The sequence below is a fragment of the Coregonus clupeaformis genome, unplaced genomic scaffold (assembly GCF_020615455.1).
Source record: "Coregonus clupeaformis isolate EN_2021a unplaced genomic scaffold, ASM2061545v1 scaf0270, whole genome shotgun sequence".
NCBI lineage: Eukaryota > Metazoa > Chordata > Actinopteri > Salmoniformes > Salmonidae > Coregonus > Coregonus clupeaformis.
In genome coordinates, this window is record NW_025533725.1 from 120658 (window position 1) to 263256 (window position 142599).

The 142599-nt window shown below is 43.2% G+C and overlaps 10 protein-coding genes and 1 non-coding gene across 17 annotated transcripts in view; 9 read left to right on the forward strand and 2 right to left on the reverse strand.

Moving 5' to 3' along the window:
* LOC121554347 (reticulon-3-B) overlaps positions 1-5292 on the reverse strand; it is a 32251-nt gene extending 26959 nt beyond the window's left edge. Inside the window, exon 1 of one of the 2 annotated variants that reach the window (XM_041867887.2) lies at positions 4987-5292. In XM_041867887.2, coding sequence (XP_041723821.1) covers positions 4987-5083 — 97 coding nt within the window. In that variant the 5' untranslated portion in view covers positions 5084-5292. The remainder of the gene's footprint in view (positions 1-4986) is intronic. The other variant, XM_041867888.2, reaches the window with a different exon arrangement.
* Positions 5293-10651: 5359 nt separating this feature from the next.
* Positions 10652-19666, forward strand: LOC121554305 (menin). 2 transcript variants are annotated; one of them, XM_041867806.2, is made up of 10 exons: positions 10652-11324; positions 12667-13189; positions 13437-13654; positions 13855-13983; positions 14787-14827; positions 15001-15088; positions 15259-15395; positions 16432-16567; positions 16741-16905; positions 17871-19666. In XM_041867806.2, exons 2-10 carry the CDS (start codon positions 12754-12756, stop codon positions 18381-18383), a joined length of 1863 nt encoding a protein of 620 aa, XP_041723740.1. In that variant the 5' UTR covers positions 10652-11324; positions 12667-12753; the 3' UTR covers positions 18384-19666. The 2 variants fall into 2 exon arrangements, with proteins under 2 accessions (XP_041723740.1, XP_041723742.1); XM_041867808.2 differs by having other exon boundaries at positions 13437-13645.
* A 145-nt stretch (positions 19667-19811) lies between these two features.
* LOC121554389 (mitogen-activated protein kinase kinase kinase kinase 2) lies at positions 19812-47397 on the forward strand. 3 transcript variants are annotated; one of them, XM_041867954.2, is made up of 32 exons: positions 19812-20217; positions 24940-24997; positions 25335-25425; positions 28563-28627; positions 28730-28785; positions 33835-33882; positions 33990-34032; positions 34193-34265; positions 34531-34662; positions 35211-35273; positions 35506-35587; positions 38623-38733; positions 38911-38989; positions 40134-40192; positions 40371-40423; positions 40770-40808; positions 41186-41219; positions 41368-41530; positions 41843-42018; positions 42545-42586; positions 42862-42946; positions 43039-43118; positions 43222-43282; positions 43545-43668; positions 43839-43900; positions 43985-44088; positions 44223-44412; positions 45386-45466; positions 45564-45650; positions 45807-45877; positions 46002-46057; positions 46172-47397. In XM_041867954.2, the coding sequence occupies exons 1-32, from the start codon at positions 20122-20124 to the stop codon at positions 46257-46259; spliced, it is 2652 nt and encodes an 883-aa protein (XP_041723888.2). In that variant the 5' UTR covers positions 19812-20121; the 3' UTR covers positions 46260-47397. The 3 variants fall into 3 exon arrangements, with proteins under 3 accessions (XP_041723888.2, XP_041723889.2, XP_041723890.2); XM_041867955.2 differs by lacking the exon at positions 42545-42586; XM_041867956.2 differs by lacking the exons at positions 45564-45650; positions 45807-45877.
* Positions 47398-50097: 2700 nt separating this feature from the next.
* On the forward strand, positions 50098-54519 carry LOC121554150 (RNA-binding protein 4.1). The gene is made up of 4 exons (XM_041867613.2): positions 50098-50198; positions 51002-51437; positions 51759-52586; positions 52831-54519. The coding sequence occupies exons 2-3, from the start codon at positions 51026-51028 to the stop codon at positions 52568-52570; spliced, it is 1224 nt and encodes a 407-aa protein (XP_041723547.1). The 5' UTR covers positions 50098-50198; positions 51002-51025; the 3' UTR covers positions 52571-52586; positions 52831-54519.
* LOC121554149 (RNA-binding protein 4.1-like) lies at positions 54313-59242 on the forward strand. Of its 2 annotated transcripts, none has more exons than XM_045214507.1 (4): positions 54313-54400; positions 55032-55456; positions 55940-56828; positions 58575-59242. In XM_045214507.1, the coding sequence occupies exons 2-3, from the start codon at positions 55045-55047 to the stop codon at positions 56806-56808; spliced, it is 1281 nt and encodes a 426-aa protein (XP_045070442.1). In that variant the 5' UTR covers positions 54313-54400; positions 55032-55044; the 3' UTR covers positions 56809-56828; positions 58575-59242. The 2 variants fall into 2 exon arrangements, with proteins under 2 accessions (XP_045070442.1, XP_041723546.2); XM_041867612.2 differs by having other exon boundaries at positions 54328-54400; positions 55035-55456.
* A 3839-nt stretch (positions 59243-63081) lies between these two features.
* Positions 63082-78125, forward strand: LOC121554276 (splicing factor 1-like). Its single transcript, XM_041867754.2, is given in 13 exon segments — positions 63082-63490; positions 63869-63955; positions 63958-63999; positions 66394-66469; positions 72029-72181; positions 72509-72598; positions 72740-72923; positions 74687-74802; positions 74942-75049; positions 75397-75583; positions 75798-76059; positions 76249-76413; positions 76655-78125. Coding segments are annotated over 13 exon segments (2052 nt in total). The 5' UTR covers positions 63082-63234; the 3' UTR covers positions 76981-78125.
* Positions 75185-75309, forward strand: LOC121554799. The gene has a single exon (XR_005997809.1). It is a non-coding gene; the product is annotated as a small nucleolar RNA SNORA17 (small nucleolar RNA).
* Positions 78126-84292: 6167 nt separating the features above from the next.
* Positions 84293-115517, forward strand: LOC121554277 (glycogen phosphorylase, muscle form). Its single transcript, XM_041867755.2, has 20 exons — positions 84293-84667; positions 107015-107116; positions 107488-107566; positions 107721-107824; positions 108052-108183; positions 108272-108383; positions 108597-108679; positions 108793-108936; positions 109167-109259; positions 109589-109735; positions 112024-112187; positions 112296-112410; positions 112516-112617; positions 112721-112868; positions 112952-113010; positions 113244-113385; positions 113623-113830; positions 114127-114261; positions 114375-114441; positions 114659-115517. Exons 1-20 carry the CDS (start codon positions 84425-84427, stop codon positions 114809-114811), a joined length of 2532 nt encoding a protein of 843 aa, XP_041723689.1. The 5' UTR covers positions 84293-84424; the 3' UTR covers positions 114812-115517.
* Positions 115518-125747: 10230 nt separating this feature from the next.
* LOC121554127 (ubiquitin thioesterase OTUB1-like) lies at positions 125748-137479 on the forward strand. The gene is made up of 8 exons (XM_041867572.2): positions 125748-125818; positions 130051-130178; positions 130963-131030; positions 131242-131340; positions 131503-131621; positions 131759-131843; positions 134299-134493; positions 136919-137479. The coding sequence occupies exons 1-8, from the start codon at positions 125763-125765 to the stop codon at positions 137114-137116; spliced, it is 948 nt and encodes a 315-aa protein (XP_041723506.2). The 5' UTR covers positions 125748-125762; the 3' UTR covers positions 137117-137479.
* Positions 137480-137661: 182 nt separating this feature from the next.
* Positions 137662-139079, forward strand: cskmt (citrate synthase lysine methyltransferase). Of its 2 annotated transcripts, none has more exons than XM_041867574.2 (2): positions 137662-137833; positions 138290-139079. In XM_041867574.2, exon 2 carries the CDS (start codon positions 138307-138309, stop codon positions 138964-138966), a length of 660 nt encoding a protein of 219 aa, XP_041723508.1. In that variant the 5' UTR covers positions 137662-137833; positions 138290-138306; the 3' UTR covers positions 138967-139079. The 2 variants fall into 2 exon arrangements, with proteins under 2 accessions (XP_041723508.1, XP_041723507.2); XM_041867573.2 differs by having other exon boundaries at positions 137677-137886.
* Positions 139080-139193: 114 nt separating this feature from the next.
* LOC121554130 (ependymin) overlaps positions 139194-142599 on the reverse strand; it is an 8517-nt gene continuing 5111 nt past the window's right edge. Inside the window, exons 5-6 of the mRNA XM_041867575.2 lie at positions 141635-141728; positions 139194-139655 (exon numbers count right to left, since the gene is read on the reverse strand). Coding sequence (XP_041723509.1) covers positions 139523-139655; positions 141635-141728 — 227 coding nt within the window. The 3' untranslated portion in view covers positions 139194-139522. The remainder of the gene's footprint in view (positions 139656-141634; positions 141729-142599) is intronic.

Here is a 142599-nt window from a genome sequence, read left to right on the forward strand (position 1 = left end):
TCTCTGACCTTGACTGTCATTCTAATTGAAAACAGGTGCAGAACCAGATAAAATGTGCATAGCCTATGAAACCGGAGATCCGGTAGAGCACCGGGTTTAGCTTTGATAACGGCCGGTAAAATTACATTATCGATCACAATCCCCTGACCTCAACCCAATTGAGATGGTTTGGGATGAGTCGGACGGCAGAGTGAAGGAAAAGCAGCCAACAAGTGCTCAGCATATGTGGGAACTCCTTCAAGACTGTTGGAAAAGCATTCCATGTGAAGCTGGTTGAGAGAATGCCAAGAGTGTGCAAAGCTGTCATCAAGGCAAAGGGTGACTATTTGAAGAATCTCAAATATAAATTATATTTGGATTTGTTGAACACCTTTTTGTTTACCACATGATTCCATATGTGTTATTTCATAGTTTTGATGTCTTCACTATTATTCTACAATGTAGAAAATAGTAAAAATAAAGAAAAACCCTTGAATGAGTAGGTGTGTCCAAACTTTTGACTGGTACTGATTAATGTGAAGGCCTGCATGGGGCCTCCTGTGGCTCAGTTGGTAGAGCATGGCGCTTGCAACGCCAGGATTGTGGGTCCGATTCCCACGGGGGGCCAGTATGAAAAATGTAAGTCGCTCTGGATAAGAGTGTCTGCTAAATGACTAAAATGTAAATGTAAATATACTGTTTATAGGTGCATTTGGTTTCCTCTAGACTGCGTGCTATGTTAACTCTACCATGTGATATCTGATCCTGTATGACAGCGCCAAGGGTCCAGTGACATCTTTGGTGTCATCATTGCCTGATCATACAGCCGAGGTAAGGAGGAAATTGGCACCGATAAGTCAGCAAGTAACAGACATCTGTTCTCCATGACTCAGGTGAAATGAAAATTTGGTTTGAAGGATTTACTTCAGAAAAATGCCAAGGCAACGCCAATTTCTTGGAGAATAGTTCAAAAAAAGTATTTACGCTTTAAAAACAGAATAAAATGAAACACACTGGCATTAATATTACTCTCCCCTTTTAAAACATGTATTGGTTAGTAAATACCTTTATTGTAACATAACCACTTTGAGACAATGCAACTGGTATTCAGTCGAATACAGATTACAGAAGGCATTCCCCATTTGCAATAAGGGCTGTAGCATGCCTTTGAAATGATATACAGTAAACTATATTTAAAAGACATTTGTTATTAATTTATGGTAACGGATACTTGTGAGACATGGTTAGCTGAATAGATCAATTAAATTGATTTGAAATGCCCCTCCCTAATGACCAATAAGCTGTCAGTTTGAAGATGGTTGCAGAGACAAGAGTGTCCATTTGTTTTCATCATATAGGCCTAGACGGCAATGTTCCCTCTAAGCTGCTCGCGTGCACGGGCGCGCAGTTGCCCCCAGGACTGCTGCGCAGAAGAAATATCAGCCCACGGAGAGGAGCACGAGATTGAACGTCACTCAACTTTCTAGAGCAGTGGTCACCAACCGGTCGATCGTGATCGACTGGTTGATCTCCAAGGCATTCCTAGTCGATCGCCAAACATTTCTGTAAAAAACCCAATGATAAAGCCTTGTGTTTCCTTTTTTATTTTTTTCATTCGTCTCGGGCTGTTAGCGGTGGGTGCACCCGATTCAGCTGCCCTGTACGAGAGCAAATCAAGTGCACTGGCCAATCAGATGGCTCAGATTACCGTGTCTGCAGTAACATAGCAGACATAAAAGAAAGTTACAGCGAAGTTGACACTGTGAGATTTCAAAACGTTTAATACCATGACTAGAGAGACTGTCAACGAATACAGCAAAGAGCTGCTGTTTGTATGAGTGAGTTCATGTTTAAGTTCTTCCTCTGCACTGTCAACACTTTGTATTCAACACTTTTATAAGCCATAAAATGCACATTCTTCATATTTCCACTCAGGGCTACAATAAGCACTGCAGCAGTAATGAATGAGTAGGAAAGTGTATTGATAGGCTTGCGTTGTTATTATTAGCGGCTTGGGTCTTTTTCAATATCGAGGAATATTTCACTTTCTCTGTTCATAGGAGTAACAACGAATTTGTGCATGAGGCAGAAATAATGCGGTGCGACTAGAGCTTCGCCATCAGCTGGAAGAAGGTGTCCCTTTTTGGTCAGTATCAGTGGAGGAAAGGGAGAGCGGAGGGAGGTTGAGAGGCGGGCCCTCAGTCTGCTGCTCTCTCCCTACACAGAGACTGACCATCAGATGCAGGCACCATCAGCCCAGTCAAATACAAATAAAAAGCAAATGATTTAAATGTATGCTCACTCAGCTGTGCCTCACAAGTAATACAACAACGGATCTATTACCGGTGTGATCATATAGCCTACCTCAAATTTTTTAATATAATTTTAGAAAATGGCCCAAACAACAATGCATTGACAATTCAAGCAAAGCCAATATGCAGTGATATTGTATTGGGCCTATAGCTTACTGCACAAACCTCATTGCTAAAGTACTGTTTTTAATTGGTTAATGTTGCATAGGCTTACATTTTTTAAGTCACGTTAACAAAAAAAATCTGAGCGGTAGATCTCGGCTTGCATTTTGACTCAGAGAGTGATCTTGACTCAGAAAAGGTTGGTGACCACTGTTCTAGAGTTTTCCCTGTTAACACTATCAACATTTCCCTTTACTGTGGCAATTGTGATTGAATCAACGCAATATTAGCCACTTTCAATGCAACATACCGGAACAAAACAAACTATGCAAGAGATTTTGTTGTAGGCAGTACTCATTGGAGTAGGATTCTATTCCATTGACATGCACGCCTCAGCCCGTACTCTACACAGACCGGTGCGGCATAACCAATCAGAGCTGCCGTAGGCCTATATGCAAATAGACCATTGCCATGTATGGAACTGTGCCATTTACTTTGAACTGGACTGTGTTTACGGCATGAGCGGTCGTGAGTAGATGCACTTATTTTGAGATCAAAGCGAGAGCTGCATGTAGCCCGTGTGCACATTTAGTTCATATCCTTTGCTACTTAGTGAGTTATTAGCCCAGTTATAGTTCATTTGTAGTCAACAATAGGGGAGTGATTGCTTCCAACAAGAGCACAAAACATGTACATTTCTAGACATCTTTGAAAAGCTAGTCAGGTAAAGAGCTTTTTTTGTTGTCTTAAAGAGGCAGTATTGTATTTTGAGACAGGCTTGAATAAGCTAAGTAGGTGGGGGTAGTATAATTTGTCTGATTCTCTGTAATAATGGTATGGGAATAATAATGCATTTTATTTTGTAAAGTGGTTTCTTGCATCCAACACAACATTTTCAGTCACCTCCTTGTCTGAAGGACAAGTGGATAAACAGATTAATGTCAAGCCCTGCATGTTTTTTTTAAAGTCTCACGGAATGTAGGCCTACATTGAACACCACAAATTGGCTGCTACTATAGGCTGAATGATAGAACATCTATTCCCATGTTAAAATGTTATGGGATGCATTTTCTCCATTTTTTATTTATTTATTGTAGGCCTTTTTATTTAGTCTCCGAATGTTTATTGAAAACATAAATACATTTGCACAATTAGCACTTGTCTCAAATACATCGTTACATTTGTTGGTTAGATATCTAGCGAATTGACATGACATCAAAACATCTCAAAACGAGACATGGTATCATGCCGCATTCAAAACAACTAGGAACTCGAAAATCTCCGACTTCAGTGCGTTCAAGACAGCTGGGAACTCGCGGAAAAAACGAGGTCCAACTGGGAAAAATATTTTTGAAAGGTCATTCAATTCGGAATTCCATGTCGGGAAATCTGGCATCTTTCTAGCGCTCCGACTTTCCGACCTGAAGATCCCTGACGTCATGATTTTACACGCCTTCCGGCCACATTGATGCATGTGCATCATTGTTGTGACTATGTAAGCCTATTGGTGCTTTCAAGACAACTTGGAACTTGGGAAAAAATAAGGTCAAATCATGATGTCAGTGATCTTCAGGTAGGAAAGTCAGAGCTCTAGAAAGATGCCCGAGTTTCCAACTTGGAATTCCGAGTTGGATGACCGTTCAAATAGGTTTTTCCCAGTTGGAGCTCGTTTGTTACCCCGAGTTCCCAGTTGTCTTGAACGCACTTTAGTCGGAAGTCAGAGATTTCCGAGTTTCCAGTTGTTTAGAACATGCAATAAAGCCTACTGTATGCTACACATTCTAGGATTTAAAAAAATTAAGAAAAAAAGACCATAGAATAAATGCATCATTGTAACGAATGAGAGGGATTGGACTGTGAAACACTAATCTTCTCGCATGGGTTTGTTTACCAATGCAGAGACGATTTGGAGGTCCTCCCTTCATTTGCCGTTTCCCAGTAACAATGCATCTGCAGTGCAGATCACCGTCGCCGCAATATGTAGCCATTTCACCGCGGGCCAACTAGGGAATAAAATATGTCACCATGTTCTGCTCCCTTGTCTGACACTAAAAATAAAAGTTAGGTCAAAGTAGAGGTTGGAGGGAACGTTGACAAAGCACACAAAAGACAGCCCCCGAAGCCTTGCAGCCAGCGGGAGACTGGTTTGATATTCCATCCAATCGTGGTGCGTGTTTCTCCAGCCAACTATCTGTGTTCTAGAACAATTTCTCGTCAGTGTAATATCGTTCGATTCCATAAAGGGCGGTGGGTGCTTACAGGTCTAGTATAATTTCTAATAAAACACCCTTTAAACGCTCACAATGTTGCAAATTGCCTCACATCGGCTTACAAGGCCTGCACTTGTACCTGTTCAACAACTTTACCATATCAAGTGTCTACAGAGAAGAGGCCAATATGATAGTCTGCATAACCAACGGAAAAATAAGTGCACGTATTTTAATTTACTTCCCTTTAACCGTCCTAAAACAATTTGTGGTTTTGACCGTCTGCCATTAAAGCAACGGACTACTTTATCTCAAAGCACCTGGGTTATTGAAAGTTTATACACCATTTCTATGTTTCCGTTGAATTAGGTACAGCTTTCTCTTACCGGACATTTTTGAGTCTTTGGCCGCAACAGAGTTCTGTCTATCCGCAAGCCCCTGCGACGATGATATCTGGGCGGACTGGGTCATTGGATCTGCCATTTTCCTATAATTTTAAAGAATTCTGCACGGTGGCGGCGAGAATTTGTTGTGTATTATTGCTGTCCTTAAAATGTCTTCTTCCAACTTGCCTCGTATTCCCCAAGTCCTGGCCGCAGTGTCACCGAGTTTGTGCACCTTCACGCGCATGTACCAAGTACTGAAGCCCTGTTGACTGTGTGGATGGAGGGCACTGTATGGTGGAGGGCGGACCGAGAGAGCAAAACAAGGAGTGTATTCATTCCGACAATTCTGTTGCAAAACGTTTCTTAAACGGAAGCAAAAGGAACGAAACGGGGCGGGACCTTCCTGAATTTCTCCAATAGAAATTCTCGTTTGAGTTACAAACTGTTTGGCAGAATGAATATACCCAAGGTTGACATTTGCCTTTGGCTCATTTAAAGGGCAATACCCAACATTTTCCCATTGTGTTTCAGGCCTACAGTACATTATATGCTGCGTTCATGTGCTAGTCGGAACTAGGAAACTCGGAAATGTTCGACTTAACTAGTTGTAGTTATAAACTGAACCAGAATCTGGCCTTAAAGGAGACGTTGAATATGGCGATTCTCCTTTAAGCCAAGGAAGCAGCCTTTCAATTTTCCATTCACCAGCTTTTCAAGCTTAATAATGTCAAAATATGTTAGGTTACATACTTACCAAAACATTTAGTTTCACTGAGCAACTATCATCATTACTAACATCATGGCCGGTATGTAATTCCAAAAAAGGTCTACATAAAAAGTTGGAACCATGTGTTTGATGTATTTGATACCATTTCGCTCAAGGCATTACCACGAGCCCGTCCTCCCCAATTAAGGTGCCACCAACCTCCTGTGTAGTACACTGTTGTAGGTGATAAAACAGAGTTCTGTATATAATGAGGAGATGCTCATGTCTCCGTCCTAACAATGGGAATTGTTGTCCCAAAGGCAGGAAGGCAGGCGAAATGCATTGGGCTTATTTTGGACAGGTTTTTAGATAAATAAAATAAAAAACAGAAATACCTTATTTACATAAGTATTCAGACCCTTTGCTTTGAGACTCTAAATTGAGCTCAGGTGCATCCTGTTTCTATTGATCATCCTTGAGATGTTTCTACAACTTGATTGGAGTCCACCTGTGGTAAATTCAATTGATTGGACATGATTTGGAAAGGCACACACCTGTCTATATAAGGTCCCACAGTAGACAGTGCATGTCAGAGCAAAAACCAAATCATGAGGTGGAAGGAATTGTCCGTAGAGCTCCGAGACAGGATTGTGTCGAGGCACAGATCTGGGGAAGGGTACCAAAAAATTTCTGCAGCATTGAAGGTCCCCAAGAACAAAGTGGCCTCCATCATTCTTAAATGGAAGAAGTTTGGAATCACTAAGACTCTTCCTAGAGCTGGCCACCCGGCCAAACTGAGCAATTGGGGGAGAAGGGCCTTGGTTAGGGAAGTGACCAAGAACCCGATGGTCACTCTGACAGAGCTCAAGAGTTCCTCTGTGGAGATGGGAGAACCTTCCAGAAGGACAACCATCTCTGCAGCACTCCACCAATAAGGTCTTTATGGTAGAGTGGCCAGAAGGAAGCCACTCCTCAGTAAAAGGCACATGACAGCCCACTTGCAGTTTGCCAAAAGGCACGTAAAGGACTCTCAGACCATGAGAAAAAAGATTATCTGGTCTGATGAAACCAAGACTGAACTCTTTGGCCTGAATGCCAAGCGTCACGTCTGGAGGAAACCTGGCACCATCCCTACGGTGAAGCATGGTGGTGGCAGCATCATGCTGTGGGGATGTTTTTCAGTGGCAGGTACTTGGACACTAGTCAGGATCGAGGGAAAGATGAACGGAGCAACGTACAGAGAGATCATTGATGAAAACCTGCTCCAGAGCACTCAGGACCTCAGACTGGCGCGAAGGTTCACCTTCCAACAGGACAACGACCCTAAGCACACAGCCAAGACAACGCAGGAGTGGCTTCGGGACAAGTCTCTGAATGTCCTTGAGTGGCCCAGCCAGAGCCCGGACTTGAACCCGATTGAACATCTCTGGAGAGACCTGAAAATAGCTGTGCAGCGACGCTCCCCATCCAATCTGACAGAGCTTGAGAGGATCTGCAGAGAAGAATGGGAGAAACTCCCCAAATACAGGTGTGCAAAGCTTGTAGCGTCATACCCAAGAAGACTTGAGGCTGTAATCGCTGCCAAAGGCGCTTCAACAAAGTACGGTCGTGGTCAAAAGTTTTGAGAATGACACAAATACTAATTTTCACAAAGTCTACTGCCTCAGTTTTTATGATGGCAATTTGCATATACTCCAGAATGTCATGAAGAGTGATCAGATGAATTGCAATTAATTGCAAAGTCCCTCTTTGCCATGAAAATGAACTTAATCCCAAAAAACATTTCCACTGCATTTCAGCCCTGCCACAAAAGGACCAGCTGGCATCATGTCAGTGATTCTCTCGTTAACACAGGTGAGAGTGTTGACGAGGACAAGGCTGGAGATCACTCTGTCATGCTGATTGAGTTAGAATAACAAACTTGAAGCTTTAAAACGAGGGTGGTGCTTGAAATCATTGTTCTTCCTCTGTTAACCATGGTTACATGCAAGGAAACACGTGCCGTCATCATTGCTTTGCACAAAAAGGGCTTCACAGGCAAGGATATTGCTGCTAGTAAGATTGTACCTAAATCAACCATTTATCGGATCATCAAGAACTTCAAGGAGAGAGGTTCAATTGTTGTGAAGAAGGCTTCAGGGCACCCAAGAAAGTCCAGCAAGCGCCAGGACCGTCTCCTAAAGTTGATTCAGCTGTGGGATCGGGGCACCACCAGTGCAGAGCTTGCTCAGGAATGGCAGCAGGCAGGTGTGAGTGCATCTGCACGCACAGTGAGGCAAAGACTTTTGGAGGATGGCCTGGTGTCAAGAAGGGCAGCAAATAAGCCACTTCTCTCCAGGAAAAACATCAGGGACAGACTGATATTCTGCAAAAGGTACAGGGATTGGACTGCTGAGGACTGGGGTAAAGTCATTTTCTCTGATTAATCCCCTTTCCGATTGTTTGGGGCATCCGGAAAACACCTTGTCCGGAGAAGACAAGGTGAGCGCTACCATCAGTCCTGTGTCATGTCAACAGTAAAGCATCCTGAGACCATTCATGTGTGGGGTTGCTTCTCAGCCAAGGGAGTGGGCTCACTCACAATTTTGCCTAAGAACACAGCCATGAATAAAGAATGGTACCAACACATCCTCCGAAAGCAACTTCTCCCAACCATCCAAGAAAAGTTAGGTGACAACCAATGCCTTTTCCAGCATGATGGAGCACCTTGCCATAAGGCAAAAGTGATAACTAAGTGGCTCGGGGAACAAAACATCGACATTTTGGGTCCATGGCCAGGAAACTCCCCAGACCTTAATACCATTGAGAACTTGTGGTCGATCCTCAAGAGGCGGGTGGACAAACAAAAACCCACAAATTCTGACAAACTCCAAGCATTGATTATGCAAGAATGGGCTGCCATCAGTCAGGATGTGGCCCAGAAGTTAATTGACAGCATTCCAGGGCGGATTGCAGAGGTCTTGAAAAAGAAGGGTCAACACTGCAAATATTGACTCTTTGCATAAACTTAATGTAATTGTCAATAAAAGCCTTTGACACTTATGGAATGCTTGTAATTATACTTCAGTATACCATAGTAACATCTGACAAAAATATATCATAACACTGAAGCAGCAAATTTGTGAAGACCAATACTTGTGTCATTCTCAAAACTTTTGACCACGACTGTACTGAGTAAAGGGTCTGAATACTTACATAAATGTAATATCAGTTTTTTATTTTTAATACATTTGCAAGCATTTCTAAAATCGTGTTTTTGCTTAGTCATTGTGGTATTGTGTGTAGATTGAGGAGGGGGGGGAAAGAATTTAATCAATTTTAGAATAAGGCTGTAACATGACAAAATGTGGAAAAAGTAAATGGGTCTGAATACTTTCCGAATGCACTGTATATGCATAGCCTATTCATGGCAAAAGACAAACCACATTTTATTATGCAAACATTACCCTATTTTTTTTTTACTTAGGCTATAATAAAAAGAAGCCCAGTGTATGCATGTGTTAGGATCAATCTTTCTACATACAATAATCTAAAAACATTCCATTGAAATATGTTAGGCCTATTACGTAAAAAAAAACAAAAAAACATTGCTTTGCGAGACCATTCCATTTCACATGGGGGGTGTACACGCCTCTTTTTCATTATGTAATGTTTATCACGTTCCCATTTTGTAACAATGTATCAATATCTCGTTATAATGTTGCCCTCTGCCGGTGATCCTTATTAGGATGTTTTGGCAACAATGGTGCAATGTTGAACTACATCTCCATAAATGCATCTGTTCAGTCGATAAGGAAGTTCAAGACCAGACACAATGTCCATGCTATCCTGGATCCTTGGGACGTCCCTACCCCATTGAAGTTGAAATGTAAAATGGTTAAGGTTAGGATTTGGGGTCGGGACGTCCCATAGAGATAGATATAGGTCTCATCTTTATCTCTGTGCCATTATAGCATCTGTGACAGCATGGGCAGCTCCATAGAGTACCACAGTATGAGTCATAATGCCCGTAAAGCCTAGCGGTCAAACAGGTAAATGGTTCCAATTTTTTTTCCACCATTAATTTTTCCCATAGGGGATTTTAGAATCCCTTAAAATAAGGGCTGTGTTTCATGTAGGCTTATCCTGGCGTGAAGTTTTGATAACCGTGTAAATCTCTTTAGGACAAGGTGAATTTTATCAATATATTCGCCTGTATTTACCCCCCAAAAATGAAACGCTGATTAGCTGCTAATGTGGCAATCATAAAGAACTACAAATTCCACGATTATCTGGAGGAGACTGCCGAATGGAGGCAAAGGTAAGAATCTCTGGATTAACTATCTAATGTTAGCTAAATGTAGTAATGAATAAATTGGCAACATTTCTTTAAATGGACAATTCTGAGAACTGTCTTGTGCAAGTTTTAAATTGACACAATACCTGTTAGCAAAGGTTTCTGTTAGATGACGTGCATGGATTTGTGGTTTTGCATTTCTACTTTGATGCTAATTAGCATTTTCAAATCGAGGGTAAACGGAACCGAATATATTGATAAAAGTCACCTTGTCTGAGAGAGATTTACATGATTATCAAAACGTCACCCCAGAGTAAGCCTACACGAAACACAGCCTAAAATCCAGTTTCTAAAATTCCCTATGGGAAAAATGATTGAAACCATTTCCCTGTTTGACTCCTAGGTTTCATGGGTATTATGACTCCTCCACCGTGGGCCTCTATAGAGGCTACAACCCATAGGAATCCCCACTCACTTGACTACTTTGACTATTTTAAAATGGTGGAAGCCCTCAATGGCGCTTCCCATGCTAAAACTGCCTTTTTTGGCCACTAGAGGCCTCTATCATTTTCTATGGAATATATTCTGGCTAGCACCAGAGAGGAAGAGGAAGAGAGACCCAACTCGGCGGAAAATCTGTCTCCCTCCAATAGGTGGCGTATTTTCGTTGTTTCGCACACCAAGCAATGAGTTTTTGTATGGAGGTCAACGAGAGAGTCGACTTTAGTCAACAACAAAAAATGAATGGCTTACTTCCTAGGTGAGGTTAATTTGATCGAATAGAAGTTTCGTAATGCTTAAGTTGTTAGGAGTGTACTGATATAAGTAGGACACGTGACATTCCGGCAACTTTGAGAAAAAATACGTCTTGGAGTTGTCTGGAGATTGCTATGGATATTCATGACATGAGGCTAGTAGCAAAGCATCTCTCTCTCCATTGAATACAGGCGGTTGACGTCATCAACCCTCATCGAATATTCAAAAAGGATTACAATAATGAGATGTGTCCACCAATCCAAAAAAAGGATACGTGGGAGCTAGACAGCCCGGCGTGCCATGGACAACGACTCCATTGTTAGGGCGGAGAGCTATATATCTTGTCAGTCTATCCATAGTCTTTGATAGCACTAACCCAGAAACAAGGGCGCTTGTTCAAACACGTGTAAACTGGGCGTGCAGCTTCGTAGATATGAGATACTCTGAACTAATCTTACATTGAGCGCGACTCAATGTAAGATTGAGCAAGCGCGCCAAATCTTCGAGTTCTGACACATTTGAACAGACCAACACAGTCAGAACTGCGCGGCAAAAGCAAGGCACAAACAAAAACATGTGGGTGCAGCTTTGAACAAACGGGTACGTATTAGGTTTCTTGTAAAAATTTAATGAGCGGGCTATGAGTTTGGGAATGTTTAAGTTGATTGAAATACACAAGTTGTGTTCATGTAGTTTTACATTTTGGCATGATTACTGCTAGCATAGTTTGCTAGCATATTTGTTGTCATTTGCATCTGCCTGTTTTAGCTTCAATACATTTCCTCCACCTGCATGTTTGGTGTTGACCAGAACTGAATCTTAATAATAAGCTAGGTAACGTTAGCTAGCTTGTTTTTAATTTTCCGGTCTTGTGTGGGTTGTTGAAACCTTTCAGTTTCAGCAAACTATCTAACCTACCTAGCTACTGTAGTTAGTTGCCTGGAAACCCGACGTTGAATTGCATTAAATTCTACGCCAGGCAGAAATCAAATGACATTTTATTGGTTGCATACACGTGTTTAACAAATGTTATTACGGATGTAGCAAAATGCTTGTGTTCCTAGCTCCAACAATGCAGTAATAGATAACAATACCAGAGGTGTGTGTGTGTGTGTGATTGGATGTATAGACATTATGGACCGTGTGTGGATAGAATATATAGTATATCTGAAGAATACGTGGATATAATAGTATTTATACAGCAATAGTTGAATAGGATGGACTAGAATAAAGTATATACATATGAAATGGGTAAAACAGTATGTAAACATGATTAAAGTGACCAGTGTTCCATGTCTATGCCTATGTAACGTTACATAGCAGGGCAGCATCCTCTAAGGTGCCAGAATGAGCGTTTGAATCAGGAAAGTTAACTCTCAACACCTCTACAAGCCAGAATGTTGAATACAATTATATTTTAATGTACTTTACCGGTTATCTGTACGGTTGGTCATTTTGGCGGTAGTAATGTGAGACAATATAACCACAGGAAAGTATAATTACAAACTTTTCAAACCGCTGGTATTGCGTTCAGATTTTATCACCTGAAGCATGCGCAGAACCATGTAGCTAAACACGTGCGAGAGCTCGGCAAGCATCTTGTGCTCGTGCTTCAGGTGATATAAATCTGAATGCACTACCAGCTCTTTGAAAAGTTTGTTAGCTATAATAATCTGGATTTGTTATTATTTGAACACCTTATTCTTAATCATCCCAGTTTTGTATCAGATATCAATATTTCTTCCCGGTATTAGTTGACCGTTTTAAACACATTTTGCGTAATGAATGGATACGTGGATAAATGCCACGCCCACTAAGGCAACCTAGTCTATTCAATTTTTTTCCATGAGGTGAAAAATGCCATTGAATTTTAAGGAAAAAATACTGCACACGTGATTTCAAAGTGTGTGCTGGTACTGATTTCCACATTGCTCTCATCCAGCCCCTATGACATCACTACAGCTGAGAGTGGAGAAGACACACCAGCCTAGTGAGTGACAGCTAGCTGTGGCAGCGGAGAGGGGTCAACATGGGGCTACACTCAGCCCAGAAGAAGCACTTTCCCCTGAAGGGGATTGGTGGTGTGGTTGCGCTGTTCGAAGCGGAGCTCCATAAACCCGAACCAGACCTAGCCCTTCTCTCATTGGTCCTGGGCTTTGTAGAACACTTCCTGGCTGTCAACCGAGTCATACCAATAAACGTCCCGGGGGTGCGCTTTGAGCCGCTGGAGCCAGACTGCCCAAACTCCTGCTTTCCAACAGTGGAGTTAGGGATGCTATCGGCCCTGCATGAGCGCTTCGCAGCCCAGATCCGGGGCGCGGTGGATCTGTCCCAGTACCGCAGGCCTGCCGGCGAGTCCAGCAGGGAACTTGTGAAGAAAGTGTCTGACGTCATCTGGAACAGCCTGAGCCGCTCCTACTTTAAGGACCGCGCCCACATCCAGTCCCTCTTCAGTCTCATCACTGGTAGGGGTCATTGGGTGCAGGGACGGGTTATATGGGAGTACAACTACATTAATTGAATGTGATGTATAATATTGATACAATCTCATATGTTGGATGTTTAGCTGTATTGCATTTGTGGCCCAGCAGCTGTATTTCTTGGACAAACATGTTTCTGTGTCATTGCAGTGTGTCCATACTCACACCAATCAGTTGTCTGAACGAGGGGTAAAGCTACTAATAATTTATCATTTTTTGTCATTTTGAACAGGCACAAAGCTGGACAGCTCGGGGGTGGCGTTTGCGGTGGTGGCGGCATGCCAGGTGCTGGGGCTGCGGGACGTGCACCTGGCCCTGTCCGAGGACCACGCCTGGGTCATCTTTGGTAAGAACGGAGAGGAGACTGCAGAGGTCACCTGGCACGGAAAGGGCAACGAGGACCGGAGGGGGCAGACAGTTGCTGCCGGTGTCGGTGAGAGGGTAAGTAAGGTACAGAGATACTTCCATCCCCTGCAGAAACATTACATTTCATTATAATAACATGCACTCTCACATACCTTTTAATATAGCTACATATAACAGCTGTTCTACACACACACACACACACTTCTCTCACCTTGAATTTGTAAGCACAGAGTAAAACACAACACCTCTCAGCCCTAACCCCCACCTCTCCCGCCCTTCCCCAGAGCTGGCTGTACCTAAAGGGCTCCTATATGAAGTGTAACAGGAACATGGAGGTGGCCTTCATGGTGTGTGCCATCAACCCCTCTCTGGACCTGCACACTGACAGCTCCGAGATTCTACAACTTCAGCAGGTCAGACCACCACCAATATCAACAATAGATGTACACTAGCACAGGGTTCCCAAAGTGGGGTCAGGGGTCCATGGCCAGATCTCAAAATGTATAAAAAAACAAGAATCAACTAAATTCATATTTTATTCCCACAAAATGTTGTTTTGAAAATAAATGCTATAATTTAAGCTTTAAAACTGCAAATGTTCTCTCCCCCAAGGCAAAATGTGCAGAATTGCAGAAAATTAGCTTTATAATTGCAAAAGGTGGCAGGTAGCTTAGTGGTTAAGAGCGTTGTGCCAGTAACCGAAAGGTCGCTGGTTCTAATCCCTAAGCCGACTAGGTGAAAAATCTGTCGATGTGCCCTTGAGCAAGGCACTTAACCCTAATTGCTCCTGTAAGTCGCTCTGGATAAGAGCATCTGCTAAATGACCAATTTTTTTTTTTTAGGAGGGCCCTTTTAAGATGTTATTTCCCAGGGCCCGAGACTTAATTACTCGGGTCATGTACTGCAGAAGTCTTGTAAAACTGCTTCTATGCTATTTTTATCGCACTCTAAATTAAAAGTTGTGTTCTGATATTATGAGGGGGGTCCCTGATGAATTTGCAATCACAAGGGGTGCCCGACGCAAAAAAGTTTGAGGATCCCTGCACAAGCACATGTGTGATATAATGAATAGGAGTTCCTGATATTGGAAGGGGAGAGTTGCACCTGTCGGCATCATCAAAGTCCAAGACATCAAGCGTGCCCGAACTGTAGTTGATATTTACTTGATCAGTGCTTCTGTGTGATGTCCTCTTTCTCTGATCTTTTTTGTGCACAGAGGCTTCTATGGCTGCTGTATGAGCGAGGAGACCTGGAAAGGTGATTTTGTTTTTTAAATGTACCAAAAAGTATCTGAAAAACGATCAGTTGTTTTGAATTGTTGTGGTGAAAATGCCTCATGGTTACATCCAAATGAATTATTTTCTTAAGTAAAAATGTTCTTATTCTATCATATCAACAAACTCAAGCTCTTTTCCCTTGCTGTGCCATAGATACCCCATGGCCATGGGCACCCTGGCAGACCTGGAGGACCAGGAGCCCATCCCTGGCAAAGAGAGCCCCCACGCCATTCACCTTAAAGTGAGTGTGTGGAGACCTGTACACATTCTCATGAAAAGCTTAACAAAGGCTTGAAAAAAAAATGTCATGATCTTAAAATACAGGTTATTTCATTAACATGGCTTTCACTCCCAAACTTTGTCATTAGTGTGAATTCGTATGCTTAAAGTGTGTTTGTATTTTGTTTCTAGGCTGTGAACTCTGCTAAGAAGTACTACAACAACGAGCACATCTACCCCTTCATGTACCTGGCTGGCTACCACTACAGACACAGGGAGGTCCGGGAGGCCTTGGGGGCCTGGGCCGAGGCTGCACAGGTCATGCAGGAGTATGTTACTGGAGCAACCAGCCTAGCTACCTTCTCTATGCATCTTACACCCTATTCCTCTGTCAACTGTCAGTCTTATTGCAATAAGTGTGTTTGACCCACAGAAATAACCTTTGGCATCATTAACTTAAGTGTCCTTGTTAGGTGGTTATGGTAATGCCTTATACGGTATGATAAGTTATATTGAAATCTCCATGGATGCTGAGACAAAGCCTGTTGACCATCTCTGGCTGAGGTATATGCACGCATGACTGTAAGTCGCTTTGGATAAAAGCGTCTGCTAAATGGCTTATTATTATTATTATTATTTAGGTATGCAGTGACAATTTACATCAGTTGACGTTTCACCTTTCTGACAGCAGAGGGCAGCAGATCCCTAGCAGTAATGTTTTTGAACACTTCCTCAGAACTTTATGGCGTTAGTTACAGTGGTTGTCGTCTCAAATCCAGAGCAAGTTGTCTGAAATTGTCATTTCATTCTAGCTTGAGGTTTTGCATGGCAGTATTTCCGTTTTGTATGGCGTTATACCCATTTATATAGCTTGAAACAGTTATCTGCACTTTCCTCTCACTTAAACACACTCTTCATCGCCCTGCCAGGGCTAAAAATACTGACCGAATGTCTTCTCTAGGATGTGAGAGACAGGCACGCCCAGAGCAGCAGTCGGTGCATTCCGTCCCTCCCCTCCTCTCTCAGCTTCCCTTTCCCCTCTGCCTTTCCTTTCCTGTTTCACCTATTGTTCTTTAATCTCTGTTCGCTATCATGACAAAAAGGAACATGGAGTGTGATCTACAAACATATACAAAACATGACGTTTTTGAGTGTTTGCTATAGTGTTTTTGATTTCCCACAAAAAATAAGGGATACAACAGTGATTACAAGTGCACACACCTTTAATACCCCTTGTACTGCTTATGTGGAAAACAAATAACAGGACCATTTTATTAGTGATAGATAGTCACGAATTGCCACTTTTCAATAAGTCACACTTCGTATGTGTGTGTTAGAATGTGTGATTTCTCACCCGTCTCTCAGCTACAACTACTTCCGCGAGGACGAAGAGATCTACAAGGAGTTTTTTGACATTGCCAACGACGTCATCCCCACCCTGCTGAAGGAGACAGCTGCAGCTGCTGAGAGCGGAGGAGAGGGGAGCGAGGGAGGAGAGAAGGTAATGCCACCAAGGCACTAGTGGAATTTTACATGAGAATGGAATAAAATGTTTCCCCTTATTAATCTCAAGTCAAAGAACAAGGCATTCAGCTAATGCCTCTAGCTATTCTCTGTTATTTAAAAGGAAACTATCAACAATTTCCCTCACACTCTCTCTTCCACCCCCCTCAGGACCTGCCCATTCAGGCCGCTGCCCTCCAGGACCCAGAATGCTTTGCCCACCTGTTGCGTTTCTATGACGGCATCTGTAAGTGGGAGGAGGGCAGCCCCACCCCTGTCCTTCACGTGGGCTGGGCCACCTACCTGGTCCAGTCCCTCAGTCGCTTTGACGCACAGGTAAAACACCACAAACCTGATTTAAAACCGAAACCCTTCCCCATTCACTTTAAAGAGATATTCTACTCCAAATACAATCTAACATGGTTTTTCCACAAACCTTGGCTGTAGATTGTAGTGGTACATCCCTTTGAAACAATGTTATTGTGTCCTTTTTTCTTTCTCACCTTTTAATTATGTTGTCTCACGTTGTTTTCACTGTAAATTACACTACATGACCAAAAGTATGTGGAGACCTGCTCGTCGAACATCTCATTCCAAAATCATGGAGTTGATCCCCCCCCCCCCCTTGCTGCGTTCTCCTGGCATCCGCCAAACCCAGATTCGTCCGTCGGGCTGCCAGATGGTGAAACGTGATTTATCCCTCCAGAGAACGCGTTTCCACTGCTCCAGAGTCCAATGGCGGCAAGCTTTACACCACTCCAGCCGACGCACATGGTGATCTTAGGCTTGTGTGCGGCTGCTCGGCCATGGAAACCCATTTCATGAAGCTCCCGACGAACAATTAATGTGCTAACGTTGGTTCCAGAGGCAGTTTGGAACACGGTAGTGAGTGTTGCAATCGAGGACAGACGATTTGTATGCGCTAGGCGCTTCAGCAGTTGGCGGTCCAGTTCTATGAGCTTGTGTGGCCTACCACTTCGTGGCTGAGCCGTTGTTGCTCCTAGACGTTTCCACTTCACAATAACAGCACTTATAGTTGACCGGGGCAGCTCTAGCAGGGCAGACATTTGATGAACTGACTTGTTGGAAAGGTGGCATCCTATGACGGTGCCTTGTTGAAAGTCACTGAGCTCTTCAGTAAGGCCATTCTACTGCCACTGTTTGTCTATGGAGATTGCATGGCTGTGTGGTTGATTTTAAACACCTGTCTGCAACGGGTGTGGCTGAAATAGCCGAATCCACTAATTTGAATGGGGTGTCCACATACTTTTGTATATATAATGTATTTACATCCTCCACAGATCCGTCAGAAAGTGTCCATCATCACCAAAGAGCCGGAGCTCCAGGACGACGATGACCAATCCAGCGAGGACCCTCGCGAAGGCCGGAGACGTGGCCCGAGGCGTGAGTCCAGACTGGAAGACCAGGCTTCCCCTCCTACACAATCCACCCCCACCACCCCTGTCCCACCACCAACCCAACCCACCCAGGCTAAGAAAGTAGGTGGCGAGGGCGGGACGCGGCGTCGCTCTTCAGGGCTCCGCGGTGGAGACCCCGAATGCAAGGCCAAGTCCTCCAGCCCAGTGCCCTCTCCTCCCCAGCAGCTGCCCTCCCCCAGTGGGGGTCCACTGGTGGCCTTCCAGAGCAAGAAGATGAAGGGCATGAAGGAGCTGCTGTCTGCAGCCAAGGTCAACTCCAGCGCCATCAAGCTCCAGCTCACCGCCCAGTCACAGGTGCAGATGAAGAGGCAGAAGAGCACGCCGTCGGGAGACTACACCATGTCCTTTATGAAGCGCCAGCGTAAATCTCTGTAGAAGGAGGACTCTGTAGAACTTTCTCTAGCATGGTTCCCAAGTCTGGTTGTGTTGTATAGCCAAATCCTATGGTCATTATCATAAGAGTTGACTATACAGCACAAACAGATCTGGGACCAGGCTAGACTTTCTCTTCATTGGGAGAAAAAACGATGAGAGACTGTCTGTAGGACATTTCCGTTGTACTGTGACTGAGAGGCAAGGCAACACAAAGAAGACTGCAGCATCAACTTGCTTGCATCTCCTTCACATTCTGCGATTTACTTTCTTTTTTCATCCAAAGGTTATTTTAGTAATCATATCACAAGTCCCCATAAGTAGGGCTGGGACAATACTCGTTAGTATAGTGTCAAGGAAACAATACAAAGCAGATTTAACTTCTTTAGGAAAACAGCCCTAATGTTGGAAACATAAATCATCAAGTTGTTGTCATCCAGAGTCACATATTTATTTATTTTCCAAGCTATAGCACACAATATTGTTTGTACAGCAGGTTTTTAAAGGACTAAAGACTTTGGTCTGGTTCATGTTTTCATTTTTGGCATGGAAAAAATATTGTGATACTGGTATCATCCCGGCCCTACCAATAAGGTCATACAAGGGTCGGTAAGCACATGACACGTACGTGTGTGTTTTAAGAGTGGAGGTAGTCACCATAATCAAGGTTGAACATATGTTGGTCAAGTCGCACCTTTTAATCTTGTGATTCAATAATGATTGTGTATCGTGGGCCATTAAATTTTTTAAATTGCTGTCACTTTGTGAGGATCAACAGGGCAGTAGCGCACATCAACTGTTGAGTTCTCAATTACTTATGTGTGGAGGTTATTTTAAAGCCAAAGTAAAAAGCCAAAGTAATGGGCGTTTAGATGGTGAAAACACCCTGTCCCTAAACATGTTATGGGATGGGGGAATTGCTCTGTTAAAGCAGTCAGAATTCCGTTCTATATTTTCTAGTCTTGACTTAATCTGAATCTTTTTTGACTGAAATCCGTGGAAGTGATTCGGACTATTACCGTGTAACAATGTCCAACCCTGCTATGTTGTCTCTTCTATGCTAGCTATTCGTTGCCTTATACGTCGCTTTTTTTTTTTCTAATTTAGGTGGCCTTTAGTTTTGAGACTAGCCAGAGCTGCAATAGGCAACCTCATGATTAGAAAGTGACCAGAAAGACCATGCACTGTTTAAAGGGGATTGCTGTAGGTGTCCCAGCTACATACAGTAGTATTTTGCTTGATAACTTGTTTTTTATCTGCAGATAATAAAATAATTTAAAATATGATACCCTTTCTGTTTTGAATATAATGGGAATACTGTTGCACATGTCATAATGGGTTATTCATAGATGTCTGAGATGTACAGTGTGCATCATCTGCTCGTCTGCTTTAATGAGCAGTACAATTCTGTCATGCGCCAATAGTCTAAGACTTCGGAATTGAGATCACTTGACTTGATACATACACACCGTGCATGATCTGGCGGGTTCGCTTAGAATAACATGAATGACTCGGAAGAAGGATATTTGTGGTGTCAGGCGACGTAATCAATACTGTTACTGTCAGGCTATCAGTTATATTTGCTTGGTCAGAAGAGTCGTGGTGTAGTATTCACTCGAGACTGCGCCCCAGGGTTTACTGCAACTATATGGCGCACACAGTTGTTGATTCGCTGTATGTATTGTTGTCATGAGTGAATAGAAACGTGCGTGAGAGACCAGACGCAGTTCTGTCTGCAAGCATGGATACTACTATTGGAGTCTCTTTTTTGGACCCGTTGAATGATTACGAGTTAATTCATCGTATTGGGAGTGGCACGTACGGAGATGTGTTCAAGGTGAGTCGTGAGTGGGGAAAATATCAGATCGTCTTGGAGGTATGCGCATTTATGCGTTTTAATAGGCTACCTATGGTTTAGGCTACGACGTTGACATGTCAAGTCATATTAAACCAACGTAGCCTAGCTGTTTATGAACACTTTTTTTTTTTCATGTATTCCACAATGGAATTTGTTTTGCATTTTATGTTGACAGGCTAAACATTCAAAACTGGATAGAAGAGCAGCCACCATACCTTTTTATCAAGGTGTCTTTTCTCTAAAATCTAATCAAACTTTAACGCTCTTAACATCATATTCTATGTTAAACTTAATTTATGACCACTCAACAAATAAGGGGTATACAGGTAACCAATAACTATATGGTAACAGGTTGGGTATGGCGCCCCTGCCTGTGTGACCGCTAAATGAGAATAATGCGGGAATAGTCAATGAGCCCACATCTTAATGATGCCTTTAGTGCCTATGGTGAATGCCCATACACTAATCTGCCGTTCAGTATTCATAATCCGGCTGGGATGGCATCCGGGCTGGTCCATTAGTGGAACATCCATCAGGACACAGGCCACTACAGGAACATTTGTCAGGGCTCAAGGCATTTCATTACTATAACTTTTTATTAGCTCTCCTCTCAGCAATACTAAAAAGCTATCTGCAATATACTCTCATTTTGTGCTGTTTTTTTAAATGACTAGTCTTATGTCATAGATCACCTTTTTAAGACCAGGGATGTTGCAAGAAAGGAAGGGCACTGTGACTTTTATCAGCATTTATGTTTTATGTATCTTGACTATCAATAAGGTATTTTTTAGTCAGTCTCATCTATTTTGACTTGGGGATGTGAGCTGCAGGGTAAAAACATCCGGTGATCCCACCCTGAATGTCTAATACATGCATCCTCTGTAGCTCAGCTGGTAGAGCACGGCGCTTGTAACGCCAAGGTAGTGGGTTCGATCCCCGGGACCACCCATACACAAAAATGTATGCACACATGACTGTAAGTCGCTTTGGATAAAAGCGTCTGCTAAATGGCATATTATTATTATTATTATTATCCTGCAAGAGCAACAGACTCAAATTGCTGTGTGCCTCCTCCCCTGCCCGAAACATTTGGTATCCAATAGGCTACAAATGTAAAACAGACACAACAGACAACATTTACAGGAAGCACAATTATGTTAACTTTTGGTCTAATGCTTTATGAATATGATCAATTCAAAATGTCCCCTTGACATGTCCCCTGTTTCACTCAGTCTTGACGTTATGTAATGTTGTACCACCCCTGCCATGCCTTAGCGCCATGTCACTGCCCGGGCTGTGCCTGCCTGCTGTGAATGGAGAAACTGTTACTGTTCCATAGACAATGGCCTATTATCACCTCCCACTACCTCGCTGTTCTCCTCCTCTCCTCCACTGTTCTGTTTCTCCATCCTTACTCGAGCTCTGTGGAGGTCAGGGATCAAACCACTGGCCATGTGATCTAGTGGGCTCTCTGACCCTGTGGACATTCATTAGATGACCGTTGTTCACAAGATCCAGGAAACCCTTCAGCTACTCAGCTGAGGGTTCTGCTCTCGAGTGTGTGACCTGTTGCAGCTATGTAAATAAAGAATGAAGCCCATGTCAGACAAGAAAGCATAGATTTCATGCCTCTAAAGTTGCCCTGATATTAATCTCAAAGACCTCAGTGGGAGGTTGCTTTTACGAGTGAATAGTTATTTTGTCTTGTAGTCTGGTGAAACTAGGCCAAAGACAGGTTGAGGAGTCATACGTACGTACATTCATGGTTATAAACTTATGACCTGTCACCTGACTGAGATTGCCTGAGGTTCAGTGGTAGGGGAAAACAACAGAACAGAAATATGTTTTACAAACCAGCAGCAGCACTGCAGAGCCCAGTCATCACTGTCACACTGTGGGGCTGCTAGTTGTTTGTTATTGCAAGTTACATCACACACACACACACATTTCCATTTGTGCTGTTGTTGCAGTTGTGGGATCTATCTCTCACTGAATATCAATAATGTCTCGAGGCCAGTTTAGTGCAACATACAGTGTGGAAAAAAAGTATTTAGTCAGCCACCAATTGTGCAAGTTCTCCCACTTAAAAAGATGAGAGAGGCCTGTCATTTTCATCATAGGTACACGTCAACTATGATAGACAAAATGAGAAAAAAAATCCAGAAAATCACATTGTAGGATTTTTAATGAATTTATTTGCAAATTATGGTGGAAAATAAGTATTTGGTCAATAACAAAAGTTTCTCAATACTTTGTTATATACCCTTTCAACTCCCTCCAAAGATTTTCTATGGGGTTGAGATATGGAGACTGGCTAGGCCACTCCAGGACCTTGAAATGCTTCTTACGAAGCCACTCCTTCGTTGCCCGGCGGTGTGTTTGGGATCATTGTCATGCTGAAAGACCCAGCCACGTTTCATCTTCAATGCCCTTGCTGATAGAAGGAGGTTTTCACTCAAAATCTCACGATACATGGCCCCATTCATTCTTTCCTTTACACGGATCAGTCGTCCTGGTCCCTTTGCAGAAAAACAGCCCCAAAGCATGATGTTTCCACCCCCATGCTTCACAGTAGGTATGGTGTTCTTTGGATGCAACTCAGCATTCTTTGTCCTCCAAACACGACGAGTTGAGTTTTTACCAAAAAGTTATATTTTGGTTTCATCTGACCATATGACATTCTCCCAATCCTCTTCTGGATCATCCAAATGCACTCTAGCAAACTTCAGATGGGCCTGGACATGTACTGGCTTAAGCAGGGGGACACGTCTGGCACTGCATGATTTGAGTCCCTGGCGGCGTAGTGTGTTACTGATGGTAGGCTTTGTTACTTTGGTCCCAGCTCTCTGCAGGTCATTCACTAGGTCCCCCCCGTGTGGTTCTGGGATTTTTGCTCACCGTTCTTGTGATCATTTTGACCCCACAGGGTGAGATCTTGCGTGGAGCCCCAGATCGAGGGGAGATTATCAGTGGTCTTGTATGTCTTCCATTTCCTAATAATTGCTCCCCACAGTTGATTTCTTCAAACCAAGCTGCTTACCTATTGCAGATTCAGTCTTCCCAGCCTGGTGCAGGTCTACAATTTTGTTTCTGGTGTCCTTTGACAGCTCGTTGGTCTTGGCCATAGTGGAGTTTGGAGTGTGACTGTTTGAGGTTGTGGACAGGTGTCTTTTATACTGATAACAAGTTCAAACAGGTGCCATTAATACAGGTAACGAGTGGAGGACAGAGGAGCCTCTTAAAGAAGTTGTTACAGGTCTGTGAGAGCCAGAAATCTTGCTTGTTTGTAGGTGACCAAATACTTATTTTCCACCATAATTTGCAAATAAATTCATTAAAAATCCTACAATGTGATTTTCTAGATTTTTTTTTCTCATTTTGTCTGTCATAGTTGACGTGTACCTATGATGGAAATTACAGGCCTCTCTCATCTTTTTAAGTGGGAGAACTTGCACAATTGGTGGCTGACTAAATACTTTTTTTCCCCACTGTACTTCTGAATTATTGTATGGAAAAGTAGGGAGAAGCCGTCTGTGTTTTTATTGTGTGGAATTTCAATGATCAAGCCCTGTGAGAAAGAACTACTTTTGGAACTTTGATCAAAGTAGTGGTAAAGTTTTCTTTTCATTACCATTGTCTGTCAACTCTATCCCACAACACACTGTTATTTCATGCTGCCCAGTGGTGAACCTTAAAGAGACATTACTGTCACTTTAGTCACAGGAAGTGCTCTGGTATAACAGGAAAAAAACAGGAAGTCTGTGTAGCCAAGCTTCAGGTTTTTTCTACAGGCAACCTGATAGCCCATTGGCTGATTCTATCTTTGTTGGGCATAGAGTTACGACCTGACGTCATTTTACCGTTTGACCTGTCAGAAAGAATGGGAGCAATCCATGTTTAAAGGATAAAACAAGAGGAAATGATGGACGAACGTCGGATGGACATTATAAACAACATCCTCTGGATTCAAAGTCAGGGACTTTTCCCCTTGTTCTCCCTTATGTCCTGATATAGACTTAAGGATCTGGGTCTGCGTCTGAAGTGACACACTATTCCCTATACAGTACATCACTTTTGAGTAGTGCACTATAGAGGGAATAGGATGTCGTTTCAGATACAACCTGGGACTGTGTAGAAAATACCTCTCACTACTATAGTGTCCCCAGCAGCGCCTGTCTCTGTCTCCTGCTGTTGCATTTCTACAAGGTGAAGCTGAAGGTCAGAGACAGCATGCGACCAGCTCGGCCAGCCCAGGGTCTAATATTGGGTCTTTTATCATCAAGATGGCTGACTAGGGGTTTTTGAAAATGAAAATTGCTTTTCATTTGAATTTCACAAATAGGACTATCATAACTATATAGATCTAGATATTTGGTATTCAGATTGCATTAGCTGTTATGTACAGTATTCCATTGCCAATACTTAGAAATTGTATTTACAGTTATAAATTGTATATATATATTTTTTAATGATTGTAAACAGCTAATTGACTGTTGTAAATAGAACAATTGCAATGAGACATCAGCAAGTTGATGCAATTGACGCGAGGAAACTGATTACATTGGTCCCCAATGTAGGTGTCTAGTGCTGTAGGTCTATGTACTGCTGACTAATACACGAGCATGTTGTTCTGTAGCCTGTATTCCCTGTATAAAGTTCACAGTATTAATCACTCACATCTAAGTTCACCCTCTCTTTCAGGCTCGCAAAATCAAGAGTTCCGCAATGGCGGCCATCAAAATAGTCAAACTGGATCCTGGTAAGTGAACAGCTCAGTCTTGTCAGACCTGTATTATGCGTTATTTCTTGCGTGTTTTGCCTTCATGCATGCTTTGTGTAGTACATTCTTAATTCTTTATAGACAATCTATTGTGTGTGTGACACAGTTAACTACTACTACTAGCAGCAGTAGTAGTAGGCTAGTTGTACTAGTAGTAGTAGTAGTAGTGGGCTAGTAGTAGTAGGCTAGTAGTAGTAGTAGTAGTGGTAGGCTAGTAGTTGAAGTAGAAGTAGCTAGTAGTTGTAGTAGTTCTAGTACTAGTATTAGTATTTGTTTTGAGATGTCAGGAAATGTGACCTACATTCTCCCTGTTTAGGTGATGACATCACATCCATCCAACAGGAGATCACTATGATGAAGGAATGCAAGCACAAGAATATTGTGGCCTATTTCGGCAGCTATCACAGGTACATCTTTAAGCTTGTCTAATTTTACACTTCATGAGAGTCCACGTCCATCCGTGGAATTCCTTGGATTGGGGTGTTCTTGGATGTGTTGAATTCCACTCTTACCTCAAACACCCACTACTAGGATTTAGAATGCAACATTCTCTCCCACACTACAGCAATTGTGGCACTCAAAATGAATATGATACACACAAAAAGCTCTGTTGTTTATAGAATACAGTCATTAACAAGCGCATGCATACACACAGGAAAAAAACGTATGCGTGTATGCACGTCGCATATGTGTGTGTATGTGCGCGCATACACCCACACTGTTGCTGAGTCCCAAATTATTTTACTCAAGGTTTTCACCTTTTTAGCTTAGTCCTCTTGGAACGTCTGAATGTTACCTCTGTAATTTCAAGGTCAGATAATATTGTGATTTGTTTGGATGGCGAAACCGTCCCTACTCCATTCTCCTCTACAACCAAGTTCATAGCGATTGGCAGGGGCGGTGTGTTCAATAGGGCGATATGGGCGACGCACTGCCAAACGGGAAAAGGAAGGGATTTTTTTTCTAATCAATTATATCACGGCAACAGTAGTTATCAGTGTTGTAATCTAGACGTCTGGTCTGATCTGCCACTAAATGTCCAATCAGGCTAAAGTCGTGCTTCAAATGGCCACCCCCCCTTTTGGGGCGATTTCAGTCAGGTTGAAAATCGCCCAGAAGTCTGTCATAGACTCCCATGTAAAATCTATTTTTTTCAAATATCAGAGCTTTCAATACAATCTCTATGGGTGTCTGAGGGCTTGCACTTACGCGCTTTCGTCATACGTAACATAACCATGAACGTAACTAAGAAAAGAGCGGGTAGCCTCATCAATCAATTCACTATTACTGTCAAAATGGCAGTGCAACTTCGATTGTCTCTTTGAAAGAAGTTCCTTTTTGTCGGCGAACAAATCAAGATAAATTGGCAACGAAACAATTAGGACCTCCCAGACCAAATTTAATAATTCAACAGGTTTCTACTAAAGGCGGAAAGTCCTACACCCGAGGATTTTCCAAAAATTGGTACGAACGAAAAAGAACATTGCCACTCAACTGGATGAGGGATACAGGCTAGCTGTCCGCCGCCACAACGATGAGGTTAGTGTTGATAATCACAAGTTTACTGGAGAACTGAGACCAAGTAGAGACTTTGGACAGGGTGGATATGGTATAATAAAGGCAGTTTATTCAGAGGTAAAGATATCTGGAATCGCGTGCACGGACCCGTTCGTCAAACTCTTAGGGAGCTATACATTAAGCCCCATTACTTACCATATCAGATAAGAGAAATTGCTGCAGCTACATATATTTTACATCCTGGCCCTACATAGTTCACTATTTGCATCACTTACCAAAATATTACATGTGGTCATATATGCTTGGAAAGTGGAGATGCCATAGAACGTCAAAAAAGTAAACATTGCTGGAGACACATTGCCGTTTTGGAGAAGACATCGCGTTTGCTAGCGAAGAGATTTGTTGTGGCAAATGAACTTGGGCTGGGAATTGCCAGGAACCTCACGATAAGATATATGCATTGCGAGTCTCATGATTCTATACGTATTGCGATTCGATACTGTGATTTTATTGCGCACCATATGTCTGTTGCAGAGGGATCAGAAAGCCATGAGAACGAGTTTTGATCAGTCATGGAAATAAAAGTGCTGAAAACAAATTGTCTCCCAATGTGAAAAGATTGAGAACAAGCTATGAACGAACAATAATGGTGTTTTGGTGCAGGTACAGCCAACTAGCGCTAAAATATTGCGATATTGTCAATACAGTATATCGTAAAGTATCACTATGTAACTCGATTTCTTTCACCCCAATCCCTCAAATTAACGGTAAATAACTGAATTGTTTGCCCCACATTTAGCTAAGATGATTAGCTAGCCAGCTAAAATGTTTTATTTAGTTAGCAGTCGCATCTACAATAGTTTACTGTCAATAACATGTCTCCAAAAATGACGTGGTGTCTCCAATTGTGTTGACATTTTACAATTGCGATGCGCATCCATGAGTATCCACTTTCTGTAGCTCAGCTGGTAGAGCACGGCGCTTGTAACGCCAAGGTAGTGGGTTCGATCCCGGGACCACCCATACACAAAAATGTATGCACGCATGACTGTAAGTCGCTTTGGATAAAAGCGTCTGCTAAATGGCATATTATTATTATTATCTGAAGAGAGCCCCGAAACATTGTGTGCACTGTGCAGACATTTTATGCAATAAATGAAGTAGGTTGAATCTAGTAGTTCTGATCTTCTGATTGGTCCTGATGAGTTGGGCGAGGTCCCCTCCAGGCTACTGTCACTGTTGCATTGGCTCTGAGTCGGGTTCTCTGTCTTCAAATGTTCAGCCTAAGAGAGGGGATTTTTGTGTGTGTGTGTGTGTGTGTTTAACAGTGATGATGTGTGTGTGTGTGTGTGTGTGTGTGTGTTTAACAGTGATGATGTGTGTGTGTGTGTGTTTGTGTGTGTGTGTGTGTGTGTCCTCAGAGCAAGAACTCGTGAGTTGGAAGAACTGAGAGGCCTATGGCGTGGGTGTTGTCCTTGGCCACCTGCTGACAAGGCTGACAAGATAGGACCCTTTTTGTCCATTGTTATTGGATAGGAACAGAACTTATAACCAGCTCCTGACCTAAATAGATCTTAGCACAACATTTTACTCAACATATCATATTCCATATTCACTATAACAAATATATTTACTACGACATTAGCAAGAACCGCCACATCCTCAGCTGGCTAATCCAGTGTGTGAAGTTTTGCGGAGTGTTTGAGTTAGCTTTGCGAGGCAAAGATGAAACTGAGGGCTCCACCAACCCTGGTAAGCCAACACTTTTGAGATCAGTCAATAAATGCTTCTGGTATTGACTTATATGCTGCCCCTGTCTTCATGTTGTTGCTGGACATATCTTTTTTAAAATGTGTGTAGGTCACCTAAATCATCAGAAAAATTGCCCCCCCTGAGAATTTTTTCAGGAGCCGCCACTGGCGATTGGTCAAAAAAATCCTTTAATCCATACTCCGATTTTTTTGTCTGGAAAGACAACAGAATGCATTCCCGACTGGTAATAAAACTGTATCTCCCATTTTTGCAGAAACACTAAATTGTGGATATGTATGGAGTACTGTGGAGGGGGGTCGTTACAAGACATTTACCACGGTATGTATTGCTACAACTGAATTGACCTTACTTTATAGCTGTGTATTTTCCTTCCTCCCTTGCATGGCCATTAATCTCAGGTCTCTACTGGTATTTCCACAGTGACTGGGCCTTTAAAGGAGAAGCAGATAGCCTACATCTGCAGAGAAACCCTCCAGGTTAGTCAGCCCAGTGATGTACTATAAGTTCTGAGTTCTGTCACTTTCCTAACTGTGACATACGGTCACAGTATAATCCAGTAGCGGTGTGTGGATAAAATCACTGAGGAAGCCAAGCCAGGAAAAAATGCCATATTACAACCTACAGTGAATTCGGAAAGTATTCAGATCCCATGACTTTTCCCACATTTTGTTAGGTTACAGCCTTATTATAAAATGTATTACATTGTTTTTTCCCCCTCATCAATCTACACACAATACCCTATAATGACAGAGCAAAAACAGGTTTTTAGAAAGTTTTGCTAATTTATTAAAAATAGAAAACGGAAATATGACATTGACATACAGTGGCAAGAAAAAGTATGTGAACCCTTTGGAATTACCTAGATTTCTGCATAAATTGGTCATAGAATTTGATCTGATCTTCATCTAAGTCACAACAATAGACAAACACAGTGTGCTTAAACTAATAACACACACATTATTGTATTTGTCTTGTCTATATTGAATACATCATTTAAACAGTCACAGTGTAGGTTGGAAAGGGTATGTGAACCCCTAGGCTAATGACTTCTCCAAAAGCTAATTGGAGTCAGGAGTCAGCTAACCTGGAGTCCAATCAATGAGACGAGATTGGAGATGTTGGTTAGAGCTGCCCTGCCCTATAAAAAACACTCAAAAATGTGAGTTTGCTATTCACAAGAAGCATTGTCTGATGTGAACCATGCCTCGAACAAAAGAGATCCCAGAAGACCTAATATTAAGAATTGTTTACTTGCATAAAGCTGAAAAGGGTTACAAAACTATATCTAAAAGCCTTGATGTTCATCAGTACACGGTAAGACAAATTGTCTATAAAAGGAGAAAGTTCAGCACTGTTGCTACTCTCCCTAGGAGTGGCCGTCCTGCAAATATGACTGCAAGAACACAGCGCAGAATGCTCAATGAGGTTAAGAAGAATCCTAGAGTGTCAGCTAAAGACTTACGGAAATCTCTGGAACATGCTAACATCTCTGTTGACGAGTCTATGATACGTAGAACACTAAACAAGAATGGTGTTCATGGGAGGATACCACAGAGGAAGCAATTGCTGTCCAAAAAAAACATTGCTGCTCGTCTGAAGTTCGCAAAAAAGCACCTGGATGTTCTGTGGACAGATTAAACTAAAGTTGAGTTGTTTGGAAGGAACACACAACACTATGTGTGGAGAACAAAAGGCACAGCACACCAACATCAAAACCTCATCCCAACTGTAAAGTATGGTGGAGGGAGCATCATGGTTTGGGGCTGCTTTGCTGCCTCAGTGCCTGGATAGCTTGCTATCATCGACGGAAAAATGAATTCCCAAGTTTATCAAGACATTTTGCAGGAGAATGTAAGGCTATCTGTCCACCAATTGAAGCTCAACAGAAGTTGGGCGATGCAACAGGACAACAACCCAAAACACAGAAGTAAATCAACAACAGAATAGCTTCAACAGAAGACAATACGCCTTCTGGAGTGGCCCAGTCAGAGTCCTGACCTCAACCCGATTGAGATGCTGTGGCATGACCTCAAGAGAGCGGTTCACACCAGACACCCCAAGAATATTGCTGAACTGAAACAGTTTTGTAAAGAGGAATGGTCCAAAATTCCTCCTGACCATTGTGCAGGTCTGTTCCGCAACTACAGAAAACGTTTGGTTGAGGTTATTGCTGCCAAAGGAGGGTCAACCAATTATTAAATCCAAGGGTTCACATACGTTTTCCACCCTGTATTTAATAAAGACATGAAAACGTATAATTGTTTGTGTGTTATTAGTTTAAGCAGACTGTGTTTGTCTATTGATGTGACTTAGATGAAGATCAGATCAAATTTTATGACCAATTTATGCGGAAATCCAGGTAATTCCAAAGGGTTCACATTACTTTTTCTTGCCATTGTAAGTATTCAGACCCTTTACTCAGTACTTTGTTGAAGCACCTTTGGCAGCGATTATAGCCTTGAGTCTTCTTGGGTATGACGCTACAAGCTTAGCACACTTGTATTTGGGGAGTTTCTCCCATTCTACTCTGCAGATCCTCTCAAGCTCTGTCAGGTTGGATGGGGAGCGTCACTGCACAGCTATTTTCAGGTCTCTCCAAAGATGTTAGATCGAGTTCAAGTCCGTGCTCTGGCTGGGCCACTCAAGGACATTCAGAGACTTGTCCTGAAGCCACTCCTGCGTTGTCTTGGGGTCGTTGTCCTGTTGGAAGTTGAACCTTAGCCCCAGTCTGAGGTCCTGAGCACTCTGGAGCAGGTTTTCATCAAGGATCTCTCTGTACTTTGCTCCGTTCATCTTTGCCTCGATCCTGACTAGTCTCCCAGTCCCTGGCGCTGAAAAACATCCCCACAGCATGATGCTTCCACCACCATGGTGCCAGATTTCCTCCAGACGTGACGCTTGGCATTCAGGCCAAAGAGTTCAGTCTTGGTTTCATCAGACCAGAGAATCTTGTTTCTCATGGTCTGAGAGTCTTTAGGTGCCTTTTGGCAAACTCCAAGCGGGCTGTCATGTGCCTTTTACTGAGGAGTGGCTTCCGTCTGGTCACTCTACCATAAAGGCCTGATTGGTGGAGTGCTGCAGAGATGGTTGTCCTTCTGGAAGGTTCTCCCATCTCCACAGAGGAACTCTAGAGCTCTGTCAGAGTGACCACCAGGTTCTTCGTCACCTCCCTGACCAAAACCCTTCTCCCCGATTGCTCAGTCTCATAGCAAAGGGTCTGAATACTTATGTAAATAAGGTATTTCTGTTTTTTATTTTTTATAAATGTGCCAAAATTTAGACAAACCTGTTTTCGCTTGTCGTTATGGGGTATTGTGTGTAGATTGCTGAGGATTTTTATTTATTTAATCAATTTTAGAATAAGGCTGTAATGTAACAAAATGGGGAAAAAGTCAAGGGGTCTGAATACTTTCTGAAGGCATTGTATGTGTTGTGATAATTGCGTTGTTTGCCCTATAAACTGTTAGTTCATATCCCTTTTCACTGTGATATATAGGCCTAATGCCGAGACAATAAGAAGATACAGTGGCAGAATAAATTCAACCACACCTTGGTTTCATCACAAAACCGGAGAGCAACATCTGTCCGGTGAAGTCCACAAACAGACAGTTACATGACCTACTACAGCATGGTCAAGCAAGTTAATGATTCCAACCTTTTCGGACTACTAAACAACTATTGATTTAGAACCACGGAGAGTTACCGCAAGTCACAAAGAAAACAGGAGCTGCCTCCACTATTCCAGCACCATTTCAACTTCAACATTTCAACATCATCAAATCACCTATGCTTAGTCTAATACAGTGACAACTAAAGGATACCAAAAACAATTTAGTCCAATCAACGTAAGCTAAATATGATGTGGCTGTCCATGGTTCTGATTTCTGTGTGTGTGTGTGCGCGCGCTTGCAAGTAGAAAAGAACATGTTGACTCAACCAGAAACGCCAATGCCATCCACCTTTCTTTCATGACTCTGTCATACAGTACACACTTTTATTTTTTGTTGTCCTAGGCTACCTGGCTAAAATGCTTGCTCGCTAGCCTAACTTCTTTTCATGGGCAACGATGTGCCAGACCAGCTAGTTAACATTAGCCTTCTATATCTATCTATACTACCGGTCAAAAGTTTTAGAACACCTACTCATTCAAGGGTTTTTCTTTATTTTTACTATTTTCTACATTGTAGAATAATAGTGATGACATCAAAACTATGAAATAACACATATGGAATCATGTAGTAACCTTGTCACAACACAACTGTTTGGCTCAAACACATTAAGAAGTAAAGAAATTCCACAAATTCACTTTTAAGAAGCACACCTGTTAATTGAAATGCATTCCAGGTGACTACCTCATGAAGCTGGTTGAGAGAATGCTAAGAGTGTGCAAAGCTGTCATCAAGGCAAAGGGTGACTATTTTAAGAATCTCAAATATAAAATATATTTTGATTTGTTTAACACTTTTTTGGTTGCTACATGATTCCATATGTGTTATTTCATAGTTTTGATGTCTTCACTATTATTCTACAATGTAGAAAATAGTAAAAATAAAGAAAAACCCTTGAATGAGTAGGTGTTCAAAAACTTTTGACCGGTACTGTACATATTGAACTTCCATCCTTTCAGGCCAGTTTGCACAATGTGGCGACCCATGGGGCGGCGCACAATTTGCCCAGCTTCGTCCAGGGTAGGTGAGGGAATGGCCGGCAGGGATGTAGCTCAGTTGGTAGAGCATGGTGTTTGCAACGCCAGGGTTGTGGGTTCGATTCCCACGGGGGGCCAGTATAAAGAATTAAATGTATGCACTCACTAACTGTAAGTCGCTCTGGATAAGAGCGTCTGCTAAATGACTAAAATGTAAAATGTAAATGTAATTTATGGTTAGATCAGAATCTCTGTGTTAATCATTGGCCGGTACGGAGAATTAAGTAAAACCACAAGTCCAAATTCCCTTGACACTTTATTTTTGGTGCTCCAGGACCATTCACAGTTGAGCTCACTCAGTTTAGCCCAATGCTGATTGGCTATCATTTAATATATTTTTTTAATCAATGGAAGCCAAATGCTCGCTGGTTTCCCTTGCATTCAATGCTACGGGCGGCAACAATGTCATACTATTTTTGACCAGACAGCATCAGATAGATGGCTTACAGGTACAGAGACAGAGGGGCACTGTTTCGCTCGCTCTGATGTTTTCTCCAATGAGATACATTCAACCTCTTGCGAATTGAAGGAAAATTATGAAACACAGAGAGTTTTTTGGGGGGAAGTCTGGCTTCCCTTGGCACCCATGAATATAAGCCACTGGTATAATCATGTCTTTCTAACCACAGGGAAGCAATGCAGCATATTTCGTGACACCACACACAGCACAGCAACATAACATTACCTCCCTTATTTTTGTCAGCACTTTGTGATTTTTGCCCACTGTTGTGTTGTGACTGGCTCTATGGGCTTGTAGGGTGAACTGAGGATGAGATTGAGAGATTTGTCAAACTGTTTCTGTGTTTTTCTTATTCAACAGGGCTTGTACCACCTGCACGAAACAAGTAAAATGCATAGAGACATAAAGGTATAATTTTGACATAACGGTATGTTATTGTCAGTGTATGGCTCTATGTGCATCTTTGTGAGCTCATATCTTTGTGTGTGTGTGTGTGTGTGTCCATCTGTCTATAGGGAGCGAATATCCTTATCACAGAACGAGGAGATGTCAAACTGGGTCAGTGAACATCTATTCTATACCATCAATTACAAACACACACACACACACACACACACACATTCATACACATGGTCTGCGATAACTTTGAGGTTAACTAGCGTGCTAAAAATAAACCACTCATAAAACATATTGGATTCTGTATTTTGTTTCCATGCAGCTGATTTTGGAGTTGCTGCTGAGATCAGTGCTTCTGTAACCAAGAGGAAGTCTTTTATAGGAACTCCGTACTGGTAAGATAACTGGACTCAAACCACGACCTTCAATGTTATGACTTTCATTGAAAACTCTACCATGGTTATTTAGGCAGACACTGATACGTCATACAGTAGTCATACGTTTCCTTTTTTGGACAAGTTCTTTCAGGATGACTATGAGACACTTTATAAGGGGGTCATATGTCCTTATGACAAGTCTTACAATGCATTATAACCACATCATAATGCATACCCCCCAATATCCCATTTTACCTGACTGGTGTTTATGTACCCATGCCAGGATGGCACCGGAGGTGGCAGCAGTGGAGAAGAAGGGCGGGTACAACCATCTGTGTGACATCTGGGCGGTGGGCATCACGGCCATCGAGCTGGCAGAGCTCCAGCCACCCATGTTTGACCTCCACCCTATGAGGTGAGCTCTGAGACAACAGACAGAGACACAGGCACAGACACAGACAGAGGCACAGACACAAACTGAGACAGAGGCAGAGATACAGACACAGAAAGGCAGAGATCCAGACAGAGACACAGACATAGACAGAGACAGGCAGACTCCATACCAGTCCCATCTAGACTCTAGCCTTAACATCAACAATAGATAGTTTACGTCCCCTTTTCTTTCACTCCTCTAAATCCACAATAATTGCACTGAAAATTTGGATGAAAGAGAGATAAATTATGATGGATAGATATTTGTGTTATGTTGCATTTTGCGGGTTATCGACATACCTCTGGATCCAGTATGGTATCATAGCTTTGTGTGTGACAACAACAACAAAATCTCAAGCCTGGTAGCAGACCTGTTTGTGCTTTTGGCAACCCCCTCTGTAGTGTTCGTTGTTATGGCAAACATGTCAGCAAATGACAAAGGAGCTGGCTAAAGCACACAATAAACAGATCTACGAACAGGCTAAGTTTTCCACTGTGTTAACATTTCAAACGATTAAAACTATGTTCCAGAGCCTTGATGTTAATGTCGAAAAGCAGCTTCCAGCCACCCAGGCTCAAGGACAAGACCAAGTGGTGAGATGAACATGAGCACACCGTATTCCTAGAACAATTCACACACCTCACAATGCATCATCTGTGAAATACATGTTCTCTAAAAGCATCTTCCTGACACTAGACTGTTCTTTGAATGCAGCATTGATATTCTCCATATCTCTGAATATGGTTATGCATTTTTGCTGTCTCATCTCCCTCCCTCCCTCCCTGCCTCCCTCCCTCCCTCCCTCCCTCCCTCCTCTCTCTGCAGGTCTGCGGGGTTCCAGAGCTTTGTGAAGATGACCCTCATTAAGAACCCCAGGAAGAGACCGTCGTCCGAGACCTTACTGCAGGTACACTTCTGTACACTACTAAGAGCACATTGCGTTCCTCTCTCTATAAACAAGCGGAGGAAACATTCATGAAAAGCCCATTGTAGACAGAGCCTCTGGACGAGAGCCTCTGATTGAGCTGCTAAAAGCATAGCGATCCTAGGATCCTGTGTTCATGTCTATGGTTAATAGGAACCCCTAACAGGGCCTCAGGAGCTGTGAGAGATCAAGGAAAGTAATGATGAGGTTATTTATTGATGTAGAGCTATATTAATCAAATCAAATGTTATTTGTCACATACACGTGTTTAGCAGATGTTATTGCGGGTGTAGCGAAATGCTTGTGCTTCTAGCTCCGACAGTGCAGTAATATCTAACAAGTAATATCTAACAATTTCACAACATATACCCAATACACACAAATCTAAGTAAGGAATGGAATTTAAGAATATATACATATATGGACAAGCAATGACAGAGCGGCATGGACTAAGATACAGTAGAATGTTATAGAATACAGTAAACAGTGGCTTGCGAAAGTATTCACCCCCCTTGGCGTTTTTCCTATTTTGTTGCCTTACAACCTGGAATTTAAATGAATTTTGGGGGGATTTGTATCATTTGATTTACACAACATGCCTACCACTTTGAAGATGCAAAATATTTTTTATTGTGAAACAAACAAGAAATAAGACAAAAAAACAGAAAACTTGAGCGTGCATAACTATTCACACCCTCCCAAAATCAATACTTTGTAGAGCCACCTTTTGCAGCAATTACAGCTGCAAGTCTCTTGGGGTATGTCTCTATAAGCTTGGCACATCTAGCCACTGGGATATTTGCCCATTCTTCAAGGCAAAACTCTCTAGCTCCTTCAAGTTTGATGGGTTCCGCTGGTGTACAGCAATCTTTAAGTCATACCACAGATTCTCAATTGGATTGAGGTCTGGGCTTTGACTAGGCCATTCCAAGACATTTAAATGTTTCCCCTTAAACCACTCGAGTGTTGCTTTAGTAGTATGCTTAGGGTCATTGTCCTGCCGATGAAAAACATCCTCACACTATGATGCTGCCACCACCATGCTTCACTGTGGGGATGGTGTTCTCGGGGTGATGAGAGGTTTTGGGTGTGCGGCCCTCTCTTGGCAGGTTTGTTGTGGTGCCATTTTCTTTCCTTTTTTTAAATAATGGATTTAATGGTGCTCCGTGGGATGTTCAAAGTTTCTGATATTTTTTATAACCCAACCCTGATCTGTACTTCTCCACAACTTTGTCCCTGACCTGTTTGGAGAGCTTCATAGTGCCGCTTGCTTGGTGGTGCCCCTTGCTTAGTGGTGTTGCAGACTCTGGGGCCTTTCAGAACAGGTGTGTATATATACTGAGATCATGTGACACTTAGATTGCACACAGGTGGACTTTATTTAACTAATTATGTGACTTCTGAAGGTAATTGGTTGCACCAGATCTTATATAGGGGCTTCATAGCAAAGGGGGTGAATACATAAGCATGCACCACTTTTCCGTTATTTATCTTTTAGAATTTTTTGAAACAAGTCATTTTTTTCATTTCACTTCACCAATTTTGACTATTTTGTGTATGTCCATTACATGAAATCCAAATAAAAATCCATTTAAATTACAGGTTGTAATGCAACAAAATAGGAAAAACGCCAAGGGGGATGAATACTTTTGCAAGGCACTGTATACATATGAGATGAGTAGTGCAAGATATGTAAACATTATTAAAGTGACTAGTGTTCCATTTCTTAAAGTGGCCAGTGATTTCAATAGGCAGCAGCAGCCTCTAATGTGCTAATGATGGCTATTTAACAGTCTGATGGCCTTGAGATAGAAGCTGTTTTTGATTCTCTCGGTCCCAGCTTTGATGCACCTGTACTGACCTCGCCTTCTGGATGATAGCGGGGTGAACAGGCAGTGGCTCGGTGGTTGATGTCCTCGATTATCTTTTTGGCCATCCTGTAACATCGGGTGCTGTAGGTGTCCTGGAGGGCGGGTAGTTTGCCCCCGGTAATGCATTCGGCAGAACACACCACCCACTGGAGAGCCCTGCGGTTGCGGGCGGTGCAGTTGCCGTACCAGGCGGTGATACAGCCCGATAGGATGCTCTCAATTGTGCATCTGTAAAAGTTTGTGAGGGTTTTAGGTGCCAAGCCAAATTTCTTCAGCCTCCTGAGGTTGAAGAGGCTCTGTTGCGCCTTCTTCACCACACTGTCTGCGTGGGTGGACCATTTCAGTTTGTCAATGATGTGTACGCCAAGGAACTTGAAACTTTCCACCTTCTCCACTGCGGTCCCGTCGATGTGGATAGGGGGGTGCACCCTCTACTGTTTCCTGAAGCCCACGATCATCTCCTTTGTTTTGTTGACGTTGAGTGAGATGTTATTTTCCTGGGACCACACTCCCAGAGCCCTCACCTCCTCCCTGTAGGCTGTCTCGTCATTGTTGGTAATCAAGCCTACTACTGTTGTGTGGTCTACAAACTTGATGATTGAGTTGGAGGCGTGCTTGGCCACGCAGTCATGGGTGAACAGAGAGTACAGGAGGGGGCTGAGCACGCACCCTTGTGGGGCCCCAGTGTTGAGGATCAGCGAAGTGGAGATGTTGTTTCCTACCTTCACCACCTGGGGGCGGCCCGTCAGGAAGTCCAGGACCCAGTTGCACAGGTCAGGGTTCAGACCCAGGGCCTCGAGCTTAATGATGAGCTTGGAGGGTACTATGGTGTTGAATGCTGAGCTATAGACAATGAACAGCATTCTTTCATAGGTATTCCTCTTGTCCAGATGCGATAGGGCAGTGTGCAGTGTGATGGCGATTGCATCGTCTGTGGATCTATTGCGGCGGTAAGCAAATTGAAGTGGGTCTAGGGTGACAGGTAAGGTAGAGGTGATATGATCCTTGACTAGTCTCTCAAAGCACTTCATGATGACAGAAGTGAGTGCTGCGGGGCAATAGTCATTTAATTCAGTTACCTTTGCTTTCTTGGGTATGAGAGCTATAGGTCATTAGCTTTTTTAAATCTCTTTGTCGTATCCCCAGCATCCGTTTGTGACCCAGCTGCTGACGCGTAACCTGATCATTGAGCTGCTGGACATGGCCAACAACCCGGACCTCCACTCCACACACAGCATGGATGACAACGACCTGGAGGTGAGGACGGGTGACGATAGACAGACAGACGCACATGCATGCACGCAAAGACACACACACACACACACGCACAAGCACATGGCCATCACCCAGCTCTCTCATGAACATTGCTTGTTCCTAATGTGATTTATTATGTGAGTGTATAACACATATGTGTGTGTGTGTGTTTGTCTGCAGAATGGAGAAGCTGCTCCTGATAAGATCCAGTCTGCAGGGAAACACCTGCCTGTGGAGAGGACTCTGTCTGAAGAGCAGTGTGAGTCTTCAAATCCCTATACAATTATGACACTGAAGCATCATCGTCAGCCCACACATGGCATCATCACCACAATATGTGAAAAGGGTTCTAGAAGATCTATTTGCAAAACCATCAGAATCAACATCAATGAGAGTCTTCTGCCCTGAACGCTGTACATGGGCTTTGACTGTACATCCGTCCACAATAATTCAAGTGGACACTCATCTATAGTTAGAGAGGGTGTGTGTGTGTATCCTTGTGTATTGTGTGTGCTTGGAGAGTTGAGGTCAACATCACCCTTGCTGGCTTAATGTATGGAACTGAGACCGATGTAGGAGTGCAAAGCAGCACACAACACAAGACTCTTGGGGTCCTGACTCCTGTTACAAGACGCCCATTGAGACTTGAAGGGGGGAGATGAAGTCACCAAGTCACACAGTCACCCAACACAGAGGGACACATAGAGGTGGCACTGTCCGCACACGCAAATGCTATGTTCCCTTTCTGCCATGACTCTGGCGTCCCACGCGTGAGGAGGGGGTCGGGGAGGTGGGGGGGGGGGGTGACTGAGGAACTATTGTTATGTCTCCTATCAGTGAGATTACAGCATACACAGGGTGTGGTGATGGTGGACAATGCGTCCATTCTATAGCAACCAGGAAAAAAAACGTATGTATAGACAAAAATGTCAACATGAAAACAAATAGAAGGTGGTAGTGGAGAGGGGTGTTGTGACTCATCTCGTATGCACAAACAATAGGTTCCAGGGCATGTTAGTAGAAAGGGATGTTGTGAGTCGTTGTGGATGGGCATCACAATAGGTTTTCTGGGGTGAGAGGTACAGTGAGTTGAAGCCGATGGTAGTACTGTAACACATTAGGTTGTGATGTGTGATATGAGTGTGATATAGTCTATGTGTGAGAATGTGCCCCTGAGCAAGAGAGTAGTTTAACAATCGATTGGATTACATAACAAGTGATAATATATGGACAGTGCCATAGCAGGTTAACCAGCATTTTACACTGATAGTAAAAGGAATCACATAATAATACATAAAATTATCATAGAACATATTTTGTCTCAGCAGTTAGTAATTGTAAGTACATACATTGTATTTAAGTGTAACTTTTCCTCATGATTAACTAAGCTGTGCTTGCCTTAGTTGACCAAGTGAAGTTTGGGCCCCCGTTGAGGAAAATCACACAGCCTTATCCTGATATGGTGAGTGACATGTATTTCCTGTGTTTGACATGTAGGGGGACATTTAAGTCAACATAGAATGGCTATTTGGGGCAGTGGGATTACGAGATGTATGAGTTCTTGTATGGCATGTTTAAAAGATGCTATTAACAGGGATACTATAAATGTGTATGTTGTATGTTTTTTCGTCATATTTCAGCAAAGCTCGTATGAAGACGATTGGGACCTCTCAGAAGATGAAACTGAATCACCGTAAGATGATCCTCTTCCTCATTTCACCAATTTTCTAAAAAGTAGTAGCATTATGTCAAAGACATAGTATTAGGGGCATTATATCAAATCTACTATCAGTGTTTGTGTGGCCATGGACGTGACGTCCCCACTAGAGACGAGAACAATATTGAAAAAACTCCCGATCCATAGATGCATTATCAATAGACTCATATTTGCAGTAAAAGGAAAAGCTTTGCTTCCTCATTGAGAGAGAACTCTGGCTCCAACGCTCCTATTGTCACAGAACAGGCAGTGCTCTGTCACATCATGTACACCAGAACAAGTGGCTCCATAGAGAGATTAACATCTTGTCTTCCTATTTCAGGAGCCTGTTAGAATGTGTGGAGGAAGCTCTGAAGCTGAGGTAGGGCTATTCAGCACTATTCTACCCTGTGGCAACTCTTATCAAGGAAGCAGTGGAAGTTTGTTTAATCCATTGAAATGAATACCTTTTGATGGTAACTTGACCTTATCTGGTAAAGAAGTATAGAATATTTGACCACTGATTATTATTGTTGGGTATGCATATTTAAAATAAAATAACTATTTTGATTGTATATTTTACATTTCATTGACCCAGCCCTGCTCCAGATCTTGTCCTATTAAGTTCCAACATAATTGAACCCATGTCAGTTTATTGATTATGACAGCAAGTATCCCACACGGAAAGGAAATCTGATTTACCTTTGATTTACCACAGAGTGCTTCAGTAACAATATTACCATTGACAATTTCTTCCAGGAGCTTAACCATCAAAAGAGTGCCATCTACTGACGTAAGTGCCAATAACAGAACCCCAAGAAAACAAAAGTCTACCTTCTGAAATAGTGTAATGCAATATATGAAAACAATCCTTTTTACCTTTCAGCTATTTCCTATTGCATTATATGATGGTGTTTTGTCTATTGTCTTTGGTTGTGTAGGGGGGTAAAGGTGGGAGGAAGAGTGGGTTATTCAGCCCTTCCACAGCCTCCCTGCCTGCCATTGGCTCCTTCTGTCCCACCCTGGAGGACAAGGACCTCACCCTCCGCCCCAGATCCACCCTGGGGCCCGACGCTACCCATACACCCAACAACTCCATGTCAGGTACTGAACATCCACACACAGAGTCAATGTTTAAACGTTATATGTCAATCTGCCATGACAACTGATTTGGTTCTGGGTGCCGAGATCATTATATGTTGACGTCAATATTTGTATTGACAACATAATTGTTGTTCTGTATTTGACTAGTGAGTAGTGCATTCTAATGCAATCGTAATATGTTAAATTATACAGTAAATCTTCTGTGTGTTTTAATCCAAATCGTATCTTTTCCCATTTATGCTAAGATTGACAACATGTCTCAACATGAAAAATGGGTTCTCCCATCTCTCCTCCTCTCGTGTGGTTCTCTAGTCTTGGCCAGGTGTTCTGCTACCCAGGACATCAGCAGACAGTGGTGCAGTGACCCCAGTGTTTCTGAGGGGAGCGCCGTACAGGCGGAGAAGAAGACCGGGGGAGTGACTTCTCCGAGCAGGGAAACCTCTCTCTCTCCAGAGTGGAGCACACTGAGGAAAAAGACAGAGGACTCTGTGAGTTTACAACACAAGGCATTGTTGGCCCACTACATATCAGGACATTAGTCTCCATACTGTAACGGCAACGATAGTTGGCTTCATGATATAGTATGGATTCGAGGCTGTCAGTACATAGCATGGTTGGGGTTTAAGTCAATGTAAATTCAGACACTTGGGATAAAGTGAAATTTCAACGCAATAGTTGAAAAGTGCCATTCATCCAACCCAGGGACATAGTGACAAAAGGTGTGTGGTTTGTTAACCAACAAGTGTGTGGTTTGTTAACCAACAAGTGTGTGGGTTGTTAACCAAAAAGTGTGTGGTTTGTTAACCTAATAACCTGTTTCAATACATCCAGTTTTATCCCCTTTAATAAACAATCCTTTTGTAACATTAATGTAGGAGGAGAGAATTCAGAATAGTCAACAAACAGCCAGATCCCATTACATTGCTGCTTTGTTCCGTTAATTTAAACATTCTCATTTGAACTACACAGTTTACCCCTCTTTATGTTGTTGTGTGTAACCTTTTTAACTTCTAGAGAGCTGATTGTCATGGACTCCCTCCTACCCCTCAAGTCCATGTAAGTGCAGAGGTCTTGTTTAACAGCATGTGCCCTACAGTACAGGGACATGACCAATGACACTGCTGCACCAATAACTAACAACACATGCTTACATACAGACCTAGCTAATGGCTATTGGTCTAACGAACGCTTGATGGAATGTTCACTGCAACACTGCTTATGCCTAGAAGGACTTTGGACACATTTCAATAGTCTAACCATGCCTATTTTACAGTAATGCAGAATTAGTCAACACAATATTAAAACATACAGTATATTGTTTTGTTTAATAGATGGGTGCCTGTTTCTCTAAAGTCTTCAATGGTTGTCCTCTGAAGATCCACTGTGCTGTGACCTGGATCCTCCCTAAAACCAGAGGTAGGGTTACAGAAAGGGTTAAAGAGGTTAATATAAGGTTATAACATATGACCTAGAATATGAACCAAGACATCGTCGTTTCTCTTCCTCAGATCAGTACCTTATTCTGGGGGCAGAGGAGGGTGTATATACTCTCAACCTCAACGAGCTCCATGAGGACACTCTGGAGAAGGTAGTGGGACAGACATTTATGAATATGGTAAAGGGTGAATTAATATGGGTAGCCTGTGTTGAATTCCTGAGCATACCACTAATACCTCTCTCTTCCCCCACAGTTGCTCCCACAGAGATGTACATGGCTGTATGTCATGAACAACGTTTTGATGTCCGTATCAGGTAGGACAATCTATCCCCATTTTTCGTTCACCCAATCACACACCTATCCGATTGGTCATAGGATGCTACACCATCAACTACACTACTCCAAACCAGATCTGGGTTCAAATAGTATTTGAGTGTTTGCTTGAGCCTACCTTGACTTCCAGGTGGGTGGGGTTTGCACTCCATTGGTTCCATTGCACCAGGCAAGCTCAAAAAAGCACTGCTAAATTGGAACACTTGTTCTTACCATTCCTCCCCTCTACTCCCCCATCCTCAGGGAAGTCTTCCCAGCTGTACTCCCACAGTCTGATGGCTCTGTTTGAACAGAGAGGCCACAAGCAGCAGAAACAGAGTCACCTGTCCCTCAGTACCAACCGCCTCACTGAGAGGATCAACCCCAGGTAGAGAGAGTGTGTGTGTGTGTGTGTGTGTGTGTGTGTGTGTGTGTGTGTGTGTGTGTGTGTGTGTGTGTGTGTGTGTGTGCGTGCGTGGATTAATTTTATCGGGTTAAGTTTGCCTTCAATTTATGTGCATCTCCTAATTTAACGTTTTTTTAACGTTTGTCCATCAGCAGGAAATATGCTGTAACTGTGAAGATACCAGACACTAAAAGCTGTCGAAGATGCAGTGTGGGTAAGTGTAATTTGGCATTGCACTATGTTCAAGAAAGTTGATGTATTCAATTGCTCTTTCTCCCTCCCTCTCTCTCTGCCGCAGCAAGGAACCCATACACAGACAGTACGTTCCTGTGTGGGGCTGTACCGTCTGGACTAGTTCTGCTCTTGTGGTATGACCCCATGCAGAAGTTTATGCAGCTCAAGGTGCGTATTAACATAACAAAACGCAATATTGTGGTATTCAAATGATTACTTACAATTTATGTAGATGAACCATGTCTGTTAGACTTGTAAAATGTATCTTCCTATGCTCTCTTTTTTCCCTCTCCTTCTCTCAGCATATAGACATACGTCTACCAGATCCGCTCCCTATCTTTGAGCTACTGGTGTTAGTGACAGATGAGTTTCCACAGTTGTGTGTAGGCGTAAGAGGCTGTACGGCAGAGGAAGAGGAAGGGAAACCGCCAACCAACCAGCAACTGAAGTTTGATATCATAGAGTTGAACGGCACACCAAACTCTTCACCAGGTAGCACAGATATGTTAGACATCAGGATTTGAACCGTATGACATTCAAATCAAATCAAATGTTATTTGTCACATACACGTGTTTAGCAGATGTTATTGCGGGTGTAGCGAAATGCTTGTGCTTCTAGCTCCGACAGTGCAATAATATCTAACAAGTAATATCTAACAATTTCACAACATATACCCAATACACACAAATCTAAGTAAGGAATGGAATTTAAGAATATGTACATGTATGGACAAGCAATGACAGAGCGGCATGCACTAAGATACAGTAGAATATTATAGAATACAGTATATACATATGAGATGAGTAATGCAAGATATGTAAACATTATTAAAGTGACTAGTGTTTCATTTCTTAAAGTGGCCAGTGATTTCAATAGGCAGCAGCAGCCTCTAATGTGCTAGTGATGGCTATTTAACAGTCTGATGGCCTTGAGATAGAAGCTGTTTTTCATTCTCTCGGTCCCAGCTTTGATGCACCTGTACTGACCTTGCCTTCTGGATGATAGCGGGGTGAACAGGCAGTGGCTCGGGTGGTTGATGTCCTTAATTATCTTTTTGGCCTTCCTGTGACATCCGGTGCTGTAGGTGTCCTGGAGGGCGGGTAGTTTGCCCCCGGTAATGCGTTCAGCAGATCGCACCACCCTCTGGAGAGCCCTGTGGTTGCAGGCGGTGCAGTTGCCGTACCAGGCGGTGATACAGCCCGACAGGATGCTCTCAATTGTGCGTCTGTAAAAGTTTGTGAGGGTTTTAGGTGCCAAACCAAATTTCATCAGCCTCCTGAGGCTTTGTTGTGCCTTCTTCACCACACTGTCAGCGTGGGTGGACCATTTCAGACATTGTGTAGAGGAATTGTATAATTATCTTTCTCTCTATTTATCTCTTTCTCTCTATTTCTCTCTTTCTTTGTGTGTGTGTGTGTGTGTGTGTGTGTGTGTGTGTGTGTGTGTGTGTGTGTGTGTGTGTAGAGAGTATGCCTGTCGGAACCGGACCTGGAGCCGTGCAGGCAACACAGCTGGACAGAGACACGGTTCTCATTGCACTGGAGAGTGAGTCTATTGGAGCTCGATTGGAATATATTATATCCCTGGAATGTCCTTATCACTACCTGCCCTTTAATGTCCAATACTAATGGTATATTTACAGAGACTGTGAAGATTGTCACCCTACAAGGGCTTCCTTCCAAGGAGCTGGCTTTTGAACTGGTCTTTGACTTCCCCATTGAAACACTAAGTAAAAACTTCATTCAATCCCAATTGTCATTCTTTACTATATAGAATGTTCTCAATTCATCACCAAATCATAGCTACAGGGATGAGGTACTGTAGCTACAGCTATACACTACGTATGTGTGGGAGATTTTTAGTGACATTACTGTTGTGTGGTTAGTTTGTTTACAGGACAGTGTTCTGGCTTTCTGGAAGCATGGTCTTAAAGGGAGGAGTCTTCACACAAATGAGGTCATTACTATGTCTTCCCTCCACCAAATGCTTGTGCGCTCATTCAAACCAGAAATGCTTGATCTGCATTGTAAGTATTTTATCTCTCTGAAACAGTGAAATACATTTACATTCATCTTTGTAGGTCACGCAGGAGATCACAGACGAAAGCAGAGTATTCCGGGTCTTGGGGACAAACAGGTATGCTCCAAACACTAGCTGGCCCGTTACCTTGAAAACCACATTATGTGTGATCCCATAAGGGGTCAAAGGTTATCTGAGAAAACCAATCACGCTGTCTTGTCGTTTGCATAGGGATATCGTCCTTCAGAGTACCCCCACAGAGAACCCATCAGCCATGAGCAACCTCTATATCCTGACTGGCCATGAAAGCAGCTACTAAGATAAGACAGAGAAAAGGGACTGAGGAAGGAAGGAAAGAAGAAAGTTGAGAAAGCTGTATTAAAGGAAGAAGAGAAGAAGAGTGTGTTCCCGAGATGGGCAGCTTTTATGGTGTGAAGAAAGGAGGCACTACAGGTCACTGGCTCTTCCCTGGCACCTAATAAACTCAAACGATCCCCCTGGCACCTAATAAACTCGAACGAGCGCCCTCAGTGTAGACTTGTCTCAAACTGATGTAACCCCCTCTACCTGCGTATTGGGAACAGACAGACCATATGAGACTCTCACACAATTAGCCACAGGGGGAGAACTGAGCTGTTGTGTGTTCAAGGAAGAACTTGTTGAAAAAAGACTTGTCAGAGAGAGACCCCTAGTCATGACCCCTAACCCCTTGAATGCGCATACACTACTTTTAACCTGGTTCAACCCCATTGTGTTTTCTTACTGGTATGCAATTGGGAATACACTAACTGATGACTGAAGTCTGCACTGTCTCCTGATACAACATCGTGAAGTGGAAACCAACTACATCGGTGAACGGAATGTACCGCTACACCACCATCCTCTGTTCACTACCTGTAATGTCATGGCATAGGAGGCACCGCTCCCAGATGTCAACATAAACAGTTTTCACCTCATACGTTTGAAAATATGTCCCATAAAATCAGAGTGCTAATACATTCTAAAAGTGCTTATTAAGACTTTTCCAGGACTTAAAGTGTTTTCAATGGAGATCTCCGTTGAGCATGCTTTTTAGGACTGGATTGGGCTTAATCTGCATCTGGGGAAACCAGTCCTTAAAGACTAATGAATTTGAACAGTATGATGAATTCCAATATTGTTCTGTTGTGTTTAGTCTCAAACCAGACGTGTGTTTGCCACAAAGTGAGACTACGTTGTGTTTAATGATACTGGTTTGCTTTTGTTTGGTTGTGCATGGGAGGGACTTGGCCCAATGTAACATCCCTGAAAGACACTTGAAGGAGCATGCATGTTGCTATTTAATTGTTTATTTTAAGAAAAACATATGTGAGAATATGGATTTGAGAGTTTTTATCTATACTTTGTTGAATTTACGCCAAACAATTGAATTCCCAATGATAAAATAAAAATATAAACTCTTTTTTGAAAAGGTAAAAGATTAATGTGTTTTTTAAAGACATAAAACAGCATTACCTATGAAGTCAGTCCAGTTTAGCAAGCCTCAAGAATGTGTGTGGCAAGTGTCAAAATAGATTGGCATGCAAATTATAGTATACATTTCATTATAGGGCCCTTTGTACAGTTAGTTAATAAAAATGTCATCCTTTTTTATCCACTTGTAACAAGAAAATGAAACAAGATCAGAATATTTCCTATACAAAGATTATTTACAACTGTATTATGAAATTGGTAAGCTTATGTAAAAACATGACATGATGCATAACTTTATTATTGATGTAGTATCTCGATTGAACAGACGGGGGCTCCTTTGCTTATTTTTGATCCCCTTGATTGCGTCACACACTTCCTAAACAAATGGGGGAAAGAATTGTGAATTGTTTCGCTCTCAAGAAAAGGGCACCATTGAAAGGAGTGATTACCGGGGTAGCAGTAAATGTAAAAGTTGACAAACTGAAGGGGAAGATTCCCGGTGTTTGTGATGCTCGTCGTTTGGTGCGACGCAAACAGGGTGGCGAGAGTGGGGAAACAGAAGAAATGTCCCGTGCGAGAGAGGCAGGTTGAGGTTTCTAGGGTAAGAGTAGTATAGAAGTTGTCATATGCTGAGGCAGTGAAGAAAGTAGAGGAAGATGGGTCAAGGGGGAGGAGTAGTGAGAGTAGTAGGTACAGTTGAAGTCGGAAGTTTACATACACCTTAGCCAAATACATTTAAACTCAGTTTTTCACAATTCCAGCCATTTAATCCTAGTAAAGATTACCCGTCTTAGGTCAGTTAGGATCACCACTTTATTTTAAGAATGTGAAATGTCAGAATAATAATAGCTTTTATTTCTTTCATCACATTCCCAGTGGGTCAGAAGTTTACATACACTCAATTAGTATTTGGTAGCATTGCCTTTAAATTGTTTAACTTGGGTCAAACATTTCAGGTAGCCTTCCACAAGCTTCCCACAATAAGTTGGGTGAATTTTAGCCCATTCCTCCTGACAGAGCTGGTGTAACTGAGTCAGGTTTGTAGGCCTCCTTGCTCGCACACGCTTTTTCAGTTCTGCCCACAAATTTTCTATAGGATTGAGATCAGGGCTTTGTGATGGCCACTCCAATACCTTGACTTTGTTGTCCTTAAAGCCATTTTGCCACAACTTTGAAAGTATGCTTGGGGTCATTGTCCATTTGGAAGACCCATTTGCGACCAAGCTTTAACTTCCTGACTGATGTCTTGAGATGTTGTTTCAATATATTCACATAATTTTCCTTCCTCATGATGCCATCTATTTTGTGAAGTGCACCAGTCCCTCCTGCAGCAAAGCACCCCCACAGCATGATGCTACCACCCCCGTGCTTCACAGTTGGGATGGTGTTCTTCGGCTTGCAAGTGCCACCTTTTTCCTCCAAACATAACGATGGTCATTATGACCAAACAGTTCTATTTTTGTTTCATCAGACCAGAGGACAGTTATTTGTCCCCATGTGCAGTTGCAAACTGTAGTCTGGCTTTTTTATGGCGGTTTTGGAGTAGTGGCTTCTTCCTTGCTGAACGGCCTTTCAGGTTATGTCGATATAGGACTCGTTTTACTGTGGATATAAATACTTTTGTAGCTGTTTCCACCAGCATCTTCGACAAGGTCCTTTGCTGTTGTTCTGGGATTGATTTGCACTTTTCGCACCAAAGTACGTTCATCTCTAGGAGACAGAACGCGTCTCCTTCCTGAGCGGTATGACGGCTGCGTGGTCCCATGGTGTTTATACTTGCGTACTATTGTTTGTACCGATGAACGTGGTACCTTTAGGCGTTTGGAAATTGCTCCCAAGGATGAACCAGACTTGTGGAGGTCTACAATTTTTTTTCTGAGGTCTTGGCTGATTTCTTTTGATTTTCCCATGATGTCAAGCAAAGAGGCACTGAGTTTGAAGGTAGGCCTTGAAATACATCCACAGGTACACCTCCAATTGACTCAAATTATGTCAATTAGCCTATCAGAAGCTTCTAAAGCCATGACATCATTGTCTGGAATTGTCCAAGCTGTTTAAAGTCACAGTCAACTTAGTGTATGTAAATTTCTGACCCACTGGAATTGTGATATATTGAATTATAAGTGAAATAATCTGTCTGTAAACAATTGTTGGAAAAGTTACTTGTGTCATGCACAAAGTAGATGTCCTAACCGACTTGCCAAAACTATAATTTGTTAACAAGAAATGTGTGGAGTGGTAGAAAAACGATTTTTAATGACTCCAACCTAAGTGTATGTAAACTTCCGACTTCAACTGTATGTACCAGAACAGAGGGATAGGCCATCGAGTGATATATGTTTCAGTAAAATTGGATTTTTAGCATTTATAGCAATGGTTATTAATTGTACTGCAGGGATGGAACGTAAGTCGAAGAAAATTGAGGTTGTGGTGGCAGCTGCAGAGAGGTATTTGGGTGTGCGAGACTTGACAGAAGAGTTACAGGGAGTGTTAAGTGGTGATGTCCTATCATTTCAGGTGGAGGGCATTAGGTAGGAATTAATCTATTTAAATAGTGGAGTAGGGTGGTGTTAATTATTAATAATATTTTGTGAGTGTCGTGTTAGATGGTAGGGTATTTCTTTATTTTTCAAGCAAAATATAAGTTAGTTGTACTCCAGTCTAGTAGGTGGCGGTAATGCAACAAATTGGATGCCAACCGCCGTTAAACCTCATCGAAGAAGAAGAAGTCACACACTTCCTAAAATAATCACGGCGCCATTTCAGAATTCATTCATTGGCATTTGCTGCTTAATTCGTTATTCAGGTAAGGGACATGGTGGAAGTTGACATCTCAATTAGTGTTGAATTGTATTCAACAAGTTGCTAAAGGGAGGACTAAGATCTCCTGTACGATATTATCAAGATGTGGTGTGTTTTGTTTGACCAGAAGTAGTAGTAGTAGTAGTAGCTAGCACCATGCAAACGTTTCTTGCAACAAAAATTAATAAATATATATAGTAACTAGTTAACGAAGACCAAGCTAGCTTGCTTGGTTATCAACACCATTTGAATTTCAGTTGGAGGTTTTAGAGTGTGTCAGCCAGGTTAACAGAACAGGTAGCTAGCTAAACTAGCTAAGTTAGTTCAGACAGAACAGGCAGCTACTAGCTAGCTGACGTTAACGTTAGCTGGCTAAAGAAGTGAGGGTATTTCAACTTTTTATAACTACGGTGGACTTACGAAATTAGCTGCAAGATAAAAATATAAAATACAACGTCATCTTAATAGCCATGAACGATTGAATGGAAGTTATCAATACTAACGTTAACTAGTTAACTTTTCTATTTGGCCTGGTCAGCTAGCTGGTGAAGTAGCTAGCGGTAGGTAACTAGATAACATTAGCTAGGTAAGTTTGCTAGCTACTACGTCAGATAGCTTGATAACTTATTCTCTTTTGACATTTTAATAAAGTAGGCCTTTATTCATATAACATTAGTTATGAAAGTTAGCTGTCTTTCATAGCTAAGTTTGGACCTGGTGTTTTTCTTCAAGCTTCACACATTTGAAATTGACTTGGTAAACAAACATATTAAACAAAAACAAACAACTGCTTGTCTCTCCTTCCAGGAATAACACAACACTGATTTGAAGATGGTGAAAATCTTCATTGGCAATCTTGACTCCGGCACCACGGTGGACGAGCTACGCACTCTCTTCTCCCAGTATGGCAAGATCTCAGAGTGCGACATCGTCAAGAACTTTGGCTTTGTGCACATGAACAACAAAGCAGAAGCGGAGGAGGCTATCAAGAACCTCCACCACTACGAGCTCAACGGGGAGCAAATGAACGTGGAGATGAGCCGCGGCAGACCAAAGTCCACCACCAAGCTGCACGTCAGCAACATCCCAGAGGGTTGCACCAACGAGGAGCTGAAGACCAAGTTTGAGGAGTACGGCCCTGTGGTGGAGGCTGACATAGTGAAAGACTACGCATTTGTCCACATGGAGTCTGTGGATGATGCCATGGAGGCCATCAGGAGGCTGGACAACACAGCCTTCCAAGGTGAACCCGCTTGCAGGGGAGAGCAGATAGTCTGTGCTCTCCGTAGTTACAGAATACACTTCCCTTTAGATTGCATAAAGATTGTAACGTGACGCCGAATATCATTTTGGTTTAATTCTCTGAGGTTAATGAATATGTAATGGCACTGTAAAGTCGTGAGTCTTTTTCGTGATTATTTTATCCGGTTTCAACGTAACAGTGCAGGTGAACCAATTGATGCTAATATAAGTATTTGCAATGAGGAAATAACAGTCGTTAAGCAGCAGTGGTGTGCGTGTCAGAACCCAACCGTCTCATGCGTCTCTTCTCTCTCCTCAAAAGGCAAGCTGATGAGCGTGCATCTGTCCACCAGTCGCCTGCGCACGGTCCCGGGAATGGGAGCTCAAACTGGCTGCTATGTCTGCGGGAAACAGGGTCACTGGTCGAAAGACTGCCCGAACGGCAGTCAGAACGGCGGTAGCTATGGTGACCTTGGTGAACGCCCCAGGGGTGGCCTAATGAGGGGCCGCGGCAGGGACTTCCCACGGGGTCCCCCGGGTTTCAGCAGGAGTGGCGACAGATACCCGAGTGGCTACGGGATGTCCCCAAGAGCTGCGGCATCCTATTACATGGGCGGGCTAGGGTATAGCAGAGCGTCCAGTTACCTGGGGGGGCCGCCTCTTCCCCCTCTGAGCCGTAGGCCTAGCTATGGCTCTGCTCGGGAGTACAGCGCCGAAGCCAGGGATCGGTACAGCGGCAGGCTACCGAGCTCTTATCCTGAGAGAGCATCGGCCTATGAGCGAGACCGCTACAGCAGCCATGTTGACTATTACGAGAAGTACAGGGCACGGCCATACGGCTCAAGCTATTTTGAAGAGCGCCGCCTTGGCTATATCCCCCCTCCCCCCTCTTCCTCCCTCTCAAGGCTCTCCTCTAGTGTCGACCTGTACGAGCGTCGGCCACTACCACCATCCTCGGCGGCCGCCTCGTACTACTTGCGAGACCGCAGCCCGATCAGACGAGTGGCCGTCACCTCTGACAGCTATGGTTATGAGCGTTCGCGGCTGTCCCCGGTGTCCTCCTCCAGAAGCTCCTCGTACGCCGTCCCGCAGGCCAGGGACCCTTACACCGATCGGACACGCTATGCTTACTGAGCTACACACTGCCAAGGTGAGCCAACCAACCAGGAGTACTGGCCCATTGCTCTGTGTGTTCTGAGTGACATCTGGAATGGTGCGTGCCATTGATTTTAAAACGACTACATGATGATGACAGTGGGGGCTGGGAACTGTAGACTCGTGTTCATCCTAATATTTCTTCAATGAAGAACAGAAACTATGTCCCCCCTTCACAGTGCTTTTAAACCGTAAAACACAATCCCATTCTCAAAGCGAATGCTCTGCTCTTTTTCTAGGTGTGTATGACCCGTCGGACCTTTCCTTTGCTACCATTCCTCCTCCGAGCTGCATGGTTCCATCGAGCTGTGCCACATGCCGCAAACAAACCTTTCGTGACTCGGAATGTGATGGCACGAGAGTGATGCGGGCGGAAATCGGCATGTGCATCTTCCTGGCACCAGTGTGCCAGCCGTCGGCAGATGAAAAGTCATCTCAACTAACTAATCAATCCATACTCAAGTCCACATACTTCCTTTATTTTACAATTGTCACTTACAGGGACTGTTGGCTATCTGAAACCACAGGTCTGGCATATACAGTGTGATGTTAATACTAGCTTAACTATACCGGCTTTCCACTCGCTTTGTTAGTTTGCGTGTCGATTTATTTTTTAATTTTATTTTTAAGAATCTCCTCAAAGCAAATTGGCCACTGAATTTGGCACATTTACATTTTTCGTATTGAGGTGACCATAGTTTAGAGCTTCCTCCTTTTTGAGGAATATATATTTTTCATTCATTTAATCGGTTTGTTCAGATATTAATTACAAATTATAATCTCATTCATGCCATGTATAACTCAGTCATTCAACCACGTTTTTGTTTTGAATTTGCCCTGGTAATACAAATTTAATAGACAGGTATGAATATTTGTGCAATTCCTGCACTGGCTTTGAGAACAAGGACTTTCATATGTTCACGTACATCTGTTTTCAAGAGGACATTCCACTTAGTGTCGAGTAAATCCTGTTGTCATACTGCTTTTGCTTAGAGTTGCTATCTGCTGTCACGATGACATTATCATTATCCCAAAACAAACATTCCAATTTGTGTCAGTTGATTTGCTTCATCAGTAATATCTGCCTATGTCTCCTAACCAAAAAGAAGCATTCAGTTTGTACTCATTTGAACAGTGAGCATAGCATGTACTTCCAAATGTACTCTTCTTGCGTAATTCGGAAGGCCCAATCTGATATACACCAATTCAAGAGGATAAAGCAATATCATAAATATTGTTTTCTAACAGTAGAAGTTTTAATAAATCAAATCGATCTGTATTCATTGAATATTCATTGCTACTTGACATAAACATGTTGAATACAGCAAATAACATTAGCATAACTCAGGGCTATGACATAATAATTGAGATAAGGGGATCTTGTCTTAATCACTTTCTATGGGTGCCTTTATAGCTAAGTTATTCTGGGAATTGTTGTAGTTTGTATATTTCCTACAGTCAAAGCGTGTACGTTTTTTGCGTTTAATTTCTTAATAAACCCAAAAGTATTTTGGTGCGATTTATTTTAAATGTATGCTCTCTTCAGCCTTTATCCAGACTTGATCCACATCTACACTTGATAATGCATTGACATGAATACTTTTCTAATACCTACTAAAACCTGGTAATACTAAATCAAGTATAGTAGGAAAGAAATGCACTTAACCTTCTTTCGGCCAATCAACCGGTCTGATTTCAACGCCCTCCAATCTGGTTTTGCCTTTTGAGAGGACGGGCAGAGATTGTGCTGTGACTAGCAGGCGCGGCGCCATTTCATCCTCGGAAACCAGTGGCATCCCGCCGTGAAAGGTACGAAAGGAGAAAATGTGATCTATCGCTTTATTTTTTATGTGAATTCTGACATTGCATATTGCCGTATGTGAACAGCAAATAACTGAAATAAAGCTATGAAAGATCATATGACCATGCAACGCGTTTCGGATCTATTGTTAGCATAGCATGCTCGTTATGCATGCATATGCAGACAGGTGTAAGAGTTGCCACAAAAGGCAATTCAGAGTCGCTAGCTGTCTTGCACGTTACAAATGACCACGTGCAAATATATGCTTCAGCTATGCTGATCGCTGAAATAGCGACGTCTTAACGTTAGCTTACGAGCCTGAATCATTAGGCCCGCCTGAATGAATACCAATGGACAGCTTGTCTAGTTCCAAACCTCCTGCTAGATACTTCTGACACTGGTGGCAGAGAGAGTAACCAACATTATGATTGGTTAATTGGTCCTGATAATGATCCAATGCATCCACTTGCACTGCACAGTGGATTATTGATAGAGCACATTTATCAAATCATTTGATATTCTAGTAGATAGGTTAATCAATATGCTCTTAGGTTCATAAGACTTCCTGAGCCAAGAGTGTTTTTTTAATCAAGTGATTTCATCTGTCTAATTTCCTCTTCCACTGTTCATATACTGAAGCAGGAGCATCACCATGGTGAAAATCTTCATTGGGAATTTGTCACCAGACACCACGACAGAGGAGCTGCGCTCCCTCTTCTCCCAGTATGGCAAGATCTCAGAGTGCGACATCGTCAAGAACTTTGGATTTGTGCACATGGACGACAAAGCCAAGGCGGAAGATGCCATCAAGAATCTCCACCACTACGAGCTCAATGGGCAGGCCATGAACGTGGAGATGAGCCGCAGCAGATCCAAAGCCTCCACCAAGCTGCACGTGGGTAATATCAACAGCAGCTGTACCAACCAAGAACTGCGGGCCAAGTTTGAGGAGTACGGCCCAGTGGTGGAGTGTGACATAGTGAAGGACTATGCCTTTGTCCACTTGGAGCGTGTGGAGGATGCCATGGAGGCCATCAGTGGGCTGGACAACACGGCCTTCCAAGGTGAACTCACACAGGCAGGGCTTGGTTGGTCGGTGCCCAATGTGGTGTAGGCCCACCCTGGTAATTAGAATGAGTTCTATTCACTAAGAAAAGGTCTTAACAAAACTGATAGGTAAGTCATGGATAAAGGTAAGTGGTGAAAGAGTAAGGCACAGTCAACCGCTATCTCCAAATACATCAAACACATGTTGTACACATTTTTTTAACTTTAAAGTTCAAACCAAAATATGGACTAGATTTTTGTTTGGAAAGACCCTTATGCGTCAGTTGTGGATATATTTTCATATACCTGGATCAGTGTTGCTTGGATAGAACATGGAACAATCGTCAGTGTTTACTTTCAGAGGAGTTCCAAAATGTAGGCTATTAGGGTAGTGTTTTAGTTCATGCCCGGCTTGTATCTTATTCCGTAGATCATGTACATGGATATAGATGGAACAGTTTATTGTATCGTCGTAAACTCTTGCGTCTTTTTTTTTTAAGGCAAACTGCTGAGCGTGAAGCTTTCGACTAGCCGCCTGCGTACTACGCCCGGCATGGGAGAGAGGACTGGTTGTTATCGGTGCGGGCAGGAAGGCCACTGGTCCAAAGAATGCCCGCTCGACACGTTGGGCAACTACAGAGAGGGTGCCGAGCCAAGCTCTGACGGATTTAATAGCGGTGCCCCCAGGTTCGGCGGGGGCAGTCGCGGCGGCCGCGTTTATCAACGGGGCTTCAGTGGCGACGATCCAGGTTACGGTGGCAGCTACGCTTCCGTGCACGACATCGGCAGCAGGGGGTCTGCTTACGGCAGCGACAGTGTACCCGGGTATGACAGGGGCGCGGGCTACGAGAGCGCAATGAGTTACGGTGTCCCGCAAGGTTATGGAATGAGCGCTGCCGAACATAGCATGGCCCGGACATACGCCAGCGAGGCAGCGTACGGAGGCAGCAGCTTGAGCTATGGTGCGATCCCAGCCAACCCAGTGCGCCGGTCATCTTACGAGGACCGGGATCCGTATGGTGTCGTGGACTTCTACAAGAAGTACCGGGCTCAATCGTATGGAGCCAGTTATTTTGAAGAGCGCCGGTCTGTCCCTTTGCCAGCCCCACCTCCCCCCTCCTCGGCCATAATGAGGGAGCGCCTGCCGCCCTCTAGCCTCGACCAATACGAGCGCCATCCCCTCCCCCTACCAGCCCCCATCTCCTCATACTACTCACGCGACCGGAGCCCGATCCGGCGAATCCCTGCTGATGCTGAGGGCTACGCGTACGAGCGCGCGCGCCTCTCCCCGGTGTCCTCCCTCCCCAGAAGCTTGGCTTATGACATCCCGCGGGACCCCTACGCCGAGCGGGCGCGCTATGCTTACTAACCTTTTTCCCACTTGTCCAGGTGAGACCTGTCTAGCTTTCACAGGTTAGCGTGATTTTAAGTTCCTTGGGAACTACACTGAACAAAAATATGAACGCAACATGTAAAGTGTTGATCCCATGTTTCATGAGCTGAAATAAAATATCCCAGAAATGTGTTTACATCCCTGTTAGTGAGTATTTCTCCTTTGCCAAGATTTGCCAAGATAATCCATCCGCCAGACAGGTGTGGCATATCAAGAAGCTGATTAAACGGCATGATAATTACATAGGTGCACCTTGTGCTGGGGACAATAAAAGGCCACTCTAAAATGTGCAGTTTTGTCACACAACACAATGTCACAGATGTCTCAAGTTTTGAAGGGAGCGTGCAATTGGCATGCTGACTGCAGGAATGTCCACCAGAGCTGTTGCCAGATAATTTAATGTTAATTTCTCTACCATAAGCCACCTCCAGTGTCGTTTTTAGAGAATTTGGCAGTACGTCCAAATGTCCTCACAACCGCAGACCACGTGTAACCACGCCAGCCCAGGACCTCCACATCCGGCTTCTTCACCTGCGTGATCGTCTGAGACCAGCCACCCGGGCAGCTGATGAAACTGTGGGTTTGCACAACCAAATAAGTTCTGCACAAACTGTCAGAAACGGTCTCAGGGAAGCTCATCTGCGTGCACATCTTCCTCACCAGGGTTTTGACCTGACTGCAGTTCGGCGTCGTAACCGACTTCAGTGGGCAAATTCTCACCTTCGATGGCCACTGGCAGGCTGGAGAAGTGTGCCCTTTACGGATGAATCCCAGTTTCAACTACCGGGTAGATGGCAGACAACGTGTATGGCGGCGTGTGGGCGAGCGGTTTGCTGATGTCAACATTGTGAACAGAGTGCCCCATGGTGGCAGTGGGGTTATAGTATGGGTAGGCATAGGCTACGGACAACGAACACAATTACAATTTATTGATGGCAATTTGAATGTACAGCGATAACGTGACAAGATCCTGAGGCCCGTTGTCGTGCCATTCATCACCTCATGTTTCAGCATGATAATGCACGGCCCCATGTCACAAGTATCTGTACACAATTCCTGGAAGCTGAAAATGTCCCAGTTCCATGGCCTGCATACTCACCAAACATGAGTGTGTTCCAGTTCCGGCTAATATCCAGCAACTTCGCACAGCCATTGAAGAGGAGTGGGACAACATTCCACGGGCTACAATCAACAGCTTGATCAACTCTATGTAAAGGAGATGTGTCGCGCTGCATGAGGCAAATGGTGGTCACACAAGATACTGACTGGTTTTCTGACCCAAGCCCCTACCTTTTTTAAAAGGTATCTGTGTGACCAATCAATGCATATCTGTATTCCCAGAAATCCATAGATTAGGGCCTAATGATTTTATTTCAGTTCACTGATTTCCTTATATGAACTGTAACTCAGTAAAATCTTTGAAATTTTTGCATTTTATATTTTTGTTCAGTGTAGTATTAATGTCAACACTGGGTGTTTGATAGTTTCTCTAGGTAATGTCCTAGTTTAGTCAGGTTTTCTGTCTTGACATAGGTTGATAAGGCTGACGCTATCAAGCTTGTTGATCGAGTAGGAGAGAATGCATGCCGTATAACTTTTATTTTTTTAGTTATTTAGCAGACGCTCTTATCCAGAGCGACTTACAGTAGTAAATGCATACATTTTCATACTTTTTCTCCATACTCCAACTTGAATGCATCTTGTGGATGACCGTGTTACTATTTGGTATGCTCTCTTTTCAGGTATCGCGACCGTGTCGTGCTCGGTTGGCCATCTTAGTTCCGTCTCGCTATGCGTTTCGACGTGATAGTGGGATGGATGGTGAAAGTGCATTTAGCTTCACTGTTCGGTATCTGTCTTGTGTGTCAACTGATAGCTTAGTAACGTTTGTATTTCCCCACTGAAAGCAGAATGTACATATAGATTTGAGGTATTTAACAAAAAGCAACCAAGTGCACGTGGTTTTGATTTTAATGTGAGTCCTGCAGTTACAAGTGAAGTAGCAGTAGTTGATTCAGTCATTGCACTTGATTCTAGTAAGCAGTTTTATGCATTAGTGTGATGAATGCAATCATTTGCTAATCACGTTCACCTTCCTTTTAACATGCATCTAAAACCATTAAAACAATACATACAGGTATTGTGAATGAATGTGGAAATAATATTAATAATTAATAATAATAATTCTACTCCACACCAAAGGCAGGGGCCTCAATGGACAAATTATGCATTATGCATGACTATTACTCAAATGTGTTTGAATGAAATATTACACTTTGAATACTTTCTAAAAAATGTATAACATTTCTAAACTGTTGTGTAGGCATGCATATATAACTCAGCAAAAAAAGAAACGTCCCTTTTTCAGGACTCTGTCTTTCAAAGATAATTAGTAAAAATCCAAATAACTTCACAGATCTTCATAGTAAAGGGTTTAAACACTGTTTCCTATGCTTGTTCAATGAACCATAAACAATTAATGAACATGCACCTGTGGAACGGTCGTTAAGACACTAACAGCTTACAGACGGAAGGCAATTAAGGTCACAGTTATGAAAACTTGGGACATTAAAGAGGCCTTTCTATTGACTCTGAAAAACACCAAAAGAAAGATGCCCAGGGTCCCTGCTCATCTGCTTGAATGTGCCTTAGGCATACTGCAAGGAGGCATGAGGACTGCAGATGTGGCCAGGGCAATAAATTGCAATGTCCGTACTGTGAGACGCCTAAGACAGCGCTACATGGAGACAGGACGGACAGCTGATAGTCCTCGCAGTGGCAGACCACGTGTAACAACACCTGCACAGGATCGGTACATCCGAACATCACACCTGCGGGACAGGTACAGGATGGCAACAACAACTGCCCAAATTACACCAGGAACGCACAATCCCTCCATCAGTGCTCAGACTGTCCGCTAAGGGCTGGGAGAGGCTGAACTGAGGGCTTGTAGGCCTGTTGTAAGGCAGGTCCTCACCAGACGTCACCGGCAACAACGTCGCCTATGGCCACAAACCCACCGTCGCTGGACCAGACAGGAGTGGCAAAAAGTGCTCTTCACTGACGAGTCGCGGTTTTGTCTCACCAGGGGTGATGGTCGGATTCGCGTTTATTGTCGAAGGAATGAGCGTTACACCGAGGCCTATACTCGAGCTGGATCAATTTGGAGGTGGAGGGAACGTCATAGTGTGGGGTGGTGTGTCACAGCATCATCGGACTGAGCTTGTTGTCATTGCAGTCAATCTCAACGCTGTGCGTTACAGGGAAGACCTGTTGGATCGGCGGATGAGGGCTAGGGCCATTCCCGCCAGAAATGTCTGGGAACTTGCAGGTGCCTTGGTGGAAGAGTGGGGTAACATCTCACAGCAAGAACTGGCAAATCTGGTGCAGTCCATGAGGAGGAGATGCACTGCAGTACTTAATGCAGCTGGTGGCCACACCAGATACTAACTGTTACTTTTGATTTTGCCCCCCCCTTGTTCAGGGACACATTATTATATTTCTGTGGAACTTGTTCAGTTTATGTCTCAGTTGGTGAATCTTGTTATGTTCATACAAATATTTACACATAATATAATATATAATATGCCATTTAGCAGACGCTTTTATCCAAAGCAACTTACAGTCATGTGTGTATACATTTTTACATATGGGTGGTCCCGGGGATCGAACCCACTACCCTGGCGTTACAAGCGTCATGCTCTACCAATTGAGCTACAGAGGACCACACATGCTAAGTTTGATGAAAATAAACGCAGTTGACAGAGGACGTTTCTTTTTTTGCTGAGTTGATATATATATATATATATAATCAGCCTTATAGGCCCATTCCATCTTGACAAAATCAGTGTTTTAGGAGTGGATTTGGCACAATTTGCCCTGAATGATATGAGAAATATTTATGTTCATTTGTTTCTCAATAAAATCACTCTGAAAAGGAATACTATTTGTCTTTTGATTCATGATTTCTTACCATGTTTTGTTCACTTTCCCCCCATGAACTCTTCTTTTGGAAGGTAGTTTTCGACCTCAAATGTTTCCCCTCAGTATCTCAGCAGCAGCATGAATACATTTTAGTCTGTATTGCTACTCTTAGACTCTTAACATGATAATGGTAATATTATATGACCATGATCTATAGTAGGCTAATTACCACACCTGATAGGATAGGTGGTTAACCCAGGCCAAATCATGTTATAACATACCATTTGGTTAGGCCTACACGTTGGTTTGATGATTGTGCAAAAAAATATTCTGACATTTTGTTTAACATTTTTTATTGTCATGGTCAAATAACTCAGGCATAGATTGGTCACTTTTTTTTTCTAATTTGGAACACAGAAACTAGAGGCCATGAGTAACTTGGTCAAAAACAATGGCACCGATTGGCCTATAGGTGCCACTGTTATAAGCGGTCTTAAACCTTCATATCTGTTGCCCCATTTGACCTAGAGACGTTAACCTTTGTATGTAGCAGAGGCGGCTGGTGGGGGGGGGGAGCTATAGTTGGACGGGCTCATTGAAATGTGCTGGAATGGAATTAATGGAACCGAGTCAAACGTGGTTTCCATATGTTTGATACCGTTCCATTTAATCCATTTCAGCCATTAATATTTTCAGGTCTTGCCATAGATTTTCAAGTAGATTAAAGTCAAAACTGTAACTCAGCCACTTTCACTGTCTTCTTGGTAAGCAACTCCAGTGAAGATTTGACTGTGTGTTCTAGGACTCCCATTCTCGTCTGGTTTTGATACAGTCTGCGATCGAACCCGGGTCTGTAGTGACGCCTCTAGCACTGCGATGCAGTGCCTTAGACCGCTGCACCACTCGTGAGGCCCTCAACTTCTCATTTTTAATTAATTTGTAAAGATTTCTAAAAACATAATTCCAATTTGACATGGGGTATTGGGTGTAGGGCAGTGACAAATTCTTTTTTTAAATTCAGGCTGTAACACTAAATTTGGAAAAAGTCAAGGGGTGTGAATACTTTCTGAAGGCACTGTATATAAAGTGTAATATTGGGATGCAAATTCAAAATGGAATACATTTCAACTCTATATCTAACGTGGTACAGGTGTCTTCTTTTTTTAAGCCCAAATCAAATAATGTGGGAGGTGTATACTTTCAAATTAGATTTGTTTAAGACTACCAAGAAACACTCTGTGTGATCCTGATTTGTGTGATACTGATTTAGCCTACTGCAGTAAAATTAACTGTCCTCTCCAAGTTTAGCTGGAATTTAGCCCATAAGGATTTGACAAATGTGATTGGTTGATGATATGGCATTGGCCTACGGCTCTTCTTGCGCTGCGCATAATAGCAGATCTCAACAAAGATTGGAGAACTGTTTAACATCAGCAGCACCACATCCTTATGATATAATATCTTGTCGTAAGCGCAACGTGACTGCAAAAGAGACAGGTTGGAATGTAAATTTTCATTAAATGAATAGGACGTCTGACTGAAATATGGGACAAATCTACCTTTTTTCAAAAACAGTGTGTTTTAATTTGTTGATAAAATGCGGGACATGATTGTTTGGTTGCGGGACGCAGGAAAAGGGCCAATATTCGGGAATGTCCGCACAATCCGAGACGTTGTCACCGTAGATACTAAAGCAATAACAATTGATCAAGTGGACTTTGTCTCGCAAATTAATGTTAGATGTAAACTATGCAGACTAACAATGTGAATATCATGATTAGTAGATCTGTATAATCACATATTATTGCCCTATTATGTGGTCTGAATTTAGCAAAAGTGGATATTTTATTCTGGAAAATTTGAAACCAGAAGTCCTGCTGCTTGAGCAGTCAGCGTTTTAAAGCTGTGAGAGTGTATTGAAGTATTTTGGAATGCTAATGTTGAGTGTACCAACTCAGATTTAAATCATTTACACAAACAGATTTTGACAAAATGAGTCCGCGAATTCAAAGATGACCCAATCGTTTTTCGAGGAAGTTGAGCGATGGTAGATTGACCATGTGTTTTATCCAATAATAAGGACGGGCACAACAGTCACAACTGGGCGGTTGCGCGCGTGGGTAATGGTAGGCGGACACCAAATGTGAAAGCCTAATCAAAGAGTGTGGCTCAATGATTGTCAAGATACGAGTCCAATCGTTTTTCGAGGAAGTTGAGGGACGGCAGATTGACCCTATGTTTTTATCCAATGAAAAGCGGGAACGTTTCGGCTGGCACTGCTCTACACCAATAGCTGAGCTTCACTGTACAGTTGGTCCTCCTTTGTGACATTCCGCTGTGCGCCATCTTGTACCCGCACTGCGCGAGTGGAGAAGGTTGTGGCAGTCGTTGAGTTTAATATATATTATTCTATTTACAAGCGTTGGACGCCTACTTTAATTTGATACAACCTTAATTTGAAACAGAGCACATTTTGAAATGGCTACGGGAGCAAATGCAACCCCTCTGGGGAAGCTGCACCCGAGTATTGGCGCTAAACGAGGGTTTGAAGCCGGGCCCGGTGCGGGGTTAATGCCTACACCGGGGCCGCCTGTGTCCTTTCCCTCGCTACCGAATTTTCAGCCCCCAATTCCAAACGTCTCTTTCCCGCAAGTTCACCCAGTATTTACTGCGGTGGCTGCTTTTCCCAACCCGCCACAACCACCCCAAGGAGCAGGAATGCAGTCTCAGTCAGGTAAGCCAGGCTAACTAATTAGAGAAAGGTCTGGAGTGTAGGGCTGTATGCGCGAGGCTAATGTGACGTGTTGGGCTGAGCTAGCTAGCTAGAGATCTTTCAGACGCTGATAGCTAACGTTAACTAGCTGATCATTCTACGTTTACGTGAAACATTGCAACTTCAGACATGCATCTTATCACCCTGGCAAGTGAAGTGAACAAGATAAAGATAGCTATCCATGTATTAGTAATAGTTAACAAACAATGCGCGGTAGTTACTTTTAGCTGCGTAACGTTACTAACTTAACATTTAGCTAGTTGTCTGTTAAGACATTTGGAAATTCAGTCAACATGTATAAAGACTCAAGTTGAGAATACTCTCTATCTCATCTGTCAGACTTCGGTCAGAAAAAAGCCAGGAAAAGGAGCCGCTGGAATAGTGAGACACCCGACCAGAAGACAGTCATTCCTGGCATGCCCACCGTCATCCCCCTGGACTGACTCGGGATCAGGAGAGGGCCTATATAGGTAACCATCTTGTACACTACTGTATAACAGAACTGTACTGTAAACTGCACTGTACTAGTGTTTAGATTTACAGGAAATATGTAAAGTCAAGGGGTGTTACTGTAGCGTGTTCTTCTTTACCTGACCCTGTGGGATCCAATTGCCATGATTTCCTCACGTTGTGCATATTGAAATGTTATGCTTATTAGTTCATGACATGTTTGCTACATTTCATCAGTTTATTGAATCAGATAACAGGACATGTTGGGTCACTCACTGGTAGAGCAGGGAGACTGAGCAAAGTCCAGACTGGTGCATAACCACAAACTGTTTGAAATGCATTCATCAAGATGATTCAAGTACAGTATTTGCCAATACATTGACACAGCTTTGTCAAAAATGTAGCAACTGAAGCTATAATTCAAAATCATATTGCTCTAACGAAATTCAGTATTCTAATCCACTGAGTATACTAACTTATTGATGTGGAGTGTGAAGGAAGGCCATTGCCCTAAGACAAGGAGGTACAATAATGTGGTTCTCCTATAGCAAGTTTTTTGTGGCATTAAGGTTTGCATACCACTGGAAATCCATTAGCAAATCAGAAAGGTGTCACTGCTTGCCGTGTATTGTTTTGGGCTGCAGGTCACTGTCCCCTTGTACTTCACCAACTGCCCAGGCATGAAGGGGTCTACATTTACATTTTAGTCATTTAGCAGACGCTCTTATCCAGAGTGACTTACAGTTAGTGAGTGCATACATTTTCATACTGGCCCCCTGTGGGAAACGAAGCCACAACCCTGGCGTTGCAAGCGCCATGCACAACAAACTGAGCTACAGGGGACTATACCCATGTTGTCCTTGTAACATGCAAAATTATTCCTCGATCATACATGTGAGTTTAACGTGTGAGCAATGACGAAAGCATCATACTCATTTCCAGTGTATCCTTTAAAATAGGCACTCATCTGGATGTTTTCAGACCAAATTAGTTTAAGAAACAGTCGGCTTGACGCTAAATGCCTTTCAGCAGTAGTGTAACACCACCAAATTGGCTTTAAACACTTGTAGGGTGTGTGAAGCAGGTGAGTCTACCCCTCAATAACAGAATGGGTTATCAATGTCATTGTTAATGGTTGGTCTTCCTTGGTATGTAAACATTCATTTCTGCCAGGGTTGGGCGGTATCCAGATTTTGTATTTCTTGGTCCAGGAGGGGATTGATCGTCTGCTGTAACCAAGAAGCTTGATCTTGCAAGCTAGCCACTTAGCTAGCAAGTTAGCAAACCAAATGCATAGCTGGAGCCCTGAGCTGGATAAATTATTTGGCACATCTTAGATTGTTAACTTAAAGTTATAAGCAATTTCATCTTTTTTTTCCGTATTGAAAATCATACCGTCTGTATTTCAAAATACCTCAGTATATGGCATACCGCCCAAGCCTAATTTGTGCCTACCTTCTGTTCTCACTTCTATGTTTACATTGCTCATTCAAAACAAGAACTGAAAAAAACAGTCCAAAGGGATTTGTTGGAAGCACGTAAGATGAAATAGCAGTGAAATATCAATTCACATGGGCTGTCTTCAACTCTGGCATTGTTTCTCAATTAAACAAGAAACTTAATAATTGAGTAATTGTTGAATCTTGTCCGGAAGGGGTGGGAGTTTTTGGCAGTTGGGGGGGATAGGGTTAAATTCGGTCAATATCCCACATAGACAGAAATGTGCATGTGATGAGTGATTTATGTTTGTTCCTTCTCATTTTACATAACAAATAGCTCCTCAGCTGTAGCTCTACAGCAGTGCAGACAGTGACTCTTCAACTTTATTGATGTATATTGTGTTAGTCCTACTTGTGGATCAGGTTTCCCTTTTATGCCAAAGCCACATTCAACTACCGTCTTATGACAATGATATCAAATTTAAGTTAATCTTGAATTGATTGGGGTGGGGTTTGGAATGTGGTTAATTTATGCTGGCGGGCATCGAAAGGAACCCTGCTCTAATGATCCACTCCAAAATGTTGCTGTATAAACCCTTCATTACTGGGATGCCACATTTTTCATCCGTGCATTTGTAAAACATCCTGGAGCTTGTTTACTGTTGACGACAGTTCACTTTCAGTTCAATGAATTGGCTCTAGAGTTTTGCATGGTCATTTTGGTACCTCCGTTTCCCAGAAATGAAGAAGGGTTTTTACTCATGTAGAATATTTGCTGAAATTCAAAGTACATTTTATTCCCCTTGTATTTTCATGTAAATGATTCATCATTCTTTGTAGTCATGTGTTTTTGCCTCTCAAACAAATGAGACAGTGCTTGAATTTAGATTGCACTGTCTCCAGTTTAATGTTATTGTTGTAACCACATTTCTCTCCACCCTTCTTGTTTTTCTTTCCTAACCTGAATTCTTCCAGTCCAACTGCAGATCGAAGACCTGACTCGTAAACTGCGTACAGGAGACCTGGGAATCCCTGTTAACCCTGAGGACAGGTCGGGAAAAGTTTTAAACCCACGAACAGTAACATTTTCTCTACCTTCTTGTCGTTCTTTTGACGCCAAATGTTGGTCTTTGGTAAAATTATACATATTTCTCAGAAGATGCTTTAGGTCCTGAAGTTTAGTAGGTTTAGTAGCCACTGTGAGGACTAGTTATTATCCAGCAGTGGTAGTGCCATAATATAACATAGTAGCTTCATTTTGTCACCTGATATGCTTCTCCTTCCAGTAGTATTCAGGGATGTCATACTTCTAGGTGCTTATAGTCACAACTTCCAGGACGACTGAAGACTAAAGTTTTGCTCAGAATACATTTTGAAGTATTACTTTTCAGTGTGACATCCCAATCTGCAGGGTTGGGTAGGTTACTTTGTAAATGTAATCCGTTAGTTACTAGTTACCTGTCCAAAATTGTAATCAGAAACGTACCTTTTGGATTACCCAAACTCTGTAACGTACTTTTAGATTACTTCCCCTTAAGAGGCATTAGAAGAAGACAAAAAGGACCCATCAAAACATTTGGTGTGTCATCATAGTGGTCTCTGACTTGTGGTCAGTCTCGCTCAGGTGGAACAAACTCAAACTTGCACCTTTTTTCAATGCTGAATTGAATGTCATTGAGAAAACATAAAGGTGTCATAATGTACATTTTAGTCATTTAGCAGACGCTCTTATCTAGAGCGACTTACATTATTGCATTAATCTTAAGATAGTTAGGTGAGACAACAAATCACAATCGTAGCAAGTACATTTTCCCTCAACAAAGTAGTTATCAGAAAAGACAAGGGCATATGTGTGTGTATAACTAAACATTTTTAAACTACCCAACCCTGCCAATTTGTTAGATGTAGCTTTTAATTTATGAATTGGTAGGAATCTAAATTGGAAGGAGTAAAAAGTGGTAATTATATCAACCTTATGGCTCTGAGTTGTTATGGTGTGCTGTGAAGTTACCATGGTCACCTCTCTGGTTAACTTGGTGTTCAAGCATTTCCAGTTTATGTTTATACCCATCAAAATGAGCCTCGTTAGAGTTTCTATTCTTATAATATTCTTATATTCCATAATTATTTTCTTATACTTAAATGGTATCATTGTTTCCTGACAGATGGCATTATTACTATGCTTTACTTTGTGCTCTGTCAAAAGACAATTGCCTTCATATTCTGAACTCCCCTATGTATTTATTTGGACAATGAAGCTAAAATGTTTAATTTGGCTCTACACTCCAGCATTTTGGATTTGGTATCAAATGTTTTATGAGGCGAAAGTACAGAATGTCACCTTTTATTTGTGGGGATTTTCATACATATCTGTTTTACCGTTTAGAAATGAATGAACTTGATGTATGTAGTCCCCCCCCCCCTCATTTGAAAGTGTATAAACAGTTTTCAGTGGGGTATGAGCCCGGTTGCATAAAACATCATAAGTGTTTGCCTTAAGGAATACTTTTCCCTTGTTTAAGGGTGTTGCATAGAGCCCCTCAAAAATGTCCTTAGGTAAGGGCATACTTAAGGGGCTATACGGTAGTTTGAAGGCATGTATGGCAAAAAGAGTATCTGGTTACCATGGAGATGGCCTGATTCACTGACTAAACATTTCATCAAAGAGATCGCTTTCATTTTGTGAGATAGCGAAATAGAACTTTAACAGTCAAGACAGGATAACCACATTGCTTCAGAAGATAATAAACAATGTTTCTTGTAGTTACTTTTTTCTCAACTTGTTTATATTACTTTCTAGTATGTCAAGGTAGCTTACAGAATAGCTATAGCTAACCAGCCAGCTAGCTTTGTAACAATGGATTGTGCACCTTCCATTGTTTAGCTAAATTGCTAGCTGGTTGATGTTTTCCTTTTGTAACCAGAGCAGATGAGATCAACATTCACCTCCACAAATGCTGTTTACATTGATATCCATACATAATGAAGCAGTTAAGGGACGTCATAGGCACCCTTAACTTTTTCCCTTAATTTAAGGGGGAAATTCACCTTAAAATGTTTTGTGCAACTGACTTAAAGTTAAGGAAACTTTTAAGGGAAAAGATATGGGGGAAATTAACTTAGATGTTTTATGCAACCAGGCCATGATCTTTGTTCCATTGTAACTTTCTCACTCATCATTATTCACAGTTCATTCATGATTATCCAGAATCATGGTAGCATCCACCTGAATCTAGACGTGTTCAAAAAAACATTATATTCTAATTTACAATATAAGTGACTACAAAATTGCACAGTACATTATTTATCATTCAGTTCCTATTGGGCAAAACATAACCCGAAACACAAACTGCGAATGCATCCAACAAGTTTGACGAGCCACAAGCTTGATGTAGTGTGCTAGGAATATGGAACCAAATACTACACTTTTGACTACTTTAATACGCTATAAGGGAATTTGGCCAAATACTTATATATATTTATTCAAATGGAGGGACTAGATGCATAAAGTGCCTTCATTACTAAACGGTAGAAGATGTATGAAAATACCCCCAAATAAAAGTGTACATTTTGTACTGTCGCCTCATATGAAACATCCAATCCAAAATTCTGGAGTATAGAGCCCAAAAAAAAAAAAAGTAAATACGTAGGGGAGTGTATATCACGCTTACTATATATTTCCTACTGCCTTAGCTGTGACCTCTTGTATTTATCTTTTATCATTTGTTGACTATAATTGAGTTAATATGTCCACATGTGCATCCTGGTTTAGCCATTTTCTGTCAACTCAGATGTTGACAATGTGTTTGTGAATTTTTTAGAATGCATCTTAGATGAACAACATTTCTCCAACTTAAAAGTAGGTTTGGGTCAATACTTATGACTAAGTTAATCTATTATTGATTTAACATCTTATTATGATTGCTTATAATGTTGAATATTTGTGATTGCCAGAATGCATATTTCTCCTTTTGATAGTCATGTAGCTGTAAGTTAAAGTGAGTAAGTAGACCTAGATCTAATATCTTAAATAGTTATATAAAGATATACAGACTAACTAGGACAAGTTTGGTTTTCAGTAATGGGGTTTCTTTAGAATAACCTGTTTCTGCCAGTGCTTGACTTTAATCCTAATGTGTTACCTTTTTTTCTTGGCTTGTCTCGTCAATTCAAATGGTCCAACCATTGTTAGATTCCACCTGAAACCTGACAAATTAACTTTTAACCGTTGGGTGTTTTTCCATGGTCATTAATGGGTTTTCCATAATGAAGCTTCCCGAAGTTCCGCCCAGTGGGTTCGACAGTATTCCAGGCGGAACTTTGAGGCTCTGGAGGAGAAACCCCTCTGATCCTGACTATTCCGGAACGACACAGATTGGCTCTGACACTGTAGTAGTCTGCATAAGCATCTATTATTCCAGCAGGAAATGTCATATTGTGTGAGATTGATATCTCTTTGTTGGCCACAGTCCCTGTCATCTGTACTTGACATAGTTTCATTATAATCTTAATCAGATATTTCCACAGCGACAACAAAAAGCTCATCGCAGGACGCTAATATTGTCACTCCAACAAATAACGGGAGTGTTTCAGGTTGTCACCGGTGGAAATTTCAAGATATAAAAAGAGAAACCTTTCCTCTATTTCGATTTTTCTACTTTTCCTCTCCTGAATTGTTCATCGACCAAATGTTAGCTCTCTTGTGGGAGAGCGCACAATGAAAAGGGTTAACGTCTAATCATAATTCATTTTCTCTAACCCCAAATTACCCCTCGCCAACTTAACCTTTTTCAAGCGCAGAGCCTCTTTAACGCAGCGAAACAGGTTTTCAGGTGTTCCATCCAAGGGGAGGTATGGACCTGGCTTAAACACCCTCCACCTCAGCATCCAATATGGCACCGTCCGACTCCCAAAGCCAGCGGTTCCTTGAGGAATGCTTCCTTTTTTTTTATTGCCCACCCCCTTCCCTTTACAACCTGTATGCAGGATTATTTTTTCTTTTTTTCTTCTATACTGAACAAAAATATAAACGCAAAATGCAACAATTTCTAAGATTTTTCTGAGTTACAGTTCATATAAGGAAATCATTCAATTGAACAATTCATTAGGCCCTAATCTATGGATTTCACATGACTGGGAATACAGATATGCATCTGTTGGTCACAGATACCTTTAAAAGAAAAGGTAGGGGGCGTGGATCAGAAAACCAGTCAGTATCAGGTGTGATCACCATTTACCTCATGCAACTCCTTTGCAGAGTTGATCAGGCTGTTGATTGTGGCCTGTGGAATGTTGTCCCACTTCTCTTCAATGGCTGTGCGAAGTTGCTGGATATTGGCGAGAACTGGAACACGCTGTCGTACATGTCGATCCAGAGCATCCCAAACATGCTTAATGGGTGACATGTCTGGTGAGTATGCAGGCCATGGAAGAACTGGGACATTTTCAGCTTCCATGAATTGTGTACAGATCCTTGCGGCATGGGGCCGTGCATTATCATGCTGAAACATTAGGTGATGGCGGTGGATGAATGGCACGATAATGGGCCTCAGGATCTCGTCACGGTATTGCTGTGCATTCAAATTGCCATTGATAAAATGCAATTGTTCATTGTCCCTAGCTTATGTCTGCCCATACCATAACCCCACACCCATCATGGGGCACTCTGTTCACAATGTTGACATCAGCAAACCGCTCCCACACGACGCCATGCACGTGGTGTGCGGTTGTGAGGCCGGTTGGATGTACTGCCAAATTGTCTAAAATGACGTTTGAGGCGGCTTATGGTAGAGAAATTAACATTCAATTCTCTGGCAACAGCTCAGGTGGACATTCCTGCAGTCAGCATGCCAATTGCATGCTCCCTCAACTTGAGACATCTGTGGCATTGTGTTGTGTGACACAACTGCACATTTTAGAGTGGCCTTTTATTGTCCTCAGCACAAGGTGCACCTGTGTAGTGAATATTCTGTTAAATCAGCTTGTTGATATGCCACACTTGTCAGGTGGATGGATGATCTTGGCAATGGAGAAATGCTCATCAACAGGGATGAGAAATAAGCTTTTTGTGCCTATGGAATATTTCTGTGATCTTTTATATTTGCTTATGAAACATGGGACCAACATGTTGCGTTCATATTTTTGTTCAGTGTAGATAGATTTAGTTGTTGAAGTGGTGGTTGCCCCTTCAGAATAGTCTTTATTTCATATCACAAGGTGATATGTCCCCATTTTTCAGACGTGTATAAAATCCCAGAACCCAATTGGCCATTCAAACGCTACAGCCTAGTAGCAACCGAAATTTCCCTTTGAGAATGCAGAAAGTAACACCAATATTGATAATATCTCATAACAAGCCCTATGAGAGAGAACTTTTTTTTTCTCCACCAGTGACCCAAATGCTTGCCGTAACCATTCTTTCTCTTGCTTTCCCTTCACTGATAAGTGGCTTGGGGACATGGCCATGCTATTATCAAGTGTTCCTTAAAATGTTTTATTTCGTGGTAACATTATTTAAGGCTTAGTTAGACATAGGGAAACTTGTGTATGATTGTCAATGGTCTTAGAGATATTAATGGTTGTCTGTCTGTACTCTCTCCCCCTCCCCAAGGTCCCCGTCTCCAGAGCCCATCTACAACAGCGAGGGGAAGAGGCTGAACACCAGGGAGTACCGCACACGCAAGAAGATCGAGGAGGAGCGTCACTCTCTCATCACCGATATGGTGGCACTCAACCCTGAGTTCAAGCCCCCTGCTGACTACAAGTATGTGTCCTGTTTTCTCTATCTCCTAACATAGTCTTGTTTATTTGGATCCCCATTAGCTGTTACTAGAGCAACATCTGTTTATCCTCTAGTTTGTTTCCCCCTCCCCCCAGAATTGTTTATTTCTTGTTTGTTCCCTATGGCGTTTGGTGATATCTCATTTTCATTTCCCTTTATGGTCTGTCTGAGTTTCAGAGCTATTGCTGTATGTCTTTGGTAGTTTTATGACTTCTGAGAACAGCCATGCTTTATTTTCTTCACCTTGGCTTGAATGTGTAGAGGCTGGGTTATAGCCTTCACTATACTGAACATAATTGTCCCCCACAGGCCCCCAGCTACTAGGGTCAACGACAAGGTGATGATCCCACAGGACGAGTACCCCGAGATTAACTTTGTTGGGTTGCTCATTGGGCCACGGTGAGCTATAAGCCTTTACCATGGATCTATCTAATGTTCCCTTGTGTTGTGGGTCTATTTGGGGGTTTACTTGGAAGTCCAGTAGGTGGTGCCTATGAGTCCTTACTACACACACTGAGTATGTTACTTGTGTCCTTGCAGTGGCAACACCCTGAAGAACATAGAGAAGGAGTGCTGTGCCAAGATCATGATCCGTGGCAAGGGCTCTGTGAAGGAGGGCAAGGTGGGCCGTAAGGACGGCCAGATGCTGCCAGGGGAGGATGAGCCGCTGCACGCCCTGGTCACCGCCAACACCATGGAGAATGTCAAGAAGGCGGTGGAACAGGTCAGCTCACACCCCCACACCCATCACACTCTCAACTTGTTCTCGTTATCTACTAGCTTACAGTGAGGGGAAAAAAGTATTTGATCCCCTGCTGATTTTGTACGTTTGCCCACTGACAAAGAAATGATCAGTCTAACTTTAATGGTAGGTTTATTTGAACAGTGAGAGACAGAATAACAACAAATAAATCTAGAAAAACGCATGTCAAAAATGTTATAAATTGAATTGTATTTTAATGAAGGAAATAAGTATTTGACCCCCTCTCAATCAGAAAGATTTCTGGCTCCCAGGTGTCTTTTATACAGGTAACAAACTGAGATTAGGAGCACACTCTTAAAGGGAGTGCTCCTAATCTCAGTTTGTTACCTGTATAAAAGACACCTGTCCACAGAAGCAATCAATCAATCAGATTCCAAACTCTCCACCATGGCCAAGACCAAAGAGCTCTCCAAGGATGTCAGGGACAAGATTGTAGACCTACACAAGGCTGGAATGGGCTACAAGACCATCGCCAAGCAGCTTGGTGAGAAGGTGACAACAGTTGGTGCGATTATTCGCAAATGGAAGAAACACAAAATAACTGTCAATCTCCCTCGGCCTGGGGCTCCATGCAAGATCTCACCTCATGGAGTTACAATGATCATGAGAACGGTGAGGAATCAGCCCAGAACTACACGGGAGGATCTTGTCAATGATCTCAAGGCAGCTGGGACCATAGTCACCAAGAAAACAATTGGTAACACACTACGCCGTGAAGGACTGAAATCCTGCAGCGCCCGCAAGGTCCCCCTGCTCAAGAAAGCACATATACAGGCCTGTCTGAAGTTTGCCAATGAACATCTGAATGATTCAGAGGAGAACTGTGTGAAAGTGTTGTGGTCAGATGAGACCAAAATGGAGCTCTTTGGTATCAACTCAACTCGCCGTGTTTGGAGGAGGAGGAATGCTGCCTATGACCCCAAGAATACCATCCCTACCGTCAAACATGGAGGTGGAAACATTATACTTTGGGGGTGATTTTCAGCTAAGGGGACAGGACAACTACACTGCATCAAAGGGACGATGGACGGGGCCATGTACCGTCAAATCTTGGGTGAGAACCTCCTTTCCTCAGCCAGGGCATTGAAAATGGGTCGTGGATGGGTATTCCAGCATGACCCAAAACACACGGCCAAGGCAACAAAGGAGTGGCTCAAGAAGAAGCACATTAAGGTCCTGGAGTGGCCTAGCCAGTCTCCAGACCTTAATCCCATAGAACATCTGTGGAGGGAGCTGAAGGTTCGAGTTGCCAAACATCAGGCTCGAAACCTTAATGACTTGGAGAAGATCTACAAAGAGGAGTGGGACAAAATCCCTCCTGAGATGGGTGCAAACCTGGTGGCCAACTACAAGAAACGTCTGACCTCTGTGATTGCCAACAAGGGTTTTGCCACGATGTACTAAGTCATGTTTTGCAGAGGGGTCAAATACTTATTTCCCTAATTAAAATGCAAATCAATTTATAACATTTTTTACATGCGTTTTTCTGGATTTTTTTGTTGTTATTCTGTCTCTCACTGTTCAAATAAACCTACCATTTTAAAATTATAGACTGATCATTTCTTTGTCAGTGGGCAAAGGTACAAAATCAGCAGGGGATCAAATACTTTTTTCCCTCACTGTACCTTTCAGTGTCTTTTGAGTTGTATTATACTGCCACTATGCAGTTGTAGTTTGATTTGTCCACACATGCTGAGAGTGGTCCAATCTTGTCTCCTCCGTAGATCCGTACCATCCTGAAGCAGGGCATCGAGACCCCCGAGGACCAGAACGACCTGAGGAAGATGCAGCTGAGGGAGCTGGCCAGACTCAACGGGACCCTGAGAGAGGACGACAACCGGTGAGCCTGCCACATTTTGACAGCAGCCATTCTGTGACGGTTGCATAATCACAGGTACCCTGCCTGGCCTGGATACATGTGCTCTCCTCTTCACTTCTCTTGGTTAAATATGAAATGTTTCTCTTTGTTCCCCCCCCAGGATCCTTCGTCCGTGGCAGAGCACTGAACCCCGCAGTGTCACCAACACCACCCTCTGTACCAAGTGTGGTGGCGCAGGCCACATCTCCTCTGACTGCAAGTTCACCAGGTAACTAACCAGCTACATACTGTTACATAAAGGATTTCTGGTCAGAAAGCAGTCTTTTTGCTTGCACACATTGAATGACTTTGAAACCAGATTATTTTAGCTAACCCAATCTGGTTCTTGAGATGATGCCAGGAACCTGCCCCTTGAGGCGTTGCAGTCCGACTGTAAGTGTGGAGCCTGTGTCATGAGGGGTGGAGAGTGACATGGCTATGTCTACGCAGAGGTCCCAGAACAGTGGCTACTTGGAGTGATCATAGCGCCGACTGAAAAACTAAAGAAAATAAGGCCATTCAGGATCTTTTCCAAAAACCTGCCATGCATTAAAAGGAACTCTCTCCTCTCTCTAGCTCCTTTGCGGCGCCCAGGGCCGGTGAGCCTCCCCAGTCTGCCCAGGACAAGGCCCGTATGGACAAGGAGTATCTGTCCCTCATGGCTGAACTGGGCGAGGCCCCTGTGCCCTCCTCTGGCGGGGGACACTCCAACAACCAGAACAGTGGCCACAACAGAGGCATCAACAACAACCAGCCACCACCGGTGAGTTAAGTGAAGTGACTAGCACGACCTGAGCTTCCATTTTCTTAGTCTAGCCATAAAATAGGCCTTATGTTCCAAGTTAGAAGATTCATGGATGCTTTTTTGGTGCCTGAGGAGATTGAGTTTCATCAGCAGACAAGCTTACAGACGAGACGATAAAGAATACAAGCCATAAGCCAAAAAGTGCCTCTTGTCTCACTCTGTCTTTATGCAGCAGAGCCGTCCTCCCTGGATGAACTCTGGCCAGTCTGAGAACAGGAACTTCAACAGCATGCACAGAGGCCATGGTGGTCATGGCAACCAACACGGTGGTCATGGCAACCACGGGGGTCATGGAGGTCACGGAGGTCACCACAACTACCCACCCCCCATGTCCAACATGGGAGGGCACAACATGCCCCCCAACAACGGAATGCCACCCCCGTGGATGCAGCCCCCACCGCCCCCAATGGGCCAGGGACATGGACACCATATGGGTAAGAGAGACACCGCCTGCTGTTGAAATGGGCTGTCTTGTTTCCATGTTGTTATCCCAGTTTGTAAATTGCGTTTGTGGTGTCATGTACACATACATTTTAATAAACACAGGCCATCTGTGCTTTGTCTTTGTAAACCAATCGGTTGTGGCATCTTGTGTCCCTTCATATTTTCTCGTTTGTCTTCAGGTCTGCTGCCACCACCCATGGGTATGATGCCACCACCACCTCCGCCCCCCAACAACCAGCCTCCCCCGCCACCCTCGGGCCCCCTGCCACCATGGCAACAGCAGGCCCCCCCACCCCCTCCCGCCAGCAGCATGGCCACTAGTGCACCACTGCCATGGCAACAGAGTAAGAACACTAGATGCAGGCTCTTTGTTTCTGAAGCTTTGGCCTGTTAAACAGAGAAGTACAGCCAGTTTCTCACACTTTTCATGTTAGCTTTTGGAGATTTGACACATGGCTGCTTTACATAGAAAATGTTTGAAGTATTTCCTCATTCCTGTAATATCTTAGAGGGATTTCCAACGTTGAATAAGTGCAGCATGTTTTTTCTTGAATGTCATACTAACTAAAGTTCTTTCCTCCCCAGATACCACCACAACGTCCAGTCCTGGCACTGGCAACCTGCCACCCTGGCAGCAGCCCCAACAGTCCGCCTCGGCCACCCAGCCTCCCCCCCCCATGGGCAACCCCTCCATGGTCCCTCCACCACCTGGGGTCCAGCCCCCTCTCCCCCCCGGCGCCCCTCCTCCCCCTCCTCCCCCACCCCCCGGCTCGGCCGGCATGATGTATGCCCCTCCTCCCCCCCCGCCCATGGACCCCTCCAACTTTGTCACCATGATGGGGATGGGTGTGACGGGCATGCCCCCCTTCGGTATGCCCCCCGCACCACCACCTCCACCCCCCCAGAATTAAACTCCCTTTGTACCCCCCTGGTTCCTCAGTCTCAACCACACAGCCCTCCCAAATGTTACCCAACACCAAGGACTCGCAGCACACCACACAACCAGCTACCCAATGGACTGATACACAGCTCTGCCCAGGGCATATCGTTTTTGTTCAGTAAAATGACATGACCAGTGCTATAGTCTCTTAATCACAGTCCTGGTTGACGTGCAGAGAAACTCCTCGAACAAGGGAGGTGGTGTGGTTGAATTTGTACATTTGCTTTACTGAATGTTTCTGTTTTTAAAAGTTAGTGTTTTTGATCACTATTTTGCAGGGCTTACTCCCTCCATGGTTGGTTTATAACAATCTCACCATCTCTCACACCAAATAAATCACCTCAAACAAAAGCTTTGGTTTGCCAACTGGACTCAAGCTGAAGTTTAGTAATGATTTGTTTTCATTTGCGTGATCTTTTACTGTTCAGATTATCCAGCCAATTTTGTAGGCATGGCAGTCCAATGGACTCGAGCTTCATTCGTCATGTTCCATTCATTTGCTGTGGTTTCACGGAGCTGAATATTTTTGTAATTAAACCTGATGTGAAGTGTAATTGCTCAGATCTTTTGGATGTGAGAATCTCCTTCCTAATTTTGTCAGAAAAACGGGTATTTTGTAATACTGTCTGATTTCATATAGGTTTTGGGTTCTATCAACTTGTTTGCATAATTTCTAATCCCCTATTATTATTTTTTAACCCTGTAAACTGTTTCTAGTTAACTTTTTCCCAAGATGCAAATTCATTTAGGTCCATGAGGATGCAGCAGGGAAAAGGACTTTGTATCCAACAGCGAGTTGGCTTGAAAGATGCTCTGAACTTCTTCAATTCTAAGGGAGTCTGATCGTATGCTCGATTGTTCTGTTAAAAACCTCTCCCCTCCTTGCTTTGATATGTAGCTGTATGCAGTGCTTATATCACTTCAGCAACATTGCTTTCTGTTCCCTTTAGTTGCTTAATGAGAAAAAAAGAAGAGAAGGAATGTTTGATGGCGTTATACAATTGTATTTTTACTCTATTTTTGGAATTGGTTTGTCAGCCTTGTGTTCGGTCTAGCCTGAATGAATAGTCCTTGCAATGTTGCTTGATTGTTATTAAACTGATTATCTTTAACTAATTTTGCAGCCATTTTTTATTCTGTCTTTCCTCACTGACGCTTGAATACAGCTTCCACAGACCATTGTTTTAATCCGTCTAGACAGAATGCTTGCTCAGCCTCACTCAATTTATATAACATCCCAGTCATGAGGCTGTTTTCTATGTCTGCAGTCCTGCATCCAAGATAACAAGTAGTTTTGCTTTTTTACTTTAGTTTGTCTTTCACACATCTTTTGTGTAAATAAATCTTGCAGGTAAAAACATGATAAAGGTGTGCAGGGGAGGTTGGGTTTATATGAAAACCACACCAAAAAAAAGTAATTACAATTGAACATGATAGATTCAGTGTTAAAAAAAAAACATGTTTCCTGTGTGTGTTAGGCTACATGTAGGAGGAGAGACTACTGGATCATTTAGTTAATCAGGCTGACTGACCCCTATTCTATGCTTGAAGTTATTGAGGGATGATGATTTGGCAATGTGAAGATAGAGGTTCCATACTTTGGGATTCCTATCTGAAAGAGAATGGACTGTGTGGTGGGGAGGTTGAAGGTTATCTGAGTGTCTTGTGTTGTATGCATGGATTTCAGAATTAACCTGGAAGAATCCATTGAACGGTTTGGGTGGGAGGTATTTGTAGATTAAGGTGCAGTCGACATGTAAGCGCAAGTCTGACAATTTGGTCAGTGTGTAATGTGAAATTCCAGCAAATGGTAATTTACCATTTTACAATATGATATATGGGTAAAGTTATTTGAAATCATTCACTTTTTGACAGCATCCATTTTGATTTAAACAAACAAAACTTTCCATACATGTTTGCCCATGGAAGAAGTGGTCAGAAAGTGACTTTTTGGACCTGAATGCCAAAACATTCAGGAGATTAAGGTGCTCAAAGTTTACCCAATTTGTGTACCCCACAATACCATGGGACATGTCTATATCACTGGAAAATATAAATCTTTGAGTTTGATATACAGTGGGGAAAAAAAGTATTTAGTCAGCCACCAATTGTGCAAGTTCTCCCACTTAAAAAGATGAGAGAGGCCTGTAATTTCCATCATAGGTACACGGCAACTATGACAGACAAATTGAGAAAATAAATCCAGAAATTCACATTGTAGGATTTTTAATGAATTTATTTGCAGATTATGGTGGAAAATAAGTATTTGGTCACCTACAAACAAGCAAGATTTCTGGCTCTCACAGACCTGTAACTTCTTCTTTAAGAGGCTCCTCTGTCCTCCACTCGTTACCTGTATTAATGGCGCCTGTTTGAACTTATCAGTATAAAAGACACCAGTCCACAACCTCAAACAGTCACACTCCAAACTCCACTATGGCCAAGACCAAAGAGCTGTCAAAGGACACCAGAAACAAAATTGTAGACCTGCACCAGGCTGGGAAGACTGAATCTGCAATAGGTAAGCAGCTTGGTTTGAAGAAATCAACTGTGGGAGCAATTATTAGGAAATGGAAGACCACTGATAATCTCCCTCGATCTGGGGCTCCACGCAAGATCTCACCCCGTGGGGTCAAAATGATCACAAGAACGGTGAGCAAAAATCCCAGAACCACACGGGGGGACCTAGTGAATGACCTGCAGAGAGCTGGGACCAAAGTAAGAAAGCCTACCATCAGTAACACACTGCGCCGCCAGGGACTCAAATCCTGCAGTGCCAGACGTGTCCCCCTGCTTAAGCCAGTACATGTCCAGGCCCGTCTGAAGTTTGCTAGAGTGCATTTGGATGATCCAGAAGAGGATTGGGAGAATGTCATATGGTCGGTACATGGCCCCGTCCATCATCCCTTTGATGCGGTGAAGTTGTCCTGTCCCCTTAGCAGAAAATCACCCCCAAAGTATAATGTTTCCACCTCCATGTTTGACGGTGGGGATGGTGTTCTTGGGGTCATAGGCAGCATTCCTCCTCCTCCAAACACGGCGAGTTGAGTTGATGCCAAAGAGCTCCATTTTGGTCTCATCTGACCACAACACTTTCACCCAGTTCTCCTCTGAATCATTCAGATGTTCATTGGCAAACATCAGACGGGACCTTGCGGGCACTGCAGGATTTCAGTCTTCACGGCGTAGTGTGTTACCAATTGTTTTCTTGGTGACTATGGTCCCAGCTGCCTTGAGATCATTGACAAGATCCTCTCGTGTAGTTCTGGGCTGATTCCTCACCGTTCTTATGATCATTGCAATTCCACGAGGTGAGATCTTGCATGGAGCCCCAGGCCGAGGGAGATTGACAGTTCTTTTGTGTTTCTTCCTTTTGTCACCTTCTCACCAAGCTGCTTGGCGATGGTCTTGTAGCCCATTCCAGCCTTGTGTAGGTCTACAATCTTGTCCCTGACATCCTTGGAGAGCTCTTTGGTCTTGGCCATGGTGGAGAGTTTGGAATCTGATTGATTGCTTCTGTGGACAGGTGTCTTTGATACAGATAACAAGCTGACATTAGGAGCACTCCCTTTAAGAGTGTGCTCCTAATCTCAGCTCGTTACCTGTATAAAAGACACCTGGGAGCCAGAAATCTTTCTGATTGAGAGGGGGTCAAATACTTATTTCCCTCATTAAAATGCAAATCAATTTATAACATTTTTGACATGTGTTTTTCTGGATTTTTTTGTTGTTATTCTGTCTCTCACTGTTCAAATAAACCTACCATTAAAATTATAGACTGATCATTTCTTTGTCAGTGGGCAAACGTACAAAATCAGCAGGGGATCAAATACTTTTTTCCCTCACTGTATGTTGTAGCTTAGACCCTATTTCACGTCATCTGAGGTTTTTGTGTTGTGCTGGCCATCGGTTGAGACATGCTCTTGAATACAACAGGGTGGGTTTCATTTCATTTCAATCATAGGAATAGAACTCACAGAATGGACCTATCCCTTCAGACCACTGCAATTTAGCTCGTACACCACTGACATTTTAATTGAATTGAAATGTTAACTTCTAATTGCTACAACAAAGATGACAGCCGGTCCACCCACCGTCAAATGTCTTTCTATTACATTTTTGTCATTTAACAGACACTTTTATCCAGAGCGATTTACAGGAGCAATTAGGGTTAAGTGCCTTGCTCAAGGGCACATCGGCAGGTTTTTCACCTAGTCGGATCAGGGATTAGATCCAGCGACCTTTCGGGAATGCTCTCAACCTCTAGGCTACCTGCCGCCCTATTATCTATATTTTTATGGAGGATTGACAGTATCATTTAAAACAACAGATTCCCATTCAAGTCAACATCTGATGTGTGGACCTCCAACCGTCTTTGTGGTACCATTTGAAAATGTCAATTGTATTCCCATTTTAGTACATTATTAGCCAGATCATGATCATTTTGCGCCAAAAAACAAGTTAACAGGCCAACTAGGCGGAAAATGGACCAGCCCATCTGAAATGCCAGGGCCGATTTCTGGTCCCAGTTCGCCCCTGAGAGGCTGAATAGAAATTTGATAGAGCTCAGAGAATATTTCATTGTCTGGTATGGTATTCAGGCAGACAGAATCTTACTCCCAAATAATAGGCTATACATCACGCAGTCTCGACAGCTGATAGGCTACATGGCTCACACCCCTCATGCACAACCCCTCAATCCCATCATCCCTTTTCAGCTTTTCGAGGGAGTTTTGTGGGGGGGTTCTCATTCATTATGAATAGCTCTGCATATTGTCATTAAGAGGGTCAACTCTCAATTGGGCTGGAGCTTCTGTAAGACCCGCCTTGTACTCAAAATAAATTATGGGTGCATTTATAGAAGTGCAGCTGTGCAGGACTGGCATACCAACTCCGGTGTCCTTGTCCATACTTTGAAGAGACAATGGCAGTGGCGGATTGGCCATCTGTTAAATCAAATAAAAGTGTATTGGTCTTGTACACAGAAATCTGTCAGATGCCAGATGGGCTAGACCATGTTTTAGGAGGGTGGGCTGGCCGAAATTGATCAAATGAAAATCATTTATTTTGGGGAAAAAAAGAGCATGACGCAGCCGGCGGCCCATGGGCCTGTTAATATAGACTACATGACCAAAAGTACTGTATGTGGGCACCTGCTCGTCGAACATCTCATTCCAAAATCATGGGCATTAATATGGAGCTGGTGCCCCCTTTGCTGCTATAACAGCCTCCATTCTTCTGAGAAGGCTTTCAACTAGATGTTGGAACATTGCTGCAGGGACTTGCTTCCATTCAGCCACAAGAGCATTAGTGAGGTCGGGCACTGATATTGGGTGGTAAGCCTGGCACGCAGTCGGCATTCCAATTCATCCCAAAAGTATTCGATGGGGTTGAGGTCAGGGCTCTGTGCAGGGCAGTCAAGTTCTTCCACATGAATCTTGACAAACCATTTATGTATGGACCTCGCTTTGTGCATGGGGGCATTGTCATGCTGAAACAGGAAAAGGCCTTCCCCAAACTGATGCCACAAAGTTGGAAGCACAGAATCGTCTAGAATGTCATTGTACGCTGTAGCGTTAAGATTTCCCTTCACTGGAACTAAGGGGCCTAGCCCGAAACACAGCCCCAGACCATTATTCCTCCTCCACTAAACTTTACAGTTGGCACACACTATGCATTGGGGCAGGTAGCGTTCTCCTGGCATCCACCAAACCCAGATTTGTCCGTCGGACTGCCAGATGGTGAAGCGTGATTCATCACTCCAGAGAACACGTTTCCACTGCTCCAGAGTTGAATGGCGGTGAGCTTTACACCACCCCAGCCGATGCTTGGGATTGCGCATGGTAATCTTAGGCTTGTGTGCGGCTGCTCGGCCATGGAAACCCATTTCATGAAGCTCCCAACGAACAGTTCTTGTGCTGACCTTTCTTCCAGAGGTATTTTGGAACTCAGTAATGAGTGTTACAACCGAGGACAGACGATGTTTACACACTACGCGCTTCAGCACTCGGCAGTCCCGTTCTATGAGCTTGTGTGGCCTACCACTTCGCAGCTGAGCCGTTGTTGCTCCCAGAAGTTTCCACTTCACAATAACAGCACTTACAGTTGACCGGGGCAGCTCTAGCAGGGCAAAAATGTGACGAACTGACTTGTTGGAAAGGTGTCAGCCTATGAAGGTGCCATGTTGAAAGTCACTGAGCTCTTCAGTAAGGCCATTCTAGAGCCAATTTTTGTCTATGGAGATTGCATGGCTGTGTGCTCGATTTTATACACCTGTCAGCAACGGGTGTGGCTGAAATAGCCAAATCCACTAATTTGAAGGGTTGTCCACATACTTTTGTATTAAGTTAAGTTCAAAGTCAAACTGCCAGTTAACCAGTCCGTTCCTACTGAAGTTGCCGAAATGACCGGTAGGAAATTAAAAGGTGGTGCAGAGAACAAAATAAAAGCTCTCAAAGTGGTGCAGCAAAATGTGGGCTACCAAATTAATAGATGTTAATGTTTAAAAAAAGTAATGCTGGTGCTAGTGCCAGCTGAACTAAAGAAGCAAAAGTGAGCAAGGATTGTGTGGGAAATGTCAAATATGGATGATGAACGGGATTCTAGGCTCACAGACAGTTTAAACAGGGAATCTGCAGTTGCTACATCAATTTTTGGACATATTGATTTATATTGATTCTTGAAGAATATAACTTATAAATTCATAAGTTTAGTTCAACTGTCATACTGCATCAGAGCTCAAAATATTAGCTTCTTTTACTCCCATATTTGTAAACGATGTAAATGTAAACAAACACTGTATAGCCTCAAAACATAAAACTATAATTTTGATATCATGGATGGTCAGTCCTTGCATCCATAGCACTGTCTATGAATTTGAGAGTAGTTACATTTCTCCAGGCCCATCCCTCAGCCTTTTACCAAAACAGAGGGGAGGTGACTTTGTTATTGTTTCAATTAAGGACTCTAGCTATGTTTTGAAGCTATAGAGTGTTTGTTTACATTTACATTGTTTACAAACATTAGAGTAAAATAATATTATATTTTGGGTTCTAATCAGTGGTGGAAAAAGTACCTAATTGTCATACTTGAGTAAAAGTAAAGATACCTTCATAGAAAATGACTCAAGTAAAAGTGAAAGTCATCCAGTAAAATCCTACTTGAGTAAAAGTCTACAAGTATTATGCCTAACCTTAAAATGAGACCAAAAAGCAATTTTTTGTTTTATTGAATCTTTACGATATTGACTTTGTGGCTGTGCTATCTAGTGTAAACCCCACTGGCTAGAGGGAGGCAGGGCACAATGTGACACGCACAGGCGTAACACAGTTAGTTACTTGCCTTCTCTTATCAGCCTAGGTTGATATTTGCCATTCGGATCTACCGTCGTACATAGAAAATACGCATTTACCAAGATGCCTAAGCCACTGACAGACCAGGAGAAGAGAAAGCAGATATCGGTGCGAGGGCTTGCAGGAGTGGAAAATGTTTCAGACCTCAAGACTAATTTTAATCGCCATCTCCACTTTACGCTCGTAAAGGACCGAAATGTTGCGACCAAAAGAGACTACTATTTCGCCTTGGCCAACACCGTGCGCGACCATCTGGTTGGCCGATGGATCAGGACGCAGCAGCACTACTATGAGAAAGACCCCAAGGTAAGCAGCCGGGTTGCCGCAGTGACACAGTGTTCCGGTCCCCTCGCAATCTTCGGCACGTATTGCAAGCTTCTGCATGTAGGCCTGCGCCTCTGTCAGACTCCGGGGAAAGGGGGGTGGCTTTCCCAGGGAAATATCACAGCGCATTATGTGAAATTATGCTTTAGTCTAGACTCTAGCCTAGGGATGCGCTTCAGACGCTAAAGTTACAGAAATGTTATGCTCATAATATAAATTAATTGAGGGGAAAGTAGACTATTTAATCCTCAATGTGATTATGCGGTGAAAATGGTCATGGTTGCCAAATTCCACATTGAGCGCTCCATCAAAGCCCATTGCGAGTTAGGCTACATCATGATGTTGCATGACTGGATGAGAAACCATTCAGTACATTTCTGTATATCTCATTCTTAATCACTGAGTTTATAAATCAACTGGAGACAGCATCCAAGATGGACGCCCGTCTTTCTCAACATAATCTACTCACGTTCGCATACTCCATTTATTTAAAAGTTTTTTCTTAATAGAAATTCCATACATTTTGAAGAATGCAAATTTAAATGTGTTACATTTTTAAGGATGTATAGATTTTTGTAACACAAAACATCACAAACACATAACAAAAATACATACAGGGTTTTACATTCAAATACATTTAAAAAGCTTAAATCTGCAATATGCAACTTTTTGGGCGACCGACCAAATTCACATAAAAATGTGAGTTCTAGATCTGTCATTCTCATTGAAAGCAAGTCTAAGAAGCGGTATATCTGTTCTACGTGCGCTTCTATGCTTCCTGTTCTTTACGTATTTGTGTCTTTTACTTTCCGGTTTGTACACCAGCTTCAAACAGCTGAAAATACAATACTTTTGATATATAAAATATATTTCACAGCGGTTTAGAAGGTACAATGATTCTCTACACAATACTTGCTTGTTTTGTCACATAAACTGAAATTAGGCGAACTATTAGAATTGTAAGAGTAGCAATAGATTTCATTACTTTCTTATTCTTTCAGAGCATATTATTCAATGTTGCAAAGTAATTATTTAATTCAACCTTTAAAAATGTTGAATATTATGTTTTCTTACTTAAAGAATGTCATTTTATGGATGTAATATTGAGCAAGAATTATAAACAAATTCATCACATAGGCTACTGTTCATTAGTTACTGTTCATCTGTGATATGCTAGATGCATTGCTTAAGATTGATGTAAAAACGAAATCCACTGGGGCTGATATGCTTGATCCATTTTTGCTGTAGATCTCTGCCCCCTTTATTGCTGAATCATTAACCCATATTTTTAACCTGCCGATTATATCTGGTACCATCCCCAAGGTTTGGTGGGCGGCCCATGTACTCCCCCTTCACAAAGGTGGTGACCCTAAATAATTATCGCCCAATTTCTAAACTTTCTTGCCTAGCTAAAATATTACAATCCTTGATTAATTCTCAGCGAAGATCTTTCTTATCTTTGAAATGTATTCTAAATGTACATCAGTCAGGTTTTAGACCAGGTCATACCACTATCTCTGCTGCATCCCTAGTTATAAATGATTAACTGTATGGATAAAAGGCAACATTGTGCTGTCTTCTTCATTGACCTGACAAAGGCTTTCGATACTGTTGATCACTCACTGCTAATTCAAAGGCATTCCTCAATTGGCCTAGACCAGGCTACATGTAACTGGTTAAAAAATTACTTGATAGATAGAACTCAATGTGTATCTACTGATGGTGTTACATCAGGTTTCATGGATATTACGAAAGGTGTCGATTCTGGGTCCTGTACTTTTTACTGTTCACATTAACAATATCGACTTGTCTGTAAAAAAAAAATTTAACCTGCACTTGTATGCCGATAATACTGTTGTGTATGTTATTGCCCCCACGGTTGACCAGGCTCTATCTGAACTACAGTCTGTCGTCATTGTATTACAGCAAAACTTTATTGACCTGAAATTAGTATTGAATGCAGGTAAAACAAAGTATATGTTGTTCTCTAGAGCGCATAAAAATAACTATGATGATTTAAGCATACAGTGCCTTCGGAAAGTATTCAGACCCCTTTACTTTTTCCACATTTTGTTACGTTACAGCCTTATTCTAAAATGTATTAAATATTTGTTTTCTTTCAGGAATCTACAAACAATACCCCATAATGACAAAGTGAAAAGTATTTTTTTTGTTGTTGCACATTTCTTAAAAATAAAAAACAGAAATACCTTATTTACATAAGTATTCAGACCCTTTGCTATGATACTTGAAATTTTACCCAGGTGCATCCTGTTTCCATTGATCATCCTTGAGATGTTTCTACAACTTGATTGGAGTTCACCTGTGGTAAATTCAATTGATTGGACATGATTTGGAAAGGCACACACCTGTCTATATAAGGTCCCACAGTTGACAGTGCATGTCAGGGCAAAAACCAAGCCATGAGGTTGAAGGAATTGTCCGTAGAGCTCCGAGACAGGATTGTTTCGAGGCACAGATCTGGGGAAGGGTACCAAAAAATGTCTGCAGCATTGAAGGTCCCCAAGAACACAGTGGCCTCCATCATTCTTAAATGGAAGATGTTTGGAACCACCAAGACTCTTCCTAGAGCTGGCCGCCTGGCCAAACCAAGCAATCGGGGGAGAAGGGCTTTGGTCAGGGAGGTGACCAAGAACCTGATGGTCACTCTGACAGAGCTCTAGAGTTCCTTTGTGGAGATGGGAGAACCTTCCAGAAGGACAACCATCTCTGCAGCACACCACCAATCAGGCCTTTATGGTAGAGTGGCCAGATGGAAGCCACTCCTCAGTAAAAGGCACATGACAGCCCGCTTAGAGTTTTCCAAAAGGCACCTAAAGACTCTCAGACCATGAGAAACAAGATTCTCTGGTCTGATGAAACCAAGATTGAACTCTTTGGCCTGAATGCAAAACTGTCATCAAGGCAAAGGGTGGCTATTTGAAGAATCTCAAATATAAAATATATTTTGATTTGTTTAACACTTTTTTGGTTACTACATGATTCCATATGTGTTATTTCATAGTTTTGATGTCTTCACTATTATTCTACAATGTAAAAATAAAGAAAAACCCTTGAATGAGTAGGCGTGTCCAAACTTTTGACTGGTAGTGTATATTATTATAATATATCATTTGGGCTGTTTTGGCATTAATAAGTGTTGCATATCAGTTTGCAAAAAATAAAAAATAAATAACATTGAGTTAATAATGCCGCATACAAACCTGGTCTGTTTTTTGCTTTCTTGAGTAAGGCATCTCCAAAATGCAGGTGTTTCAGCCTAGCTCAGTGTTTTCTGTGGTGGTGGGGTAGCCAGCGGAAAAGCGTAGGGGTTGGTAATGTTCTTTAGTTGCGCCGTGATTGGCTCAGTTCTGTCACTCATGGGGACACTACATCACCGCAAAATCTACGGGGAGAGCTCGAAAATTCAAGCCCCTTGGGTGCTGCCATAGATTTACATTAGAAGTGCCCATCCAAGAAGGCTCAAGGTCATTGGCCAAAGATAAAATGATGTCAAATCACGTTATATCTACCGTAGCTTTGATTGGACTGATCATGTCAACATCATACTTTCAAAATCTTAGCTAGCAAGCTAGACAAGCAGTCATCATCATTAATCAAGTGGCAATCTACTGGCAAATCCTTTTCAATCCTTGTCATATGAAGAGAAATTATAGATAAAATGTATCAGTGCTTATCGGCCATTGGACATAAACATTACTCAACAAGTTGGAATTGGCAAATTCAACAATGAGTGGTTTGGAAGGAATCAGTGGCTAACTGCAAGCTTTGCAAAGCAATCACTAGCCTGCTATTCAGTGGAGAGGGTGTGTGGTCCAAGTCTGGGTTTAAGGGTCTCTTTTCCAAGCTTAAAAGGATAAACATTCACTTGCAACACACCATGGGCCAGAAAAGGTTGAATACATTGGCCATGCTGTCAATCCAGCATGACTTCTGCCACGTCAAAACAACTGGAAACACGGAACTGGGAAATCTCAGACTTCAGTGAGACAACTGGGAATTCTGAAAAAAACGAGCTCTGACTGGGAAAATAAGTTTAACGGTCATCCAACTCGGAATTCCAAGTCGGAAACCCGGGCTTCTTTCTAGAGCTCCGACCTGAAGATCACTGACGTCATGATTCAACCTTGTTTTTTTTTAGAGTTCCCAGTTGTCTTGAAAGCACCATAAATCCAGAGCATGCCAGACTTTGATGACAAAGTTTAATGACAAAATATGCCAAGGAGAAGGACCACCGTGTCACCTTCCAGATGAGGCAGGTCGAGGACAGGCAGAAGTTCATAAACCAGGTCAGAGTCAGATAGGTACAGGACGGCAGGCAGGCTCGAGGTCAGGGCAGGCAGAATGGTATGGCAGGCGGGCTCAGGGCAGGCAGAAATGGTTTGGAACCGGGAGGACTAGAAAACAGGGACTGTACAAACAGAAGCACGGAAAAACCGCTGGTAGGCTTGACGAGACAAGACGAACTGGCAACAGACAAACAGAAAACACTGGTATAAATACACAGGGAATAATGGGGACAAATGGGAGACACCTGGTGGGGGGTGGAGACAAGCACAAGACAGGTGAAATAGATCAGGGTGTGACAAACTTAGCCTACTGTTCTGACTTGGTGATGCACATGTAGCGATAGCCTGTTTTGGAGAAATATAATCACAGAATTTTGTAAGCTTTCATTGTCTGCTTATATGCCCCCTTTATTTATCCTAAGGTTCTGACTTGGTGTACAAGGAGAATACTGTAAGAACGGCCAATGTTCTGAATTATTTTGCTGTACATTTCAAAAGTGCTGAACAAATAGTTATATTGACTACGTCCGTCCTAGCTCGCTCATTAATGTCTTAATCGGATTGGCTCTTATCCGCTCGTCCTTCCCTTGATAGCCAGGTGTATCGGTGGTAAGGATTCACTCCATGGTGCTAAAAAGAAAGCTCTGCTGTTGGGACAGCTTTATGTAGGACCCAACAGTTTGTCGGCACCGTTTGTCACTGTTATAGTGCAATTAAGGTATTGTTTAGTGTTGTGTTGTGGCTTTGCTGGCATGCATAAAAAAGATTTACATGCTAAAAGTGCCACTGCACATACCATTCGATTTGTAAAGGGTAATTGATACAGGCTATAGCGGTAGCCAACTCTAATGTCATATTATGAGACAAAAACTCCCCCACCCACTCAGCAACGAAGAGTAGCCTACCCCGTGCTCGCACGGCGACATCGGTCCAATGAATAGCCTAAAATAGGATATTCTACATGCAACAGACTGAAGACTGAACACACACTCAGGCCATTAGCGAAGAGAAAGAGCAGGCAGGCCAGCGCGAGGGAGAGAGAGGCAGGGCAGGCAGAACCATGCGCATATGTCTTGGTAATCTGCATCTTGCAATGTCTTAATTGTCTTGGATGCCTTGCAAATTCACCAAAGTAGCCTAAAGTTTGCCTCTTCCTCTCCGGTTTTCATTTAAATTACACAACTTTCTCCAGGCCTTTATAGCCATATAGTCTAGTTAGGCTATAACATGGAAAATAATGTTTTGTGATAACTGCACTGTGATGTTAACTATGTGGGGGAAAAAACATACTTTTTAGGTTAGGGATTTTTCTTAATATTAAGGATCCCATTATGGAGTAACTATGTTGTTGATCCATCCTCAGTTTTTTCCTATCACAGCCATTAAACTCTGTCATTGTTTTAAAGTCACCATTGGCCTCATGGTGAAATCCCTGAGCGGTTTTCTTCCTCTCCGGCAACTGAGTTAGGAATCTTTGTAGTGACTGGGTGTATTGATACAACATCCAAAGTGTAATTAATAACTTTGCCTGCTCAAAGGGTCATTCAATGTCTGCATTTTGTTTGGTGCCCTTCTTTCTTTTTCTTTTTAGTACATTTGCAAAAATGTTTACTCCTAAACTTATTTAGGCTTGCCATAACAAAGGGGTTGAATACTTATTGACTCAAGACATTTCAGCTTTTCATTTTGTATTAATTTGTAAACATTTCTAAAAACATAATTCCACTTTGACATTATGGGGTATTGTGTGTAGGCCAGTGACACAAAATCTCAATTTAATCCATTTTAAATTCAGGCTGTAACACAACAAAATGTGGAAAAAGTAAAGGGGTGAGAATACTTTCTGAAAGCACTGTATGTACAAAATTATTGACAACCTTGATAAAGATTACAAAAATTACTGTAAAATATAATTAAAATACTGAGCTATATTGTATGTTCCAAAACATTTGGAAATTATATTATTTTATACTAATACAATTGCTCAGAGAAAGCGATTTTGTTTAACAAGTAATACTTTTTTTCTCAAAAAGGTAGGGGTCAAAATGATTGACACCCCTCTTTTCAATACCTTTCAATACCTCACCTTGCGAGGATAATGCCACTGAGCCTTTTTCAAAAATATTTTATGAGTTGGAGAACACATTGGCCGGGATCTTAGACCATTCCTCCATACAGAATCCTTCCAGATCCTTGATATGGCGGCAGGTAGCTTAGTGGTTAAGAGCGTTGTGCCAGTAACCGAAAGGTCGCTGGTTCTAATCCCCGAGCCGACTAGGTGAAAAATATGCCGATGTGCCCTTGAGCAAGGCACTTAACCCTAAGTGCTCCTGTAAGTCGCGTCTGCTAAATAACTAAAATGTAAATATAGTTTGTCTGCGCTTATGGACTGCTCTCTTCCATTCAAACCACAGGTTTTCAATGGGTTTCAAGTCCAGAGACTAATTAGCCAATTTGATGTGTGCTTGGGGTTATTGTCTTGCTGGAAGATCCACTTGCGGCCAAGTTTCAGCCTCCTGATATCTGAAATCTATGCCGTATTCTGAGGCCTTGAACCTCTTGTCCACTTTAGTAGTGTTGTTGGTGAGCTTCACAAAGTCCCCCAGCATGTAGGGCTCCACTGTCACACATTCCACCACCTCACCCGCCTCCAAGATCTGAAACACAACAACCAGCTGTCTAAACAGAAGGAAGGCTCACTTCTTCTGAAGATTTCTAAACATTACTAGTGCATTACATTTGTCATTTAGCAGACGCTCATAGGACCAGTGGAAGTAAAATAGCCCCATAACATCAAAGATCCACCACCATCTTTGTAGGTAGGTATGGGTTTCTTTTTTGCTCATGCATACCTGCTGTAAAATATGGTGGTGGATCTTTGATATTATGGGGCTATTCTGCTTCCACTGGTCCTGGGGCCCTTGTTAAGGTCAACGGCATCAATAACTTTACCCAGTACCAGGATATTTTAGCCAAAAATGTGGTTGCCTCTGCTAGGAGGCTGAAAGTTGGCCGCATGTGGATCTTCCAGCAAGACCGTAACCCCAAGCCCACATCAAAATCCACAAAGAAATATGCTAAATGCATATACATGAAAGAAGCTACAGTGAGGGAAAAAAGTATTTGATCCCCTGCTGATTTTGTAAGTTTGCCCACTGACAAAGGCATGATCAGTCTATAATTTTAATGGTAGGTTTATTTGAACAGTGAGAGACAGAATAACAACAAAAAGATCCAGAAGAACGCATGTCAAAAATGTTATAAATTGATTTGCATTTTAATGAGGGAAATAAGTATTTGACCCCTCTGCAAAACATGACTTAGTACTTGGTGGCAAAACCCTTGTTGGCAATCACAGAGGTCAGACGTTTCTTGTAGTTGGCCACCAGGTTTGCACACATCTCAGGAGGGATTTTGTTCCACTCCTCTTTGCAGATCTTCTCCAAGTCATTAAGGTTTCGAGGCTGACGTTTGGCAACTCCAGGACCTTAATGTGCTTCTTCTTGAGCCACTCCTTTGTTGCCTTGGCCGTGTGTTTTTGGTCATTGCCATGCTGGAATACCCATCCACGACCCATTTTCAATGCCCTGGCTGAGGGAAGGAGGTTCTTACCCAAGATTTGACGGTACATGGCCCCGTTCATCGTCCCTTTGATGCGGTGAAGTTGTCCTGTCCCCTTAGCAGAAAAACACTCCCAAAGCATAATGTTTCCACCTCCATGTTTGACGGTGGGGATGGTGTTCTTGGGGTCATAGGCAGCATTCCTCCTCCTCCAAACACGGCGAGTTGAGTTGATGCCAAAGAGCTCGATTTTGGTCTGACCACTACACTTTCACCCAGTTCTCCTCTGAATCATTCAGATGTTCATTGGCAAACTTCAGACGGCCCTGTATATGTGCTTTCTTGAGCAGGGGGACCTTGCGGGCACTGCAGGATTTTAGTCCTTCACGGCATAGTGTGTTACCAATTGTTTTCTTGGTGACTATGGTCCCAGCTGCCTTGAGATCATTGACAAGATCCTCCCGTGTAGTTCTGGGCTGATTCCTCACCGTTCTCATGATCATTGCAACTCCACGAGGTGAGATCTTGCATGGAGCCCCAGGCCGAGGGAGATTGACAGTAATTTTGTGTTTCTTCCATTTCCGAATAATCGCACCAACTGTTGTCACCTTCTCACCAAGCTGCTTGGCGATGGTCTTGTAGCCCATTCCAGCCTTGTGTAGGTCTACAATCTTGTCCCTGACATCCTTGGAGAGCTCTTTGGGCTTGGCCATGGTGGAGAGTTTGGAATCTGATTGATTGATTGCTTCTGTGGACAGGTGTCTTTTATACAGGTAACAAGCTGAGATTAGGGGCACTCCCTTTAAGAGTGTGCTCCTAATTTCAGCTCATTATCTGTATAAAAGACACCTGGGAGCCAGAAATCTTTCTGATTGAGAGGGGGTCAAATCAATTTATAACATTTTTGACATGCGTTTTTCTGGATTTGCTTGTTGTTATTCTGTCTCTCACTGTTCAAATAAACCTACCATTAAAATTATAGACTGATCATTTCTTTGTCAGTGGGTAAACGTACAAAATCAGCAGGGGATCAAATACTTTTTTCCCTCACTGTATGCAAATATAGCAACAAGATAACAATATGAATTTCAAAAGTGGGATGCAATAACTTGGTGTGGTAGGCCAAAGTTAGAACAGGCTAAATTGGCAGTGGCTATTAGTGAAGCATTATATGTGAGGCAAGCATCAAACAATATAGTAGGTCAAGTTAGTAGGCAAACAAGCAAGCATTATTAACTCAAAAGCAGGTCCCAGATCTGTCTCTAGTAGCCTGGTCCCAGATCTGTCTCTAGTTGCCTGGTCCCAGATCTGTCTCTAGTAGCCTGGTCTCAGATCTGTCTCTAGTAGCCTGGTCTCAGATCTGTCTGGATGGCCCAAACAGACTTTCTCTCAGGCTGTGTCTCTGTTTGTCTAGTTGTTGCACATCGTTTCCGTTCATTGCTCAAGCCGGCCTTGTGGCATTCTCTTACCTAATACCAAAGTTGCAGGGTCTGGATTCACAAAACATTTCTTAAGGTTTTCAAAATCCAGACTCAATGCATGGCTCACCTAGTCTCAACCTGCTTCCAAACAGCAGTACAGGGGAAGGGGGGGGGGGGATAATGCACCAAATGTAACTATTGAACGGCCATGCATGTCCCCATCTGTCTTGGCTGTCTTGACTGAGTCTGCTTCTGGCACCAATAACATCCCTTCTCCTTCTATAGCAGCTCCTTTATTGGTCACTTAGCAGGATGTTACAGTTTAGCACCAGCTCTATGTCTAACTATCTATACCTTTCAGTGCCAATATGACTGTGATGACAATTTGTAAGTCGCTCTGGATAAGAGCGTCTGCTAAATGACGAAAATGTAAATGTAAATGTTAATACGCATAAAAAAACAAGTGCACAAAAGGTGCAAAAAATTATGTGTCAATGAACAACTACATGTAGCATCAAGAAAACTGATCAATGAGTATGTTTACATGCACACTAATAATTAAATATTAAACTGCTTATGGCAGTAGGCCAGGCACGTGCACAGATAGGGGTCTATCTGTGCCTCCCACTTGCTCATTTGCCCTCCCACTCGCCAAGTGCCCTTTTGGGTGGTGGTATCATTTTCTTTTTGTATACAGTTTTATTCATTGTACTGAACCCACTGCCCGCAAGTCGTCATGACATCGTCAAGTTTGCCACCCTCTATGCCCACCCAGTCCGTTTGTTGCGGCTGTTGGTCTGACCTGTACAGAGCTTGCGCGCAAGGGTTAGACGTTCATCCACGTCCTCCAAACTTTACATTTCGAAGTGTTTTTGTTGCTCCTGCTGCTCGTAAGTTTAGGCACTCATTCCGAATGGTTAAGGTAAGGGTTAAGGTTAGGGATAGGGTTTAAAATTAAAAATTAAAAACAGCTTCCAAGACGAGGATCGAACACACAACCTTTTGATCCAATATCATGGGGCCACCCCTGTCCACAACACCCTAGCAAAACCCTAGTGAAACCCAAGCCTACTTGATGGTAACAGCGCTCACTATTGCCCCTAGTGGCCAGTTTTGAAGGCATTTCCCGACGTCCTTAGGACATGGATAGACGTCAATCTAGAACTGTTTCCCAGTCTGCTCTGTCGGTCACGGGTCGAGTGTGTAGCTAGCTACCTAGTTTAAATATCAACAGTACTGCAACAGCAGCAAAACATTTGATTAACGCTTGAAAACACTTGATTTACATCATCATCAATATTCGGTCTGGTTGGCTGATACACGCAGCAGAGAGATGCAGAAAGAGAGAGGATCGGCTGCATCAATGACCCGCTGACTCAACTCCATCCCTTCAGTCGGGAGTTGGAGCCACAATATACTAAAATATCCACACAAGGCAGCCTGTCATATATCATGAGTTAGAAGATTAGGAATATTATATTATTAAGTTATTATTTAAGAATTTAAGAGCATTGAAGATAAATCACAATCAGTCATTTTGAGCACCTGCCCCCTGAAAGGTCTGTGCACGGCCATGCAGTAGGTTTGACTATGACATTACTAGTCATATAAACACCTTAGTCGGTTTAGATTAATCGGCGTAAAGTCATAATCGACATAAGCAGTTCTCCTGCAACAGGGTGATCAAGTAAAGACCCTGAGAACATATTTGGCCAATACCCCCATGCCACCTAAGAAATATATAATCATTTGTTTACACTAATGCTTAGTTGATAACCCCTGGTCATCAAGATTTCAATTACATTTTTGGTATTTGTTCCGTTTCTTATAATAATAATCATCCATTCTTCCCAAAGTCTTCAAGTTTACTAATGCATGAATGCATTAATAGCTGTAGTAATAGTAGTAACACTGCTATTAGTAATAGTATCCATCCTGTTATTTAGCGAGTTTATGTAACCCCATCTCCACCAATGATTGGCAACACCCTAGTCGCTCTAACCTTTTAGAAGGGACCACCATTGCTGCTATTTTTAACAAGGGACTAGATGCCTTTGTCACTTTATCTGTTAGGCTATGGTTCAACCCAGCACTCAGAGAAACAACACGACAAAGGGAGTGGAAGAAACAAAAAATATTTAATCAGAGTAAAAATTGTCTTAGTCCAAAAACAACTGAAGTAAAGGAACAGAGTGGGCTAGTCGGCTCCGGAGGAAGGAGAGGCTGAGGCAGGCAGGCAGGCAGGCAGGCAGGCAGGCAGGCAGGCAGGCAGACCGACAGGCAGGTTTGGGAGATATGTCCAAAACTAAAGACAAAACAAACGACAGGTTAAGGAGAGTGGAGAGCCAGGCTGAAGACAAAGACAAAATAACTTTACTGGTGAGCCAAGTTACCGCTCTGGTAAGAACAACGATCTGGCGCCGGTGGAGAGCCATGCCCAGGAATAAGTAGTGCAGGTTGATGAGAGAATAGGATGAAGCTGCGTAGGCAGGAATCACTGGAAACAACCCGCAGCTGCACAGGAGAGGCAGATCCTGAGCACGCCCCTGATCCACTCCAGACACACCCACATAAAGGGGACAAACACACATACAGATACAACAGAAAAAGAGGGGACAAAACAAGGAGGAAGGGAAACAGAAAAGGGAGAGACAAGCTGCCCACATAACAGTACCCCCCCTCAATGGTCGCCACCTGGCGACCCACCAGGCCTGTCAGGGTTGTCGTGATGGAAGTCCGTGATCAGCTGAGGATCCAACACAAAACGCTTAGGGACCCAAGACCTCTCCTCTGGTCCATAACCTTCCCAATCGACTAGGTATTGGAGACCCCTACCCCGCCTCCGAGAGTCCAGGAGCCTACTGACGGTGTAGGCCGGATGGTCGTCAATGAGGCGAACAGGTGGAGGTGGATCAGCCGGCGGACACAAAAGGCTGGAGGACACAGGTTTCAGTTGGGAGACGTGGAAAGTAGGGTGTATCTTCATGGCTGAAGGCAACTTCAAACGAACCGCAGCGGGGTTAATGATGGACTCCACCACAAACGGACCCAGGTACCGAGGAGACAGCTTGCGTGATTTGGTACGAAGAGGTACGTTCTTAGATGACAGCCAAACCTCTTGACCAGGATGAAACACAGGTGCGGGAGTCCTGCTCCTATCCGCTGTTGTCTTGTTCCTGTCGGTGGTCCGAGCAATGCTTCCCGAGCGTCGCTCCACACTCTCTGGCAGCGGCGGAGGTTCTCCTGAACCGAAGGAACAGCCAATTCCTTCTCCTGAGCAGGAAACAGAGGGGGTTGATAACCCATGGTAACCTCGAAGGGTGAAAGACCGGTGGCAGAGGCGGTGAGGGAGTTGTGGGCGTACTCTATCCAGGGCAGATGTTTGGCCCAGGATGATGGATGTTGAGCAGCCACACAACGAAGGGTTGCTTCGAGGTTTTGATTGGCTCTTTCTGTTTGACCGTTGGTCTGGGGATGAAACCCTGAGGACAGACTAACGGAAGCACCCAAAGCAGAACAGAAAACCTTCCAAACACGGGAAGTAAACTGTGGGCCTCTATCAGATACGATGTCCACAGGTATTCCATGGGGACGGAATACATGTTGGACTAGGAGGTCCGCTGTCTCACTGGCAGACGGTAATTTTGGTAATGCTATATAGTGGACAGATTTAGAGAATCTGTCCACAATGGTAAGTATAGTATCATTACCTTCAGACTTGGGTAGGCCGGTGACAAAATCCATGGCAATGTGGGACCAGGGACGGCTGGGAACTGGGAGGGGTAGCAGCAGCCCCGAAGGGGACTGATGGGAGGCTTTGCCCCGAGCACAGGTTGAACAGGCTGCCACAAAAGCCCGAACGTCAGTTTCCATTGAAGGCCACCAAAAATGTCTCCTAAGCACCGTCAACGTGCGTCTCATCCCAGGGTGACCAGCAAAACGGGAGGTGTGAATCCACTGCAACACCTGAGACCGGACCGTCTCGGGAACAAAGAGTAGGTTGGGAGGTCCATCACCCGGTCCCGGGTCCGTGGCAAGTGCAGTCTTCACAAGAGACTCGATCTCCCACTGAACAGCCGCCACGACGCATGAGGAAGGCAGGACTGCCTCAGGCTCGCTGGTCTCCGAAGGGTCAGCAAACTGGCGGGACAAAGCATCTGGTTTAACATTTCTTGACCCCGGTCTGTATGTAAGAATAAAGTTAAACCTACTAAAAAACAGGGCCCATCTGGCTTGGCGTGAGTTGAGTCTCTTAGTGGCTTGGATGTAAGCCAAGTTTTTGTGGTCAGTCCAGACCACAAACGGCAGTTCAGCTCCATCCAGCCAGTGCCGCCATTCTTCCAGTGCAAGCTTGACCGCCAGCAGTTCCCGGTTTCCAACGTCGTAATTCCGTTCTGTGGGTGACAATTTCTTGGAGAAAAAAGCACAGGGGTGAAGCTTTTGGTCAGTGGGGGGAGCGCTGGGAGAGGACTGCTCCCACACCTGAGTCCGACGCGTCCACCTCCACAACAAACTGCAGAGAGGTATTGGGGTGTATCAACACGGGGGAGGTGGAAAACAGTTCCTTCAAAACCCCTACCGCCTGCTCCGCCTCAGGGGACCACCGAAAAGGGACTTTAGGAGATGTGAGTCTTGTAAGGGGTGCCACCACTCTACTAAAACCCTTAATGAATCTACGGTAGAAGTTAGCAAAGCCCAAAAATCGTTGAAGTTGCTTACGGGTGGTGGGTGTGGGCCATTCCGTCACTGCCCGGATCTTCTCGGGGTCCGCCTTCACCTGCCCGCTCTCAATTATGAATCCAAGGAACGATGTAGACTGTTTGTGGAACTCACACTTCTCTGCTTTGACGTACAGCTTGTTCTCCAAGAGCCGTTGAAGGACTTGACGGACGTGTGACTCATGCTCCTCGGGTGACTTGGAAAAAACAAGAATATCATCCAGGTATACAAAGACAAAAAAAAAAATCCCTAAGAACATCGTTCACCATGGCTTGGAAAACCGCAGGGGCATTTGAAAGCCCAAAGGGCATGACCAAATACTCAAAATGTCCCAGTGGAGTGTTGAAAGCGGTTTTCCACTCATCTCCCTTTCGGATTCGGACAAGGTGATAAGCATTCCTGAGGTCGAGCTTGGAAAACACTGTGGCGCCATGCAGAGGTTCAAAAGCTGAGTTGATGAGTGGAAGGGGATACTTGTTTTTAACAGTTATGTTGTTTAAACCCCTGAAATCGATACAGGGGCGTAACGACTTGTCCTTCTTTTCCACGAAAAAGAAACCTGCACCCAAAGGAGACGACGAGGGACGGATTATGCCCGAGACCAGAGAATCACCAATGTACTGCTCCATTGCCTCTCTTTCCGGTCGGGACAGATTGTATAACCGACTAGAGGGCAAGGGAGCACCAGGAAGCAGTTCAATAGGGCAATCATAAGGCCTATGTGGTGGTAGAGACAGAGCCTTGTCCTTACTGAAAACCTCCGCTAAGTCATGGTATTCTTTGGGGACAGATGACAGATCAAGAGGAGCTGAGGGAGGAGTTGGGTTACACTTAGTGGGGGGAACCGCTGACCTCAGGCACTCGGAATGGCAGTTAGTGCTCCAACTGAGAATGGTGTGACGTGTCCAATCAATTTGTGGGTTGTGAAGAGCCAACCAGGGGAAGCCAAGGATTAGGGAGGTAGCTGAGCCAGACATAACTCTTAGCTGAATGCTTTCACAATGATTGCCAGAAATCACTAGGGAAACGGGGGGTGGTTTGATGAGTTATCTCCGCGAGGAGGCGCCCATCAAGGGCTGTGACCCGAATGGGGGTAGGTAGTGGCTCCATGGGGATACGAGCTTGTGTAACGAACTGGTGGCTAATAAAGTTATCTTCTGCACCTGAGTCTATGAGAGCTGAGAGTGGCAGGGAATGACTCTGGAAACGTAAGGTTACAGGTACTTGTAATCGGGGAATGATGGGTTCAGGATCTAACTCTGGGCTCGCAAGTAGACCCACCGTTACGAGCGAGCCTTGTCTTTTGGCCGCTTAGGGCATGTAGCCAGAATGTGTGTGGCGTCTCCACAGTACAGGCACTCACCCGCCTGGAGGCGCCGTTGCCGCTCTGCTGGAGGTAGTCGAGCTCGACCCACTTGCATAGGTTCCTCCTCTGTGCTCGGGATGGAATCAGGAACAAGAAGCTGCCGACTCCGGAGAGGCGAGACTCGAGTGGTTGAAGGCTGGGGAACTCGTCCTCCTAGACGTGGCCGATCGCCTCTCTCCGACGCCTCTCCGCAACCGATTGTCTAGCTTGATGGACAGGGAAACGAGAGAATGTAAATCATGTGGCTCATCACGAGCAGCCAGTTCATCCTTAATGGCTTCATTCAAACCGTTTAGAAATGCTCCTTGAAGTGCCACATTGTTCCACTTGGAGTCCGCTGCCAACGTCCAGAACTCAATAGAGTACTCTGCCACACTGTTAGAACCCTGCCTCAAATTAAAAAGTATCTTGGAGGAATTACCCACATGGTCAGGATGGTCAAAAACAGTCTTCAATTTAGCAGAGAAATCAGCAAAAGTCAATCCAGTCAAAGTTTGATCTGAGCACACAGCCTCAGCCCAAACCAGAGCTTTCCCTCTTAACAGCCCCAGAACATAATGTACCTTAGATGAATCAGTAGAAAACGACAGTGGTCTCTGCCGAAAAATCAAGTCACACTGAAGCAAAAATCCCCGGCACTTGTCCAATTCTCCATTGAACGGTTCAGGCGACGTGACAGGGGGTTCCCGACGGAACGAAGCCTGCCTAGTGTCCGAGGAAACAACTTGGGGTGCATCAAACTGGGGGTCAGAGAGAGATGGAGAACTGATAACAGACAATTTAGAGACGTGTGTAGTTAACTGAGTCACCTGGTTCAGCAGTTGATGATTATCTTCCACAAGAGTCCGAATCAACTGGTCATGCTGTCCTAGCAACGTTCCTTGAGCCTGGATAGCTTGTTGGAAGCTGTCTTTGTTTGCCCCGTGCTGTTTCTCTGTTGGGTCCATGGCCAGATCGTTCTGTTAGGCTATGGTTCAACCCAGCACTCAGAGAAACAACACGACAAAGGGAGTGGAAGAAACAAAAAATATTTAATCAAAGTAAAAATTGTCTTAGTCCAAAAACAACTGAAGTAAAGGAACAGAGTGGGCTAGTCGGCTCCGGAGGAAGGAGAGGCTGAGGCAGGCAGGCAGGCAGGCAGGCAGGCAGGCAGGCAGGCAGACCGACAGGCAGGAAGGCAGGCAGGTTTGGGAGATATGTCCAAAACTAAAGACAAAACAAACGACAGGTTAAGGAGAGTGGAGAGCCAGGCTGAAGACAAAGACAAAATAACTTTACTGGTGAGCCAAGTTACCGCTCTGGTAAGAACAACGATCTGGCGCCGGTGGAGAGCCATGCCCAGGAATAAGTAGTGCAGGTTGATGAGAGAATAGGATGCAGCTGCGTAGGCAGGAATCACTGGAAACAACCCGCAGCTGCACAGGAGAGGCAGATCCTGAGCACGCCCCCTGATCCACTCCAGACACACCCACATAAAGGGGACAAACACACATACAGATACAACAGAAAAAGAGGGGACAAAACAAGGAGGAAGGGAAACAGAAAAGGGAGAGACAAGCTGCCCACATAACATTATCATAGTCACACAATGGGACAGTAGGGAGCTCTGCTTTACATGCCCTCGTTTGCATGGCCCCCTATTGTTGAAAAACCACATTTGAAATGTCACAGGTCAATCGAAGTCTCGGGTGTCGTTCCCTCCTAGCTTTTCATTTAGGATACCAAACACACCATCCTGATCAATTATGTTATAGCACTTTATACAACGAGTGAGTCTAATCCTGAATGCTGATTGGTTAAAACCGCATTCCAGCCGGTGTCTATTCCACAAGTTACCACCGGCTAAATCTATTACGTTAAAATGCCTATTTACTCTGTTCCATCTGACTGCGCAATCCACTGTATCATCAGCCCAGCCAGGCAATTTATAAACTTGATCTCCACTATAAAAAGCATCTAGACATTATCTCACATTTCTTTTAGACTAACATTTAGTTTTCAACAGTGGAGAATTGTATAAACCTTGCTGTCTGTCTCTCCGACATTTGCAACATTGTTTCAATATTCAAATTCGATCTCCAGCTGTCCCATAGTAATGAACGTGTCGGGATTCGGGACGAGACAGACAGGCAGGCAGGCAGGCAGCGTTTCTCAGCCAGTCGAAATCATGACTCAGCTGGCATCATTTTTATGGATATATACAAAAAAATGTCTATTGAAAAAAGGTAAAACGAAACAAAGTGAAGCTAGTTTGCAGTCTTTCCAGCTTCAGTTTTTGAAGTGATTGTTTTAGCTGTGTTGTTGGCTAACTCCTCTGAACAACAGTGTCCTGACGAGTGAGCACATTTTTTATGCCAGGGAAAATCGCGCCTCATTAGCTCATTGTTATGGATGTATCCAAATAAAAGTAACTAGAAAACAGCTTAAACAAATGCAAATGCAGCTACTTTGCTGTTATTCTGGCTGCACTCTTTGACGTGACTGTAAGTTAGCCGTAGTTGGCTAGCTAGCAAGCAAGGGATAAGAACGTTGCCAACCAGTATGGCAATGGAACATTTAGAATGAACGACTGGGTCGCGTCCATAGATACAGAACAAAAAGACTGAACGACTGGGCAACCGAACCGATAGAACGAACGACCAGCTGGCTTGGGTAGCAACCCTAGATTTGTGTCGGGACTATATCTTGTGGAAGGATAAAATAGTATGAATAAATTCATCAAAATAATGTTTTTAATGAAAATATGTAAATCATTATTTAAATATGTTGGTAACCTGTTGTATAAAAGTGATAATGCCCTCGAAACCTGTGTTTGGAGGACATGTTGGCACGACTTCGTCTCGGGCCTAACAACACCCATGCCAATATATCCTCCAAACACTGACTTCTCGGGCATTATCACTTAAGGAGTGACCTTAGAAATACTGAAGCAGAAGAGTCATTTGCAACTAGAGGCAAAAAAATACTTTAGATCACCTTTACACCACACACAGAGATGCTTACAAAGCTCTCCCTTGCCCTCCATTTGTCAAATCTGACCCTATCTCAAACAGGAAGTACCAGTGACGCGCTCAATACGGAAGTGGTCCAATGAAGCAGATGCTAAACTACAGGACTGTTTTGCTAGCACAGACTGGAATATGTACCGGGATTCATCCGATGGCATTGAGGAATTTACCACATCAGTCACCGGCTTCATTAATAAGTGCATCGAAGACGTCATCCCCACAGTGGCCATAGGTTCATATCCCAACCAGAAGCCATGGATTACAGGCAACATCCGCACTGAGCTAAAGGCTAGAGCTGACGATTTCAAAGACCGGGAGACTAATCTGGACGCTTATAAGAAATCCCGATACGCCCTCCGACGAACCATCAAACAGGCAAAGCGTCAATGCCTTCTATGCTTGCTTCGAGGCAAGCAACACTGCACCACCATGCATGAGAGCACCAGCTGTTCCGGACGACTGTGTGCTCAAGCTCTCCGTAGTTTATGTGAGTTAGACCTTTAAACAGGTTAACATTCACAAGGCCGCAGGGCCTGACGGATTACCAGGACGCGTACTCAGAGCATGTGGTGACCAGCTGGTAAGTGTCTTCACTGACATTTTCAACCTCTCCCTGACCCAGTCTGTAATACCTACATGCTTCAAGCAGACCACCATAGACCCTGCGCCCAATAACGCCAAGGTAACCTGTCTAAATGACTATCGCCCTTTAGCACTCACATCTGTAGCCATGAAATGCTTTGAAAGGCTGGTCATGGCTCACATCAACACCATCATCCCAGACACCCTGGACCCACTCCAATTTGCATACCGCCCCAACAGATCCACAGATGATGCAATCTCTATTGCACTCCACACTGCCCTTTCTCACCTGGACAAAAGGAACACCTACGTGAGAATGCTGTTAATTGACTACAATTCAGCATTCAACACCATAGTGCCCTCAAAGCTCATCACTAAGCTAAGGATCCTGGGACTAAACACCTCCCTCTGCAACTGGATCCTGGACTTCCTGACGGGCCGCCCCCAGGTGGTAAGGGTAGGTAACAACACATCTGCCACACTGATCCTCAACACGGGGGCCCCTCAGGGGTGCGTGCTCAGTCCCCTCCTGTACTCCCTGTTCACCCATGACTGCATGGCCAGGCACGACTCCAACACCATCATTAAGTTTGCCGATGACACAACAGTGGTAGGCCTGATCACCGACAACGATGAGACAGCCTATAGGGAGGAGGTCAGAGACCCGGTGCCAGGATAACAACCTCTCCCTCAACGTGACCAAGACAAAGGAGATGATTGTGGACTACAGGAAAAAAAAGAGGACTGAGCACGCCCCCATTCTCATCGACGGGGCTGTAGTGGAACAGGTTGTCCACATCACCAACGAACTATCATGGTCCAAACACACAAAGACAGTCGTGAAGAGGGCACGACAAAGCCTATTCCCCCTCAGGAGACTGAAAATATTTGGCATGGGTCCTCAGATCCTCAAAAAATTCTACAGCTGCACCATCGAGAGCATCCTGACTGGTTGCATCACCGCCTGGTATGGCAACTGCTTGGCCTCTGACCGCAAGGCACTACAGAGGGTAGTGTGTACGGCCCAGTACATCACTGGAGCCAAGCTTCCTGCCATCCAGGACCTCTATACCAGGCGGTGTCAGAGGAAGGCCCTCAAAATTGTCAAAGACTCCAGCCACCCTAGTCATAGACTGTTCTCTCTGCTACCGCACGGCAAGCGGTACCGGAGTGCCAAGTCTAGGTCCAAAAGACTTCTCAACAGCTTCTACCCCCAAGCCATAAGACTCCTGAACAGCTAATCATGGCTACCCGGACTATTTGCACTGCCCCCCCACCCCATCCTTTTACGCTGCTGCTACTATTTATGCATAGTCACTTTAACTCTACCCACATGTACATATTACTTCAACTACCTCAACTAGCCGGTGCCCTCGCACATTGACTCTGCACCGGTACCCCCCTGTATATATAGCCTCCCTACAGTTATTTTATTTTACTTCTGCTCTTTTTTTCTTAACACTTTTTTGGTTGTTGTTTTATTTTTACTTTTTTGATAAAAATAAATGCACTGTTGGTTAAGGGCTGTAAGTAAGCATTTCACTGTAATGTCTGCACCTGTTGTATTCGGCGCATGTGGCCAATACATTTTGATTTGATTTGATTTGAACAACACTTCCGCCACACTGACCCTCAACACGGGGGCCCCTCAGGGGTGCGTGCTTAGTCCCCTCCTGTACTCCCTGTTCACCTATGACTGCGTGGTTGCGCACGACTCCAACACCATCATTAAGACAAGACAGTGATAGGACTGATCACCGACGATGATGACACATCCTACAGGGAGGTCAGAGACCTGGCAGTGTGGTGCCAGGACAACAAGATCTCCCTCAACGTCAGCAAGAAAAAGGAGCTATTCGTGGACTACAGGAAAAGGAGGGCCGAGCAAGCCCACATTCACATCGATATGGCTGTAGTGGAGTGGGTCAAGCACTTCAAGTTCCTCGGTGTGCACATCACTAAGGACCTATCATGGTCCAAACCAACACAGTCTTGAAGAGGGAACGACAACGCCTCTTCCCCCTCAGGAGGCTGAAAAGATTTGCAAGCTGCACCCTTTTTTCTCCAAACATAACGATGGTCATTATGGCCAAACAGTTCTATTTTTGTTTCATCAGACCAGAGGACATTTCTCCAAAAAGTACGATCTTTGTCCCCATGTGCAGTTGCAAACTGTAGTCTGGCTTTTTTATGGCGGTTTTGGAGCAGTGGCTTCTTCCTTGCTGAGCGGCCTTTCAGGTTATGTCGATATAGGACTAGTTTTACTGTGGATATAGATAATTTTGTACCGGTTTCCTCCAGCATCTTCACAAGGTCCTTTGCTGTTATTCTGGGATTGATTTGCACTTTTCACACCAAAGTACGTTCATCTCTAGGAGACAGAACGCGTCTCCTTCCTGAGCGGTATGACGGCTGCGTGGTCCCATGGTGTTTATACTTGCGTACTATTGTTTGTACAGATGAACGTGGTACCTTCAGGCGTTTGGAAATTGCTCCCAAGGATGAACCAGACTTGTGTAGGTCTACAATTTTTTTTCTGAGGTCTTGGCTGATTTCTTTTGATTTTCCCATGATGTCAAGCAAAGAGGCACTGAGTTTGAAGGTAGGCCTTGAAATACATCCACAGGTACACCTCCAATTGACTCAAATGATGTCAATTAGCCTATCAGAAGCTTCTAAAGCCATGACATCATTTTCTGGAATTTTCCAAGCTGTTTAAAGGCACAGTCAATTTAGTGTATGTAAACTTCTGACCCACTGGAATTGTGATACAGTGAATTATAAGTTAAATAATCTGTCTGTAAACAATTGTTGGAAAAATTACTTGTGTCATGCACAAAGTAGATGTCCTAACCGACTTGCCAAAACTATAGTTTGTTAACAAGACCTTTGTGGAGTGGTTGAAAAACTAGTTTTAATGACTCCAACCTAAGTGTATGTAAACTTCCGACTTCAACTGTAAGTAAAAAAACTGGCACTGTTTGCAGCACTCTTTACATAGGTTATTGTGTTTATAAATAACTTTTTTCTTTTGAAACAGTTTTTGGTGTACACTGGCGGTATTAATAGAGGCTTGTGAGTTAGTTGAACTCATTCCAATGCTCTCTCAGAAAGAGCTGTTGCTTGACTGGTCGCCAAGAATAGCACTGCTGTTTTTGCCAGCACCTGCTCTCTCCTCTTGGCTACTTGGCTGCTGCCACTAGTAGAATGAGGCAGAGATCATTTTGCATTTCTCAGGGCAACCACATGGGGGCCCACTACTGTTGGATGGCTGAAGGTGTGTTGAATGTAGATGATATTCTGTACTGTACTGTATTGCAGTAACTTTCCTTGATGTACCTTCCTCTGTTGTTCCTCTCTAGCGTGTGTACTACCTGTCCCTGGAGTTCTACATGGGGCGCACCCTGCAGAATACCATGGTGAACCTGGCACTAGAGAATGCCTGTGATGAGGCCACCTATCAGGTGACTGACGGATAGGCCTTAGGCCATAGGACCCTTCTGGCCCATGACAGTGTTCCATCATATTTACCTCAACCTAGTACATTGTCTGTGACATACACTCTAGAGGGTATGGAACTGGCACATTGAACGTTAATGACACTGACAATGAGTGCTTTTTTTCACACTTTATGCAAGATTCAATAATACTTTCTTATGTAAGAATTTCAGGTACATGGCCCTACTCTGAGATTGAACACTGCCCCATCCTCTTGTATTCAGATGCAAAAGCTTGACTTATTACACTAATGTAGCTCTATCCTCCCTCCATCCTATAATGTATAATGGCTAATAAAGTACTATAAATCTTAACAATGTATCTTCGTCTTCATCAGTTGGGTCTGGACATGGAGGAGCTGCAGGACATTGAGGAGGACGCCGGCCTGGGAAATGGTGGCCTTGGACGTCTCGCCGGTGAGTTCCTCCTCCTCTTCGGCTCTCGATTAGTCTACCTCACTGCTTCTTCCCCGCACAAATAGTGTAGCCAATGACAGTGATGCTCAGTCAGTGGTCTGGACAACCCTCACCTCATCTCATCTCTCCCTCCCCTCCCCACCTGTGCTCTCAGCCTGCTTCCTAGATTCCATGGCGTCTCTGGGACTGGCAGCTTATGGCTATGGCATCCGCTATGAGTTTGGCATTTTCAACCAGAAAATTGTCAATGGCTGGCAGGTAGTTTGACTGACTGGCAAATTTGACTATATTTATGTACATGTCTATGAGTGTATATGGTACTTTTCGGTGCTTGTTGGAGTCATGTGCTTTAGATGGTCTAATTATATGATTAATAATTTCTTACATTTTCAAATTTTTGTAATCTACTCATAGTAGATTCATGATGCTGTATAGTCATAATAATCAACACATAGTTCATTGTAGTGATTGACATATCTTCACAGGTAGAGGAGGCTGATGATTGGCTGCGCTACGGCAACCCCTGGGAGAAGGCCCGCCCTGAGTACATGCGACCTGTCCACTTCTACGGCAGAGTGGAGCACACCCCTGAAGGGGTGAAATGGGTTGACACACAGGTGAGAGACTACATAAAGAGGATACAACATAGAAATAATAATCATTGCCGACATAACTAAACAATACATGATCCTGCTATGTTGACAGGTAGTGTTGGCCCTTCCTTATGACACCCCAGTTCCTGGTTACAGGAACAACGTTGTGAACACCATGAGACTGTGGTCCGCCAAGGCCCCCTGTGATTTTAACCTGAAAGACTGTGAGTTACTTCTGGACTGTTTGGGCTTGTCTGGTTTATTGCTTAAACCTGCTGATTCAATTATGCATGAATTAAAATCTTTACAACCTTTGTAATATTATTGTCAGTAATCTAATTCACCAATCAGATTGTCAGGATTGGAGCTGAAAAACAGTACAGAGCAAGGCATTTTAAATGTATGATGTGACCAGAGGTTTTTCTACCGTTCTACAGTCAATGTTGGTGGCTACATTCAGGCTGTGCTGGACAGGAACTTGGCTGAGAACATCTCCCGTGTTCTCTACCCTAATGACAATGTGAGTAGAACCCAGTGTTTATGTAACCTTTATTTAACCAGCCATCAATGCACTGTTATGAGGAATTCATAATAAACAAGTGTGATGGACTGTGGTTCTGTGTTTGACCCTAGTTCTTCGAGGGTAAGGAGCTGCGTCTGAAACAGGAGTACTTTGTGGTGGCAGCCACACTGCAGGACATCGTCCGTCGCTTCAAGTCCTCAAAGTTTGGCTCCACTGAGGTTGTGCGTGTGGACCTGTCCACCCTACCTGACAAGGTAAGATAGATACGATAGATATCCTTAGCGTCCTAGACTATGTTGTAACTGGATGATATGTATCAAAGCACCATATATTCTCCAAATGTCTTTGTTCATTGACCACTCTACGGTACTATGCCAAAGACACAATGGCGGAGTGTGAGACTATGCGACCATATGCAACAGTTTCCTTCCCTAACTGTATTGCATCTCTTGAGCTGATGTCGTCTCTCCTGCCTATATTGTAGGTGGCCATCCAGCTGAACGACACCCATCCTGCCATGGCCATCCCTGAGCTGATGAGGATCCTGTTGGACACGGAGCACCAGACATGGGAGAAGGTATAGTGCTGGTCCCCCTGCTTAAGCAAAAGCGTTGCACTAAAAATAGAAGTTTAAAGAATACTTACCACAAAGAGGGGAATGCTCCCAGAGGTCTGTATATAATGACTAGATGCTCATGTCTCCGCCCTAACAATGGGAGTCGTTGTCCCAAAGGCGGGAAAGCAGGTGACAAGCTTAGGTCTAAAATAAGCCCGTAGAAACACATTGGGCTTATTTGAAACCTCTCGCTTCAAATTTTCCTCTCCGATGCCCCTGAATTGATTGACCAAACATTCACTAAGACAATTTCCTACTACATGAATCTTTGTATTTTTCCCCTCTCTCAGGCCTGGGACATCGTTACGCGTACCTGTGCCTACACCAACCATACGGTCCTGCCTGAGGCCCTGGAGCGCTGGCCCATCGACCTGTTCCAAAACCTTCTGCCCAGACACCTGGAGATCATCTTCGAGATCAACCGACGCCACCTGGAGGTAGAGAGAGGAAGAAGGCGGGAGGGAGGGAGGGAGGGAGGGAGGGAGGGGGGTGGAGTAGGAGAGAGACAGTGAGAGAGATAGAGAGACCTAAATGATCACTCCATATTACAGTGTGGGTCATAGAATAAAGACATGGATCTTACCCCCTCCAGACTGTACGATTTTAGCCGTCTTATGCCATGATTTTGCAGTCTCAGACAAAATGTCCGCATCATGGGAAAATTCTTACGTCGTAAACGATTGTCAGACATCTTGGCTCATTCAGTGTGACAGGGTCCAGGTCTGCCGATTTAAGTACCACTACGTGTGGTCGTAGGCTCCGACAAAGTTCTGGCAGTGTCAGAAATGTTGAGCCTTTATCGTATAGTGTGGCTGATGTTACGAGCCAATCCTGGTGACTGACCTCAGCCACAAGGCCGTCATTGTAAATAAGAATTTGTTCTTAACTGACTTGCCTAGTTAATAAAGGTAAAATAAAAATAAATAAACAAGGCACTTGACGATTATTGTGAATAGTCAGATTAATATAATAGTTTGTTTTAAACTTTTTCATACTTTGCAAGAAGAACGATTTCCCGTATAATCTTGTTTACATGATACATCTGAAATCAGGCTACCTGGTGGGATTTTGATAAATGTACAAAATCGGCAATCAAAATAAATGTTCAGCGACCCTGTTTTTTTGGGGAAGCCTATTTAATTCTGAGTTCGGACATACACTACATGACCAAAAGTATGTGGACACCTGCTCGTCGAACATCTCATTCCAAAATCATGGGCATTAATATGGAGTTGGTCCCCCCTTTGCTGCTATAACAGCCTCCACTCTTCTGGGAAGGCTTTCCACTAGATGTTGGAACATTGCTGCGGGGACTTGCTTCCATTCAGCTACAAGAGCATTAGTGCGGTCGGGCAATGATGTTGGGCGATTAGGCCTGGCTCACAGTCAGAGTTCCGAATCCTCACAAAGGTGTTCTATGGGGTTTAGGTCAGGGCTCTGTGCAGGCCTGTCAAGTTCTTCCACACCGATCTCGACAAACCATTTCTGTATGGACCTCACTTTGAGCACGGAGGCATTGTCATGCTGAAACAGGAAAGGGCCTTCCCCAAGTTGGAAGCACAGAATCGTCTAGAATGTCATTGTATGCTGTAGCGTTAAGATTTCCCTTCACTGGAACTAAGGGGCCTAGCCCGACCCATGAAAAACAGCCCCAGACCATTATTTCTCCTCCATCAAACTTTACAGTTGGCACAATGCATTCGGGCAGGTAGAGTTCTCCTGGCATCTGCCAAACCCAGATTCTTCTGTCGGACTGCCAGATGTTGAAGCGTGATTCATCACTCCAGAGAACGCATTTCCACTGCTCCAGAGTCCAATGGCGGCGAGCTTTACACCACTCCAGTAGACACTTGGCATTGCGCATGTTGTGTGGCTGCTCGGCCATGGAAACCCATTTCATGAAGCTCCCGACGAACAGTTCTTGTGCTGACGTTGCTTCCAGAGGCAGTTTGGAACTCGGTAGTGAGTGTTACGCGCTTCAGCACTCGGCAGTCCTGTTCTGTGAGCTAGACATTTCCACTTTACAATAACAGCACTTACAGTTGACCGGGGCAGCTCTAGCAGGGCAGAAATTTGACAAACTGACTTGTTGGAAAGGTGGCATCCTATGATGGTGCCACGTTGAAAGTCACTATGCTCTTCAGTAAGGGCCATTCTACTGCCAATGTTTGTCTATGGAGATTTCATGTCTGTGTGCTCGATTTTATACACCTGTCAGCAAAGGGTGTGGCTGAAATAGCCAAATCCACTAATTTGAAGGGGTGTCTACATACTTTTGTATATATAGTGTATATTTGTATGTGAAAACTACTTCTAAAATGCATACTTTCAGTTGTTCCGAATTCACTTCACTCGCACATAAGCATAGAGTGAGACTTGTGCTGCTGGTGCTGACACATGCAGATCAAATAAACTGCTGCAATTTACGTAGCCTATGTCAGCTGACATAGCCTCACAAGCCAATCGCAGAATGTGACGACAGAACTGGAGCAAATATTACAATCTGGCCAGGTTGATATCAAGATTTTAATTTGGGAACATCGCACAGTTTGACGTGATAAAAGACTGAATCCGACGTACAGTCTTCAGGGCCTTTAGAGGATTAAGAGTTAGATGCAGTCCAAAACATTGCCTCAATATTTATGTGCTAGCATCTCTCGCTAACGTGATCAAAACAGGAAGGGCTGTACAACTACTATAAAATCCTTTGTCCCTCCTCCCTCAGCGCATTGCTAAACTCTACCCTGGGGACCATGACCGTCTGCGCCGCATGTCCCTGGTGGAGGAGGGCGACCAGAAGAAGATCAACATGGCCCACCTGTGCATCGTGGGCTCCCACGCTGTCAACGGAGTGGCCCGCATCCACTCGGACATCATCAAGGCCACTCTGTACGAAAACCATTGTTTTAGTTTGCCGTTAGCTATACTGTACTTTGCTATCCCATTGGTCAAGGAGATGTAGAGTGGCATTTGATCAATCGCTCATTGTGTCCCCAGGTTCAAGGACTTCTACGAGGTGGACCCCCACAAGTTCCAGAACAAGACCAATGGCATCACACCCCGACGCTGGCTGGTCATGTGCAATCCTGGACTGGCTGAAGTCATCGCAGAGGTATGTGGTGGAGAATACAGCTAAAGTGGAGGAAGAGTGGCTGTAACAGTAGTGTTTGATATAATTCTTCTAAACATGGGTCTTTCTGAATGTTTGAATGTGCAGAGGATTGGTGAGGATTACATCCGCGATCTGGACCAACTGAAGAATTTGCTGAAGTTTGTGGACGACGACTCTTTGATTCTGGACATCGCCAAGGTCAAACAGGTCAGAACACAACAGTCTCTTTTAATGTTGTCAGTCATTTCAGTCACCATCTCAGTCTGAGACAATGACTATCACTCCTCCTAACACCTGTTTCTATCTGTAGGAGAACAAGCTGAAGTTTTCTGCTTATCTCGAGGAGCACTACAAGGTGAAGATCAACCCAAACTCCATGTTCGACGTTCAAGTCAAGAGGATCCACGAGTACAAGAGGCAGCTGCTCAACTGCCTGCACATCATCACTCTCTACAACCGTGAGTGGTACTCCATTCTTTCACAGCTCTAGTGAGAGACATTATTCAGTAAACCAAGTTAACCTGTCTTCTTTTTCAATCAGGCATCAAGAAGGAGCCCAACAAGAATTGGACCCCCAGGACTATCATGATTGGAGGAAAGGTGAGCAGCAATTAAAGTGTGATTACATCACAAGGATACACAGTGTATTGTAAAAATCTTAGTCATAAGATATCTTTGTTAGCCTGGTCTAACTGTTTGAGCTGTCTTGCAAACTCCTATGGAGACAACGACTATCGTTTTTAAGATCTGGGACCAGGCTAATCTTTTGTGCCCTCCCTGTATGAGATTTTGGCATCCATGTGCTTCCATATGTTTCTCTCCATTTTTCCCAGGCTGCCCCTGGTTACCACACTGCTAAGCTGATCATCAGGCTGATCACGGCCATTGGAGATATTGTCAACGACGACGAGGTGGTGGGCGACCGCCTCAAAGTCATCTTCCTGGAGAACTACAAGGTCACTCTGGCCGAGAAAAGTAAAAAAGTCACATAATTGTTGCTTCCTTTATTTATGCTCCCATAGGAGCTAAGTGACCCTCCACGTCTACCTTCTTTGTTTCAGACTTCGAGCTAGCTAGCGCCCGCCAAATTTTGTTAATGGTTCTAAGACACATTTTTCTCTGCCTGGTCACATCTCTCTATTTCTGTTTATCCTTGTCCCTCTCCCTCTCTCTCCCCCCCACCCCCATCTCTCTCTCTCTCTCTCTACTCAGTCATCCCTGCGTCCGACCTATCTGAGCAGATCTCCACAGCTGGCACAGAGGCGTCTGGAACTGGCAACATGAAGTTCATGCTGAACGGAGCGCTCACCATCGGCACCATGGACGGAGCCAACGTAGAGATGGCTGAGGAGGCCGGGGAGGAGAACCTCTTCATCTTCGGCATGAGGGTGGATGACGTGGACGCCATGGACAAGAGCGGGTCAGACAGTGGGGGGTGTGAGTGGGTGGATGGATGGATGGATGAAGAGGTTCTGGTCAGTGATGGTTGAGAAGACAAAAAGATTGGCATTGGATGATAGCTATGGAGAGAACTTTTGGATGACATGGAAGGATGCTTGCTTGGTAAAGTTTGGTAGAGAAGCCAAGACATTGGGAATGGTGAAGGATAGAACGGAAGGAGATTTTGGGGGGGATGACTTGGAAATGATGATAGCTGTGGTGACATAATGGAAAAAAGTATGTTTAATCTTCTTTATTAATTTATCCATCTTCCAGATATGATGCCATGGAGTACTACAATCGCATTCCTGAGCTGAAGCAGGCCATGGACCAGATCTCTGGTGGATACTTCAGTCCCGACCAGCATGACCTCTTCAAGGACATTGTCAACATGCTACTGCATCATGACAGGTGGGGGAAAACACTGAGTCACTGAAAGAATACCCAAAATGCTGACACACTGTACTCTACCGTTATACACGCAGCCATACAATGTCAAACCGAGCATGATGTTTGTGTTGCAGATTCAAGGTGTTCGCTGACTACGAAGCCTACATCAAATGCCAGGACAAAGTCAGTGCTCTCTACAAGGTCAGTGTTTCATTGACTGAATTATTATTATTATTTTTTCTTTCTTAATTTCTTTCTTTTTTGTAAAGTGTATTGAGACCTGTTTAAATGCACTGTAAATAAAAGGTGACTTGACTATTCCCCTGTCAATTCTAAGAGTTTTCCCACATATATAACATAACAGTATTCCTTCCTTCTGCAATGGTTTGAATTCCCCTCTTCCAATCCACCCCAACAGAACCCTAAAGAATGGACCAAGATGGTGATCCACAACATCGCCGGTTGTGGTAAATTCTCTAGTGACCGCACCATCTCCCAGTATGCCCGGGAGATCTGGGGCATGGAGCCCAGCCTGGAAAGGATCCCTGCCCCAGACGATCCTCGCCAATAAGCCCTAGCCCCAAAACCAGCCTCAGGCTTTTCCACATCCCAACCTCTGTTTTTCCACAGCCCCCAACTTCTGGCTTCCACAAGAAAAAACATGTTAACTTGAGAAATGGTTTAGAAACCTGAAATCTTCCCTATAACTAGTACCTTTTCATTGTGTTATTTAATTGTGGTCAGTATTAGTTGATAAATGACTATAGCAACCCCCTGTCCAGCTATGTGATGGCCAATAACCTGATTCCACTTTTAACCTCGACATTCAGTATTCATTTTCAATGGGCTTAATCAAAATCAGCATTCACCTTCTCAATGCATAGTCGACTGGCTGTGCAACATCAGTAACACTGTTCACCATAATTTAAGACAATTTGGCCAGAGAATACACCTTTAACAGTCATTGGGGTCAACAAGTAGCTTGAAACCTCACCACTGTCTAATGGTACCAAAACCATCTCTTCCAAGGATGAGACATAACGTTATGTTATGGCCCCCCGTGGGAAACGAACCCACAACACTGGCGTTGCAAGCACCATGCTCTACCAAGTTATTTGGTGCAGATTAGAATAAAGAGGTTGTCATTGGCAGGCCAAAGCCATAGAATCACAATACAGTATTGAAAATATGCACGTTCTTCTCACATAGACACTGTGATTCTACGGCTTTGGCCTGCCAATGACAACCTCTTTATTCTAATCTGCACCAAATAACTTGGTAGAGCATGGTGCTTGCAACGCCAGTGTTGTGGGTTCGTTTCCCACGGGGGGCCAGTATGAAAAATGTATGCACTCACTAACTGTAAGTCGCTCTGGATAAGAGCGTCTGCTAAAATGACTAAAAAAATTTAAAATAATAATAATAACGAATCGGGTTCAATGGACTAGATTGACATGCTCATGTTTTGGGTAGCCCCCACACAATGCTTATTACTAAAATACATTGTGCTATAAGCTGTGTTTTGTTTAGCATGATCCCATCAGTATATCCTCAAAACGTTGTTCCAATGTCGGAAATGATGATCCTTCATTTAGTGCAACAAACTAAGCCTTCTCTCCTCCACCTTCTCTGCCTAATACCTCTATGATTGACTATAAAGCTGCCTTAACTAAACTGTGTGTGTAGTTGTACTGCCTAAAGTGAGCCCATGAACACCTTGACTGCTCACTTAAGCAGCTAATTTTTTATGTTAAAATAAATACACATTTCTGGTACAATAATATTTTTCAGTGTTTGGAAGTCTTGGACTTAAAGTTATCATTATGCTAGTAATTGAGTGTGTAGGGTTGATGAAGACTGCACTTTCCATTAGTTTTTTATGTTTATCTTCCTTTAGGGAGAGTCTGAAAAGCACTGAAAGCTTCAACCCCTGCATTCTCTTGTTAATGTTAAACAACCGTCAATAAAGGAGACAAAGTTACAATTGTTGTGTGATATTTTGTTACATTCCAAAATGGCTTCATTCACTCATCACTTTTTGTTTATAAATGTTTGTGTCTACCAATCAAAACTGAGCAAATTACCCCGCAAAAATTAGGTAAAGATCATATGACGTAGCTACCGCAGGACTATAAAATTGCAAACAAAGCCAAAGTGAAGTACACGCAACAAACTCACAAGCTAGCTAGCTAGCTAGCTGTATAACCGGAACCTGTTGCTGCGTTTGAATCATGTCTGGCCTTCTGCAGGGAATGCTTAAAGTACGGTTGGCTGTGGCTCCAAGGACACATGCAATATTTTTTCTTCTTCTTCTTTGAGATTGGGTTGGCGGATCGTATCCAACTTTGAAGGCACATACACGCCATTTACTGTCCTGGAGTGCGAGGCCAGTCACGTCCTACCTACATTAAATTATCTTCATTAGTCCTGTTCCCCTAGGAAAAAATGGCACCACCAACTAACCCTACACCTATATACCACTATTTATTTATTTTTTAAATCACCACCCCCATTCCACTACCTTGCACTTAACTAATCCAACACCAGGCCAATGGTCTGGGAGGACGGGACTCTCGTTCAACACACCTTGTAACTCTTCTGCAGTAAAACCTTGTACACCCAAGTACTTCTCTGCAGCACTCTGTGTTGTCCTAGGCCTAGTACTCCCCCTTGACCCATCATCCTCTACTCTCTTCACTGCCTCAGCATATGACACCTTCTGTTCTACTCTGACCCTTGCAATCTCAACCTGTCTCTCTCACACCGGACACTCCTGATCCCCAGCAACATGGGCACCCACACAACTGACACAGTTTTCCCCACCGATACTACACATTCCTTTGTACCATGCCCTCCTGCACACTTCTCACATCTCGGAATCTCCCTCCTACACACTACTGCAACATGACCATAAGCTTCTGAAACACCTTAGTTGGTTCTGCACAAAAACTCTCACTGACATATCCTGACATATTATTATTATTATTATTATTATTATTCTATTATATCCTAACATGACTTTATCAGGTAAAAACTCTGCTTCAAAACTCAAAAGGCCAGACAATGTTTTCTCAGTTTCACCACTGGGTCTGCGTCGCACCAAACGACGGGCGTCACAGACACTGGGAATTTTCCATTTCAGTTGCTCCACCTCAACACTTAATGCCACCCCAGTAATCACTCCTTTCAATGGCGCCCTGCTCCTGAGATCAAAGCAAGTCACAGAGCTTGTCCCTAGTCACTTGAGGCGAAGCGCCCGCTCCCTCTAGATCAGGGGTGTCAAACTCATTTTAGCTCAGGGGCCACATGGAGGAAAATCTATTCCCAAGTGGGCCGGACCGGAAAAATCATGGTATATATAACTTAAAAACAACAACTTCAGATTGTTTTCTTTGTTTTAATACGATCAACATACAACATAAAGCTGGAGCCTGAGGACAGTATGTCCAAAATAGTACAAGCACAACATCACTATTAATCATAAAACACGTCAAGTTTATTTGAAAATTCTAAAGAAAAAGAACACACAAACACACAATGCCTCAGTGATTAACAGAACTGTTTCACAGATCACAGAACTATATCAGGGTGTCATTTCTCAGGCAGAAATGTAGATAAAAATAATGAAATCCTGTTCCCCAAACAAGTGCAAGAACCAGAGTCAAGAATAGGTTAAATATACAGTGGGGGAAAAAAGTATTTAGTCAGCCACCAATTGTGCAAGTTCTCCCACTTAAAAAGATGAGAGAGGCCTGTAATTTTCATCATAGGTACACGTCAACTATGACAGACAAATTGAGAATTTTTTTCTCCAGAAAATCACATTGTAGGATTTTTTATGAATTTATTAGCAAATTATGGTGGAAAATAAGTATTTGGTCACCTACAAACAAGCAGGATTTCTGGCTCTCACAGACCTGTAACTTCTTCTTTAAGAGGCTCCTCTGTCCTCCACTCGTTACCTGTATTAATGGCACCTGTTTGAACTTGTTATCAGTATAAAAGACACCTGTCCACAACCTCAAACAGACACACTCCAAACTCCACTATGGCCAAGACCAAAGAGCTGTCAAAGGACACCAGAAACAAAATTGTAGACCTGCACCAGGCTGGGAAGACTGAATCTGCAATAGGTAAGCAGCTTGGTTTGAAGAAATCAACTGTGGGAGCAATTATTAGGAAATGGAAGACATACAAGACCCCTGATAATCTCCCTCAATCTGGGGCTCCATGCAAGATCTCACCCCGTGGGGTAAAAATGATCACAAGAACGGTGAGCAAAAATCCCAGAACCTAGGAGTGGCCTAGCCAGTCTTCAGATCTCAACCCCATAGAAAATCTTTGGAGGGAGTTGAAAGTCCGTGTTGCCCAGCGACAGCCCCAAAACATCACTGCTCTAGAGGAGATCTGCATGGAGGAATGGGCCAAAATACCAGCAACAGTGTGTGAAAACCTTGTGAAGACTTACAGAAAACGTTTGACCTGTGTCATTGCCAACAAAGGGTATATAAAAGTATTGAGAAACTTTTGTTATTGACCAAATACTTATTTTCCACCATAATTTCCAAATAAATTCATAAAAAATCCTACAATGTGATTTTCTGGATTTTTTTCCCTCATGTTGTCTGTCATAGTTGACGTGTACCTATGATGAACATTACAGGCCTCTCTCATCTTTTTAAGTGGGAGAACTTGCACAATTGGTGGCTGACTAAATACTTTTTTCCCCCACTGTACAAATAAAATAAAATAAATGTAAAACAATAGCACATCAACATAAAAACATATAAACATAAAGCTGGAGCCTGAGGACAGTGTCCAAAAGCACAACATCACTATTAATCATAAAACACCTCAAGTTATTTGAAAGTTCTGAGGACAAAGAACACACAATGCCTCAGTGATTCACAGAAGTATATCACAGATCACAGAACTATATCAGGGTGTCATTTCTCAGGCAGAAATGTAGATAAAAATAATGAAATCCTGTTCCCCAAACAAGTGCAAGAACCACAGAGTCAAGAATAGGTTAAATATACAAATAAAATAAAATCAATTAAAAACAATAGCACATCGACATAAAAACATATAAACATAAATCTGAAAGCGTTGCTCAAACTCCCGTAACAGTCCCGTTATTTTATCTTTGAACCGCTTCATGTCTGCCACATGTTGGGTCGCGCACACATTTTTCAGACAGGGGAAGTGAGCTGCATCACCACCGGCAAGTTGCGTCTCCCACAATGACAGCTTCAACTTGAAAGAACGTATGCTGTCATAATACTGCGTGACAACTTTGTTGCGCCCTTGCAGCTGTTTGTTCAAGTTATTCAGGTGCTCTGTAACATCCACCATAAATGCAAGGTCCGGCATTCATTCTGCGGAATGAAATTCTAACACTGGTTTGCCCTTTTCTTCCATGAACTGTTCAATTTCTTCTCGTAAATCAAAGAAACGCCTCAGCACAGCACCTCGGCTTAACCATCTTACCTCAGTGTGGTATGGCAGGCCATAGATGTGGTCTTTCTCTCTGAGAAGGCTGTCAAACTGACGGTGATTCAGGCTTCTGGATCGGATGAAATTAACAGTTTGGATGACCACCTTCATGACGTTATCCATCTTTAATGACTTGCAACACAAAGCCTCCTGGTGCAAAATACAGTGAAAAGTCAAAAAATCACATCCTCCATTTGCAGATTGCACTTTCTCTCTGAACTTTGTCACAACGCCTGCTTTTTTCCCGATCATTGAGGGCGCACCATCTGTAGCCAGGCTGACAGCGCGGGACCAGTCCACTCCGACCCTGTCCAGCGCGCCGACGAGTGCGGTAAAAATATCAGCTGCTGTCGTTGTATCTGTCATCGGCACCAACTCCACGAACTCCTCGTGACGGTCAATGTGTCATCAACTCCGCGGATGAAAAAATTGCCAGTTGTGCAACATCTGTAATGTCCGTGCTTTCATCAATTGCAACCGAAAACGCAATAAATTACTTTACTTTTTGCTTCAACTGGCTGTCCAAATCCACTGAAAGATCGGAAATCCTGTCTGCAACTGTGTTTCTTGTCAGGCTGATATTTACAAAAGCCTGCCGCTTTTCAGGGCACACAATCTCCGCTGCCTTCATCATGCATGTTTTTACAAATTCACCCTCACTAAATGGTTTTGAAGCCACTGCGATTTCATTAGCAATGAGGTAGCTAGCTTTCACTGCAGCGTCACTGATGTCTCGGCTGTGAGTAAACACAGACTGCTGTTTCTTCAGACCCGCCAACAGTTCATTCACCTTCTCTCATCTCCGCTGTCCTTGAAAGTTGTCATATTTTTATTTTTATTTTATTTCACCTTTATTTAACCAGGTAAACCAGTTGAGAACAAGTTCTCATTTACAACTGCGACCTGGCCAAGATAAAGCAAAGTAGTGCGATAAAAACAACAACACAGAGTTACATATGGGGTAAAACAAAACAAAGTCAAAAATACAACAGAAATACATATAATATACAGTGTGCAAATTTAGCAAGTTATGGAGGTAAGGCAATAAAATAGGCTATAGTGCAAAATAATTACAATTTAGTATTAACACTGGAATGATGTGCAAGAGATGATGTGCAAATAGAGATACTGGGGTACAAATGAGCAAAATAAATAACAATATAGGGATGAGGTAGTTGGGCGGGCTAATTTCAGATGGGCTGTGTACAGGTGCAGTGATCGGTAAGGTGCTCTGACAACTGATGCTTAAAGTTAGTGAGGGAGATAAGTGTCTCCAGCTTCAGAGATTTTTGCAATTTGTTCCAGTCATTGGCAGCAGAGAACTGGAAGGAATTGCGGCCAAAGGAGGTGTTGGCTTTGGGGATGACCAGTGAGATATACCCGCTGGAGCGCAGACTACGGGTGGGTGTTGCTATGGTGACCAATGAGCTAAGATAAGGCGGGGATTTGCCTAGCAGTGATTTATAGATGGCCTGGAGCCAGTGGGTTTGGCGACGAATATGTAGTGAGGACCAGCCAACAAGAGCGTACAGGTCACAGTGGTGGGTATTATATGGGGCTTTGGAGACAAAACGGATGGCACTGTGATAGACAACATCCAATTTGCTGAGTAGAGTGTTGGAGGCTATTTTGTAAATGACATCGCCAAGTCAAGGATCGGTAGGATAGTCAGTTTTACGAGGGCATGTTTGGCAGCATGAGTGAAGGGAGGCTTTGTTGCGAAATAGGGAAACCGATTCTAGATTTAACTTTGGATTGGAGATTCTTAATGTGAGTCTGGAAGGAGAGTTTACAGTCTAACCAGACACCTAGATATTTGTAGTTGTCCACATACTCTAGGTCAGACCCGTCTAGAGTAGTGATTCTAGTCGGGTGGGCGGGTGCAAGCAGCGTTCGGTTGAAGAGCATGCATTTAGTTTTACTAGTGTTTAAGAGCAGTTGGAGGCTACTGAAGGAGTGTTGTATGGAATTGAAGCTCGTTTGAGGTTTGTTAACACAGTGTCCAATGAAGGGCCAGATGTATACAAAATGGTGTCGTCTGCGTAGAGGTGGATCTGAGAGTCACCAGCAGCAAGAGCGACGTCATTGATATACACAGAGAAAAGAGTTGGCCCAAGAATTGAACCCTGTGGCACCCCCATAGAGACTGCCATAGGTCCAGACAACAGGCCCTCCGATTTGACACATTGAACTCTATCTGAGAAGTAGTTGGTGAACCAGGCGAGGCAGTCATTTGAGAAACCAAGGCTATTTAGTCTGCCAATAAGAATGCGGTGGTTGACAGAGTCGAAAGCCTTGGCCAGGTCAATGAAAACGGCTGCACAGTACTGTCTATTATCGATCGCGGTTATAATATCGAGACCTTGAGCGTGGCTGAAGTGCACCCATGACCAGCTCGGAAACCGGATTGCATAGCGGAGAAGGTACGGTGGGATTCGAAATGGTCGGTGATCTGTTTGTTGACTTGGCTTTCAAAAACTTTTTGAAAGGCAGGGCAGGATGGATATGGGTCTGTAACAGTTTGGATCTAGAGTGTCACCCCCCTTTGAAGAGGGGGGATGACCGCGGCAGCTTTCCAATCTCTGGGGATCTCAGACGTTACGAAAGAGAGGTTGAACAGGCTAGTAATAGGGGTTGCGACAATTTCAAGGGGCTAGTTTTAGAAAGAAAGGGTCCAGATTGTCTAGCCCAGATGATTTGTAGGGGTCCAGATTTTGCAGCTCTTTTAGAACATCAGCTGTCTGAATTTGTGTGAAGGAGAAGCGGGGGGCATGGGCAAGTTGCAGCGGAGGGTGCAGAGCTGGTGGCCGGGGTAGTGGTAGCCAGGTGGAAAGCATGGCCAGCCGTAGCAAAATGCTTGTTGAAATTCTCGATTATTGTAGATTTATCGGTGGTGATAGTGTTTCTAGCCTCAGTGCAGTGGGCAGCTGGGAGGAAGTGCTCTTATTTTCCATGGACTTTACAGTGTCCCAAAACTTTTTGGAGTTAGTGCTACAGGATGCAAATTTCTGTTTGAAAAAGTTAGCCTTTGCTTTCCTAACTGCTTGTGTATATTGGTTCCTAACTTCCCTGAAAAGTTGCATATCGCGGGGGCTATTTGATGCTAATGCAGTACGCCACAGGATGTTTTTGTGCTGGTCAAGGGCAGTCAAGTCTGAGGAGAACCAGGGGCTATATCTGTTCTTAGTTCTGTATTTTTTTAATGGGGCATGTCTATTTAAGATTGAGAGGAAATTACTTTTAAAGAACAACCAGGCATCCTCTACTGACGGAATGAGATCTATATCCATCCAGGATACCTGGGCCAGGTCAATTAGGAAGGCCTGCTCGCTGAAGTGTTTTTGGGAGCGTTTGACAGTGATGAGGGTGGTCGTTTGACCGCTGGACCCGTTACGGACGCAGGCAATAAGGCAGTGATCGCTGAGATCCTGGTTGAAGACAGCGGAGGTGTATTTAGAGGGTAAGTTAGTCAGGATGATATCTATGAGGGTACCCATGTTTACGGATTTAGGGTTGTACCTGGTAGGTTCGTTGATAATTTGTGTGAGATTGAGGGCATCTAGTTTAGATTGTAGGATGGCCGGGGTGTTAAGCATATCCCAATTTAGGTCACCAAGCAGTACGAACTCTGAGGATAGATGGGGGCAATCAATTCACATATGGTGTCCAGGGCACAGCTGGGGCTGAGGGGGGTCTGTAGCAAGCGGCAACAGTGAGAGATTTATTTCTGGAAAGGTGGATTTTTAGAAGTAGAAGCTCAAACTGTTTGGGCACAGACCTGGATAGTATGATGGAGCTCTGCAGGCTATCTCTACAGTAGATTGCAACTCCACCCCCTTTGGCAGTTCTATCTAGACGGAAAATGTTATAGTTGGGGATGGAAATTTCAGAATTTTTGGTGGCCTTCCTAAGCCAGGATTCAGACACTGCTAGAACATCAGGGTTGGCGGAGTGTGCTAACGCAGTGAATAACTCAAACTTAGGAAGGAGGCTTCTGATATTTATGTGCAGAAAACCAAGACTTTTACGGTTACAGAAGTCAACAAATGATAGCTCCTGGGGAGTAGGAGTGATACTGGGGGGCTGCAGGGCCTGAGTTAGCCTCTACATCACCAGAGGAACAGAGGAGGACTAGAATAAGGATACGACTAAAGGCTTTAAGAACTGGTCTTCTAGTGCGTTGGGTACATAGAATAAAGGGGGGCAGTTCTCCGGGCGTTGTAGAAAAGATTCAGGGCATTATGTACAGAAAAGGATATGGAAGGATATGAGTACAGTTCAGGTAACCCTAAGCGTTGGGTAACAATGAAAGAGATAGCGTCATTGGAGGCATCGATTGAGCCGGTCTCGGCGTGTATGGGGGGGAGGAACAAAGGAACTATATGAGGCAGTTTGAGAGGGACTAGGGTTCTACATTGAAATTGTATAATAAGAACTAACCCAAACAGCAATAGGCAAGGCATAATTGACATGGGAGAGAGGCATAAAGCAGTCACATGTGTTATTAGAGAGAGCTAAGACACAACTGGAAATAGCGATAACGTTTGGGCTAAGACTAAACAGAATAAACAGGACAGGGTACCGTGTAAAGGAACAGTCCAGCAGGCATCAGCTGTGCAGCTGAGTGATCATAAGGTCCATTGAACAGCAATATGTGAGTCCGAGAGCAGTTCAAATTGGTGCTTCAGCACAGCTAGCAGGGAGCACAGTTGTAGTTTGCGTGTGCTAGCGGGCCGGGGCTGGCAGATGGATCTTCGTGGTCGTCGCAACGGGAAGCCTGTTGAAACCACATCAGACTATTTCGCCGGCAAACCAGTCGTGTTGGATCGGGCGGGGCTCAGTGTCAACACTAGGAGGTCCCGTCCGGTTGACAGAGAGGTAGATAGCGGAGATGGGCCTGAGGCTAGCTCAAGGCTAACTGGTGCTTGCTATAGGGCAATGGTAATGGTAATCAGCCAACAACAGGTTGCAGCTAGCTAGCTGGTTGTGATGATCCGGCGCTAGGGTCCAGTGATTCCGGCAGAAAGTCCAATAAGCTCTGGGTCGATAGCACGCTGGGTCGATAGCACGCTGTGCAGACTGGCCGACAATTGTCCAGGCTAGAGCTAGAGCTGGCTGGTGGATAGTGTAGGCCACGGACAATGGTGAAGACGCTAACGGTGACTAATAACAGGTAGCCACTATTTTCAGCTTACGGTTCTTGATGAAAGTTATAAAGAAATAATAGAATCCTTTCCACGTTGGGTGAGGCGGGTTGCAGGAAAGTATATTTAGTTAAAGAATGAAAGTAAAAAATTGAGAAATATAGACAAAAAAAACAAGAAACGGGATATTTACACAGGACGAAAAATAAAAGCGACCGCACTGCTACGCCATCTTGGAATATTGGCCAGAGCCAATTGTCGGCATGAAGACTCACAGAGTGGCGACGAAGGTTATATTCTTTCAGCACTGCAACATGCTCTGAACACACCAAACATACAGCTTTCCCATTCAATTCCGTGATTAAATAGGATGACCATTTTTCTTGGAACACTCTGCACTCTGTGTCCACTTTTCTCTTTTTTGACAGAGACATATTGGGGCAATGAGGATGCCAAAGCACATAATGTTAAAAGTAGAAGCCCGTAATAATATCGCTGGGCAAAACAAAGTAGCTCATTGGCTGCACGTGCTTGACCCTACTTGCTCTGCCCCGGTATAAACAGTTTGCTTGCTTAACACAATTGCTATTGCGCCATCCAGTGGACGCAATTGGAACAGCAGTTTATTTTATTGAATTTAAAAAATAAAAAATCTTTTTTTTTTTTTTTATCATCTCGCGGGCCGGATTAAACCCGTTTGCGGGCCTGATCCGGCCCGCGGGCCGTACGTTTGACACCCCTGCTCTAGATGGAAGAAATACACAAAGTCCACATCAGGCTAACCGATTTAACAGTACCCAACTAATTTTTTTTATCAGCCGAAACGCAGGGAAACACTTTCTCAAAAGATTTCACTCCCAATGGACTCGAATCCTCCTTTGCATGACCATCCGGGCGAGGCTCAAACTCGGAGGTCTTCACCACACCTGCCACCACAGGTAATTCATCCTCACTCTAGGCAGGTTCAATTTCTGAGCCATCAGAGACAACAGAATATGGTTTGTAATTGCCACCATTCTTCCTCAACACACATCTTCCCACTACACTCTACCCGTATTCCTAGCTGTCCATATCCACGTCTATCCGTTCACCACGATCTTGGCGTGCCTTCATCCGCTGTATTGCTTGCAGAGCACGCAATTTCTGTTCCTTAGCCCAATTTACAAGGCTGGCTATATCTGGCCTCTCCATGTTTCCAGCTCTTCAAGGTCTTCAACATTCCTACATCAACAAGTGCCTCAAAATCGCTCAAGCGCATTATCTCTTCAGCAACACTAAAAAAGTACTTCCGGGCGACACATGCAAACATAACCAGTAAACCACAATATCGACAATGCAGTGAGTGGGCCATCGCTGCAGCTAGCTCAGACCGTAACTAGCTGATTTGACATGCGAACTGAATTTTATAAACAAACGTATCAAAATTAGGTTTTAAATCAATGCATTTCTGCATGCCTTATTATTGGCAATTTGACAATAATATTTATTGCCAACCTGAGCGTTCTTGGGTGGCCTACAGGGGCGGTGTGTTCATTAGGGCGATATGGGCGACGCACTGCCAAACGGGAAAATGAAGGGATTTTTTTTCTAATCAATTATATCACGGCAACAGTAGTTATCAGTGTTCTAATCTAGACGTCTGATCTGCCACTAAATGTCCAATCAGGCTAAAGTCGTGCTTCAAATGTCCCCGCCCGTTTTGGGGCGATTTCAGTCAGGTTGAAAATCGCCCAGAAGTCTCTCATAGCCTCTAATGTAAAATAAATTTTTTTCAAATATCAGAGCTTTCAATACAATCTCTATGGGTTTCTGAGGGCTTGCACTTACGCGCTTACGTCATACGTAACATAACCATGAACGTAACTAAGAAAAAGAGCGGGTAGCCTCATCAATCAATTCACTACTACTGTCAAAATGGCTAGCCTTCAGTGCAACTCGATTGTCTCTTTGAAAGAAGTTCCTTTTTGTCGGCGAACAAATCAAGATAAATTGGCAACAAACAATTAGGACCTCCCAGACCAAATTTAATAATTCAACAGGTTTCTACTAAGCAGAGTCGTGAACACTGTCTACGAGAATCGAGACGACCTCATAGAATGTTTTGAAGCCATTCGGACGGGTTCATTGGGTTCATTTGACCAGCCCACCGTGAGAGAGGCATCTGGCTACGTGAGGATGCTACATGATGAAGATTTTATTTTTTTTCCCTGCGGCTTTTCCACAAAATCATGCCCCACGTCGACATTCTGTACCAGAAGCTACAGAAGAAGGACATCGATGCTGTCTTTATCAAACGTGCCCTCGACAGCTTCACAAGCAGTGTGCAGGCCATAAGGTAAGATTAAACAATATCATTCGATCTTTCTCAAAGCAGAGCTTTATTTGAAAATGTATGCATGAAAGGAGACTGCATTTGTGTTTGAAATTACATTATTCTCATTATATATGGCCAGTGGTGTAATCTATCTTATTTTATATACTATGTGTACTGTACAGTGGTGCTCATAAGTGTATGATCACATTCTAAAGTTGACTAAAAAGAGGAATACAAAAATAAAAAAAAATCATCTTTTGGAAATTGATCTTAATGACTTAATTAAAAAAGTTGGAAAATCCAACCTTTAAGGACACCAATTTTCTTTTCTTTTTATTCCTATTTTTAGTCAACTTTAGCATGGGATCATAAGCTTTATGAGCACCACTGTATACTGTGCTGAACATCCAGGCTATGTGAGACACAAAGGCTAACTTAAACACTAAAGACTTTATGCATCCCTGCCCATTTTAAGTGGAACTGAAGTATTTGTACTATACATGGATACATTGCATATACCTGTGCATCACATAGACAACAATACTGTACAAAGCCAACAAACACATTGGTCTGTTTGCCTTCAGGGACTCCTCTCAACAGCAGCTGCAAGAAGCAACAGGAGCCAAAAGACCCAGAACAGCTTTGAGAGAAGAGGAGAAGCAGAGGCTGTCTGAAGAGGTCTGCAACACCATCCTGGATCACACCAAAGAAAGGTTCTCTTTCTCTGGCCACCTTGTGAGTGCTACCTTACTGCAAGCAGACATGTTTGAAAGGTACTGCCATTCATTTCCTGATGAGGCTCTGAATGCCACTGTGAATGCATACCCCATGCTGAGCAAGACAAAGCTCAAGACAGAACTATCTCTGATCTATGAGAATCCTGAATTCAAGGGATGCTGTGGTGCACTGGCACTGTACCAGGTTCTCATGAGCTACAACCTCCAGGAGACGTTCTCTGAGACTGTGACTCTGTTGAACATCCTCATAACTACTCCCATGACAACAGCTGAAGCTGAGAGATGTTTCTCAACTTTGACACGAGTTAAGACATTCCTGCGAAATTCAATGGGCCAGGAACGTCTGAATGCACTGGCCATGCTTTCCATGGAGAGGGAACTAGTCCTCAGCATGCCTGATTTCAATGAGAAAGTCATTGAACGCTTTGCTGTATTGAAACAGAGAAGAGAACAGTTTCAGTACAAGTAATGTAGCCCTCTCTCTCTTTGTCCCTCCCTGTCTGTCTCTTTAACACACACACGCCCAAATCAGTTCACAGTTGATGTTGTTTAAAATAGTTATTTTTCATTTAAAAAAAGTAAAAAAAAAAAAAATCTGTTCATGTTCATTTTTACAAATCTATACAATTGGCCAGAATATGGTTGTTCATATTTACAAATCTATACAATTGGCCAGAATATGGTTGTTCATTTTTACAAAGCCATACAGATAGCTGTGTTTACCTTTTCTAGAAATTACTTTCAAATTCTGTTTTCAGGCAAAATGTCTATCACTGTTCATTTTCACAAATCTATACAAGAGGGCAGAATATGGAAGTCTATAAAAATGTCTTATTACCAATAACTTGCATCAATGTTTTCAGTAGCCTCTATCAAAAGCTCCTGCTTGCTTGTTGTGAATTATGCTCAGGTGCACATATTTCCAATTCAACCATGAGGCAAAAAATTTGGTAAAAGCTCTTGTTGATCCTGCAATCTGAACAAATACCAAGATGCTGTATTTTCAGCTGATATTTCATTTGTTTATGGAAATGCATATTGTTTATGCAGTGTTGAGGAATGTGAAAGAACACCCTTGATTATTTTTACTGTGATAACTTATTTTGATTTTGTAAGCCAACACTTTTGAGATCAGTCAATAAATGCTTCTGGTATTGACTTATATGCTGCCCCTGTCTTCATGTTGTTGCTGGACATATCTTTTTAAAAATGTGTGTAGGTCACCTAAATCATCAGAAAAATTGCCCCCCCTGAGAATTTTTTCAGGAGCCGCCACTGGTGGCCTATATGACAAGTGTTGTCTTGTCTGCCTCTGTTTACAGGAAACAGTTTCCGCCATGAGTGTTTTTGAACTGACCATACTTGGACCTTCTGGTTGGGTCCTAGCCAATGTTCCAAACTACCAGAAGCGCTTAACTGTTTCACTACCACCTGTCTTGGACAAAGTCTACTGTGTTGCATACCTTTTTCTGGCCTATGATGCTTGAACTCATGTAACAAAATGACTTTAAAAAAATGTCTTAATAGAAACATGTAATCCAAATCTCTGATCATTCTGTTTCAACATTTTAGCGCCACATGCATTATTATGAGGTGAAACAATTTGACCATAATCTACATCAAACCATGATATAACAGATCATTTGCACATGCGCTGACCCAAGTGTTTTGGTGCTTTTCCATTGAGACTTACCCCCACATCAGTGGGTCGCGATTCGACAGTTTATGTTAAGCTCTAGTGTTGTTTCTATCAGGAGTTTGACTTGTGGCAAGCAGAATCAACAACCTCTGCATCATTCAAGACTGTTGCTTTGCCTTGGCTCCTAGTCAGCAGGTCCGCCAGAGCCAAGGCCCAGTGAGACAAAGGTGCCTGGCAGCCCGCTTAGATAAAAACAAAAGTCAGCGTTTTTGGGTAAAACACTGGAGTAAATCATCAGTGGAAATGAGCCATTTGAGAAAGAGGGCCTAGAAGAAGGGTCTTGATGATGAATATAAAATTGGAATAGCTTTTCACTCTCACACATTAATTGTAAGTATAGAATATCTAGTTCTTTAAGACAGAAAACTAATGACCGTTCTAAATATGTGTGACATCTGCATTTATGTGCATTTGTCAAAGAGAAAGATCCAGCTGCTGTGCTGTGACCCGGAAGTTTAGAATGAGGTCTGAGAGACAGAGGAAACACAATTCTACAGCTAAAATGGCGCAGGAGCAACAGCAGGAAACAACACAGGGAGAGATGGAGGGTGAGTGAAACAACATCAAAACGAAAGATGACAGAAATCTAACCTGCTTCGGCTAGTAACGCATTGTTATTTATGGAGGTGTAATGTGATTGTTAGGCAATCTAGTGATAGCAGTTGAGGAACAAGTTGCTTGCATGAATATGAGAGAGCAATGGGGGCGGCCAAAGCATTCAAGTCACACACAAAGAAACGCATTTTCGACCTGTAGTTTTTGGAGGATGAAGGTGATACCATTAAGCATTGTATGTGACATAATGTAGTATCTCATTCACAGTATATTTTTGCCGGCTTTCAATTGGTTGTCAAATGTTTATTGACGCCATCACTGAAATTGGATAGTTGGCTAGTTAGCAAGCTTAGCTAGCTTGCTAACTAATCAATTCTAGCTAGTTGTTTAAAAATATGGTCAGATGCTGACAACATGGTTGCACTTGCACCCCAAGTGAACCAGGTTTAAAACTTTTGATTGGCAATGGTAGACGGATATGTGATGACAGAATTTGCTTAAAATACATGGATGTTGTCATCAATCTCATGTTGTGGTATAAATTACGTAACCAGCAATTTTTCCTAAAAAGTGTGATTTTGCAAACAAGCTTCCAATCGCTATGTTGTGTTGACACATAGCTACTCCAATAACCATTATGTAATATAGCTAGTTCCCACATTAAATTCAGAATTCGGGTTCACTTTTTTTTACAGCACCATAGCACTTCACTCTCTGTGAATGAACTGTCATGTTAATTGTTTACAAACTTCTATGTTGTTGATTTCTTCTCTCTAGCGGGAGGAGTAAACTGTCTTGCTTATGATGAGGCCATTATGGCTCAGCAGGACAGAATTCAGCAGGAGGTGAGTTTACACTTGAATAGGCATTGATCATATGTAGGCTAAGGTTTTGAATTAGACTGACATAAGTCTGCTGTGGAGAAGGTTGAACTGCACTGGAACTGCATTCCTTTGCATCACATGATTTTGATCACCCTGTGTTTTTTGTTTTATATTGGTTTCTATAAATCCATGAGTATGAAACGTCTGTGCATTAACGTGTGTGTGTGTCTAGATCGCTACTAGCATCCTTTTAGTGTCAGACCGACAGGAGCTGTCAGTTTTGCAGAGAGAGTATGCTGCGGAAGACACCATTTATCAGCTCAAGATCAAGGTCAGTAAAACCACACAATTCTTGAATTACAGGATTTGAATCTGCATCACTTCATACTGGTTTAAGGCGAAAGGGTTCCTTACGACCACAAAACCAATGAAGGTTAGAAATGGTCACATAATGATTGTATTTACTTTGAATATTTCCCTGTTCTTTCCTTAGGATTTACACAAAAAATACTCGTATATTCGTAAGACGCGACCAGACGGGAACTGTTTCTACAGAGCTTTTGGCTTTTCACATCTCGAATCACTGCTAGAAGACAGCAAAGAGCTGCAGAGGTGACATAACCATAGTACATATAGCTCATTGACGGTCAGTAAAGCAGACTATGTAATACGATAGATGGATGTAATATGATTAGTGTTGCTGCATTAATAGGCACTGAATACCGATGCAATGTTTTATGTCTCTATAGGTTCAAAGCAGTGGCAGCAAAGAGCAAACTGGACCTGGTAAACCAGGGTTTCACTGAGTTCACCATTGAAGACTTCCACAATACTGTGAGTTGCTTCCCTCTTATTGTACACCATATGAACAACAGTGACAGCTCACACACATGACACATTCACTGAGTGTACAAGACATTATGAACACCTGCTCTTTCCATGACATAGACTGACCATGTGAAAGCTATGATCCCTTATTGATGTCACTTGTTAAATCCACTTCAATCATTGTAGATGAAGGGGAGGAGACGGGTTAAAGAAATAATTTTAAGCCTTGAGACGATTGAGATGTGTGCCATTGAGGGTGAATGGGCAAGACAAAATATTTAAGTGCCTTTTGAACGGGGTACGGTAGTAGGTGCCAGGCGCACCGGTTTGTGTCAAGAACTGCAACGCTGCTGGGTTTTTCACCCTCAACAGTTTTCCGTGTGTATCAAGAATGGTCCACCACCCAAAGGGCATCCAGCCAACTTGACACAACTGTGGGAAGCATTTGAGTCAACATGGGCCAGCATCCCTGTGGAAGGCTTTCGACCAATTGCAGAGTCCATGCCCCAAGGAATTGAGGCTGGTCTGGGGGCAACCTGGTCACATAAACTAGACGTAACATAGTAAATGTAAATCCGGGACCCTCAAATTAGTATGACATGTTACGTTTGGTATGGTTACATAAGAGAGAAGGGTACTTGTGCAAAAACGAAAGTAGGGTGGATGGGTGGGCATATAACGCGTAAGTCTAGCAACCCAAAGGTTGCGTGTTCGAATCTCATCACGGACAACTTTAGCATTTTAGCAACTTTGGAACTACTACTTGCTACTTTGCAACTACTTAGCATGTTAGCTACCCCTAACCTTAACCCTTTTAGCTAACACTAACAAATTGGAATTCGTATCATATGTTTTGCAAATTCGTATCATATTGTACGAATTGCAATTCATAACATATCATACAAAATGGATGATGGACGTCCACAAATTTAATACATACCATATGAAACGTAACAAAGCATACTAAATAGTGTCACGGATTTACTTACAGAATACTATGAAATGCTCTTAGACCAGGATGAGGGGGGTGTGCGCAACTCAATATTAGGAAGGTGTTCTTAATGTTTTGTACACTCTGTGTATACAGTGCATTCAGAAAGTATTCAGACCCCTTGACTTTTTCCACATTTTGTTATGTTACAGCATTATTCTAAAATTGATTAAAATTATCAGGTTGGATGGGGAGTGTTGACAAACAGCTATTTTCAAGTCTCTCCAGAGATGTTCGATTGGGTTCAAGTCCGGGCTCTGGCTGGGCCACTCAAGGACATTCAGTAACTTGTCCCGAAGCCACTCCTGCGTTGTCTTGGCTGTGTACTTAGGGTCGTTGTCTGTTGGAAGGTGAACCTTTGCCCCATTCTGAGCTCCTAAGCGCTCTGGAGCAGGTTTTCATCAAGGATCTCTCTGTACTTTTCTCTGTTAATCTTTCCCTCGATCCTGACTAGTCTCCCAGTCCCTGCCGCTGAAAAACATCCCCACAGCATGATGCTGCCACCACCATGCTTCACTGTAGGGATGGTGCCAGGTTTCCTCCAGATGTGACGCTTGGCATTCAGGCCAGAGAGTTCAATCTTGGTTTCATCAGACCAGATAATCTTTTTTCTCATGGTCTGAGAGTCCTTTAGGTGCCTTTTACTGAGGAGTGGCTTCCGTCTGGCCACTCTACCATAAAGGCCTGATTGGTGGAGTGCTGCAGAGATGGTTCTCCTTCTGGAAGGTTCTCCCATCTCCACAGAGGAACTCTGAAGCTCTGTCAGAGTGACCATCGGGTTCTTGGTCACCTCCCTAACCAAGGCCCTTCTCCCCCGATTGCTCAGTTTGGCCGGGGGGACAGCTCTAGGAAGAGTCTTGGTGGTTCCAAACTTCTTCCATTTAAGAACGATGGAGGCCACTGTGTTCTTGGGGACCTTCAATGCTGCAGAAAGTTTTTGGTACCCTTCCCCCAAATCTGTGCCTCGACAAAATCCTGTCTCTGAGCTCTACGGACAATTCCTTCGACCTTTTTTTTTTTTTTTTTTTTTTTTGCTCTGACATGCACTCTCAACTGTGGGACCTTATATAGACATGTTTGTGCCTTTCCAAATCATGTCAAATCAATTTAATTTACCACAGGTGGACTCCAATCAAGTTGTAGAAACATCTCAAGGATGATCAATGAAAACAGGATGGACCTGAGCTCAATTTAGAGTCCCATAGCAAAGGGTCTGAATACTTATGTAAATAAGGTATTTCTGTATTTAAAAAATAATACATTGTCAAAAATGTCTAAACCTGTTTTCGCTTTGTCATTATGTTGTATTGTGTTTTATTTAATCAATTTTAGAATAAGGCTATAACGTAACAAAATGTGGAAAAAGGAAAGGGGTCTGAATACTTTCTGAATGCACTGTATTGAACAACTTTAAGTCACTTCACATAAAGGCATCACCAAACTGACCATTATTGTTTATTCTTCCCATAGTTCATGGACCTGTTGGAGCTGTGTGAGAAGCAGCCAGGCCTCAGTGAGCTGCTGGGCTCCTTCAGAGACCAGAGCGTGTCAGACTACATTGTGGTGTACCTGCGGTTGCTCACTTCAGGCTACCTGCAGAGGGAGCACGGTTTCTTCCAGCACTTCATCGAGGGGGGACGCTCTGTCAGGGAGTTCTGTCAGCAGGTGGGTTCCTTATTATGGAAGATCAGAGAATAAGGGAGATATACAGTGCCTTCAGAAAGTATGCATACCCCTTGACATTTTCCACATTTTTGTTGTTACAGCCTGAATTCAAAATTGATTAAATATACACACAGTAGCCCATAATGACAAAGTGAAAACATGTTGTTAGAAAATGTTGCTAATTTATTAAATTAAATACAGAAATATCTCATTTACATAAGTGTTCACATCCCTGAGTCAGTGTATATTAGAATCACCTTTGGCAGCGATTACAGCTGTGAGTCTTTCTGGTTAAGTCTCTAAGAGCTTTGCACACCTGGATTGTACAATATTTTCACATTATTCTTTTAAAAATTCCTCAAGCTCTGTCAAGTTGGTTGTTGTTCATTAGTAGACAGCCATTTTCAAGCAGATTTAAGTCAAAACTATAACTAGGCCATTCAGGAACATTCAATGTTGTCTTGGTAACCAGTGTATATTTGGCCTTGTGTGTTAGGCTATTGTCCTGCTGAAAGGTGAATTTGTCTCCTAGTGTCTGTTGGAAAGCAGACTAAATCAGGTTTTCCTATAGGATTTTGCCTGTGCTTAGCTCTATTCTGTTTCTTTTTATCCAAATAAATTCCTAGTCCTTGCCAATGACAAGCATACCCATAACATGATGAAGCCACCACCATGCTTGAAAATATGAAGCAGTACTCAGTAATGTTGTGTTGGATTTGCCCCAAACACAATGCTTTGTATTCAAGACATAAAGTTAATTTCTTTACCAACATTTTTCAGTTTACTTTAGTGCCTTTATTGCAAAAAGGATGCATGTTTAGGAATATTTTTATTCTCTACAGGCTTCCTTCTTTTCACTCTGTCATTTAGGTTAGGATTGTGGAGTAACTCCAATGTTATTGATCCATCCTCAGTTTTCTCCTATCACAGCCATTGGCTTCATGGTGAAATCCCTGAGTGGGTTTCTTCCTCTCCGGCAACTGAGTTAGGAAGGACACCTGTATCTTTGTAGTGACTGGGTGTACTGATACACCATCCAAAGTGTAATTACTAACTTCACTACGCTCAAAGGGATATTCAATGTCTGCTTTTTTAAGTTTTCGCCCATCTACCAATGGGTGCCCTTCTTTGCGAGGCATTGGTAAACCTCCTTGGTCTTTGTTGTTGAATCTGTGTTTGAAATTCACTGCACGACTGAGGGACCTTACAGATAATTGTATGTGTGGAGTACAGAGATGAGGTAGTCATTCAAAAATGATGTGAAACACTATGATTGCACACTTACTATGTGACTTGTTAAGCACATTTTTACTCCTAAAAGTATTTAGGCTTGCCATAACAAATGGGTACAATACTTATTGACTTAAGACATTTCAGCTTTTCATATTTTATTAATTTATAAACATTTCTAAAACATAATTCCACTTTGACATAGGGTATTATGTGTAGGCCAGTGACACAATATCAATTTAATCCATTTTAAATTCAGGCTGTAACACAACAAAATGTTGAAAAAGTTGAGGGGTGTGAATACTTTCTGAAGGCACTGTATTGCTGAGGATGTTAAAGGCAATAAACTAGAGCTCAAGTTGCCTGGAAACCTGACTTTGAATTGCATTGAATTCTATGTCAGGCAGAAAGTTTCCTCCCTCGACCTATACAAGCCAGAATGTTGGAATATAATTATATTTTCAAGTACTTTACCGGTTGTCCGTGCAGTTGGTCCTTTTGGCGGGGCGGCAGGTAGCTTAGTGGTTAAGAGCGTTGTGCCAGTAATCGAAAGGTCGCTGGTTCTAATCCCCGAGCCGACTAGGTGAAAAATATGCCGATGTGCCCTTGAGCAAGGCACTTAACCCTAATTGCTCATGTAAGTCGCTCTGGATAAGAGCGTCTGCTAAATGACGTAAATGTAAAATGTAATGAATGAGACACTATATCCACAGGAAAGTATAATTGCTTCAGGTGATAGAAATCTGAACACACTACCAGCGCTTTGAAAAGTTTATGTAATTCTACTTTCCTGTGGATATAGTCTCACATTCCTACCGCCAAAAGGACCAACCGCACGGACAACCGGTAAAGTACTTGAAAATATAATTCTATTCAACATTCTGGCTTGTAGAGGTCGTGAGAGGAAACTTTCCTAATTCAAATGCTAATTTCTGCCTGATGTAGAATTCGATGCAAATCGACTTCGGGTTCCAGACAAGAGCTCAAGTATTTGATTACATATGGTTTAGAACAAGTCTGATCGTATAATTGCTTTTGAATTAGTCCGAATGAGCTGGAAAATGTATGCTATCGTCTTGTACTCTTGATTTTTCTTGCAAATGCACATTCCAGTATCATCCTGAGTTTTTTTGTCTTGCATAACAAGTCCCCAAACTCAAACACTTCGATTGTCCTCTGTGTGTTTACTATCCAGGAGGTGGAGCCCATGTCTAAAGAAAGTGACCATATCCACATCATCGCCTTGGCCCAGGCCTTGAACGTGTCCATTCTAGTGGAGTATATGGACCGGGGTGAGGGGGGCACCGTCAACCACCACGTCTTTCCTGAAGGCAGCGAGCCTCGTGTCTTCCTTCTCTATAGACCCGGCCACTATGACATCTTGTACAAATAACTACCTGCTGTTTAGAAAATCCCCCCATGTCCTTTTCTACTGCTGTAGTGGCAGTGGAGAAATATTTCAACCGCCACATTGATGCATACATGTGTGTACGAAGATTACACTATGGTATCTGAGAAAAAAAAACAATCACATTATACAGCCACCTTCTCCCTCCCCTTCACTCCATATATTCCCCTCATCACAGAACAGTGAAATAAAAAAACTAAAATGTACAAAAAAAATAGCAGTGACTCCAGATGTTTAGTTGTACAGTTTTTTCTTTCTTTTGTGGTTGTAAATGTTATCAAATTGCTTTTTTTTGTTGGATTGTTTTCCTTTGTTACACTGCGTTTTATTAAAGGTATTTACATCTTATTTGATTTGTATGTAAATGTCTTGTTTGTGCTCTCTTCTGGTATCTACATTTCAACTGTCATAACAGCAATATGCAATGCAGTATTTACATACTTGCGTGTATGTAATGTTCTTGTCTCTGTCCATGTCCTGAATTTGGTTTGCTTTTCTTTCATACAAAGGAAAACCGTGAACATAACAGTGCTTCTACTGTTATTCAGCATACTTGTTTACGTTATTGACGCATACGCAGTTGTCCACAACTGCGCACACAGCAAGTAGCTTGCTGCTCGCAGCAGTGCGTGAGGGAGGATTTCAAGGAGAGACAGAAATCATGGCGGTGATTTTAAACATACTGACAATGTCGCCAAGGAGGTTAGGGATGTTAATTACAAATACACGTTTAAGGCACCACACCAGTCTAACAAGTATGTCTCAATTTATTGGTGAACTTGTAAAATGAGTTAATGCTAACACATGGCTTTCTATGCAATCTAGCTAACAGTTGACCTCTATGGCTGCAAGCTAACTAGCTAGCTTACTTGCTATATATACAGCTAGCCAGTGGCTTGCTTTCTATTGATTCAAAGGCATTTCTGTTTATAAATATCCCACGTTCAATGATAAATGTAATTTGGGCACAGGCTGGTCAAGTTAGCTTGTTTGTGCTAATCTCCACAGCTAAGTGTTAGTTAGCTAGCTAGATACTTATTCAGTTAGTATCGAGCTAACGTTAGCGCATTTCAGGCGCTCTCATTTGTTCTATGAACTGTTAGTTTAAGGAAACCCATAAACATGAACTGACATTCACCCTCGTTCTGTCCCTACTAGCTGAACTTATCAACAACATGGACAAAAAAGCAACATGGGACCGGTTCTACACAGAAAACAACAGCAAGGCAACCAACTTCAAAAATTTTGAGTGGTTCTTCGGTTTCGACGCAATCCGGGACTTCATCCTGCCCATGCTGCATTCACAGCCCAACTCTGATGCCCTACATGTTCTGGACATGGGCTGTGGTACCTCTGCCCTAGGATCCTGCATATACAGAGACTCTCCCTGGCCAGTGCAGGTGACCTGCGCTGACATCTCCGCTATTGCTGTGCGCCTTATGCAGGAACAAACAGAAGCCAAAGCCGTGCAACCTCAGAACCCTTCCTCTAAGCTGGACTTCTTAGAACTGGACTGCACTCATCTCCACAAACAATTTGGTTCTGAGAGCCTGGACCTCATTCTAGACAAGGGCACCATAGATGCCTTGTTAAGGTCGAGGGAAGGGGGAGCCAAGGCCAGCCAGGTGCTTAAGCAGTGCCTAAAGGTGTTGAGGGACTCTGGGTCTCTCCTTCAGTTCTCAGATGAGGACCCTGATGCCAGGATGTTGTGGCTGGAGAAAGAGGTCCGGGAGCCGGGTTTGATGGCTGCCGATGTGGGGGTGCAGGAGGTGGGGGAGCTAAGGGGAGTGACTTATTACTGCTACCAAGTTACCTCTCGTCCTGTAGCACAGTAGGTAGTCAGTTGTTTTTGTATGTCTGCGTTGCGCCATAATGCACCCAAGTCAGGGAGTGAACGTCTTTTTGACATGAATGAGATGTGACTGTAATAAATAATTTCTTGATACAACTGACGACTCTTATCTAGATAAAATATGTATTAACATTTTTCTTTGTCTACACAATATGAAAAGAGGTCTTGTGAAGAACTGTCCAACTATACTATAGAACAATTACTGTAGACTTGACATTTTAGAAATTTTATTCAGAAGGACAGCTCACAGTGTAAGTATATATTCCCAAGGCCCATATGTAGTAAGGAAAGCAATTAACATTTGTCGAAGGTAAAATGTTTACATATAATGCTCAGTGCAACTGATATGTTACATGATCAGTACTGGAATTTTTTTTCTAACTCATGGTTTAACCCTTTTTCTTATACTAATACATTAATGAGTTATCCCTTTTTATAATGATTTATAAATTCATGAAAAACATTTGTTATCACAGGTTAAAAATAAGCAATAGTTGTGTGAAGTTCTCATAAGAAAAGAGAATGAAGGACCCGGTCCTTTAGTTTTTAATGTTTTTTAAAATGCTGTAGAAGTTGGCTGCTTCTGCCGTCTCATCCACTTTAGCGCCCTGACAGAACTTAGGAGGGAAGAACTGCTGGGGGTCATCGATCCCAACGACAATGTTGAAGAAGCTGTAAGTGAAAAAATAACATAGCATAATGGATATCTTATCTGTAGATTTAACGAAAGTCAAATCCATGCTTGGGGATAATTATGAAAGTATTAATCATTAATCGTTTATACTACTTTTATAATGAAATTATGGATTTTGATGTTTCCAGAAGTATCAAACTAGCTAATGAAGACATTCTTTTGAATGTTTTGGAACACAAAATGGACTGAGGAACTTCCTCAGAATGAGGAAATGAAAAAAAACACTACATACAGTTGAGGTCGGAAGTTTACATACACCTTAGCCAAATACATTTAAACTCAGTTTTTCACAATTCCTGATATTTAATCCTAGTAAAAATGTCCTGTCTTAGGTCAGTTAGGATCACCACTTTATTTTAAGAATGTGAAATGTCAGAATAATAGTAGAGAGAATGATTTATTTCAGCTTTTATTTCTTTCATCACATTCCCAGTGGGTCAGAAGTTTACATGCACTCAATTAGTATGTGGTAGCATTGCCTTTAAATTGTTTAACTTGGGTCAAACATTTCAGGTAGCCTTCCACAAGCTTCCCACAATAGGTTGGGTGAATTCTGTCCCATTCCTCCTGACAGAGCTGGTGTAACGGAGTCAGGTTCGTAGGCCTCCTTGCTTGCACACGCTTTTTCAGTTCTACCCACACATTTTCTATAGGATTGAGGTCAGGGCTTTGTGATGGCCACTCCAATACCTTGACTTTGTTGTCCTTAAGCCATTTTGCCACAACTTTGGAAGTATGCATTGTCCATTTGGAAGACCCATTTGCGACCAAGCTTTAACTTCCTGACTGATGTCTTGAGATGTTGCTTCAATATATCCACATCATTTTCCTTCCTCATGATGCCATCTATTTTGTGAAGTACACCAGTCCCTACTGCAGCAAAGCATCCCCACAGCATGATGCTGCCACCCCCGTGCTTCACGGTTGGGATGGTGTTCTTCAGCTTGCAAGCGAGCCCCCTTTTTCCTCCAAACATAACGATGGTCATTATGGCCAAACAGTTCTATTTTTGTTTCATCAGACCAGAGGACATTTCTCCAAAAAGTACAATCTTTGTCCCCATGTGCAGTTGCAAACCATAGTCTGGCTTTTTTATGGCGGTTTTGGAGCAGTGGCTTCTTCCTTGCTGAGCGGCCTTTCAGGTTATGTCGATATAGGACTCGTTTTACTGTGGATATAGATACTTTTGTACCTGTTTCCTCCAGCATCTTAACAAGGCCCTTTGCTGTTGTTCTGGAATTGATTTGCACTTTTCACACCAAAGTACGTTCATCTCTAGGAGACAGAACGCGTCTCCTTCCTGAGCGGTATGATGGCTGCGTGGTCCCATGGTGTTTATACTTGCGTACTATTGTTTGTACAGATGAACGTGGTACCTTCAGGCGTTTGGAAATTGCTCCCAAGGATGAACCAGACTTTTTTCTGAGGTCTTGGCTGATTTCTTTAGATTTTCCTATGATGTCAAGCAAAGAGGCACTGAGTTTGAAGGTAGGCCTTGAAATACATCCACAGGTACACCTCCAATTGACTCAAATGATGTCAATTAGCCTATCAGAAGCTTCTAAAGCCATGACATGATTTTCTGGAATTTTCCAAGCTGTTTAAAGGCACAGTCAACTTCTGACCCACTGGAATTGTGATACAGTGAATTATAAGTGAAATAATCTGTCTGTAAACAATTGTTTGAAAAATTACTTGTGTCATGCACAAAGTAGATGTCCTAACCAACTTGCCAAAACTATAGTTTGTTAACAAGAAATGTGTGGAGTGGTTGAAAAATGAGTTTTAATGACTCCAACCTAAGTGTATGTAAACTTACGACTTCAACTGTAGACCTACAAGACCATATATTGATGTCAAATACTACTCATAGCGTTGTCAGTAGAGCAAAGATTCAGCAATTAAAAAATAAAAATCAGTCATATTTCATACACTGCCCAATAATATACACACTTACGTTGTAAGCACCCAGCCGGTCTTGTCCGTGTAGTACGTAGTGCTGACAGGTATGCACCCAAACTCAGTGAAAGTGCTCATCCACTTGTCTTTACCTGAAGATGAAATTGACCAATTAGATGAACAAAATCAGGGAGCAGAAATTTGATTTGAGAACACAAAATCACAAAACTTCATTGCCATGCAAAAAACAGTTGCTAGGAATTATTTTGTGTCTTCACTGACATTTTCAACCTCTCCCTGACCCAGTCTGTAATACCTACATGTTTTAAGCAGACCACCATAGTCCCTGTGCCCAAGAACGCCAAGATAACCTGCCTAAATGACTTATCACCCCGTAGCACTCAAATCTGTAGCCATGAAATACTTAGAAAGGCTGGTCATAGCTCATATCAACACCATCATCCCAGAACCCTGGACCCACTCCAATTTGCATATTTCCCCAACAGATCCACAGATGACGCAATCTCTATTGCACTCCACACTGCCCTTTCTCACCTGGACAAAAGGAACACCTACGTGAGAATGCTGTTCATTGACTACAGCTCAGTGTTCAACACCATAGTGTCCTCCAAGCTCATCACTAAGCTAACGACCCTGGGACTGAACACCTCCCTCTGCAACTGGATCCTGGACATCCTGACGGGCTGCCCCCAGGTGTTGAGGGTAGGCAACAACACATCCACCAAGCTGACCCTCAACACGTGGGCCCCTCAGAGGTGCGTGCTTAGTCCCCTCCTATACTCCCTGTTCACCCACGGCTGCATGGCCACACACGACTCCAACACCATCATTAAGTTTGCCGACGACACAATGGTGGTAGGCCTGATCACCGACGATGAGACAGCCTATAGGGAGGAGGTCAGAGACCTGGCAGTGTGGTGCCAGGACAACAACCTCTCCCTCAACGTGAGCAAGAAAAAGGAGCGGATCGTGGACTACAGGAAAAGGAGGGCCAAGCACACA

Bases quoted from the DNA above. Each gene is read 5' to 3' on its own strand.
- LOC121554305 (XM_041867806.2), top strand. From the start codon at position 12,754: ATGGGGCTACACTCAGCCCAGAAGAAGCACTTTCCCCTGAAGGGGATT. The intron at 13,655-13,854 runs GTACAGAGATAC...GCCCTTCCCCAG, and splicing joins TCGGTGAGAGGGTAAGTAAG to AGCTGGCTGTACCTAAAGGG. The intron at 13,984-14,786 runs GTCAGACCACCA...TTTTGTGCACAG, and splicing joins AGATTCTACAACTTCAGCAG to AGGCTTCTATGGCTGCTGTA.
- LOC121554389 (XM_041867954.2), top strand. From the start codon at position 20,122: ATGGATACTACTATTGGAGTCTCTTTTTTGGACCCGTTGAATGATTAC. The intron at 25,426-28,562 runs GTACATCTTTAA...CCATTTTTGCAG, and splicing joins TATTTCGGCAGCTATCACAG to AAACACTAAATTGTGGATAT. The intron at 40,809-41,185 runs GTAGGGCTATTC...AATTTCTTCCAG, and splicing joins GAGGAAGCTCTGAAGCTGAG to GAGCTTAACCATCAAAAGAG.
- LOC121554150 (XM_041867613.2), top strand. From the start codon at position 51,026: ATGGTGAAAATCTTCATTGGCAATCTTGACTCCGGCACCACGGTGGAC. The intron at 51,438-51,758 runs GTGAACCCGCTT...TCTCCTCAAAAG, and splicing joins GGACAACACAGCCTTCCAAG to GCAAGCTGATGAGCGTGCAT.
- LOC121554149 (XM_045214507.1), top strand. From the start codon at position 55,045: ATGGTGAAAATCTTCATTGGGAATTTGTCACCAGACACCACGACAGAG. The intron at 55,457-55,939 runs GTGAACTCACAC...TTTTTTTTTAAG, and splicing joins GGACAACACGGCCTTCCAAG to GCAAACTGCTGAGCGTGAAG.
- LOC121554277 (XM_041867755.2), top strand. From the start codon at position 84,425: ATGCCTAAGCCACTGACAGACCAGGAGAAGAGAAAGCAGATATCGGTG. The intron at 112,869-112,951 runs GTGAGTGGTACT...TTTTTCAATCAG, and splicing joins CATCATCACTCTCTACAACC to GCATCAAGAAGGAGCCCAAC. The intron at 113,011-113,243 runs GTGAGCAGCAAT...CATTTTTCCCAG, and splicing joins CTATCATGATTGGAGGAAAG to GCTGCCCCTGGTTACCACAC.
- LOC121554127 (XM_041867572.2), top strand. From the start codon at position 125,763: ATGACCATCCGGGCGAGGCTCAAACTCGGAGGTCTTCACCACACCTGC. The intron at 125,819-130,050 runs GTAATTCATCCT...CATTTGTCAAAG, and splicing joins CACCACACCTGCCACCACAG to AGAAAGATCCAGCTGCTGTG. The intron at 134,494-136,918 runs GTGGGTTCCTTA...TTTACTATCCAG, and splicing joins TCAGGGAGTTCTGTCAGCAG to GAGGTGGAGCCCATGTCTAA.
- cskmt (XM_041867573.2), top strand. From the start codon at position 137,793: ATGGCGGTGATTTTAAACATACTGACAATGTCGCCAAGGAGGTTAGGG. The intron at 137,887-138,289 runs GTATGTCTCAAT...TGTCCCTACTAG, and splicing joins GCACCACACCAGTCTAACAA to CTGAACTTATCAACAACATG.